The sequence below is a fragment of the Nicrophorus vespilloides genome, unplaced genomic scaffold (genome assembly GCF_001412225.1).
Source record: "Nicrophorus vespilloides isolate i.1.1-1 unplaced genomic scaffold, Nicve_v1.0, whole genome shotgun sequence".
In the NCBI taxonomy this organism is placed as follows: Eukaryota; Metazoa; Arthropoda; class Insecta; order Coleoptera; family Silphidae; genus Nicrophorus; species Nicrophorus vespilloides.
Window position 1 is genome coordinate 1 of NW_017097178.1, and position 144,179 is coordinate 144,179.

The following is a 144,179-nucleotide window of genomic DNA, read 5'->3' on the forward strand; positions in this document are numbered from 1 at the left end:
AAAATGTACAAACTTGACCCAATTCAGAAACTTCTTAGATCATAGACAATTATAATTACTTAAGTATATTTCTGTTAATCAATGAGCTTGAGATTAATTATTTTTATAAACAAAATGAGTAAATTACTAATTTTGATTCAATGTGCTTGAAACTACAAATATTTTGGAATAAATGAAGAAAAATGTTTCATTCATGCAAGAGATAGAATCAATTTACTTACACAGATATTTCTAATAATTAATTGTTTTTTTTAATTTCATGACTTTGAACTCAATATTTTTAATTAATGTTTTTTTTATTTCCAATAATTTACATTAATTTAAAATATAACATTATTAATTATGTAATATATACGAAAGATTCAGATTTTTTTTTTCAATAATTGTATTCTTTTATATACGTATTTACAACATTCTTTTTACATACGTATTTACAATGTAAAATTGTCGTCTTATTAAGAATAATGGGGCAAAATTATATGTTTTTGTCAATTTAACAGTTCTTTCCTTAAATCATCAGTCATTAATTAAAAAATCTGTTGTTATACCGATAATTTTTAACGCTATAATATATCAATCAGGAGACTGAAAGAATCATGGAAAATTACGTTTTTTTCCCAAGAAAATCAATTATATTTTGATACAATTTAAAACTACTTAAATTCACAAGAAATAAGTTAACTCAATATATAATTAATTGGTACATGTCACAAAAGTACATATTTTACAACAGTGAAAATAATATATTTTTGTGTTAATTTTCTTAAAGCAAATCATTTATATTTAAATACAATTTAAAACTACTTTAATTAACAATAAATAAATCAAACTGATAAATTTAAGTCTGTAGTAATACCAGTAATTATCATGTGCTTTTGCTCTCAACTTCGTATCGACCACAAAGACTTGCTGTGTTTTGTATGAATATGTGCGGTGCTAACACTAATTACTCTGATTGTCCCCATTCTACTAGAGTGTCATTATATTTGTCACGAGTTAACAAAAGGTAGTCTTCGCTACAAAACATAATTAATTATGCAATAAACATAATTTCATGTTGAGTTTTAGAATTATTGTTTGCGTTTATACAACATAAAATATTTATTTACAGTAGGGATTTATCAAATTATATAAAAAAGTCATTTATAACTATTATATAACATAATTATTGCAGTAGTTCAAATGAACTAAAAATATAAGAAATTACTATTTCATATGAAAATTAGGATATTTTAACTAGTTGTTTAAATACTAGACTTTATTTCGATTGAAACAGTTCAAATATTGCCTTATAATTATAATTTTGTAGCGAAAAGTTTCATTTCCAAATGTTCTAGATTTTCTAGCAAAGAAAGTTTCGTGCGCTTGGGTGCAGTCGGAACTAATTAAAAGTCAATTTTCTTACGTATGCAAATGCGGCATTCATTTCATTTCATTTCACTCCGATCCTGAAACGTACGCTGAAATAAAAAAAAAACAAATACAATTTGCACAAATCATTTGCGCAGTCAGATTCACGATAACGTTCAACCTTCTTACATTTTCTTTTTGTCACATTTCTCAAAAGGATTTAAGGTCGTGTCCCAGTTTGCTGAATATATCAGCGGCTCGAAAGAAAGCTCAGGCTTGGGAAATGTTTATTATTAAATTATGCAGGCATTTTCTGGCGGAGGGCCTAAAAAGCCCTTCCAGTTTTGCCCTTGTACTAAAGATTATCACTCGCTGTGGAAATACAAATGTATATTCAGATCAATTAGGTAATTTTATAATATAGTACATGACCTAATGCAGGGGTCGGCAGTGAAGAGCCATTTTCAAGATGTTTAAATACTACTGTAAGTAATAAGGAGCAACAGCGTGCGGCTTTGGAGCCGCGCGTTGCCGATACCTCGCTTAAGAAAACCGACAAAATGTAAAACATAGAATAAAATAGAATAATTTATACTTTTTATGCATATTTGATCATGTTTATTTTCGTATAAAATTCATGAATTTGATATAGAAATATTTGTTTATAATTATATAATCCTGTTTATACGACTGACAAATGGAAAATTACATAACCTTATCAAAAAAAATTATGACAACCAAACAACATAGTAAAGCTTCTTTTATGACAACTAAAATTTATTATTTGCATATTTCATCGTGTTTTATCTGAAAAGACAATTTTGGTATATACTTATACATGTTTATTTTTCTATAAAATTTATAAATTTTTCGCACAAAAATTGTATTGAAATATAATTGTGTAATTCATTATTTAGGACTGTCAAATGGAAAGTTACATAACCTTATCAGAAAGAATATGACAACCAAACAAAGTAGTAAAGCTTCTTCTATGACAACTTAAATTTATTGTGTGCAATTATTCAACATAGTTCACTGTGATTCACCTGAAAAGATAACTTTTGGTATAAACTTATGCATGTTTATTTTTGTATAAAATTTTGTGAATTTCTGGTACATAAATTGTAATGAAATATAATTGTATAAGTTATTTTTAGGACTAACAAATGGAAATTATGTAACCTTATCAGAAAAATTATGACAACCTAACAAAATACTAAAGCTTCTTTTATGACAAATTAAATTTAAAATTCATTAATTGCATATAATTATTTGAAATATAATCAAATTACAAAAATATTACATTAATTAGTAAAAGTATATTTTTACAAATTTTATTGATTAGATACAATTATTATGGTAATAGAATTTGAACTATTTTTTTTATAACTTTCTACATGTATAAATATGTTTGTTTCTATAACTATAACATTCTATTTCTTGTAAATATAGAACTAATAGTAAATGTACACATTTGCTAATTTAACTTATTTGTTTGTTACCAAATAGTATAAAAATGTTAGCTTTTATTTCCTACAGTTCACTTTACATTTTTCTTTTTACTAAAAAATTAAACATTTAAATAAATTGTGCAGGCATCGAACAAATAAAGAAATTAGTTAAAATTTGTTCAACTTTTAGATTGTATACATAAATTAACTAAATATGTAATTTAGTAAATGTATACATTTACTTATTAAACAAATTTATTTAAGTAAAAAGCAATGGAATTTTTATAAAATTATAGCAAACAAAATGTGAGGTATTCAGAATATAGAACGAAATTTGTTAAGGACTCTGTTCATCCTTTAGAATGTATACATAATGCATTGAAATATGTTTTTCATTCGACCCTCGGAGTTTGTTTTCATCGTGCCGCTGCGATGTTCGAAGGGCGACAATGAAAAGCCTTCTAGTTCAAGTGCCCCCAACTGAATAAAGTTGTTTGCATCGCAGGAGCGAATTTCTCGATACAATGTAGCCAAAACATCAACAAAACATCAGTAAAATATTTAGGGCAGAAAAAGAATTTTGGTAGATGGACCTTTTGATTCGGATCTCTTTGTATTTATTTTTTTTACAAACGATTTAATTATTTACACATTTTTATTGTCCAAAAGTATTTTTTTAATATACAATATTTAATCAAAATTAATGTAAAAAAATAATTATTTGTATATTAATGTAATTAGTTCAATACGGATTAAATAATGCTAAACTTTAGTATTAATTAATGACTTCAAATTGGCGATTAGTACAATGAAAATTTTACAACATTTGTATAAATCATCAAAATGTATAAAAAATATAGAATGAACTTTTTTATTTCACTTAAAAAATCGTTTATAAATTTTATTTTGGGAAACTTCATTTCTTTAAATTTATTCATGAAAAACATGAACAACAAAATTTGAGCTATAAATTAAGAAAAAATCATTTATTCAATTAAATATTTTCAAGTATTTGATTAACCAATTCAGAAAAATGTTCATGAATTTCTGCTTTTTTAAATTATGAAGTTACATTTTTGTAATTCCTGAACTTTTAAGTTAAATTTTCGTAATTTGTTAATCAAGTATTGAATTTAAGCTATTTTTACAATTATGAAGTTACATATTTCTTAATTTATCAACTTGTTCATGAATTTAAGCTATTTTTACAATTATGAAATTACATTTTTCTTAATTTATTAATCAAAAAAGTTAATAACAACTTCTATATTATTCCAACATTAATATTACATATTTTTTTTATAAATTTTCTTATTATATTAGATATTTAGCAAAAGTATATCAAAAAATGTATATGATAAAATTTTACCAATTAAAAATATTTGAAAATTTTCGAAAAATTACTTCAATTTTTTTATTTTAGCTAAATATTTTTTAATAATACATAAAAGGTTAATTCTAACTATAACATTACATAATGTCTCTATTTCATTTTTACACAAATTATTAATTGGTTCCAGAAAAACCTTTTTTAGAATTGGAATTCTACAGAAGTTTTTTATTTTTACATAATCATTTTTATTTTAAGATTTTTACTATCTTTTATATTAACAATATCAAATTTAATTATTATTTGATATATTTAACAAAAATATAACAAAAAAATAATAAAATTTTACCAATTAAAAATACTTGAAAATTTGTACATTATCTAATAATAAATCAAAGGATAATTCTAACTAGAACATTACATAATGTCTCTATTTAATTTTTATACAAATTATTAATTGATTTCAGAAAAACTTCTATAGAATTCCTAATTTAATATTACATAATTATTTTTATTTTAAGATTTTTACCATCTTTTATATATAATATTAAATTTAATTATTATTTGATATATTTAACAAAAATACATCAAAAAAATATCAAATTTAAATGATAAAATGTTACCAATTAAAAATACTTAAAAATTTGTTCTTTTTCGAAAAAATTACTATAGGTAATACTAACTAGAACATTATAAATTTAATTTTACAAATTCTGTAAAAAAATTGTTTTTAATAACTTAAGTATTCTGAAAATAGTTTCCAATTACACTATTATATACGTAATTAGCATAAGAATTTGCTGGACTATGAATAACGTAAGGAAATTGTTTTTGCGAACTTTAAATATTATGTAAGCAGGAAGCAATGCGTAATTGCAGCACGGAAAATGGTCGGTTTATTTTTGGTACATGTCACATGTGAAATATTCGACATATTCCATTCGTACGTATTTTGTGGAACTGCAGCACGGAAATAAAGGCTACATACATACCGCGCCCGGTAATCTGATTAGATATTACGGTGGGATAACAAAATTTGTTCGCTTCGTTTTTGGTTTGCGTGAACATTTTTCGTATTCTTTATATATTTCGGAAAAAAAAAGAAGAAAGCCAAGGCCGATTCTATTACGGCACGCCACTGTTATTACGCAAAAAGGATCATATAATAAATTGAAAATGAAAAAAAAAGAGTAATGTGGAAGGAATACAGGAAAAGCAAATGAAATGAAACGAAATCCTTCTGGTGTGTGTGTGTGTGGTAAAAATTTAAATCAATTGTTGCGTGATGTTTGCAATTGCTCAAATTCTGACACGATCGCGTTGATATCGAAGTAAATGTATTTATGTGTGTCTACTACGTATACATATTGTTTGTGATGGAGAGGGAAAGAGAGATGAGGTGGATTCGATTAATTCGGTTATAAGATGTCTCCGGTCCCCGGAGGGCTGCCCCAATTTTGTGCGTTGTTTATTTCAACATCGAATTATATACTATATAATATATATATTGGGGTGAAGACAGGCGGGGTTGAGGCCTTTCGAACAAGCCAATATATAAACATATATATATATATATATATGAAAAGCCACCCCCTTTGGTTGGACGTTGCTACCGCCACCACCATCGCCGCCCTCTCCACCCCGCTGAATATTTGATCGATCGCGCCCCCTTTTGCAAAACGGCACAAACAAATAGAACCACTCGCACCCCTCGTGCACAGCCGTCGACAGTTTTGTTTACTGCTCTGCGGGATTTAATTAATTAAGTAAAATTTTTGAAAAATTACGTAACCTCTCGTTTACGCGTTTATGAATATCGAACGGCGATAATTAATGCTCACATCCAACCAAATTCCGTACAACAGTCATCATTTAAATTATTAAATTTTGTTAGTGAATTAATTACATATTTAAACGTATTTATGTAAACTATGGTCAAATATTTATTTGCATTAGTTTGTGTATTTTTGACTGTACAAAATGTACATGTATGATAGTAAAAGTTTACTAATTTTTTTGGAATGAAAATGAGGACGAAAAAAGTAAATGAAGGAAACATTTTTATTAATTCAAACAAAACTAATTATGCTTACATCCCTTTTAATTATTTAATTAAACGAGTATTTTTCATTGATTGAATATTTTTTTGTCAATATATCATTTTCTATGAATATATTGGAAATTATGGAATTTTAATCTTGATTTCTCACTTGTCCAAAAATCAATACGAATTGAAAAAAAATCTTTCAACTGTTGCAGCACAACGTAAATTTAACAAGAATAACTAATTTTCATCATTCCATATGTTCATTTTTGAAATGGTTACATATTTCCACCCATCAATTTCAACATGTTGGTTTTCCCATTGTTCCAATTTATCAGAATTTATACATTTAGTCTTCCAATTGTCATCGATTTAAATATCATCGATAAAATATCGAAAAGGAGAACAGGTAGGAGGACACTTTTCAAGACAGTGAAGGACTGTCCTCCTTTAGTATACTGATAATGTGAAAATAAATCCAAAGTTCCAAAATTATGATTAGATTAATGAGATCAATCAGAACTATTGCGGCGTGTATTTTCTTATGAATTATTATTTGGCATTATTCTTAGTAGTGCCAAATTTCTTAAATATTTACATTTCAGTTAGAATTAGTTTCGGTATATTGAAAATATAAACATTTTCAAATTAAAATTTGGGAAAACTTCATAATGAAATTATTAATTAGTTACAAAATTTCGTATTTAATTAAATACAGACGTAATTTAAATTTACTTTTTTTTTTAAATAAGATTTATGAGTATTTTGAAGTTTTCATCGTGAATTGCTTTATTATGTGATATATTTTGTACTTAATTAATGCAACAGTTATAAAAGTAAATAACTTTAATTTCTTATTGCATTTATTACTTAATCATAAATCAAGGAAAAAATCTTATAATATTTGTAAAATCTCTGAAGTTTTGCTAATGTTTTGCTTTTGTTCTAATTTAATGTAATTAAGTAAATATATAAAATTAGTTTGCTCCTAATTAAATTACTTAAAAATTGTCATTATGTTGATTATTTCAATTAGATTTGTGTCCAAGCAAATTGTATGATTTACATACATTTAATACAAATATATTGCATAATCTGATTTTATTTTATTTTCGTAGTTTCTCTGTTATATAACTAGTTCAGAATGATGAAAAGTTAACTATGTTAAGTTGTTATATTACATATATAAAAGCTAGCAGCAATACACAATGTCAATTCGAAAAATTTTACATAATTACAAGTAAAAAATTTGCAAATTATAAAATTTTGTTAGTGTATTAATTCCAAAGTTTCAAAACTATGGTATGATTAATTAGATCTAAATATTTCTCAAGGCTATATAATTTTACATTCACTCCTCTGTTGTTTCTTATGTAGTAGGGCGCATTATTGTTACAAGCACACGAGCGCCCCTATGTATGTATTTTCTTATGAAGTGAGGCGCACCGACTCTAAATTTCTTAAATATTTAATTATCGGTGATAAATAGTTTCGGTATACTGAAAATATGAACATTTTCAAATTAATTAATTAATCACAACTTTTGGTATTCAATTAAAAAAAAGACGTAAATTAGTTTTTAATTATGACTATTTCAATTTTTATATCTTTGTTTTCATTTATTATTTAATCATAAAAAAAGTATGAAAAATTCATGTAATATTTGTATAATTGTTTAAATAATTGTTTTCATCGTTTGTTTCTTCATTTTTAACAATTTACAATAGTTTTTATTTATTTAAATATCATTACTTGCCCTAATTTAGATCAGAATTAAACCTTTGTTCATAATTGATTTACATAAAATTCCACATTCAAATATCTAATTGAGTCCAAGAATATTGTGTTGTATAATTTACATGAATTCAGTATATATTACAATCCGATTTTATCTACTTTCAGATTGAATTACCAAACTTCCGCAGTTTCTTTGTTCGATAACTTCTTCAGATTCACGAAAAGTTAACTTGTTAGCAAATTACGTTCAGCCAATTTCACGTACTTGCAAAGTGAAGGTTTAGACATTATAAAGAAAATTTGTAAAAAGCAATTTCGTTTTAATGTGAAAAAGATTTTTGTACCTATTATAATGATTATTTTATACATATAAATCTATTGATTAATATTTTTTTTTTCAAAATATTTACGAAAATTTCATTAAGACTTTTTCTATTAATTTTTGATAATTTCATACTTTTTATTTACAATTCATTATTTACAGTAATTTGTATCAAAAACACTCGTAATTCTATTAAATTAAGATAATTCTACAATTATAAATCACTAAAATACTTTTAAATATAATGCATATAATAATAGTTAAATAGTTAAACTGCTTAACATAACTGAATAATTTTTACTATTACATAAAACGTTTTGTATAAACGTTTTTAACACTTTAAATATTGAAACGCACGACATCTGAATCGATATTTCAGAATACAAACGTTAATAGTTTATAACTTTAGTTACAGTTGAGTCTATATCGCAAGCCCGACAACCGAAAGACCTTTTATTGAAATCCCGACTATATCAAAATCTCGACAACCATAATACCGACTGTATCAGAATCTCGAAAACCATAATCCCGACTATATCAAAATCCCGACTGTATCAAAAATTTTTACAATAATATTTTTAAATGATTTCGAAGCATAGTCACCTTGTGCTACACTTTTATTATTAATAACAATAAATTATTATTAATTTATTTGATTTTGTTGAATTATTCACAATAAACCTTAATATTACGAAATAATCTCAAATACAATTAGATTATTAATTGTTATTATTAATAACAATTTAAAAGTCACTACGCTCCGGAATAATTAAAAAATGTTATTGAAGACATTTTTGATATAGTCGGAAATCATAATTCCGACTATATCAAAAATGCCGGAATTTCGATATAGTTGCGGTTGTATAGTTGCAGTCGGGATTTTGATATAGTCGGGATTATGGATGTCGAGATTCTGATACAGTTGGGATTATGGTTGTCAAGATTTTGATATAGTCGGGATTTTGAATGTCGGGATTTCGATACAGTCGGAATTTCGAACGTCGCTTGTCGGGCTTGCGATTGCCACCGGTTACAGTAATGTTCAAAGTAATAGAACCCCGGCGCATCCACCATTTAATCTCGAATTAATATTATTTATTTTCATTATAACAATTTAGTGACTATATTTGATTTCAAACGTGAATTATCAATTAAATATTTGACTATACTCACATTTTAACAAAAATCCATTTTTTTTTCTTTTAATTGCTAATGCTTCTTTACTTCTAACAATTAAAATTATTATTTTAAATTAAACTAATATTTGCAGATTTTTTTTTCTAATAATTTATACATGAAAAGTTCATTAATTTAATTAATAATTAAGAAATTTCATATGAAGTTACCCGGCGCATCCACCAATAAAAATTACATTTGCAAAAAAGATAATTAATTACAAATTATCTATAAATTAGAGAAAAATATTTCATATTTATCATTATGCATTTTTTTTTATTTTTACTAACAATGATTAAAACTAAGTGAAATTCACGATCTGATATTGCTGTTAAAAATTAATACTTTTTATTTTAAATAGTAATATTTAAGTGTTTACATAATTGAAATTGAATGTAATCAACTAGAATTCGATTATATAGTATAATTGTATACAATGAAAATAATCACTGATAATTTTCACATGAAACAGTTTCTATGCAAACAATACGTGGAAATCTAATCGATGTATAAAACAATGATTCGCTGAAAAGTAAAATCACGATATAATTTGAATGCGGGCCGAAGCTATTCCAGTAATAACAATAATGGAGGCTGATGAATAGAAACTTCTGTTCCTGAACGATGGTTTCAGTTAATTGAATGAATGGGAATTCGGTAACGCAGCTCTAAGTGGTTTCAGTTATGTGTGTGTGTGTGAATATATACGAGGGTACAGCAGAATCTGCATGTACACACTATTATATAATGCGCGGTTTCCATTCCACATTGCAACATTACCGCACACACAATCGGCGGCTTTCAATTCAAAATTATTTCCACCCGAACTGTACCCGCTTTGCTCACTTAATCATTCAACATTACAATACAATACAAAAAAGAAAGAATTTAACCATATTATTATAAATGCTAATTTCTATAAGATATCTAAATGATTTCTTTAAGATTTTTAAGCGGTTTCTCAGGGATTTCTAAGATATTCCTATGGAATGTAAGATTTCTATTGAATTTCTATGAGATTTTCTATGGCCGTTGATTTAGGCATTTCTTTCATTAAGGTTTTATTCATTTATTAAAAAAATGTCTATAGAAAAATCTTATAATAATTTTATGGCATTTCCATTGAATATCTATGGGATAATATTATTATGGTATAGCTTTGATTACTTCATGATTGAGGCTAAGGTTAAGGTTTTGATTCATTTATTGATAAAATCATTTGAAGAAAGAAAAACGTACTTTTTGTCTAAGAGGGAAAATCCTGGAATGAAGTGTGGAACTCTTCGAATATTGAATAGAAAACGCGTTTCCTATTGTTTTGATTTTTGTAATTCCAACATATTTTTTAATTGTTTATGAATCTTTTAATTACTGGTATTAATTAAAAAGAAATTTTTCCAAATATTGCTGCAATATATTATCTAATTAATTTACAAAAACCATATAAAACTCTTATTTGTCATTTTTTATATTGGAGCTGAAATTATTGTATGAAGAAAATTTGTTCATTTTATAGTTCAATTAGTCGTATTAATTAATCTTAATTTTTATAACATTTCTTTATAAAATATTTTAACTTGTGAACAAAATCACAGAAAAATCGTTTTCTGATATTCAAGGGAAAATCCTTGATGTTAGTCTGATTATTCGGTTAATTATAAATTACTGATATTAATAAGTAATAAGTTTACAAATAATCTAATTAATATTATTTTTATATTTTTTTCCAAAACATAATTTCAAGTCGTTTACAAAAGTATAGAAAATCGTCATTTTTCTTTTCATTTATAAAACAGCAATTGTTAAAGAATGAAGTATTGTTTTTAATTAGTACGTATTTTCTGAGTTACTAATTAATTATATTAATAAGAAAATTTTAGTGAATAATCTAATTAATTAATATTGTTATAATCTGTTGCAACAAATAGTCTATTTGTGATGTAAACGCACAATAGACTATATACCATGAACCATCTAATAGCATATTAAGTGCCTCCTATTATGATCTATATATACAGTACAATTATCCAATTAATTGTGTATGTTACGGTTTGCAATCTAGAACCATCAATGTTAATTATAAAAAAAAATATAATTAAATTACAAATCAAATCTGTTGAATCATACTTTTTAACAAAACTATAATTGCAAGTAGAAATTATTACATATAAATTATGTAATTACATTTTTGTAACGAATCTTAAAAATAATTGGTTGTATAATAAAATTACATATATTAATAGAAATATGTAAATTGTTTACGTGTTTGTTTTTTAACATTAATTACAATTTATTTTTTTTTGGTATGAAACTTTTGAAATTTGAAATAAAATCGATGTAATTACATGGAAAATATTCAGGACAATTTCACATCTAAATATAATAAAATCAATTAATATATTCTGGTTTGTATATAAAAATAAAACATGAATAAGTTTGCTTATTAATAACTAAAAAAAATGAAATTAAAAACAAAATTAAAAACAAAATCTATAGCATTAATAAAAAAATATGACTTGATTTTGTTAAAAAGAATTAAATTTAATGATATAATTATGATTTCTTTGAGATTTCTAAGCCATTTCTGTAAGATTTTTAAGATTTCTAGGATATTTTTAAACGACTTGTATGGGAATTCTATATGAATTCTATGGGATTTCTACGAGGTTTCTGTGATATGTTTCCTTTGTGATTTCTATGGAATTTCTACGAGATTTTTATATTTACATAAATTGCAAGTAGAAGCGATGGCATGTAAATTGATTACATTTTTTTTATAATGAAGCTTTAGAAAGAAATAAACAAATAAGTTGGTTTTGTAATGATATTACATATATAAATAGAAATATGTAAATTACGTAGACGTGTTTGTTGTGTAACATTGATAACGTTATCAATTTTTGTTATGAAACTTTTGAAATTTTGAATAATATATTCTAGTTTGTTTAAAAAAAACGTGAAAAGAAAATATGAAAATATAACTTTACTTATAAATAATTAAAACAATACAGTTTAATTGCATTTTTTTGTTGTGAAATATTGATTTAGTTTATATTTTTGTTGTAAAAATTTTGAAATTAAAAAAAATTACTTGATTTTGTAAAATTCATCAATTTTTACAATTCTATTATAAAATATTAGTTTCTTTTTTGTAATATTGTAATATGATATGACTTAATAGTCTTCAATAATACAATTTTAATAAAAATCATATTTAAATGTTTTTTTCTCTATGAATCGAGGTAATCGAAATTGTTAAAGTAAATCGTGACTTGAAAAATAAAGAAATAAGACTGGAGATAAATATAAAGGAGATCTTAATTGTTTTGAAACCGCTAAATGTACTTTAATTGCTTTTAAAATTAGTGCGCTTCGTGCTCTGCGTGTAATCGCTTTAATTACGCTCCGGGAAAAGGGAAGAACAGCGGCAAAAACAAGAAAAAAAAGAGAAGGAGTCTTCTGGTGAATCGAATGTAATTTAACCAGATATTGACTGGAAATAACCCAGTTTAAGTAAGTGGAACGAACATGCTGAGTGTATGTACAAGGGCGAGAATAAATCGATACGAAAATGCTCGTTGGTTTTATTTCATTTTTCATACAGATATGCATGCATATTTTCCCACCTAGATTAATTTTACGAAACTAGTTTTATTGTTGTTGAAAAACAAGTTAGTTATCGACAAAACAAGAAGTTGTAGATGTTTTCGTTGAAATTTAAAGAATAAAAAAAATAAAATATGAAAAGGGCCAGGAATCTCGGTCACGAGTGCGCTCGCACTGAACCCGCGCAGAGGTAATGTCAAAGTGCAGTGGGTCAAAGGGCAACGTAGTTGCGCTCGAACGAAAACTCACTTTTGTTTTTTGACGCCGAAGTAACCTCGATCCTTTTTTAATCCTAAATCGATCCCTAATTCTTTATTTTAGTTCTCAATTTAGTGTTTATGTAGTTCGTGAATTTAATTATGCTTTTAGGGCTTTGTTTTACAGGATGATGCATCATAGCTCGAAGCGGATTCTGGCGGAGCAATCCGACCCTTACTACTACTGCTGCACCTGTCGAGTTTCTGTTTCGCGGAGGCCACAGACACAGATACCAGACATGTAACAAAACCACTTGGATGGTTCTTCTGGTGAAGAGGAAGAGGAAGAGGAAACGCTCCCGAAACATTTCATTCGCTTGGTTTATTTTCGTTTCTTTGAAGAGGAAAGATCAAGGCAGGAGAATAGAAAGAAAGAAAAAATATATATAATAATTAAACAGAACGTGCATTAAGATAGGAGAGAAAGATATTAAAAAAAAAACGCTTTACCCCAAATGAATCTTGGATATACTTGAATTAGATGTGTTCAAATACTACAAAAAAAAATAAACAACTCTAGCTATATATATATTATAAAATAAAATACAGAGCAAGAGAAATATATTTTTAAACATTTGATAAAAGATTATTAAGAAAAAGCAATATATTCTTTGTGTCTTAATTTTTTTGGATGGAATATTTTTGTTAACACTGAAAAAGAGGAACATTATGATTTCTAGGTGCTTCTGATGGTAGAAATTAACGTAACGTACTTAAATATATATATATATATATAAAAAAAATGAAATGACAATATTATGAATACAGTTTAGGAAATGTTGTGGATGTTGTGCATATGATTTTTTTGTTGTTGTTGATGTTGATTTTGAACTACTGAGAAAAGCGTTGAATCGAATTATAGTACAATCATTTAAGAGCAAACCTTAAAGCTGTTATCAATTGTTATTAAATCAAAAAATAAACTAGAGCAGAAATAACAAATCAAACGAAAATCTTTTTTTTTGTAATATTATTATATATTATACCAAGTACAAATATGCAATTATTATTTTAGTTGATGAAAGAAAAATTTAAAAAACCGGTGATAATTTTTATATTTTTTAAATGTTGGAAATGTTTACGCACAAACGGACTGATCTGATCCTGTAAATATTAGTAGTAATATTGATGATAAAGTAGAAGTGTTTAATTTTAATGGTTAGTGGGTCGGTTTCATGTCGGGGTAAAGCGTTTGTTGTTTCGTCTGTCTGTTGTTGTTGCATTTGTTTAACATTCTTGGGTAAATTGATCGGATGAAATGTACGCGGCGGCGGGCGGTGCGTCTCTGGCAAGCCGGCAGGCGCGCCAAAGACAACGCCAGAACAAGAAGGCGGCCGCCCAGAAGGCCTCCAAGGCCACCGACCTGATACCGAAACCGCCCCAGAAGGGCCAATTCTACAATTACACCGATGAGACCGTTCCGAAGTTGTCGCGCGTCGAACGCAACGTGCTGCGACCGCCGCATCCCCATCATCCACCACACGAGCGTCGTCACAGCACCTCCAATTACCATCTGAAGGAGCCGAAGGCTCGAATCCGTGAGAGTCCATCGATATGCATACCCGTACAGAATCACCATCAGCCGTCTCACCATCATCAGCAGAAGCAACCGCTTACGCCGAGCACACTTCCGAATCATCTGCCGTTGCCGCAGTCGCCGACTCTTGGTAGTCATCATCTGCCGCAGATCGTTCCTCCCGAGGAAGGTGACAAGACTTTGGAGAGGAGATGCAGTTTCGTGCGGCAGGTCGAGGAGATGGAGAAGTTTCCGGAAGGAGGCACCGGCGTTCTCGATCGCTGCAACCATATGTGCAACTTCGAAATCAAAGACAAGGGCTGGGAGAACAACCCCGCTTTCTACTCCGAATACGATCGCAGCCTCTTCGGAAGTCTGGACTATCCCTTCTCAGAGGTATCTTTTGTTTATTTGTAGAAAAACAACATTTCCCCAACGTTTTTGTTTACATCGATAATGCTGTCTACTATATGTATGTATATGTTTCTTCCACATCACAACCTTAAGATTCCTTCAAGAAATATATCTTTAACAATTACAATTAAACATTGAACCAATAACATCAAAAACAAGACTAATAATAATATTACCATTACAATCTCGTGCTTGATGATAATAGAAAATTTAAATTAAATCCTTAAAACTAATCCGAAGATTTGAACAAAAACGTAATCGTTGGGTTTTGTTCTAACTATAATTTTACTTCGAAAAACTTGCGAATTCTACCATTTTTAATATACGTTGAACCAACGTTTTTCAAATTATAAATTTCATCTTACAACATTACAAATTTCTACTAAATATGATCTTAAACGGCGGCAATCGCAAGCCCGACAACGAAAATCCCGACTATATCAAAATCCCGACTATATCTAAATCCCGACAGTGCCTTTATTATTATAAATCTCTACAATAACATTTTTATGGTAGTCGTGATTTCGATATAGTTGGGATTTCGAACGTCGGAATTTCGATACACTCGGGATTTCGATAGACGGTCTTTCGGTTGTCGGGCTTGCGATATAGACCCGATCTTAAACAATAAATAAGTTCTTTTTTTGTCACTATTTGCACAAGTACTTATATAAGTTACTTGACAAATATTTACTAAACAATTTTTATAATGCATTTTATAAAAACAATATGCGTATTTGCGATTCGCAGCAACACATGATTCATAGTGACGTGATTATGCGTTTTTGTGTCCATATAAGGATTGGTTTAACGTTTGCAATTGGTTATCATGATGAAGATTCGGCGATTTCATTCGGCAGATTTCGGTTATTATGCGAATACGCACAACGCACTCTTTTCGTATCCATATAAGGATTGGTTTAACGTTTTAGAACCGCTGTGATTCATCGCGACGCAGACGAGATGTAACCATATAAGGTGATTTTTTAATAATCTATCTATTTCTTACATAACTTTATTCCTTTAGTTGCATTAAAATTTATATAATATTTAAAAAAAACGGTAAAAAAACGTGGAAAATGTTAAAAAAAAGACTAAATTTATAAATTTTAATGCGTTAATATCAAAAAAATAGTTTATTCAAGTCATGGTCTTTATATAATTAGTTAAAATTAATAAACAAATAGCAAACACATACATTTTGGAACTGAATTTCATTGCAAACATTGAAATTAATTACATTATTTCCATTTTATTGATAACTTCATCTCACTGTGTTGTGAATTTCAACACTGAAATCATGATTTTTTACTTGTCAATAATAAAAATTGTAATTACATTTTTTTATGATTTTGCTTATAATATTAATATTTATTGTTAGAGTACAGTTATTTAACTATAAGATTATTCTAACACATAAAAATCTCTTGATTTATTCCATTCGTAACCATATAAGGTGATTTTTTAATAATCTACCTATTTTTATTACATTCTTACCTGATTTTAAGCTTTTAGTTACATTAAAATTTATATAATATTAAAAAAAAAACAGTAAAGAAACGTGGAAAATGTTAAAAAAAAACTAAATTTATAAATATTAATGCGTTAATATCAAAAAAATAGTTTAATCAAGTCATGGTCTTTATATAATTAGTTATAATTAATAAACAAATATCAAATACATACATTTTGGAAATTAATTACATTATTTCCATTTTATTGAAAACTTCTTCTCACTGTGTTATGAATTTCAACACTGAAATCTTGATTTTTTTGCTTGTCAATAATAAAAATTGTAATTACATTTTTTTATGATTTTGCTTATAATATTAATATTTACAGATATAGTAGAGTTATTTAACTATAAGATTATTCTAACATATACAAATCTCTTGATTTATTCCATATACAACTTTTCAATACTTAAAAAATAAGTATAATTTTGTATATTAATTATTGTAATAATAATTAATAATTTTAATAAACAAATCCAAAATACATTCATTTTGGATCTAAATTTTATAGCAAATATTTCATATTGTTTAATAAACTACATTATTTCCATTTTATTGAAATCTTAATAAAAAAAATCTTTTAATAAATTATAATAAATTACAAATTTAAATTTATCGCTGTGAATGTAAATATTAAAAAAAAAAACGTTTCATGTAAATTATATTCAGTAAAAATGTCTAAATTTTAACAAATCATTGAATTTTAAATGTATATTCGCATCAAATCGTATATTTTATCTATGATGAATGTAATTATTTGAAATTTACGAGAAAAATCGCAGAATAATTCCGAATAGAATCAGCATAAATATAATAAATTACACGCCACGTTGATTACACCGCGAAATGTAATGAAACTGATAGTTAACAAAAAAAAATAAACATTATAAAAAAAAAACAACAACAGCATGGAAACAATTCCGCTGTAAACACGTGCACGCGAAACTAGATCCTGTGGGCGGCGGCGGCGGCGATATTTGCGCTGAAACCGCTGAAAATTTATGAACGTTTCCGAATTAATTCGCGTATTTCAATGCGGTCGGACCGCATTTCGACCTCCATCTATTATGATATTTCATCATACAAAACGTAACTTACACAAGATGTGAATATATATAGAATATAAAAAAAAAGGTATGTGAAGGAAAGGAAACAGATGCAAATACGTTTCCTTTTCTTGCATGCTTTTTGCATTTCATGTATTACTGGTATTTCCATATTACCCACCTCGGCTGAGATATTGTACATGTAGGCTCTCTTCTGACCCAGTTCTGTGCCCTCAGACCTTATCTTATCATGCGAGCATCCCTAATAACCCGACTCCAACCCTGACTTCCTGCCATTGATCCTCACTCGTCGCTTCCTCCCACCAATCGCCTTATCGATAACAGCCCATGCATCATCGTGTTCATAAAAATATATATATACGCGCTGCCCTGAATTTGGGATTACGCAATTTGTGTGTTATGTATTGCCTCGTGTTGAGAACACCATTAGAAACGGAGTCAATTGATCATGGCTGCAATAAATGTTAGAAGGAAACGCGATTAGTTCATTTAGATGGAAAGGAGTTAATTGAGTGAATGGTTATTATTATCTTCTCATCCATATAGACTTAATTGGAACTACAGTTTTTCAGATCTAATTACAGTTAGACCCCGCTTAACGCTGCTTCAATAAACGTTGTTTCAGTACTCAAATCCCCAAAATCGCTGACAATGAGTACGAACGCATGTTTGCTGTGTAACAGTTGATTTAAGATCTATCATCAACATTATTACCTCGTTTAACGTTGTTTCGTTTAACGCTTGAACTTAAACGGAATCTTAATGTATTAGTAATATAGATGACAAAAGAATGATAATAGTAATAAAAGAAATCATAATTAAAAAAAAATAATTGCAAGCAACATAATTATTGCTAATGAACAAAAGTTTATTAAATTTGAACAATTTTTTGTTTCGTTTTCAATTTTGCAATTAATTAATTGAAGTTACAGACTATTTTTTGTTAATTATAATCTAATTAGTGTACATTTTAAATGATAATTAATTACAAAATAATAAATAATATCCTAATACTGTTTACATTAATTAAGAAAATATAAGTTATGCAACAAAAGTGCAGATAAATATGAATTCATTCATTCATTGAATAAATTATTTACAACAAAAAATGCTATTTTTGCCTCGCCTTAAGGAATGCAGCCAAAAAAAGCAACGCAGACGGTGCAATTCTCAGAAATAAGCACGAAATTATGAATGAAAACGATCAAAGTATGAATGAAACGTAGTAATAAAAACGTAAATGAAAAAGCAATATTTTATTGTAAATACCAAAGACGAGACAACAAGAAAAAAACTGTATGTATTACTTTTATGTCTGCAGTGTTTTTTCTTTAGTTTTGGCGTAAATTTTAAATATTTTAAAATCTCTCTGCAAATATTATATAATAATTAAGTAATGTTAATTAAGTAATTAAGATTTTGATTTGATTCATAACGTTTTTTGATGTTTATGTAAAAGTTTAATCACTTTTATTTGCGTCCAAATTTGTATAACACTAAAAATATGATAGATATCAAGTTATATATATAGTTTTAGTCTTTGCTTAATACTAAAATTGTAGATATTGTTTTTATACTGCTAATTATACTTATATTTAAAATTGAATTTGAAAAGTAGTTCTTTATAAATTAGAAAACTTCTGTGGGAAACTTGATTTTTTTTTCCACTTTTCAAATAAATCTTTTATTACTTTCCATGTTTGATAATAAAAAAAATCATGTAATAATATATTAAAAACAATTTATATTCATCATTTCATCAATTGAGTGAATTTTTTATAAATATTTATGTTTGAGAAACTTTAATTGAACAACTGACTTTATTAATTAATTAACTAAATTATCTGTAACATTTTTAGTTTTCTTGGCGATAAATCTTAATGATAAAACATGATTTTTTTTTTACTTTTCTAATAAATATTTTATTACTTTCCATATTTTATAATAAAAAAATCATGTAATAATATATTAAAAACAATTTATATTTATTATTTCATCAATTGAATGAATTTGCTATAAATATTTATGTTTGAGAAACTTTAATTGAATAACTAACTTTATTAATTAATTAACTAAATTATCTGTAACATATTAAATTTTCTTGGCGATAAATCTTAATGATTAAAAGATTATAAGATAACAACATAAATTGTATTGCTAATGTAAACGAAAAAGTTAATTAAATTAGTAATGCAGTTGGATAAGTAAAAATAGCTTTAGTGATGTCATACTTAAAGTGAATTAGAAACTTCTTGGTAAAATAATTAATTAACAAAATAAATACACATTAATCTTCAGTTTAAAAAGAAACTCAACTAGAATTGATCAATTTTTATGATATTTCATTTTCTGAAAATAATTGTGACGTAAAACAGAAAAAAATCGTTTCTAATTAATTCAAGATTTTTTTAGTACATAATGGCCATAAAAAATTGGATAAAAATAGCTTTAACGTGAAGAGGTTGGGTAAAATTGAATTAATTTTCGCTTCCCCATAAAATTTATTTTTAAAGTATGAAATAATTAATTACATAATCAATATCCACATGTAATTATAAAAAAAGTAAATGTTAATTCAACACAAATGATCAATTACATTTGAGTTTTATATAAAGAAAAGGAATGACTAATGTGTTCTTATTTATATTGTTGGTGAAAACTGTAGTAAAAAAAATAAAAACAATATTTACAAACTCATAAACAAATACATAAAAGCAACATGCGAGATGATAAAATTAAATTTATTTTTGCTTCACATCAGGAAGTGCGGGGCCCAGCGCAAAAAATAATTTTGAGGCCTCTTAAACATTTTTTTATAATTTAAAATCGCAACTCTAGTGAAACCTTTGTGTTGCCACGTGTCCTTTGACTCGAGCCTAAAAAAACATAAAAAAACACGTAGCACAGCCTAAATGTTTGGTGCAGACTCACGTTCGTGCCTGCCGGTTCGCATAAGGCTGCGGGGCCCTCAAAGCGCGGGGCCTGGGTCCCACTCGGCACGGTCTGAGGACGGTCCTGCTTCTCATAATAGATATTGAAAAATAAATATCAGAAAAGTTACTTGTAAAGTATGAAATAATTAATTAGAACATCGATTTTTCTGTGCAACTAATAAAATATGCATTTAGAAACGCAGTAGTTATCAACAGAATGGTAATAAAAAAATGAGGAGAATAACAATTTTAATTACTTTTAAAATTTGTATAAAAAATGAAAAATTTTTGTGTAATTTTTTTGTTTGTCGTTAATTAAATTGTTGGTGAAAAGTATAGGAAAAAAATAAACAATTTTAAATAAAATCGGATGAAAATAGCTTTTGAGATGGAAAATTGAATTAGAAACGACTTACGAACAAGATCCATTTGAAAGGGTTGTTCGTAAGTCGAATTTGTTCGTACGTCGGGAAAATTTAAAAAAATTCAAAATATACTTATTATACTCTTATATATGTTAAAGTCCGTATTACCGATATATTTGAAAAAGTATATTAACATAATCAAAATACTTATTTACAAATACTTTTCAATGTAGACATCACAATTATTTAATAAAAAAACGACAAAAGAAAGAAATGCAACAAAAAAAATTGTACATCTTCCAAAAATATTATATTTTATTAAAGAAATTACTTACTTACTTAAAGTCCGTATTAGTGACTGCATAAATTTGAAAAAATATATTAAAATAAAGAAAATATTTACTTACAAATATTTTTCAATGTAGACATCAAAATTATTTATTTAAAAAAACAACAAAAGAGACAAATGCAACAAAACAAATTTTACATCTTCCAAACAGTTATTTTTTTTATCACTATATAGCTCCTAGTTAAAGCTTTTAGAGTTTTATTCGTAAGTCGGGAGCCGTTATAACCGCTTTTGTTGTTGTTATAGAATGGTAATAAAAAGAAATGAGGAAAAAGAATTTTAACTACATTTGAATTTTATATAAAAAATGAAAGATTAATGTGTAATTTCTTGTTTGTTGTTAATTATACTGTTGGTGGAAAGTATAGTAAAGAAAAGAAAACCAATTTTCTTTAGAATACAATAAAAATACAATGAAACAATAACTTTTGAGATGGAAAATTGAATGTATTTTCGCTTCTCATCATAAATACTAAAATCATTTGAAATCTATAATAACTTTACTGGTGTTTATGTTTAATTAATTAAATACACATTACTTAATTGGAAACGATCTGTTTATCAATAAATATGATTATTTTTCTTATGAAATGCTATAGTAAAAAAAAATTGAGGAGGAAAACAATTTTCTATCCAATTACTGCACGTCTCTTCGCCGGTCATAAATCGAAATGACCAGCGAGAAGATCGGATGAAAACGGTCAGAACATGTGAAAGAAAACAAAAAAACGCGACAGAGGTGGTAAAATTGCAGACGAGATGTGGTCGAAGCTCATCCGGTAAAGAGCTTTTATAAATCACCGAGCAAGGACAAAATTGAAAAGTTTCAGTGGACAACTTTTCCATAACACGCACAAAAAAAACAGAACAATAGAATTGGGGTACGCCTCAAGGGATAATGGAAACCGTAGTAAGAATAATATACTAAAAAAAAATAAAGAAAAGTAACAGAGATGTTTTTATATCTGTAAATGGATGATTTTCCGTCCCGCAGGGCGAAAGTTTTACCGGAAATCATATCGCGTCACGGAAACGCGATTGATCGGCGGGCGGTGAGAGAGAGAATCCTGTGTATCTGGCGGTGGCGGAGGACTCGAACCGCACCCAGAAAACGTTGCTGTTTGAACGCACTCAAATTCAACGTTTTCTCTTTACTTCATTTTTTTTTCATTTCGTGTGAAGAACAAGATGCGAAACAGCTTCGATCCTGGATAGATTTAGAGTAGATTCGAAAAAGTGCTTCTGAACAATATACAACAACAACAATACGACACGTCCATTCATAATTGGATCAACTATTAAAATTTCGTTGGCCTTTGTTCCCAAATTATTGTTATATAATAATAAAGAGATAGAGAGAAGATGCGAACCTTCGTTTCTTGCGTCCAAGGTGCAACAACAACGTCGAGGAAGAGCCTAAGGAGGAGGCAACGCCGCGGAGGATGACGATTTCGATTCAAAGTGGGACCATTTTTTACATTTTGAAGCATCAACATATCACTTCTATATATATTTACTTTAACGAGAACAAGATTTAAAAAAAGAAAATACAAAATTATATATATATTTCTTATATCAAACGTTTACTGCTTTTGCTATTTCTGCGATGTATTGAATAAACACACACAAAAGTTATTGAATACCTTCTGCCTATGCCTATACATTATATACTACTAAACTACGCGAGTGAAAAGAAAAAGAAAATTATATAATATTTACTATGAGGAACTTTTCGAGAATCAAAAAATATTTTTCTCTTTACAAAACAAACGTATTTACACGTATTTTGATATAAGGAACACGTTTATTTGTCCTTCTTTGTTTTCGTTATGATTTGCTTTCAATAACGAGCGAATAAGTGAACAGCACCAATTATCATCGTCGTGATTTGGAATGGGAGAAGAGGTGGATGTTGTTGGTGTCTGTAACTGTTGCTTTTGTATCGATGATGAAAGGAGGCACGTGTTCGGCGTTTGCTGCCTACCATTTAGTTGTTGGTCATTAGTGCGCGGTGAAGAGTGTACAGGATGGTGACCACTGGATGAGTACGGCAGCCTCAGCAGGTATGCAGGCGGCGCTACTAATAAGAGAGAAGCAGCGTCTTCGCAAGAAGAACCTCCGCAGGGGCAGATCGGAGCTTCCCAGTCATGTGGCGACAAGGGAAATTGCCCCGTTCCCTCAATATCCGCCCGGCTTCATGGTATGTCTTAACAACAACAAAACACACACACACAACTTTATATCATCTCTCTAAACAACAATCATCACATCTTACATATTCTTCAACAAGAAAAAACATCTTACAGTTTATTAACCCTTAAATAATAAAGAGACATAAAACAGACCTGTATACTTGTTGATACTTTAATATAATCTTTATATAATATAAACCTACATTCAAGTAATACTTATCACTTCTGTATAGGTTTTTTTTGATGTTGTAACGAAAAGAAAAAATTGTATAGCAAATTATATTGTTACTAAATATATAAATGAAAATTGATCAGTTTTTGTGAACTTTAATTCACTTATTATACGATTTAAGCTTAAAATTGACTGTCTTTACCAGAAAGTACAACATACTTTTTTTTATTGAAAATATTGTTGAAATTATTTTTTTTAAGTAACAAAGGGTTCAAAATTCTATAATAAACTAACGATTTTTATTAGAACACAAAGGAAGTATTAATTTTATAAAATAATTAGTAATAATATTATTTAAAATCACTTAAAAATTGAAATTTTGCAACTTATCATTAAAGAAAAATATTATTGTCTCGAATATAAAATAATAACTTTTTGTCATGAAATCATAATTTTTCTAAGTAAAAAATAAATTATAATTAAAAAGATTTGTTAAATAATTGCTTAAAAATAAAAATTTATCAAAATTATACTTAAATATACAAAATTACAGAATTATTATGCAAATTCACATTGAGTTAGTTTCCAAATACTGATACGTTTCTTTGTAATTAATTGTGAAAGTTGATTTTACAAATACTGATTTTTTTAAATTTATGAAAATTCTCAATAATGTAGTGTATGCGTATTTTACTTATTTTCTCGGAAACAACAAATGATACATCTAAATATTTATATATTAATTAAAAACTAAAACTCTAGGCTTTCATAATAGCCAATTGTGAGATTTGTAGTTATTGTGGTTTTTCTATAATTAAAGATTGAAATTAAACAAATATTTTTTTTTTAATTAAAGGAAAAAAAATGCATATTTTATTGTTTCATTTTATATATAAAGACTTGTTAATATTATAGTTAAAGATAAAATTCTATGTTATCTCAGTTATTGTCAGCGATGTAATAAATTTCTAAAGTTCAATTAATTAATTATAAAAATGCAGTATCTACATATTTCATTGTATTTTTATGTAACCACTCATAAAACAAATAATGATTAATATTGCAATTGAAGATAAAACTCTAGACTTTTCAACAAGAATATTGTGAGTTTTGTAGCTGTTACGGTTATTCTGTAATTAATTATCAAAATTGAACAAAAAATAGCTATTTTCTAATCATTCGTTTTAATAAATAAATTGAAATTATAGTAATAAATTCAATTCGTAATTGAATTTATATGTAAATTGAAAATTAATAAATAATTTGAATTAATTAGATAATAAATTTCTTCATAAAACACTTCATTTTTTTTCTACAAAAATTATTCGTAAACATTTCATATTATTGACTTCAATTTAAACTAAATTATCTAAACTAAATTAATAATCTGCATTTAATTGATGTTATTAAGATACTTTTTGATTGGAATTTCACGTGATTTTTAACAACAAATCAAGAAAAGTATTTATTTCCATTTATAATTATTAATTTTTGTAAATTTAATGTAAATATAATGAAATGTTGTTTAAAAGATAAATTTAATTAATTATAAAATTCAAATATTCAATTCCAAAATTTATAAATTAAATAAATAAATTTTAAATAATTTTCAATACAAATTTTTGTATTGAAATAAATGAATATTAATTAATGATATTTGAAAAAATAAATGAATTGTAAAACAAAATTGTATAAATATTGAAACTATGGAATCACAAACAAACGCATTTAATGGGATCGAAAACAAACGCCGTTCTTTATTAAAACTATGGCCGAACGAAATGTAATTTAGTTCAAAGGACAATCCCACAGAATTACGGAACTAATCATATATCTGGTATACGGGATACGTGATAGCACATAAAAGCGGGTTAATTTCGCGTTGAACTATTTTCGCAGCGCGCATCGCCAAATTGGAAATGCAGAAATAATTATTTCTAGTAAATAATGAAAAAATAATCACACAATTTGCTTGTAATTCTTTTATCATCCAAAATCTATAATAAATATATAAAGAAATATTAAAATGTAAAAGAAATACTTCAAATTTCATTAATAAAAAAATGTATTTTTCAGTAATAAATTCTGATTTTAAGTCAATGAATTTCCAATTTCTAAATTGAGATTAATTATGTTTATAATTAGATTTAGATTTATTTGCGTATTTGAATGAGAGAAGATCACAATTGGTCGAGGAAAACTGTATAGAAGACCATTAATATCGCGGTTCATAAATTACCAGGCACGTCAAGCTATTGTCCGATGTCCGAACGAGGAGGACGTTTTGACAATTTCCTGCAACGTTTCCTATAATTTCCGTTCGGTCATAAAAATACGCCCAAAGTATTTCCTTCGTTTTGATCCATAACACACAAAAAACGACACTCAACATCATAAATCTACTTTTATTTTTTATAATTTCATAATTTTCCTATAAATTTTCCAAAAAAAGTAATTCGAATGTATTTGTTTATTCGAATCATTTATTTTGGAATTTGTAGTACATATGTCACGGTAAAAGTATATAATAGGTAAATGTACACATTTACCAGTAAAAGTAGATATATGACGCTTTTGTCATGTACTTTTATTTTTAATCTGAACGTATGAATCAAATAAATGCTATTTTATAAACCAGTATTCATCAGGATTCGATTTATAATCTACAAGAAAATATGAGGCTGTTAGCTCTGGTAATTTGAGGTGTTTTCCAGGTCAAGGAAACGCTTCCTCTCTTTTTTATTTCCCTCCACATATTTTCCATTCTCCATCAAACTGACACGACAACTATTGATCACTGCATTATAACTTCATGCAATTTCGGTTCGCAAAGTATGCAATCTACGTCGCCCCACTGATTCCATATTCTCTTTATGAATAAACTATATATATATATTTTTTTATACAATATTTACACATATTAGATTAATTTTCATATTAATTTGTCAAATCTAAATACTTATTTGTTTTTCTCGTAAACCACGAATGATACAAATAACTATAATTACTTTTACTGAAGCTTAAACTTTAGGTATCTCAATGAGCCTACTTCGAGTTTTGTAACTATAACGGTTATTTTTTTGTAATTAATTATCAAATTTGAAAAAGAAACTTTATCTTTAAAAATATCTTTAATTTTGATAGTCGCACATATTACAAATAAGTGTTAATAAGTGTTTTAATTAAATATAAAATAATCAGGTTTTTAATAAAAAAAAAATATGGTTTTTCTGTAATTAATTAACAAATTTTAAAAGATATTTTCTATAAATTGCAGTCTCTTTTTTTCTCAATAATGATACATTATACAAATAACTATTAATATTCAATGTAAACATAAAATTCTCACCATTTCAAAATTCTTTAATCTCAGAAATATGTTTTCAAATTTTATTGTTTTATTTAACAACTACCTTTAGTACATATAACTATTAATATTTCAATTAAACATAAAATTAGCAGCTTTTCAATGACCTTAATAAGAGTTCTGTATCTTTTATAGTTTTTCTGTAATTCATTATCAAATTTGAAAAAAATATTTTCTGCAGTCTTCTTGCACTTTTCTCTTTTTCTCGATAATGACACATAATACAAATAACTATTAATATTCAATTTAAACATAACATTCTCACCTTTTCAATGACTCTATTAAGATTTTTGTAACTTTTATAATTTTTCTGTAATTAGTTTTCTCAATCTCAAAAACAATTCTTTAACCTCAGAAATATGTCTTCAAATTTTATTGTTTTATTTAACAACTACCTTTAGTACATATAACTATTAATATTTCAATTAAACATAAAATTAGCAACTTTTCGATGACCCTAATAAGATTTATGTATCTTTTATAAGTTTTTCTGTAATTCATTATCAAATTTGAAAAAAATATTTTCTGCAGTCTTCTTGCACTTTTCTCTTCTTCTCGATAATGACACATAATACAAATAACTATTAATATTTAATTCAAACATAAAATTCTCACTTTTTCAACAAGCCTATTACAATTTTTGTATCTTTTATAATTTTTTCGTAATTAATTATCAAATTTTAACAAAAAAAAAATCTGATGTGTCTTCACATTTTATTATTTTCTTCAATAACCACACATAGTACATATAATTATTGATATTTTAATTAAATTTAAAAATCTGGTTCTTCTATTTAACTTTTAATTATTTTTGTAACTATTACGTTTATTTTATATTTTATTTTAAAAATTTAAAAATGTACAGGTTTCATATTTTAATATTTTTCATTGTAATATACAACTATTAATACAAAGATTATAAACAAAACTCTAGGCTTTCCAACAAGTTTTGTTGGATAATTAGAGATGTTATGATTTTTCTTTAAATTATTTCAAGAAATTTAACCTCAAAAATGTAGAGTCTACACATTTTATTAGTTTTCTCTGTAACCACGCGTCGCACATAAAACTAGTAATACTATAATTAAAGGTAAAACTCTAGGTTTTGCAATCACTTTAGGAGATTTATAGCTAATACGTTTTTGTTTAAATTAATTGTTAAAATTAAAATAATATTTTCAAAAATGTAGAGACTTTACATTTTATTTGTTTTCACTCTAACCACGAATCTCACATAAAAATATTAATACTATAATTAAAGGTAAAACTCTAGGTTTTCCAATCACTTTAGGAGATTTATAGCTAATACGTTTTTGTTTAAATTAATTATTAAAATTAAAATAATATTTTCAAAAATGTAGAGCCTTCACATTTTATTAATTATCTCCGAAACTATGCATGCCACATACAAATATTAATACTCTAATTAAAGAGAAAACTATAGGCTTTCTAACGTGAATATTGCTTACTTTGTAGCTATTGTCATATTTCTGTAATTAATTATCAAATTTATGCAAAATTAAACAAATATTTTAAAAATTGAATAAATAATATAAATTTGTTCAAAATTAATGATCAAAGCTTTTCGTTTGAATAATTCGGCGATGGTAACCGATGGAATGATATAATGGACTCATCAAAAGCTCCATGTATTGCATGTAGTGGACATGGTAGACAATGCAATAGCAATTTGCCTCTGCTTCCCATACATCAATTATTCAGTAAACTATAGTCGAACAGAGTAAAAGTGAACGAATCGATATGCTTCGGTTATAACGAGCGGTCCAAAACAGACAATAAAATTACAAGAAACAGAAAGTTGTTCCATAATAGTCGAATATTGCTAATTGAACAGACTATGAAGAGAGACACGTTCGAGGTTCGCGTGACCAGATAAAGAATCACCACATCCGTTGATCGTGGATTATTAATGTGGAAAGGCATACACGGAAGGAAATTGTTTACCCTCGATGACCGAGCCAATCAAAATATTTACCCTTTGCGCAAATCACGAATGGGAGCGTCCTCATTACTCCTTCGCGTTGTTGTATTTTTTTTTGTTGGTGGATGCGTCGGGCTACGTTTTCTATTAAGGTCCAGCAATTTCATTTAAATGAGGTCTCGCATGTCCTGTGACATTGATCGCGTTCTGCACGGAATGTCACGTGACAATGACTCTGCTATCTGCATGTGTGAGTTGCGAGTACGAGTGTGAGTATGAGCGGGAGCGGCGCATTAAAATACCCGTAAAGTCTGCACATCAAGCAATACAGACATCATCAGTATATATGACTTTTCACGTTGACTTTTCTCAGTATATATGACTTTTCTCAGTGATCATTTGTCGAACGGCAGTAACTTTCAACAGGTACCACTCGAAATTGGGTTACCAAGGATATAACGGTGTCCTGGCAACCCCGTTTTGTCCTAGGACACGCGACGCCCGGAAGTTCGCTGCAGCCTCGCAATTCGAACGAGACGGCGGTGGCAACAACAACTACAACTACAACTTCTTCGACGAAAGGAATACTTCGTATTATTCCTTTCGTAGAAGAAATATTCGATTGTGAGGAAAGTATGCGATGGCATTTGAATATGAACGGGATGTCGTCGTAGGGCATTTGCAATGCAAATCGGGCGCGAAAAACGCGAGGCACGCGAAACCCGAAACCCGAACGAATAATAATAAGGGGCTTGGGAAATATTAATAAAACGGGGCGCAATAATCATTTTTTTTTTGGAGAGAAATGCAAATTTAGAGCAAAGAATTTACATCCGATTTGCATGCACTTTTCGATCAAGGTCACCGAACAAATACAAAACCATTTTGTTATATTCACACACAATTGGAAGTAATCTCCATGACAACCTTAATCTACCTCTAATATCTAGTTAATTCCAAATATTTATTCAATTACTCTCTTAATGAATTAAAAAGTTGACCCATAATCCAATCTAATCCAACAACTTTTAGATATTACTACAATAGTTTAATAATTAACAGCTGAGTTTAGTGCATATTTCAGTACTAATTATAAAAAAATCTAATCAATAATTGCATCAATTTACTTGTCAAGTCATTGTCAATTATGACGTATTATCCATGACAACCTTAACTTTCTTTTTGGAATAGTTTCCAAGTATTTGTATCCGATTTACAAGATCTTTCTGATCAAAGTGACCAAATAAATACAAAAGCATTTTTCTATATTGAAACGTAATTTGACGTAATCGCCATGACTTTCTTAATGTTATTGTTTCCAAGTATTTATTCAATTACTTCAATGAATTAAAAAGTTGATCCATAATCCAATCCAATCCAATAACTTTTAGATATTACTGCAATAGTTTAACAATTAACAATTGAGTTTAATGCATATTTCATTTCAAATTATAAAGATGTCTAATCAATAAGGGAATTGTATCAATTTACTTGTCAAATCATTGTCAAATATGACGTATTATCCATGACAACCTTAACTTTCTTTTGGAATAGTTTCCAAGTATTTGTATCCGATTTACAAGTACTTTCTGATAAAGGTCACCAAACAAATACAAAACTATTTTTCTATATTGAAACGTAATTTCCATGATTACCTTAATCTTTTCTGTAGTTGTTTCCAAATATTTATTCAATTACTTCAATGAATTAAAAAGTTGACCCATAATCCAATCTAATCCAACAACTTCTAGATATTACTAAAATAGTTTAATAATTAACAACTGAGTTTAATGCATATTTCAGTTCAAATTATAAAGAAATCTAATCAATAAGGGAATTGTATCAATTTACTTGTCAAATCATTATCAAATATGACGTATTATCTATGACAACCTTAACTTTCTTTTGGAATAGTTTCCAAGTATTTGTATCCGATTTACAAGTACTTTCCGATCAAAATCATCAAACAAATACAAAACCATTTTGTTATATTCACACATAATTTGACGTAATCTCCATGACAACCTTAATCTATTCTCTAGTTGTTTCCAAATATTTCTTCAATTACTTCAACAATCTGTTAATGAATTAAAAAGTTGATCCAATAATCCAATCTAATGCAACAACTTTTAGATATTACTACAATAGTTTAATAATTAACAATTGAGTTTAGTGCATATTTCAGTTCAAATTTTAAAGAAATCTAATCAATCTAATCTAATCAGTTCTAATTATAAAGAAATCTCATCAATAAGTGAATTGTATCAATTTACTTGTCAAATCATTGTCAAATATGACGTATTATCCATGACAACCTTAACTTTCTTTGGGAATACTTTCCAAGTATTTTTATCCGATTTACAAGCTCTTTCTGATCAAGGTGACCAAACAAATACAAAACCATTTTTCTATATTCACACATAATTTGACGTAATCTCCATGACTACCTTAATGTATTCTCTAGTTGTTTCCAAATATTTATTCAATTACTTCAACAATCTCTTAATGAATTAAAAAGTTGACCCAGAATCTAATCCAACAACTTTTAGATATTACTACAATAGTTTAATAATTAACAGCTGTTTTTAGTGCATATTTCAGTTCTAATTATAAAAAAATCTAATCAATAAGGGAATTGCATCAATTTACTTGTCAAGTCATTGTCAAATATGACGTATTATCCATGACAACCTTAACTTTCTTTTGGAATAGTTTCCAAGTATTTGTATCCGATTTATAAGCACTTTCTGATCAATGTCACCAAACAAATACAAAACCATTTTTCTATATTGAAATGTAATTTTACATAATCTCCATGACAACCTTGATCCATTCACTTGTAGTTTATTCAATAAATTTATTTGCAAAATTTTCTTAATGAATTAAAAAGTTGATCCATAATCCAATTTAATCCAATAACTTTTAAAAGTTACTACAATAGCTTAATAATTCCTGTTAATTTACTTGTCAAGTAATTGTCAAATATGACAACCTTAAGTTTCTTATACAATAATTTCCAAGTATTTATACAATTACATCAATAAATTTATTAATCCAAAATCCAATAAACTTAACTAAATATTACTGCTATAAAATAATTAACAATTATGCATAAATCACATTTTTCTTAATACTATGAAAGTAAGCAACGAGCAAAGAAAAGCTTTCAGATTGATGCAATTTTCATGTCTGCGAATTTATTTCGTGGAACATTAATGAAAAAAAATTGGACAAGTTACACGTTTATTTTTTTTGTGTGCAAATTAATTAATGGAGAAAAAAAAAGGACGAACGTAACGAGGCGGTGGATTTACGTCATGTTTGACGGTGATGTACATCGGGGGTGAGTAACACACGACACAATAATAAATTCAGCAATATGAGTCATCCATATGTTTTAACCTCATTGGCGCAGAAAATTTTTCAGTAAATTATTTATTTGAAACACAAAGCAAATGTGTGTACTGATGAAATAGTAATTTTATTTGAAAAAAACAAAGAACGTAACAATGGTTGTCATTTCATGAAAGGCAGTTGTTTCCGACTGAAGTTCACTGAATGCTTTCAGCACACTATTTTTGTTTTTGTATAGTTGTATACAATTATGTATGCAATTCTATAATAAATATATGTGAATTATATAATAAAGTCTTTTAACATGGAAAATATAGTTGACATTTAACTCAAGTTTAAAACCTTTAGAACTTAAAAACTTAGATCTTAATACAATAAAAGCTGAATTACAAATGTAGATATATAAACGTGATTATTATTCACTTTTAAGGTTATAATCAAGTTACGTTGCTATGGTTACGTAATTTTTTGTTATTGGTTGTCATGGAAAATGTAGGTTGATTAACATGTTATTGAGAAATACGCGGATGGTAATGGGCATTCTATGGAAATAGGTTGGTGGGTTGAAAATTACAAAAAAAGGTAAACCGATATTATTTGCATCCCCCGGATGAAATGAAACGCCTGATTGTTTCCCAAGATTATAAGATATGCATGATTTACTGGATAAGCGTCGCCGTCGGCCACTCGGCACGCCATTATCGATTCCACGGAATTGGCGGAACGGCCGGGGGGTTGTTTTCCCGGGAAAGAAGGAGCAGCACCCAGGATTCATACAACTATTATCATCAATTATTCAGTTTTTCATCTGCCCGAAAGATATTCCAGTTATTTCTAATATGCACAAGTTTTCTTTCAATTTCTACTTTACTTTCTTTTTTTTTTGATGATTTTCTTTTCGTTACTTTTCTTCCCTTTTCTTTCCAGTGTTCGCAGGGTCGAGCAGCATGGCAGGAGAGGGAAAGAGGGAGACGCTGCTCTCTCTCGGAAGAAGCGCGGCAACACCGCCTCAAACAGAACGAAGCCCACCACAGATGGATGAAAAGGAACAGGGTGAGTTTTTTCGCAACAGATGGCGCTTTTCGCGACGTTGCCGGACACTCGGCTCGGTATTGTGGTGCTGTTTTCTCTTTTTTGATTAATTACATTAAAATCCGCCCCCATTCATTCCAGTAATTAAGGAAGCGCAAAAATTGTATGCCTGAGTACATTTATAATGGAGCTCGACGCTGCGGGAACGGCGAAAAAACAACAACGACGAAGAGATGATGGAACTTGTTGCGCACGGATAAATTCATTTTGTTGCCAACCTCCCCCTACTTGTTCTCCTTTTTCTTTTATAGTTACTGCCGCCATTTCCACTTGATGGTATTCCTGCCTATCGCGCAGACACTCATTTTTTATGTCTTGTTTTAAATTTACACAGAGATTACCATTTTTTACACAGCAAAATGCACGTATATATTACATTAAAACTTGCATAAACTTTCTCCTTCCTTCTCTTTCTCATCAGGATAATCTATATTTAAAAAAATAATCACAGTATTCGAAGCAACATCATTTTTCCAAAACCTGAAGGGGGAAAGTTTTCAATTAATTTTTGTTTGTTCCAATTTAAGAATTTTATTTTGACAAACTTCACATTAAATCTACTGCACACATTTTATTGCATTCAATTTTCGTATTACAGTGATTCGTTCAATTAGATTTCAGTTCTTAAATCAGCGGTCGGGGAACCGGGGTAAATTACCCAAAATGGGGTAAAAATTAAATTTTTTTGGGTAATAGGGAAATTTTTCTAATTTCATCTTACCAAACTCAGAGAGCGGTTCTCTGACTACTTTTCAGATCTTGATGTACAAACTGTGAATTGGGTTGTAGATCCTTTTAAATGTGAAATTACTAACATACCAGCAGAACCTCCAGGTTTGGCAGAGGCAATTCTTGAACTTCAATCCAATACTGAAGCACGTATTCAATTTGAGACCAGAGCAAATCTGTCGTCTTTTTAGTTGTCAAAGGTAAAAAAATTGCTGCCATTTGCAACAACCTACCTTTGTGAACAAGGCTTTTCCACTGTAATGAACATAAAAACGAAAAACAGAAATCGGGTAAACGCCGAAAACTGTATTCAAATTGCTCTTACGTCAAAAAATCCCAATTTGCAAGTAATTATATCAAACATGAAGCAACATCATTTTTCCAAAACCTGAAGGGGGAAAGTTTTCAATTAATTTTTGTTTGTTCCAATTTAAGAATTTTATTTTGTTTGTCTATTACTATTTGTTACTATTTTCATGTAACGTTTTTTTATAAATATGTAAATGCAAATTAATTCAATAAATAATGTTTATTTCAAATTTACATTGATTGTTTTCTATTCAGAATGGGGGGGGGGTAATATCGACTTACGCAATAATATTTTGGGGTAATGGTATACATATACATATTTACATATTGACTATGTTAAGAAATGGTAAATCATTGAATCTATATAAAAACTTGTCTTCATTCCAATGTACTATATATCAATGAAGATTAATAAACATTGATTCTGATTAATGCATGTGTGCACAATTGGTTTATAAAATTTTCATATGAATGAAAGAATAGATGAATGATTATTATCTTAGAGAATCTAAAGAAGTCTGAATTAAAAATGTTAATCAATATTTGCTCTTAATATGTTGAGGATTGATAGAATTGAATGATTATCAGGGCTGTCCTAAGAAATTTCTCTTCATAAGAAAATTGCCGTCACATAAGGCTGTGATCCTGATGATTATGTTGTCGTGTCCCAGTGTTGGTTTTCTGGACACTGTGGGATACCTTTTTCTGTTGTCTGTTGTGGAGCCTTAGGTTTGGTAAATAATAAATTGAACGAGTTTTACTTTTGGTTTATTATTAAAATATTCGATACGACTTGATTCTTTTGCGTTCTTCCTAAGACTAATTACAAATCCTTACTCTACGTATAAAGTTAACTAAGCAAGGGATGGAAGTTTGAGGAGTAAGCACAATTTTGATAAGACTGCTCCTATAAGGATTTTGCCAATTCTGCGTCTGGTTGAAAATATGAGCGATGTTCTTTCAGTAGCTGGTCTCGATGAAGGCTACCTTTATGCTGATGTATATATTTATTATGGCGACTAAAAGACACTGTATTAACAATAATAATTGTAATAATAACGGTTGGACACAACAATGTTGACTAATAAACATTGGTGATGATGGTTCTGATGGATGTATGTTATATGTTGTAGATTCATGACACAACGTATGGTGGAAGCAGCGACGACGACGACTTCTTCGATGCGTACCATCAGAGTGCAGCGGCGAACGCCCTCCTGTACGTGGGTCTCGGGACGACGGCCATCGGGAGTGTGATATTCTTCGTCGGGACCGGTGAGAAGGGCTTCAAGACGTTGGAGCTCCGGCTGATCGGACCGACGCTGATAGCCTGCGGCCTACTTTGCTGCCTAATTCGCGTCCTACTGTGCGCGTGTCCCTCGAACTGTTTCCGCAGACGGAAGAAGACGCGTCTCAAAAACGAGTGTCCCCACAATTCGAGCAGGTACCCCTTGACCCGCGACCGAAGCGTAACGAAACGAACAGGAAACGTCGCCCCGTCGACGTCCCTCCTCTCGCAATCCACTGCAATCGACAAACATAAAAAGAAAGTGTCCATAGTCACGAACAATCCTAGCAGCAGCGATCCGCACCCGAATCCCGTACCGAGCACGAGTTCCGGTAATTTCCAGGAGGAACGCGTCGGCCTCATCCAGAAGAGGAAGCAGGAGGAAATGCAGACGGGAGAAGCGTCCGGCATCTCGCAAACCCTGATCCCGATCATCACGATCCCCGATCAGGATTACTTCGAGATGAACGAACGGAGGAGACGGATGTCGCGCGAGGACTCTCTCATCGAGCTCGAGAACCTGGACATCATCGCCAGCTACGAACTGCAGAGCGTTTCGAGCGTCGAATCCGAGACGGTCATCGAGGTCGACTGCCATCCCAAGGAGACGAAGCACACCAGGACACGCGAACCAGCGCTTCTCAGTGCATTAGATGGACCGTCTCACCATCAGACGGAGACCTCGTTAAGTGTCGTTATCGAACGTGCGGATGACAATAGTGATAGGAACCCTAGAAAGGACGAAGCGAGCGCCGGTAGTGAACGAAGGGAAGCGCACAGCGGAATCGTACTAAGTCCCTTGCAGCTGGGACAATGAGTAGAAGAGTTGGTGGTGGAGGAGGAGGAAGAGAAACCGAGCGAAACTAAAAACTATAAACATATATATATATATATAAATATATACAACACACATGAACACACATAATGATATATACATGTCTACATATTTCTAAATGCCATTTATATATAAATATATATTGAAATCCACCGGTTACTAGACGCAACTGCAACGCGCCACGATCTGACAATCCCGATTTCCCATCCGAGACAATCCCCAGTAATCATCATCCAAAAAATCCTCAAAAAAAATCCAAAATTTGTTGTCTTTGCTTAATTAATCTTGATACTTAAGTTTCCTATGAATATAAAGACAAAAAAATCCGGCAACGAAAAATTTGTAGAATCCTCCTCCTCCACTCGCGGCACTCTTCATTTGCGTTCGACGAATACGTGTCGCGTGATTGATGGAAGCACGAGAGCCCCGGGAGGAGCCGTAAAAGGTTTCCTTTTTTTTATTTATTTATTTATTGTATAGTGGCCTATAAAAATCAGCGTAAAAGAGGGAAGAAAACAAGGTTAATAGTACATATAGGCTTGGTCTTGTAACTCAAAAAAAAAAAAATAGAAAGAAAAACAAACGGCGTTATGCAGTTGCGTTTTAACCGCTGGAAACGATGAAACTGTTAGTACCTACATGGAATTGATAAGGCGGAATGCTCCACTGGATTATTTCATCGTCTAAAATGAATTGAGGGTACATTTCACCCTCGAAATAAACTGAAAAAATAAACATATAATAATACTAAACTAAATGAATAATGATAAATAGCATTGAGGATGCAGCTGGGATTCAAGTTTATTTAAATCTTATCATTATTATTGTAAAGCTAGTAGAGTCGAAAGCTTCGATATACAAGAGAGAGAGAGATGATATGAGGATAATAAATAAATGTATAGTGGATATTATTATAGATGATGAAACAGAATAATCTACAGCTTGTGGTATATGAAAAATAATAATTTAAAAAAAAAATGAATGGATCTGAATGTGTCTCAAACACGACGACATATCAAATTGTTTAAGGGTTAAATTAATACATCTAATTTCTACATTAAATAAATAAATGTTGTATGTCTAGGTAGAAACTAATGACTAAAATTTAACCGAACAAAGAAAAAAAAAATGAAGACGGTTGGTGTATAAATACTACTAAATATTTAGGGAATTTAACAAAAAAAAAATGAAAATGCTATATATATATATTTAAACGAAAACTCTTAAAGACGAAGAATTTAAATGCGCATAAATCGGATTCTCGCCAAAAGTCTTCGCTTTTGTAGGTCGTGATCCGAAGTTGAGGTAATCCAGTGGAACGTTGATACTGACCCATCTCGAAAAATATAAATAAATTAATAAAAATAAATATGTATATTCATTAAAGAAAAGAAGAAAAACAACAAAATAAATATATTATATTATTATGTATACACACACAGAGAGCGTTAAAAGTTTTATTTTTTAATGATGTTAATTGTTATCTGAATTTGGTCCTGCCCAAAACACCAAAAAACACCCTTACAATACCCCCCCCTACAACCCCTTTCTCTCTCTCCCCCCAAAAAAAAAAGAAAAAAAAACCCTGCCCCCCTAACAAACAAAACAACAAAATCCACGAATTAAGCTAATTTGGAGCTGAGTTTTTCAAATCCAAGAAGGAAACAATTTTTGTAATTAAAAATTTGCTATAACCTAGTGTGCCTAGTTCTTTTTTATTCTATACAATTTTTACATATGCTTCACCCATCATCTCCCCCTACCCCTTTACAATTTATTTATTTTTTGGTTTATTACAAAAACTGTAAATGTTCGACATTTAGCAATATTATTGGCCTAATTTTAAATTATACGTACTCTCTATCTCTACTAATTTCGACATTGTGTCATAACTTTGTTTGTTTAATTTCTGTTTCGTTTCTGTTAACTTTATTAACTGTTTGCTTTGTAAGTGCGGATTCAAACCAAGCGTTAACTCGAGCTGAACTGTGTCTTCTGAATGTTAACGCCCGATTTGGAGCCGCGCAGCCACAAGGGTTGTAATAACTTCAATTATTATGGAAAGAGGAAAAACGTTTATAGAATTTTTTAGATGCCTTAGCCAGATTGTATAAATATATATATATATATATAAATATGTGCATACATATACGTGTATAACGTTCATACATGCATATATGTATATAATATTGGAGCAGACCGAGAGAAACGAGGAAAACAAACAAATAAGAAGAAAAAAAAGAAGGAGTTACATGGAAACAGTCTTCACGTTAATTATAAGGACATCGTTAGTTATTAAATGCGGAACAAAAAATAAATAAATCTATACTGAAAAATCATACAAAATCTATTATTTAAAAACGAAAATACAAAAAAAAAAGAGATATTGAACATATTCCAATAAATTGTATGTAAAAAAAATAAAAAACGATTATACTTGATTCTCGATTTATTCACTTCCTTCTTGTAGATAATTAATATCAACTTCAATAAATTCAAAACTAGAAAAGTTATTAAACTTTGTCTCTTTGGTAAAGTTAGTAAACTAAAAAGTTATTATTTTTGATGTTATGTGTAAAGATTTATTATGCAAACGTTAATATTTCATAATTCTATTAAAATTGAATATTTCTCTAAATTATGAAGTAAATAGAAATCCTGGATACGGTCCTGCTTATGCAACTTCTATCACTTATAAATTTAGCCTATACAATTGTGATACAATTCCTAACCTTAAATAAAAGATTTTTAATCCGTGCAAAGGTTTAAATAAACAAATACAATGGCAAGCAGTCGTTTGGAGAAGATTGGAACGATTTACACAAGGTTTCGTATAAATTCGAATTGCTTTTAATTCATGCAAAGTAATATGGAATTTTTATTTAGAACAAGGGGGCTGCTGCAATCAGGTGCAATGTCTTGGAACGATAGACCTCTCTGGTATGACATATACGAAGCTTTCCCCCCGAAAGAGGAGCCCCGTTACGATCGACCAGCCCCAAACATGCAAGTCAAAGAGATTTTGTATGAAGAAGACATAATCCGGGCGTAAATATATGAAATCTTATTGGATTTGTACTTGATACTAATAAGCAATGCTTTTAGGAAGGTTCACAGTCATTTCAAGAGTGTTGGCACAGTGAACCTGAGGAACAACCAGACCCAAACCTTAACCCAGAAATTCATAGATTGCTACAACAAATTGGGAGCTCAGTATGGAAATGAGGCTGATTCACAAATTCTGTTCGATGAGACTTTGGACATTCTGAAGAAGGAAAGGGAATTGAAAGCAATTGAAGCTTCGGAGGATTCAAGCGCTGGCGTTAATATTACTACCAATTTCACTGAAGCTAAGAAACAGCAGGCTGTTAATATTAATGTTAAAGATATATTTAAAGATTGATTTGTGGTGATCAGTGAATGTAGTTGTATGTAAATAATAAATGATTGATTCTAAATATACACAGCGCTTATTTTTTTGGAATGGTCGAGGTGGTTGCCTTCTTCATGGGCATACTCGGACTTTTCTTGGTAAAATTATTGAAAGCAGAGCGCGTTTCCGATCTACCGAATTCTTTATACTTGTAGCCTTTCTTCAGCAAGTTTATCAGCATGCACGGTTCGTCCTCGCCGACATCGAGCTTCATCTCGTCGTTGCGGCCGCTCTCGATTTGCTTCTCGAGTTCGGCCAACGGTTTTTGCAGAGACTTACGCAAATTCTGTATTATTATGAACCATTTCTTCAGTTGCCTGTAATTATCTAATGGAAAATAAGATGAGATTACTGAACATTTTAAAACGTACCACGAGACGGTGAATCGTTTTCCGTTCGGAACTTGATGACTTTCTTCTTCATCTTGTGGTTTTCCAGAGCCTTAATTAAACCTTGTCCCCTGGCCTCCAAATAGCAGATCATTGGGGCCAATTGGTCTTCGGTTATTAACGTGTGATGGAGCAGAAACTTGATTTGCCTCAGATTCATTTGCTAAATTTCAGTTTTAATGATAGAAATGTAAATAAAATTTGATGAGTGAATCATACTTCAAAGAAAAACGGCTTCACTTGCATAATCAGGTGGCTCAAAGCCACCAAATTGTAAATCTCTTGAGCCTTCTCTTCCTTTCCATCCTCGTACGACGTGCTCAGGATCCTCTCGATTCTCAAAAGGTAGAGCTTGTGCAAGATCAGACGATCGTTCATCGACTTGTTCTGGTGCTCATAAATGACCATGGGATTGTGGTCGGCGCAATAACTGAAGGCCTCCAAAAAGTTCTCGTCGTATCGATGTAAACTACGCAAAGCGGAAATACTCAAATGTTAGTGTTAATGTGTTTTTGTTCCTAAATCTAATACCATTCAACGTATTTGTTTGCGTAATACAAGATGTTATCATCCGCTCCCATTATTTCCATCACCGGTGTAATACTTCTTATGATATTCACGGTGAGGGAATGTCTCTGGATCCCTGTATCCCGAAGAAACCGTTCGTATATTTCGTTTTTGGTCTCCATGTCGAAAAGCATGCTCGGACTGGCCACTACATCGTCGGAGGTATCTGATTCGTTGGAATCTAAGGAAGGATTGGAAACCGAATGCGATGCTTGAGCTATGTTCAGCATCTTCTCGATGATGGTCTGCCTGTTCTTCATGTCGCGTTCCTTCTGCGACGAAACTCCACCACCCATTTTGTTTTCTCAACTCGACAAAGAAATCAGAGCACATAAATTTCACAAGATTTTGACAAGAGACTGATTCTGACGCGAACAATTTGTTTCATTAAAATGGGTGTTCCTTTTCCAAAAAGCTGCGTTCCTCCGTACAGCGGCCTCCAGAACGATGCCATAGTTCGGCACGTTAGGAAGCTGGCTGCAACCGCCTCTTTTTCCAATCCCTCGATAATGTCTACGACGCGTTTAGAAGAAATTAGCTACGTGGAAGTCAGTCCGAGCGTTTTATTCAACAACGATTCGATGAAGAGCACATACAAGAAGTTCTGTATCGAGAATAACTATGGCTTAAATGAAATTAACGCCACCATCTTAAGAGTAATTAGCAATTTAAACGAATCTCTGGCCACCGACGAGCACATACTTTACATTTCCAAGAAATTCGTCGAATGGTAACAAATTCAAGTTTCCATTAATTGCAAGTAATCTAAGCTTTAATCAACAGCATGAACGAATACAACACTACACACATCTCTGACTTCACTGCGGGATGTCCAAGAAATCCAATGTTCATGTACGAACATTCGAATATGACCATCAAGGAACGACTCATCATTCACAACATGTATTATCTGCGTATAGAAAAACTTCTGCTCACGTACTTCGAAGATGGCAAAGATGATTTGGTAGAGGAGATTTTCGTTTGGATAGCTCTCAGCCATTTGCTGATGAACGTCCCAGAAGAAGCGTTCGATGTACACTCAAGCATTTTCAGTTTACTTGCATCATTCACTCATTATTAAATTTGCAGATTTTGTGTCTGCTGCAAGTAAAATATTTACTGCACATCAACGTGCTTACCGATGAGAACAAGGCGACTTATATTTATTATATCCAAACTGTTAAGAACCGGATGATGAATGCAAGGAGATATGTATTAAATCTGCAGACGTTGCACATAGCAGGGCCTGACGGTATGAAGGATTGGATGTACAGGGAGAATTATAGGCAGCTGAAGAAGTGGAAGAATTTGGTTTTCAACATCCACAGAGGATTGATGAAACCCATTGAAACGTTTAAGAAGCAAATCGAGGAGTCCAAGCAGTTGCATTACGACGACATCACTAACGAAGATGTGGAGCACTCGAAGCTTATCAGAGTTTTAAAGAAAGGATACAGATTCAAAGATGTCAATGAGACGCAATTGTTTGATCATTCATAAATTTAGCTAAGAATTACTTTTAGATAAAAATTACAAAATTAACAATCGTAAATAATGAAGAAAGTAAAATTTAAGTTTTATTGGACCCAAAATAGTACCCTGTGGGACGACTGTTTAAAATGGAGTTTTTGCAACAAATTTATAAAAATTGATAAGAGTTTATGCTCTTATTATGTAATTCTACTTAGAATTTCTTTAATTTCTCAATTTTAATAGACACAATTTATAATGTCGCTAATAAAAGATTTGTTATGTAATTGTAATAAACAGGTTCGAAACATGAGAATCATTTTAAAAACAAATCGAAGATAATGGATGCATTCGTTAATTGATTGAACAGCGTCGAATCATTGTACCAAAGTCCCAGGCAATTACGTAATGGTAATGTTTTGAAAGTGTGCGCAACCTTGGAGTGTAATCTGTAAACGATAATATGTGAAATTGGTTGCCTGTTGTTCAGTCCAGTAACCCTAAATTGACTGTGGGACACGTCTCAGTTTGTTGTTTTTAATTTTAGTTTTTTATTTTCATTATAATAATGCTAGCGAAAACTGGCCTTCTGGTCGTCTCAAATCCGACGCACCTGAACAAGATCCTGTCGAGCGTGCGGAGCCAAGTGAAGAACACCCTCTACATTCAATTGCTCTCAGCACTTGGAGAACCCTTTGGTTCCTTCCATCAAAACATCTTCACAACTTGGCCAAAATTCAGCCAAACCATCTCAAAGATTTACAGCCAGGTAATGAAGAGAATCCAGACAAACAAACAAAAAAAAAATATGATGATAATGTAATATAGCTCAGTTTGAAATCTGTACTTTCAGGCTGCTTGCGAATGTGAGCATTTAGATGTTAGGGTTCTGTTGTCCGGATTGAAGTACAGCAATCTGAAAAGCATCCAGACACAGAGGCCCATTGATTTGGTTATATTCGATAAGAAGCACAATGAGAGTGATGTGGATGCTTTCTTGAAAGGGCGTATCAGCAATAAGACCAGTGGTTGTGGTGTTATTACTATACCTTCTGAGCATCTGGAGCAGTTAGACTTTACTGTTGGAGATGGCTCAGACAAGACTTACAAGCATACAGTGTTGGGGGGAACCTTCGACAGGTTGCACACAGCTCACAAGTTGTTGCTAACAGAAGCTGCACTGAGGGCAACTGACAAGATTACTGTGGGTGTGACTGAAGAGAATATGCTGACATGTAAATATTCTCATACGCTCTATTTACTGATTCTACATTATTCTTTTGTGATTTCAGCTAAAACCCTGTGGGAATTGGTTGAACCGATTGAGGAGAGGGTTGAGGCAGTGGAGAACTTCTTGAAGGACATCTGTCCAGAGTTAACTATTAATGTTACACCGATCGCGGATCCTTTTGGACCCACCCAAAGTGATCCGACAATGAACTTGTTGGTTGTCAGCGCAGAGACTTTGAAGGGTGGCAACAAGGTCAACGAGGTGAGGGCGGAAAAGGGTTTGGACACTTTGGAGGTGCTTTCGATCGACTTAATCGACGAACCGAATCCTTGCGCAAATGAAGAAACGAAGATTAGTTCTAGTACCGGTAGGATGAGGTTGCTGGGTTCTTTGCTGAGGCCGCTGGAACCGAAAGAAATTGAACAAAAACCTTACATAATCGGATTAACCGGTAGGATTGACATCAACATGGTATTATTGTTAGTACATGTTATATATTTTACAGGTGGAATTGGTAGCGGAAAGTCTGGAGTGGCGAAGAGATTGGGAGAGCTTGGAGCGTACGTTATAAACTGCGATGTTGTTGCTCACGACTTATACAAACCCGGCAGATCGTGCCACAAGGTGCTGGTCAACGAATTCGGATCGAGGATTTTGAGCAAGGACGGGGAAATCAACAGGCAGATTCTAGGTGGTATCGTCTTCAGCGATCCGGAGCAAATGAAGAAGTTGAATTCGTTGATCTGGCCCGCGATTGCCGATGAAGTGAAGAACATGATTTCCGTCTCCGACAAGCAGGTCGTCGTCATCGAAGCCGCGGTCCTGCTGAACGCCGGATGGCAGGACTTCTGCCACGAGGTTTGGACCACTCTAGTTCCTAAGGACGAGGCGATCGCGAGATTGAAGAGCAGAAACAAACTTACCGAGGATCAGGCGATAGCCAGGATCAACGCGCAGGCACACAACACGTATTACGTGGAGAACTCGAACGTCGTGCTGTGCAGCCTGTGGCCCGTCGAGTACACGAGGAAGCAAGTGGATAAGGCTTGGGACCTCCTGCAGACTAGACTCCTGTAAAGGATATATTCAGAAATCTTATTAACTTCTTTTTGTTATATCTCTTTATGTTGCATATTTTATTCGCTGTTGGTTGGAGTAAATAAAAATATTTTTAATACGTGTTTATTCTAAATATATATGCAAGCATCGAATCACCGCTCATTCATCATCACCCAATTTCTACAAGAATTTTTGTTAAATTTGTAAACAATATTATTGAAATAAAACTTTATTATGTTTAAAAAAAATATAAATATGCACAAATCTGATTTGATTCGTTAATTATTTGCATACATTTTTTTACTTATAACAAATAGGTTACTAAATACTGTTGTTTTCTCAAGATACCAGAAGCCTCCATACATTCAGATAAGCACCCTTATCTACTGAAAAAATGTAAATTTAGTTGCATATTAGTTACAACACACTTGGACTTTGCACAGTCTAAGAAAGATAGTCAAAAAACCGGTGTTATTCCATAGCAGTTGGAATCAATCTTTGATTGAGTAAGGTAATGGCAATGAAATTCTATTACGATTTGCTCTCGCAGCCCTGCAGGGCTTTGTACATCGTCCTGCAAGCATCGAAGATACCGTACGAAGCTTGTCCAATCCCATTGAAAACAGGTAATTAATTTGCAATGGCTGCCAAAACAAATCAATTAATATTAACTAAGAATGCTTTAATTGTAATATTTTCAATACTTTTAGGTATGCACTTGAGTGAATCATTCGCGAAAGACGTATCGAAATTTCAAAAACTTCCCGTCATACACGACAAAGATTTCAGATTAACGGAGAGGTAATAAAATACAAATGAATTATTTGCAAAAATCCACGATTATATATCTCATTGGAATTTAGTGTGGCGATTTTGAAATACTTGGCGAACGAAAAGAATTTGTCAGATAAATTCTATCCAAAGGATAGCAAGAGTCAAGCCAGAGTCGACGAATTTCTATCATGGCAACATCACAACATCCGTGGTTTCTGCACTGGTTATTTCAGAATGAAGGTAATTTATCGTTTCTTAAATAAATAAATAATTAATTATTTTTTTTTTTCAAATTTCAGTGGTTGATGCCTTTAATCACTGGACAACAAAGTTCTGAAAGACATTTGAAAGGATCCAAGCAAAATATGTCCGATAATTTGGATTTGTTTGAAAGCCTCTGGTTATCAGATGATAAATTCATCACAGGAGGAACACCGAATGCGGCCGATATTTGGGCTGCTTGTGAAATTGAACAAACTCGTCAGTTTGAGAAATAATTGTGGATAAATTTGAGTTTAATTTGTATATTTTTAGGCATTGCTGGTTACAATCCTTGCGAAGGACGTCCGTATTTGGAGGCTTGGCTGCAGAAAGTTAGAGAGGAACCGTTTTACAAGGAAGCACACACTATTGTCGAAGCAATTATTTCCAAACAATAAATCTTCATCAAATGCTTTTTGCATCTATTTTCTTCGTTGAAACAAACTGATTACAATTATTTTATAATATAATTAAAAGTATATAAAAATATATTTATAATTGCAATAAAACTCTGCTGTTATAGGCAACTATATTCACTTTATTAATTAGACTTATTTTCATCATTTATCGTAATTAATCTCTTGTTTTCTCCTAAGAAGGACCAATAAAAACAATAGTTGATTTCAATTGTTGCACAACGTTGATTTTAAATATTCATTTTAGTTACAATTAAATAAAATTTCCTAAATTCCTCCTAAATTTTCTCAATTTTCTTATTATTACACACACGTATATAATGTAAGCTTTTTGTTTCATATTAAATTACTATTGACTTTGAGATGACTTTAACTAAATGTGTTTGTTCGTTAATATTTAACAGATCAAAAATAATATATTTGTAGTGATTATCTTGTTGACTGTCTGTGTTTCGTATAGCTAAGATGATATGGGAAAATATGGTAAGAATTCTCTACAAAAAAAATTAATATTTACTTTTTAATATCGATACTTTGTGGAATTTCTATATTAAATCAAGTAAATATAAGCTAAATTATTGTTTTAATTAATTAAATTATTACTAAATTCTCATTTTTCTATTGGTTTTCAATGTATTAAATTATTATTTAATTAGTATTTTTTTTGACTAAAAATTATCTCTAGTCTAAAAGTCTGTTAAATATACAAAGATCATTGTATGAAATTGAGGTCTTGATGATATTAATTGGTAGTTATCATTATTATAAGAATATTTATTAATGATTTAAATATGCATATTTTTTTATTGTCTTTTTAGTAAATCCTATTTGCATACATATACACTAATTTAATTGTCTCCATCCAACGACAATTTCATCTTAAATCTTCTCTAAAGTCTACATAATGAATAGTTATAAAGTGTCTTTTAAAAATTTCAAAATATTCTTTCTTTAAGTTTTAAGACTTTAAATTGATATACCAAATATTTTGTCTACATTAGTAAGTAAAAATTTGTAAGTAATTTATTTTTAGAACACTTTGTGTCCTAATTTCCTTGTACTGTTTTTCATTGATTCCATAATGTATTATTCTTTCATCTTCTGAAACAGCTTCTAAATAAGTGCATAAAGTTAATTTTTCTGTTTGTCACTAAAATAAGCAGCCTTTAGGTTTATGTAAGATCATTTACATTACTTTCATACCCTAAACTACATAAAATTTACATTTTTTTCTTTCATTCTTAGAAATTTGCATTTCAGCTAAATATTTCCTACAACAATTGTAACTTTGTATATAATAAAACATATAACGGATCTAGAAAATGGAATTTCCTGAAACTTGAAAAAATAAGAATTTTCCTCATGAAATAACATAAATTTTGAAATGTGTACATTATTTTATATAGACAACCAAATTTGCACGACTAATCTGCTTGGTTGCATATTCTGATTAATTGTCTGAAGTGCTAATGATAATTGGATGGTGCTAATTCGCCAGAAGAAGAAGAAGATAGATTAGAAAAGAGTTTTAGCATTAATCCAAGTCTATTTATTTTTTGTTTAATAATCATAAAAAAAAACAAATAATAGTTCTTTAATTTATGTTACAAATATATTTTTATATTTAAAATCTTCTTGGAATTAATTCAATACTAAAGAATCTCGTAATTAATGAAAATTTGTTGTGGTAACTTCTTATTATGTCGTCGTTATTACTATTGATATAAAGGTAATTTGTTGTAATAGATGAACAGAACAATTTGATAATAATTTTAACATTAACAAATTATTTACAATTTAACTAATTAAGGCATTAATTAAAACATTTAATAATTTGTTGTAAGATTTTACATGTATCCATGGAAATTGATGAGCAGCGCCACCTCGTAAAAACGGAATGCGCTCGAACTAAGTTTCGCGTCAACAGCGCTAAAGTTATAAATCATTAAGTGTTCACAATTAATTTATTACATTAAAATCCTTACTTTTTACTTTACAATTATTAGACGATTTTAATTCTGACAAAGACGAATATCCTTGACTTAATTCAGTTGCTTTTTTCGGATGATTTGACAAAAAAAAATGGAAAATGTTTGCGCAAAACTTTGATAATAATGATCTAGTTTAGTAAACCTTGCAGCTTTATACTTAATACTTAACCTTGAGGCATTGGGTGATTTTTTTATTATTATTATAATAATAAAAAAAAGGGGATTTAGACAATGGATTTGTAATTCTGCTCGTGCCCAAATATTTAGTTTCCTAGATAAGCACGATACGACTTAAAAAAAGTGAAGGTTATTGAAAGAGAGAGAAAATAATTTGATATCATCTAAATTTAGGTCAATTTTTAAATTTTTGATGGAAATTTTGATATTTTGTTTCACTTAAATTTCATAGATTTTGCTTGAAAATGATTTAAAGTATTAAAGTGTATTGATGGATATGTAGAAGTGAATTGATTGTTTCCCCCTGTCGAGTGAGTTACCTGTTTGGTGCTATGAGTCATGACTTAAAAATGAGTTGCATAGGTAAACAAATGGCGTTGGGTCAGTCGGGTTGGTTCGATGCACCTAGAACCATTAAACCATCGGCAACCAGCAGCAATGCTTGCAACGCGAAAAACAAGTCGGACGGCATTGTGTTACCATCGAAGGGGTGATGTTTCGGCACCAAAAAAAAACATCGCCAAAAGAACCATCGCGAAATACACAAGAAATCAATCCGAGAGGGTGAAAAAAGTTTCAAATCTTTCCATCTCACAAGTAATTATTTATCGTTTTGATATAATTGTTGTCTTTGTGAAATATTCAAAAAAAATTGTTCAATTGTGTGTTAGTTTTTGATACTTTTTCTTATTCTTTGTTGTTTTATTTTAGAAATTGATAAGTAAATCTTTGGAAATCTTAGCTTATGTCCTATTCGAATATTTAAAGTTCTTAATTTTTGAAATTGGCCTAAATGTTGTTGTCTTTGTGAAATATTTAAGAAATTAGCAGGTATGATGTCAAATCTTCGGTTTCTTCCTTCTACTGTAATTATTTATTAGTATTTGATATTGCTGTTGTTTTATTGAAATAGTACTAAGAAATATTTTATAATTATTGTTGAACTTTGAATTTGTTTTATAATTTGTTGGTTTATGATGTAGTCTTTTCGTAATTCACAAAAAATAGATTCGTAGCTTCATTTACCTACAATTATTTTTTTACAAAAGAAATCAAATCATGTCAACAATGAAAACAACAAAGTATAAATAAATGATAGAGACACCAAACTGACAAAATTTCAATTTCTAATACCAATCTTTACGGTTTTGATATTTTTATTGTTCGAAATCCATAAGAAAATGTTGAAGCTTAGGTTCTTTCTTTTTAGAAGAATTATTTATTTATCGTTGAACTTTGAATAAGTTTTATCGTTCTTAATTTTTGATATTGTTATAATTGTTATTATCTTTGTGAAACATAAAAGAAATCTTAGTATTCTTCCTTCAGTAGTAATTAATTATTTATAGTTAGACACTAAATATCTTTTATCTTGTGTTACTTGTTGAAGATGAAGAATTTATTTATTGTTGAACTTTGAATGTACTTTATCGTCGTTAATTTTTGATGTTTTCGTTATTTTTGCTGTCTTTCTGAAATATACATGAGAGTAATTGTTGCTGCTTTGTGAAATATAGAAGGAATCGGTAGGATTTCTTCCTTCAGCAGTAATTGTTTATTTATCGTTACACGTTAAATATGTTCTATCGCGTGTTAGTATTTTATATTGTAACTAATACAAAAAATCTGTCAGAGCTTCAGTTCATCTTTTTGTTGTCTTTTATCGTAGTAAATTTTTGATATTGTCGTAATTGTTGTTGTTTTTATGAAATACACAAAGAATGGGTAAGATTTCTTCCTTCAGCATTATTTATTTATTGTTAGACTTTAAATATGTTCTATCGCGTGATAGAAAATCTATGGGAGAAGCGGAGCAATTATTTAATTATTATTGAACTTTGTATGTGTTTTATCATTTGTTAGTTTTTGATGTGGTCGAAACTGTTGTTTGTTATAAATAGATTCTAGAGGATGGAAAAGCTTTGAATCTTTCCATCTAGATCAATTGTTTATAAACGTTACACTATAAATACAATAAAAAAATATGATGAGACTGGTTCTTTCCTTCTGGATCTATTGTTCAATTATCTTGCAGTTAGTTTTTCGATATTGTTATTGTTTTATTGAAGTAACATTAAGAAATCTTTTTTATTTTTTATAATTATTGTTGAACTATGAATTTGTTGGATTATGATTTACCTACAATTAGATTTTCACAAAACAAATAAAATCATGTCAACAATGAAAACTACAAATTATAAAGTATAAAGTATAAATAAATGATAGAGACAACAACCAAACTGACAAAAATTCAATTTTCAATCCCAATCTTTACGGTTTTGATATTTTTATTGTTCGAAATCCATAAGAAATGTATCTATGAAAATGTTGATAGAAGCTTAGGTTCTTTCCTTTTGGAAGAATTATTTAATCATCGTTGAACTTTGAATAAATTTTATCGTTCTTAATTTTTGATATTGTTGTAATTGTTATTATCTCTGTGAAACATAAAAGAAATCTTAGTATTCTTCCTTCAGTAATAATTAATTATTTATAGTTAGACTCTAAATAACTTTTATCTTGTGTTAGTTGTTGATATTCCTCTATTGACTTTGTGAAATTAACAAGAAATCTATCAGAGAAGATGAACAGAAATCTTTTTGAAACATTTATTTATTGTTGAACTTTGAATGTACTTTATTTTCGTTTCGTTGCTGCTTTGTGAAATATAGAAAGAATCGGTAGGATTTCTTCCTTCAGCAGTAATTGTTTATTTATCGTTACACTTTAAACATGTTTTATATTAGTATTTCATATTGTTTTTAACTAACACAAGAAATCTGTCAGAGTTTTAGTTCATCTTTTATCGTTGTCAATTTTTGATATTGTCGTATTGTTGTTGTTTTTGTGAAATACACAAAAAATGGGTAAGATTTCTTCCTTCAGCATTATTTATTTATTGTTAGACTTTAAATATGTTCTATCGCGTGATAGAAAATCGATTAGAGAGAATGGCGAAGCGGAGCAATTATTTAATTATTATTGAACTTTGTATGTGTTTTATCATTTGTTAGTTTTTGATGTGGTCAAAACTGTTGTTTGTTACAAATAGATTCTAGAGGATGGAAAAGCTTTGAATCTTTCCTTCTAGATCAATTGTTTATAAACGTTACACTATGATTATGTTTTATCTTGTGTTGATATTGTTGTTGTCTTTGTGAAATACAATAAAAAAAATATGATGAGACTGGTTCTTTCCTTCTGGATCTATTGTTCAATTATCTTACAGTTAGTTTTTCGATATTGTTGTTGTTGTTGTTTGTTGTTGTCTTTCAGTGGTGGAGGCGGCGGTGGGGTTCGGACGCTGGACGCGCGCTTGCGTTACCATCGCGGAGCTCACGTGCGGTGCCGGACAGGTGCGTATCGCGCTCGTAACAAGTGCCTCAGTTATGCCTCAGTTCTAGTTGACGCGTTGTTGAGGCTCGTCGCTAACAACATACACATTCAAACACACAGCCGTACACATACATACACACACGCGCGCACACACACTCGAGCACGTATATACAGACGCGCGCGTACCGAGCATTCAAGACAGAGAGGCTGCTTCTGCTGCTGCTGCCGTTGCTGCTGCCGCTGCGCTCCTCACGATCGCGATCTACAGCAGATTCTCTTCTCCGCTTCATCCCAGCATCAATTCTTCCGAATATATCTCCTCACCGCAGACGCAAACCTAGAGCGTAGCGCATTGGGACGACGATCATCTCCAGAGGGTTGCTGCAAATGGTTCGGAAGTAAGGGAACAACGAATTTGGAAGAGGAGACGGTTATTATTTGAGAAGAGAGAAACGCACGAGTAGAAAGAAAAATAGAATTTACAAAATAAAAAATAAATAAATAAATAAGAGAGCCGAAGAATAGTAGTAGGCAGAATAGTGGTGTGAGTGTTTGTGGTGGTGCCATGCTCTAGCAGCCATGATCATATCCAAGGACCTGTTCCTACTCGGAGACCAAGACTATTTGCGCCTCCCTAATAAGGATTCCACTAGACCCAGCATGATACGGCCCAAGACTAATCAAAGGTAGGCGCACTTTTATCTCTCCACTAACTCTCGCACAAACACGCAGCGCACCGTTCCCTTGTTGATTTTCTGATAGCCAACAAAAACCTATTACAACAACGCTGCTCTCTCCATCTCTCATACACACACTCTGTTTCTCCGAGAAAATCAAAACCTTTCAGTTCGAACTGGAGCAACGGATCTCGCCCATCCCCCGGGCTCTCTCTCACAACTCCTAGCACATCCTAATTATATAATTTTTCACAAAACAAATCATTTCAACAACAAAAACTATTAAGTAGAAAGAAGTTTTAGTGTTTTAGTTAAATAATACAAGAAATTTCTTCAGTTCTTTCTTTTTCTGGAACAATTGTTTATTGGTGAGAAATTATTTGATTTGAATTGTGAAAAAGTTTGATTTAAACTGAAAACCGACAAACAAAACTATAAAATTTCAATGTTTAATACCAATCTTTACAATTTTCAGTTTAAATCCAAATTTTTTACAATTCAAATCAAGTAATTTCAATAACAAGAACTATAAAATATGATGACATTAAAATTTCCAACCAATTCTAAATCCTATTTATTTACAATAGGAGAGACAATAAACAAAAGTATACAATTTCAATTTTTAATCTGAATCATTACGGTTTTCAGTTTAAATCCATTTTTTTTCACAATTCAAATCAAATAATTTTAATAAAATATAGACATTTCAACTTCCAATTTACTCTTAACCTCTTGTACATCTTAGTTATTTACGTTAATTTTATCTACACTAGGAGAGACAATAAACAAAACTATACAATTTCAATTTTTGATCTGAATCATTACGGTTTTCAGTTTAAATCCAATTTTTTCACAATTCAAATCAAATAATTTCAATAAAATATAGACATTTAAATTTCCAATTTGCTCTTAATCTCTTGTACATCTTAGTTATTTACGTTAATTTTATCTACAAATAAAAGAGACAATAAACAAAACTATACAATTTCAATTTTTGATCTGAATCATTACGGTTTTCAGTTTAAATCCATTTTTTTCATAATTCAAATCAAATAATTTCAATAAAATATAGACATTTAAATTTCCAATTTACTCTTAACCTCTTGTACATCTTAGTTATTTACGTTAATTTTATCTACAAATAGGAGAGACAACAACCAAAACTATACAATTTCAATTTTTGATCTCAATTTTCAGTTTAAATCTAATTTTTCACAATTCAAATAAAATAATTTCAATAACCAGAACTATACAAAATATATTTACGTACATTTTTTTTTTTTAATTCTATATAAACTATATAAAATTTCGTATTTTATTTATGAAAAATAAAAATTACAATAAAAGTTTTAGTTTTTGAGTAAAAAGAACATTTACGATTTGCAGTTTACGTAAAAATGATTATAATACAAATACTTTAATTCATTCTTTCAACTCTTATTATGTGTATTTTTTTTTATTTTAGTTGACTTCATTAACAAAAATCTATACAAAGTTCCTATTTTTTTTTAATACAAATAAAATTTACGTTTTCTATTTATTATAATTGCAAATTTTTTCTATTGTAGAATCAATTCAGTAACAAAATTTAGTCTATTCAATTATTCACAACAGAATGTAAAATTATTTCAAATAAGTAAAACGTTTACAACATTTACTGTTTTATTTTTCTCTCAGTTTTTCGCACCCAAAATTAAATAACTGGGGCACCTACCTATTACCACTTTTATTTCGTTTCTGCTACACTTAAACCAGTTCCAAACTTATTATAATCACCTGGACAACTAATTCTATATACAAACCTGATCTTGTCCACAAAAAGAAAGAAGTTACTACTATTCATTGCGCCAACAGAATTCCTCCACTTCCATAGTAATTTTCAACTTAAATTTAATTAAATACATTACATATACATAATTTACTTACAAAATACTTGATTTTATAAATAATAAATTAATTTTTGGACAGAAAGAACTTTGGTCGTATAAAATTACGCTCTTATATAAAGAAACGTTGAAGTGTTGAAACATACAAAAAAAAATCATCAAAATTTATAGGTCTATAAAATGTAGTAAATAAATCACTCTTAATACAAAAAAAAATGTATTGTAATTTCTATTTCTATTCATGTCAAGGAAGAATCATTTAGATTTTCTCAACTTGAAATAATTTATGAATGAAAGAATTCAAAATATTACAAATTTTTACTTAATTAACTACAAAAAATGTTATAGTAGATAAATTACAAAAAAAAATGCATTTTATGTAGTGAATATTCGTAGTGAATCTATTAATATAATTTCGTGAGAAAGTTATATAAACATAAAGAACAGATAAATAATAGTAGTGTACGTGTTTATGAACTAACTAAATACGTTACACCCATATAAAGTGAACTTCATATATTTGTTTATTTAAAGAGATAGGCATTGTTATTAATATTAAACGGCGGCAGTGAGAAACACGTTCGATAGTAAGAGGCATTATGTAAACTGTTTATTAGATAAACTTACGTAAATCTGCTGCGACCGTCAATGAAAAATACGTGATTTTCATTGAATTTTGTTGACAACAAGAGAATCAGGTCAATAACCTGTCTCTAAACAACAATAGTCTCTGTGTATGAATTAATAAATCATTGATATCGCTTTTATAATAAGCAAAAACCATATACAAACATATTCAGAATTACGAACATAAAAATTGATTTGAAATAGTTTTGAATAAACGTTAATTCTTCTATAAAACTATGATTTCATTGCTTAAGAGAAAAATTAGAGACAACTATGTTTATTTAATTAGTTAGTAGTTGAAATAATTGTTATTTATGGAATTTGCAACGAATGTTATAGAAATAACGATAAAAATGCGATTAAATATGTTATTATTGTGTGTGTGTATGCTAAGGTCGATATCCTCCAGTAAATAATGCTCATTCTCTTCTAACGCACATATTTTAATTCCTTCGGAAGCTACACAACTATATATATATTTTTTTTTCCTGTTTACATTTCTCATAGGAACTGTTAGGCTTTTAATTAGAACCACCATAAATTCACATACGCTTATGCCACGTAACTGTAATTTTTTTTTCTTCTTCTGTCGAAAGGATTGCAATGGCGTTTAGCGACTCCGTAATTATTACTTCTTCTTTTTTTTTGGAGTTCTCTTCATGTAAATCACGACCGGATCTCTAACTTAAAGTTTAAATAGGCGTTTAAAAGCGTGTGCTGTGTACTTTTTGATGAAACCCGAAGCCAGTTTTCGATGATGATCTTTGATGGTTTCGGGACGTTCGAATTGTTGTCTGTAACAAAAACTTTGAAAGATCTTACGAATTTGCAAGTAACTTGCCAAGTATTGCGTAGTTTATGTAACCATGATCATTGTTGGTTGCCGCACGTTCGAATTGTTTTAAAAAAGTTGAAAGAACAGTACACCTGTTTATTGATACAATATTACGAGTTCGCAAGTAACTTGCCAAGTATTGCATAGTTTATATAACTATGATACTTGATGCTTTCAGGACGTTCGAATTGTTGTCCGTGTCAAAAAAGATGAAAGAACGATACACTTGTTAATTATTCCAATATTACGTATTCGCAAGTAGTTTGCCAAGTATTGTGTAGTTTATATAATTATGATCATTGTTGGTTTCGGGACGTTCGAATTGTTGTCCATGCGAAAAAGTTGAAAAAACGATATATCTGTTTATTTTTTGAATCTTATAAATTTGCAAGTAACTTGCCAAGTATTGCGTAGTTTATATAACTATGATCATTGATGGTTGTGGCACGTTCCAATTCTGGCAAAAAAGTTCAAAGAAATATTGGAATAATAAACATGTGTATTGTACACATGTTTATTATTCCAATATTTCAAATTCGCAAGTAATTTGTCAAGTATTGCGTAGATTACATAACTATGATCATTGATGCTTTCAAGACATTCAAATTATTGTCCGTGCCAAAATAGTTGAAAAAACGATACACCTGTTCATTATTTCTATCTTACGAATTCGCAACTAACTTGCCAAGTATTGCGTAGTTTGTATTACTATAATATTTGATGCTTTCAGAACATTCTAATTATTGTCCGTGCCAAAATAGTTGAAAGAACGATACACCTGTTTATTATTTCAATCTTACTAATTCGCAACTTGTTCGTTACTTGCCAAATATCGCGTAATGTTGCATAGTTTATATAACTATTATGTAAGTAACAACAATTCATGTATTAAGTACTAACTTTTTATTTATTAATACTATTTAGTATGTAGTCAAGAAGTTGGTGTAGTGCGTCAGGACTACTACTACATTGCTCCATCCATACAGCATATCAAAAATAAAGTCGCAGTGAATCACCGAATTGGTAATAACTTTATATTTAATTTGCATAAGAAAAAAAAAACGAGAAGAAATATCACCTTGGACGATGTTCAAATATTCGAGGAAAAAAAATTAGAGAAACAGAAAAAAAAACTTGAAGCTGGTTATAATAATAAACGGAGATTGTAATATCGAATCGTTGCTCTGGTAATCAATACTTCCAAATTAATTTGTATTTGAAATTGTATTGTACTTGGCAAGTATTTGTGAATGTTGTGTGCAAGAGACGAACAATTGTTCTTTACTGCAATAGCTTGCATAATACGGTTTTGATTAATCCGGATTCACTATCAAATTAATTTCATTGAATTCCTCGATTAGTCCGGTTTCAAACAATTATTGTTCCTGGCAAGTTCTTGTTATTTATAAGTAATATTAATTGGAAAATAATTCTACTACATGTTTGATAAATACACCAATACCTCGCATAGTCCGGCTTCGATTAATCCGGATTCACTAAATTAGTACATTAATGATGTAGTCGATTAGTCCGGTTTCAGACAGCCCAGAATAATTTACTTAATTGATACTTACTAAGTTAATTATACTTGGCAAGTATTTGTACCTTTAGATATTTGAAATTATTGATAGTTTCAAAGTAATTCTAGTAGTTTTAAGAAGTTGTACGATACTTGTGAATGTTATGTATTTAAAATTTGAAAATCTAATATTAGTTACTTCATAAATTTACAAAAAATATTCAGATGTTGTGCGATACTTGACAAGTATATTAATGCGTATCCATGCATACCTGAAATTATTGTTATGTTGAAAGTTACTATAGTGATTTAACAAAAGAAAAATTTATGTGATACTCGAGTACTTGTGAATTAAAATTAGGAAATAGTTGGGATCAAATTTTAGTTTCTTGAGTTTAATGAGTTGTTGGTGGAAGTAATTTAGATGCTTTAATAAAATTTTCGAAATACAAAGAGCGTCGCTGTATTCCATCTAATTGCATATTGAGATTGCGTCGATTGTAATTATGTTAGGTGCGGATTACGGACGGCAATTATCGCGGAGTTACGTTGCATAAGAAGTGGATGGATTCAATTAAAGGATGATGGCGCGTCGAAGTTATTAAAGAAATTAAGTAAAACATTTTCAGAAGCGATAAGAAGAAAGTAATTGCTTATTTGCTCGGTTTATCGAAAGAAGAAAAAAAAAATGTAACCCGGAATTGGATGAAGACAGACAATGCTTCCATTCTAAATAAATTTTGATAGACGAAGGAAACGAAGTGTTCAGGATTGACGATAAACGCTTATCATCGTCTGGATGATTAAAATTTAATAAATATTTTGTTTCTGGATGAGCAGCAGCAATATGTGAAGCGAAACCGCCGGAGTGCGAAGGAAGTGTTCTTCAATGATAGAAGAAGACATTTCTAGTTAACAGATAACAACGCTCTTCTCCTGTGACGCGACTATTGTGTTTATATATATACATATACATATGAGTGTCAGAATTGAATGGAACGCGATATTTACATAATGTAATGCATAACAAATATGAAATAATCTCGAGCGAGCAAAGTTTATTAAACTATCCACACAATTATTTTCTATTTTTTTTTGTTGTTGTTTTAACGTTTTCTCATTACATTACTTAACATTCCCAGTAACAAGGGGGGGGGATTTGTTATTTCGCGTGCGACCTTTAAGTTATATTTAATAACCGGCCCACGGAGAGAGAAGGAGAGATAAGATAATTCGGATTATTATCCAAGGTCCTTGATATTATTATATACTTTTGATTCACCCGGTTTGTTGTATACATCGAAATTAAAGCCACCACTATCAATCACAACACGTATTGTTTAGTGCGTCTTGATATCGAATCTTATTTACTTTATAGTCATATTTATTTACTTTTTAAATGGATTTTTTCTTCTTAAATGGAAGTTTTACGATTATTTATTTCGTCATTATTTAGATAGTTTTTTTTTTGTATTGACTAAGGAAAATCGAAAGTTTGGTTATTTCTTCACAAGTGATAAGATTCGTTTATTTTTTTAAATTTAATTTTGTACGTAACTTCGAAATTTTTGTACGAATCTTCGGATTTTTAATTTTTTTTTGGCAGTTTTATTCAATAAGCGAAATTTTTGTTAGAATTAGCATTATTAAACATTAATTTATCAAAAAATAGTTAAGAATAAAGTACGTATCTTTGGTTTTTTTTTTAATATTTTGTGAAGTGAATTGACTAATTGAATAAGTGAGTTGATTAACTAAAAGTAAAGTAACTTTTTAAAACAATTTTTTTTGTTCAAAATTTCAATGTTTTCATATTTACTTTTCTATTTTCATATTTATTATTATTAAAGCAATAAAACTTATCATTGATTAACTAAATGTACGTATCTTCGAAATTTTCATTATTTTTTAGGTAGCATATTTGTTTATTTCTTCATAAGCGATAAGATTTTTTTTCTTAGTTTAATTTTGTACTTAACTAACGAAATTTCTGTACGTATCAGCGGATTTAAAAAATAATGTTTGTTAGATTTAATTAGATTTAATTTAAGAATGAAGTATGTATCTTCGGATTTTTGTTAACATTATTATATAAGAAAATCATAAATTAAGTAAAAAATATACTTAAAAATCTTCGCAATTTTCATTTTTTTGTAGAATTATTTAATAAATGAATCTTTGATTAACTAAATGTACGTAAAAAGAAATGTACGTATCTTCGAATTTTTTATTTTTTTAAATTTGTTTTTGGTATCATTATTAAATAAGTGAATCATTGATTAACTAACTGTACGTATCTTTTTATTCTTCGAATTTTTCATTATTTTTTTTTAGGTAGCAATATTAAATAATTGAATTATTAAATAACTAAAAGTACATTAAAAAATTAAATGCGTACTTTTGGAATTTTCAAAAACAAATATTTCAAGTGTCAATATCGTTGATTTTGATCCATATCTGAGAGATCCTTGAAACATCACTTAAACAAATCGATTTATTGCGTATAAACAATAAACTAAATTGTTTTATCTCAAGGAAATCTTAACAAAAAAAAAATTGTAAATTATAAATGAAAAAGAAAACAGGATAATTATTCAAGAAATCAATTTATTTCTAATTATGTAGATCAACTTTCTTTTGTCGATAAAGTTATTTTTCATCAATTTAAAAAGATAGACTCAATAGCGTTAATTTATATCAAAATTTGGTTTGGTTAAGAAGAAAATTTGTCTTAATAATAAGATTATATTGAATAGATTTAGTAATATTCTGTACTGATAACGTAATTTGCAAAGAACGTTTGAAATGAAAATAGTTTTGGGAGTTTTTTGAGTCACTTAGGGACCTTCAAAATAAATTGGTCAAGTGAATGAATACTGAGAGAATACTGAAATACATTAAGTCATCTGCGGAGACCTTCTAATGTATTTCGGGCATTCCACAAAAACTCGAAACAAAAAAAAAACTATTTTTAATACACGTTTACTGTTATTAATAACATCCTTTTTCGGTTACGTTTTCAAATGGAAAACCCATAAAATTACATAACTTTGTATCAAGTCTAATTCGTACGTAAGTTATTAATAAATGAACTTTTGTTGATTAATTAATCTGTGATTGTGTTGTTTACATAAGTAATTATAAGAAATAATTAACGTAGCGTTAAATTTTTGAATATAAATACTATTAAATTGATTTTCTTGAGTTGTAATTATAGGAAATAATTAATCGGTTGCACATATTTCTTAACTATTTATATTTGGAACTTTCGAAAGTTTTTAGTGTAAATATTATGAATGGATTTTGATTGTAATTAATTGTTGTATTCATAAGTGATCAATTTGAAACGAATGTTGTTGTTGTTGCGTAACTTTAATGAAGTGCAGTGTTATAAATATTATGAATGTACTTTGATTAATTAATTGTTGTATTCGTAGGTGATTGTAGGAAATGAAACGGGATTGTTTTATGGTAATGGAAATGAGTGAGGAAGGCTGCGCGGTATTTGTGCGACACATTCATTGTACGTCTATTTTAATCTGAAATTTAAAAGTGAAAGTTCATAGGTTTGCGAACGGTTGCTGGATATATCAGGAGTAGAGTAGAGTAGTAAAGTTTTGTTTGGTTGGCATTTAGAACAGTTTGACTATAGCATTAGCACAATCTGCACAAACAAAACTAATAAGAAACAAAAAAGTAACGGAGACGCATTCACACTTTAGAAATACTTTAATAAATTTAGTTACGAATTTATCAATTGAAACAACAAAAACTTTCAGTAATTTGTTTATTTTTTTGTATTTGAAATTATCAAACAAAAAAAGTTTCCAAAGGTTTTATATTTAGGTTGAAGAACTTAAATTTTGTAAATTTTTTTATAGAAATTATGATTTTAAGAAATTTTCATGTTTATCTATTAATAATTAAATAATTAATTCTTTAATGGATGTCATTTTCAGCAATTCACCAAAATCTTGACTTAAAGTAACGTAACATTGCTGCAACTGTATGAAATTTCGAAATGTTTGTTCGAATATTCAATTTTTTCATGTTTACTTTTCGTAACGTAACGTAACGTAACGTAACTTGAAAGTAACATTATCTTTACGATTTTTTTTGTTCAAAATCTTAATTCAACTGAAACTTTCTGATTTTTCGAAATGTTTGTTCGAATTTTCAATTTTTCATGTTTACTTTTCGTAACGTAACTTGAAAGTAATATTAACTTTACGATTTTTTTTGTTCGAAATCTCAATTTTTTTATATTTACCTTTGTAAAATCAATACATTAGAATTCATCAAAAAAAAAACTTAACGTAACGTTAACATTATGATCTATTTTTCAAAAGCGGATTGTTTTTGTTCAATAATTAAAGCAATAAATTATAACCATCTACACAATTTATAAAAAAAAATATACTTTTGATAACATAACGTAATGTAACTTCAAAGTAACATTAACTTTATATTTAGTTTTTAAATTGATTTTTTTCTTGTTCTAATTCTCAAGTTTTTTATATTTACTTTTCTTAATACAATACATTAAAATCATCTATGTAATTCATCAAAAACTTAACGTAACATAAAGTAGCTTCAGATTAACATTATTATCTATTTATTTTTCAATTCGATTTATCTTTGTTCAAGTTTTCATATTTATTAAAAAATTACTTTACGTTACGTTACGTAAAGTAAACATTAAGTTTATGATTTATTTATTATTCAAAGTGTTTTTTCATTAAAGCATCATTAAAAAACTGTAATTAACGTAACGTAACGCAATATTTATTTTTCAAAGTGGTTTTATTATTTCATTTTTTTAAATTTTTACATTTTTTTTTACTTATCGTATCGTAACGTAACGTAAATTAACTTCAAAGAAACAATTTGTTTGTTTATCAAAACAGGTGCAATTATGTTTAGAATTTTCAGGAAATTATGTTATGATTACAATAATGTTTTCGAATTTACTTTAATTAATAATAATATTAGAATTGATGTGCAATTTGTAATTCAATAAACAATACAAAAACTTAACGTAACGTAATAGCGGCACCTTCGACACGACTAACTTAATTATAGAATTTCAAACAAGGTCCTATCATCAGACGACCTTCCGCACTTGCGTCGCTATCAAAAAAAAAAAATGATATGTGAAATTTCTGTTGGACGATTAATGCGCAACGTCCAAAGTCTGATAATAACTCAATTTTTTTTTTGAAAATTTTCAGATCTTTAGTTATTATTTTCTTGGAAAAACCAATTTGAAAAGTGATAATTGTATGCATTGCATTGAATCAATTTTTGAATATCGCGCGCTTTTTTTTAGGAAAGTTTCAGATGTTTAGTTACTGAAAATTTCCTTGGAAAAACAATTTGAAAAGTGATAATTGAATGCATTTAATTGAATCAGTTTTTGAATATCGCGCGCTTTTTTATAGAAACGTTTCAGATCTTTAGTTATTGAAAATTTCTTTGGAAAACCAATTTGAAAAGTGATAATTGTATGCATTGGATTGAATCGATTTTTGAATATCGCGCGCTTTTTTTAAAAAAGTTTTAGATGTTTAGGTATCGAAAATTTTCTTGGAAAAACCAATTTAAAAAGTGATAATTGAACGCATTGGATTGAATCAATTTTTGAATATCGCGCGCTTTTTTTAGAAAAGTTTCAGATATTTAGTTATCGAAAATTTTCTTGGAAAAACCAATTTGAAAAGTGATAATTGAACGCATTGGATTGAATAAATTTTTGAATATCGCGCGCTTTTTTTTGGAAAAGTTTCAGATGTTTAGGTATCGAAAATTTTCTTGGAAAACCAATTTAAAAAGTGATAATTGAATGCATTGGATTGAATCAATTTTTGAGTATCGCGCGTTTTTTTTTTAGAAAAGTTTCAGATCTTTAGTTATTGAAAATTTCTTTGTAAAACCAATTTGAAAAGTGATTATTGTATGCATTGGATTGAATCAATTTTTGAATATCGAGTGCTTTTTTTTATAAAAGTTTCAGATCTTTAGTTATTGAAAATTTTCTTGGAAAACCAATTTAAAAAGTGATAATTGAACGCATTGGATTGAATCGATTTTTGAATATCGCGCGCTTTTTTTAGGAAAGTTTCAGATGTTTAGTTATTGAAAATTTCTTTGAAAAACTAATTTGAAAAGTGATAAATTTATGCATTGGATTGAATTGTTTTTTGAATATCGCGCGCTTTTTTAGAAAAGTTTCAGATGTTTAGGTATCGAAAAGTTTCTTGGAAAACCAATTTAAAAAGTGATAATTGAACGTATTGGATTGAATCGATTTTTGAATATCGCGCGCTTTTTTTTGGAAAAGTTTCAGATCTTTAGTTATCGAAAATTTTCTTGAAAAAACAATTTGAAAAGTGATAATTGAATGCATTTGATTGAATCAGTTTTTGAATATCGCACGTTTTTTTTAGGAAAGTTTCAGATGTTTAGTTATTGAAAATTTCTTTGAAAAACTAATTTGAAAAGTGATAAATGAATGCATTGGATTGAATTGATTTTTGAATATCGCGCGCTTTTTTAGAAAAGTTTCAGATGTTTAGGTATCGAAAATTTCCTTGGAAAAACCAATATGAAAAGTGATAATTTAATGCATTGGATTGAATCAATTTTTGAATATCGCGCGATTTTTTAAAAAAATGTTTCTCATGTTTAGGTATCGAAATTTTCCTTGGAAAACCAATTTGATAACTGATAATTGAATGCATTGGATTGAATAGATTTTTGAATATCGCGCGCTTTTTTTTTGGAAAAGTTTCAGATCTTTAGTTATCGAAAATTTCCTTGGAAAACCAATTTGAAAAGTGCATTGCATTGAATCGATTTTTGAATATCGCGCGCTTTTTTTAGAAAAGTTTCAGATATTTAGTTATCGAAAATTTTCTTGGAAAAACCAATTTGAAAAGTGATAATTGTATGCATTGGATTGAATCGATTTTTGAATATCACGCGCTTTTTTTTTTAGAAAAGTTTCAGATCTTCAGTTATAGAAAATTTCTTTGAAAAACCAATTTGAAAAGTGATAATTGAACGCATTGGATTGACTCAATTTTTGTTGATACTCTTGAACTCGCTCGCTCTGGTGCGCTATGTTAACTAATGAACTTGATTATCTGAAATTGCGATCTCGCAAATGGGAATAGCCGAGAAGCGGTGGTCTCGCGAAATTTGCATTTCGAATTGAATGCGATGCGTGCGTTTGTGTGGTGCGCTGAGAGCGCGCGTTAGAAGACACAGGGTTCGTCGATAACGGTTTCTAAAGATCCGGCGAGTTCTTCAACCTCCTTCTTAATCCCCATCTTCCTAGAAGAAGATACGTGCATCCTTCTAATGAAAACCTCATTTGTCCAAGTCCAAGTCCAAGTCAACAAAACTAAAGAGATTAAAGTACAGAAAACTTTTTTTCGTTTCGTTTTGGTTGGTGGAGCAAGAAACTGGTAGGGTTTCTTTGAATATCTGTAATAAATTCACGTTTCGTAACGAATTATTTAAAATAGTAAAACGGCCATTTTACCTTGTACGCGATATGTGTGCGTTCGTGTGCCCGTGAGCAATGAATGCGTTTGTATGTGTTTATATACAAACGAGGAGGGAAATCTGTATGTGTGAGCGAGGAGTTGTGTGTGTATGTCGCAGTTCCACCAAGACTGTTGTCCGATTTAATTTAATTTCTTAAATATTCTAATGGATTCGTAACGAAGACACGGAACTGACAGCTGCGCGCGATATTATTTATGTCATCCAGGTTTGCCGTTCTCCAAACCGAACCGAACTAACGACCACATCACGTAACGAACGTACATTTCTTGCTGCTGCTGCTGCTCGTATCACCTTGGTTCGGCGCCCAATGATAAAACTCTTGGACCAAACTACGTGACACACACAAATAAATAATGTAATGTGTATGTAATTCATTTTAACTGGGTTATATATGGATTACTTTTTTTTTTTGCTGCTGCATTGGCTACACCAGTAAACAAGTTTATTACTTAATTACACAATGCATTATAGCAAATTATACACGTGCACCGTGGCACCACGAAGGAACGAAAGTTTCGGTTGGATCAGAAGAAGGAAAGAGAACCGAATTTCCAGAAAGAAAGCTCCGGTGATCCGCTGACCGCAGCAGCAAGCAGCGCTCCATCCGCACACCTTCCTGCTAACGTTTGAAGGTACACCACCTCAAGGTTACGCAATTATCCTGATTTATCGCTCGAGCACTCTTTTTTTTTTCTTCTTTCGTTCGATCCCTCGGAATGCAGAAAGATATTTTAATGCGTGTATAATTTATGATTTTTGCATTCTCCAAATGGCAAACTCAATTACTTCCTAATGGCTCACCTCTCTTTACGTTTGTTGTTGTTGTTTTTTTTTATAATTCTTTCTTCTTCATTTTCTGCTTTATTCCCATTCGACGTCGATTGACTTTATTTGGCTTAATAACTTCTTAATCACATAATCTGCGCTTGCTCAAGAGAAACTTTCTTACCACATTCATCACCAACGAACGATCATTTTTAGGTATCAAAAATGTTACTTTTTACGTATATTGCAAGCAGTACAAAATCGCTATTTTATTTTTAAAGGAATAACCATTTAATGCAGTCTTTTGAAATGACGATGAGATTGACGCAGTGTTACGTAAACGAAAATGTTGATTGTTATAAAATGATAATTGTTGATTCGAGGAACGCACTAATTACTGGGTCATTGATGAATCTGAAGGCTACCCACCCATTTTTAATGTTATCCAGTCTACATTGTTCAGCCGACAACCAACGACCCAAAAAACATTTAATATTATCGAAAAAAAAATTCAAATAATCACAAATTCATAAGTAAAACCAAATATGTTTGAAACCATTTTTCTCCTAAATCTCTAATAAACATATTTGAAATGTATTATTTAAAGAAAAATAAACATAAAATTGAGTATTTTCAATAATTACGTGTATTTTTTTGAAAACTTTTAAATATTAAAGTTGAAGTATACAAAATATGGAAATGAATATAATTTTAATAGGAAAATCAATCATTTTAGAAGTTCTATTTTAAAGTAAATGTTGTGAAATTGTAGATTAAATACGAAATAATTGTGTAAAGGGATTGGTGTAAATTACATCTGTAAGAAAACTGCATGTCTGTGAAGCTTGACGGAAAGGTCAAATCAAAAAGAGGATATTTTGAAAGGTTAACAAGGAATCGTGCTGTTATTAGTTTTTTTTGTTGTTGTTGTTGTTTGTAGAGAAACCAAAGATTTCATTTTGGGATCAAGATAGGAGAAACGTTTCGAAATTGTTTAGGGTAAATGAAATTGATTACCTTGGAGAAAGTTTTTTCTATTCCTAAATATTGATTGAGACTACCTTAGGATTTTTTCGGTAAAATGATGGTGTTAAGATGGGATGCTTTCTTTACTATCTGTAAGTAAAAGAATACAAAAGTTAACGGTTTCTCCTATGCGAGGTTGTAAATTGCTTAATTATTTAAATGAAGCGGCGGAGATGCGGAGAGAAATATTGATAACATTATGGGTTTTTTAAATTATTATCGATTATAAATATTGAAATGAGCATCTGTGTCCGATATACTGTACAGTGTGAATGCATGGCGCTTTCAAGTGCAATAATAACCTTAGAGATGCGGTTGAACCACCCGAAGGTCCCGAAATGATCGTGATTTATCGACGCGATCTTTTTGATCTCTCGACGCAACAGTTTCGAAAATGTGCGAATAATATCAAACGGTGGTGGCGACGGTGGTTGTTGCTCCGGTTAATTGCCCTGTTTGTCGCTGCTGGAAAACCGTTTGATCTCCACCGTTGGTCAACGATACCTCCGAACCGCGAAACCAAGGAAGTTATTTCCCGTGGGATCGGTCTTTTATTGGCGTCTGCAGAGGCATAAAAGGTGTGTGTGGAGCTTGTGATATGTTTAGTTGGCGCCGTGCGGTTTGGCTTAGTGGGTTGTGAAGTATAAAATTTCTCCTCCAAACCTCTCTCACTCTGGCTGAATAATCTCGTTAAGAGCTGTGCTCGCTCTCTCGCCGATCGTTGTTTCATGGTTCGCTGATGTATATATGGGCTCGATTTGACATTAAAATCGCGCCCAACGCCTTTGTTCCCTTTTACTTCTTACCAATAGCGAAGCAGAAGGAGTGAAAAGAGATTCGAGCGACGTTGCCGCCTCAAATGCCCCATTCCTCCAACGCAACAAAAGTCCATCCGTGTGTGCACCAAACCAAACCACCCCAACCAGACTTCTGTTACTGAAACTAAAAAAAAAAAAACACTCAGAAAACAGTTGTTATTAGCTTACTTGATAATTATCCAATTTCAACGGTTTCCTTTACCGAAATGAAAGTGTGGCTCATATCAATATTAGATGAACCATAACACTTCCCTTTCTTCAAATCCAATTAAAGCCGACTTATCTCATGCTGCAGCATGTAAGTAGTAAACCCAATACTCCAAAAATAATCAAAAACTGTGTGTTTTCTGCATGAAACGTTTTAATTAAAACCTCAATAGGTCAACAATCTTTTCACATTTTATTTTGAACAACAACAACAAAAAAAACAAATTGCAAAAAGAAAAACTAATGGTTTAATCGTTTCCAACTCTCGTGTACATCGTACACATGCACATTAATTAAACGAATATGACAAGTAAAATAGTTGTTAACAATGATTGCACCATAAAGTGCATTTTAATTAAGCTTCATTTGCATGTAAAGTGCTCGCTTTGGCAGTTGCAAAATTCGCTGAAATCTTGAACTTTATCTAGGCTGTACAACGAGCAAAACAAAATAAAAAGAAACTGTCTTCAGGAAGATTGCGGACTTTGCCTAAATGGCTCCATTGTTGACGCTTGAAAGCGACTTCCACTTCCGCTATCAACATCTAACCAGCTAACAAGGCGATTGCGAGCAGAAATAAACATGCGTTTTCCTGCTGAGATTGTTCCATTTCATGTCGAGCTTGCTAATGATTCCCGGTAATCTAATACACAACATTGTTTGCAAATTGCAATTGCAGTGTGCTGAATGGCGCAGAGTTAATGACAGGCAGTTTTGAGCATCATGCAACATCATTTTCTTATATTTTCAACATTTCCTTTACAATTGATGTCAGACAAGAAAACTTAATAATTTAAGTTTTTGATATTTTCTTACATCAATATTTACTATTTAAATCAAAGATTTATTTGTTAATAAACTTAATGCGACTAAGTTTTAAAATAAATTTGATGACATTTTTCAATCCATTTTGAATATTTCATTTCTTAGAATTTGCTAAAATATTATAAATTATTCAAATTTTTGTGTGAATTCTTTATTCTACATCTTAATGATATAATTGTTACTAAACTTAATAAGACTAAATTTACGTTTGAAATCTTTAATACGAATGCTGTCATAAACATTAAAAACTAAAAAATACTATGAATATTTCATTAATTAGCAGAATTTGTAATTCGTTAATTTGTTTGCGTAATTATGTAAATATTTTATTCTAATGATAATAATAATATTTATTGATTATTATTATAATTACATAAAATATTTACAAACAAAAAAAATAATCGTTTATTAATTGACATAACAAAGAAATTTGACTTTTAAAATGTCAAAAATAAATTGTCTTAAATATCTACAATTTTAGTTAATTTTTTGTTGTTATGGAAACTATTTATGGAAATGTTTATTGAATATTTATTTTATTTGCGCATTTTACTAAAACGTGTAGAAACGTAGAAGTCAAATATTTTCTGTTTAATTAATTGAAACAATTGCATTTTTTGTTTATAATTAGTAGAAAACAATATAAAAACAGATATAGATGTAAGACTAATTATAATTAATTTGTTGTTAATGTTTTGTTCAATATTCTGATGATTGAATCGTTTATAACTGACATACTTCTTGTTAATAAAAAAAAACTTACATATAAGTTATGTTAATGGTGAGTGGCCGTTATTTAAATTCACTATTAATATTATAATGAATTCATTTCCTTATGCGCAACAACAACAAAACAGGACGAAAAAAAAAATGTATACGCAAAAATCTTTGGAAGGATAAAACCGATCGAACGTCATTTTGACGTTTTACTGTTATACGAACGTGGTGCAATGTACTGATACGATATTCAATTGTTAAAATCAATTAATTAACAGCAAATATTTTCCAAGTAACTTGTTAAGTTTTTTTTTAATGGAACAGAAGTAATTTTTGAAAATATAAGTTTTATTTTTCTACGCAGTGACATTATTTTTTTATTTTTTCGTTTAAATAAAAAAAATATCTAAACATTGTGTTGTAAATAAATTAATTCCAATACTTGAATAATTACTTGGTATATATTGCGTAGTTTATAGTTATTGTAATACAATTACTCTGTGTGTTTAAACAAGTATTTGGAAAAGACTATTAATTTATCATTTTCTAAGCTTATTGATGCTTTGTGCTTATGTACAAGTACTTGGAAAGGGTTACTAATTTATCATCTACCAAAAACTACTTGCGTAATTTACTTGGAAAGTTCATTAATATTTTTGTTTTTAATACAAGTACATTCGTTTGAGCAATTTACTTGGAAAGTTTCTGAATCATTTTCTAAGCTTATTAATACTTTGTGATTTTGTACAAGTACTTGGAAAGGGCTACTAATTTATCATCTACCAAAAACTACTTGCGTAATTTACTTGGAAAGTTTATTAATATTCTTGTTTTTAACATTCGTACGTTTGTAAAATTACTTTGAAAGCGCTACTAATTTATCTTCTACCAATAAATACTTGTACAATTTACTTGGAAAGTTAATTTGAAAGATTTCTGATACATTTTCTGATCTTATTGAAGCTTTTAATGAAGATATTCTCATTTTTAATACAAGTACTTTATGCGTTTGTACAAGTACTTGAAAACGAGTAATAATGTATCTTCTACCAAAAAGTACTTACGCAATTTACTTGGAAAGTTAATTTTAATTATTTCTAATACCTTTTCTGAGCTTATTGAAGCTTTTAATGAAGATATTCTTGTTTTTAATACAAGCACTTTCTGCGTTTGTACAAGTACTTGGAAACGAGTAACAATGTATCTTCTACCAAAAACTACTTATGCAATTTACTTGGGAAGTTAATTTTAAAGATTTCTGACTCATTTTCTAAGCTTATTAAAGCTTTTACTGATAAAAGAGCGATGATAGTATTGATTCTAATACAAATACTTTGTGCGTTTATGAAATTACTTGGAAAGAGCAACTAATTTATCATGTATTAAAATGTACTTGTGTAATTCACTTGGAAAGTTGTTTTTGAAAATTTCTTATTGACGATGATATTATTGTTTTTAATACAAGTACTTTGTGTGTTTGTACAAGTAGTTTGTAAGTTACTAAATTATATTGTACTAAAGCCTACTTCTGTAATTTACCTAGAAAGCTAGTTTTGAAAATTTCTGACTCATTTCTTAAGCTTGTTGAAGTTTTTATTGATAAAAGGACGATAATATTCTTGTTTCTAATATAAGTACATTGTGCGTTTGTGAAATTACTTGGAAAGAGCAAATAATTTATCATGTATTAAAGTCCACTTGTGTAAATTACTTGAAAAGTTGTTTTTGAAAGTTTCTGACTAACGATGATATTCTTGTTTTTAATAAAAGTAGTTTGTGTGTTTGCACAAGTAGTTTGTAAGTTACTAAAGTTTTTAATGATAAAAGGATGATGATATTCTTGTTTCTAATACAAGTACTTTGTGTGTTTTACATATAATTGGGAAGTGACTAAATTATATTGTAGTAAACCTTCTGTACTTTATCTAGTTTTGAAGATTTCTGACTCATTTTCTGAATTCAAGCTATTGTTAACAGAAGGACAATGATATTCTTGTTTCGGTTGAATATGTGATGTTATGAAATAGTAAATGTTTTTTTTTGGTAGTAAAGCGTACGTGGTGGTTCGGATGTGGGGGAGAGATTGCATTATTTTCGGATGACTTTGATTGACTTTGACTTGGTTAATGTGTTTGTCCAGGAAGCGTCCAATAAGCGGCGGGGACGTTAATGACCGCCCACTTCTTCATTGAAAATTAAAAGATGAGGAGCGAAACCCGGGGGTCCAGCCTAAATAAAAACAAAGCAATAAATAACGAAATTGCGAACGAGCGAGCAAGCACACTAAACTAAACTGAGAAGAAAGAATGGTCCACAGCACATATTTTTTTAGCACTTTCGTCGTTTGTTTGCGACATTGTCTTGTGTGTGTGTATGTATGGATTATTGGAAGGATGGTTGTGTTTCGGAGAAATCACGAAATAATATACCCATTCGCAATAACATTGTAATAAGTCGCGTCTGATAAGTGTGTAAATAAGCGAAGAGATAAAGTGCATTGACCCGGTAGTGCAAGTGTGTCAGATATTAGCATCATCATCTGACATTCTACGTAGACTTGAATGCTGCTGCCGTCGCTGTTGCTGCTGCTCTAGAAGGCTCCTTAATAAGAACGTGTTGAATATTTATTACCCTTTCATATTTATATACAGATGCATACATACGAATCGAGATATGCAAAGAAAGAGCGCCGGCTCTTACATATATATATATTATTGTTTATCATTGAGTTTCTAATGCATGCTTCAGTAAATCTCTCCTAAACCTTCCCTTCTAAAGACTACATACATATATATATAAACATATAACAAACATTTTGATGGAGCGATCAAAGCAGGTTAAAAATGTACCTTTTGATTTACATTGCGGGCAGAGATTTTTTTTTCGAGCAGTCCGCGCGGCATGCAAATTGCATTCCGCATCGATTCGGAATTCCATTGAAACATCATGAATATTAAGCCACCACAACACGACTTCTATATACTCCACACATACAACATAAATAAACACACACACTCACACTTTGCGTCTTTGTTTTCCAAACTGATACCTGATCACCTTTTACTTTTAAAGAATTAATAAGGAATACAATAAGAAAACAACGCGCTTGTATGCGATGTACTACCATTTAATTCAAAACACAAAGCGAACGCACAAGAAAAAAAACAACAAATCTCTCGTTTAAATTTAACACTCGTATATTTCAGATCACGCACAAACGTACAATGAGACACAAACTTTAATAATAATAATAATAATCAAATTTTAATACTTTGTTGTTGTCTAGTTCAGAAATAGTTGTTATTAGATTATTTGTATCTGCTGAAAATTGAGCTGTTTGTTTTAATAATGAAATGTAAATGTAAATAAATACAAGTTTATCGCCTTCTGTAGATTTATTATTATTATTGTCGGAGAGTTGATATTAAATCGAAAACCAGTTATATCGATTCCCGTAATACTCTGTTGCTCTCGAAAAATTATTTATGGAAAATTGCAATGTTGAAAAATGAAAAAAATAACAAATTAATTACACGCGAAACAAGCGATCGTTTTCTTTAATGACTTATTAATGTAACTCAAATGAAAACGAGCAATGATTTCTACTATTTAATTTCATTTTTTTTTTTCATGAACTCGAATTTCTAAATTTACATTAAACTATTCACTCCGATAGATGGCGTCTCTCAATTATTTGATATTTGACAGTTCAAAATAGTTAATCATATTGTATACGTTTCTATGGTTATAGAAAGTAAATAAATTTATCAATTCCTTTGTTTTGAGACAGAATTACTTCAAAATGTTGTATACAAAATGGATACATTGTAACATATTATGATTTTGATGAATTTTAACTGGTTAATAAAGAGATTTATACCATTTTTTTATTGATATAAATCTCTTTGATCCTATTTCTAACGCTTTTCGAGTTTATCGGGCCCCACAAATTTTGTTGTTTTTTGGAAATCGAATCAACGACCTTTTGTAGCGGATTTTCGTGATACAGGCAACTATGTTTGTTAAGTATATTTAAAAAAATGTATGAATGCCATCTATTGGCTATTTGTTATTTGACAAAGTTAAACATGTTTAATGGGTGACCTTATCGAATAATAATAATAATAATAATAATGAATTTCATTTTTTTTTCTGAACTAGAATTTATACTCATTAAAAACATGATAAAGGCAAATTAATTTAGGACAAACGATTCACTAAATTCGGTATTTGTTAATCATTTATCTAAAACTATTAAACTATTCAATTTCTTCTAAATTGTATCAATTTTTTTTAAATTAAGATTATGAATTTCTTTACAGGTATCTCCCGACTTACGAACTAGTTCCGTTCCAAAGGGTTGTTCGTAAGTCGAATTTATTCGGAAGTCGGAGGAATTTAAAAAAATCAAAATATAGTTACCACACTTTATCATGGTTTTTACTTTTATATATACTTAAATTTGAAAAAATAGATTAAAACAAACAAAATACTTACAAATATTTTTCACAATTATTTAATAAAAAACGACAGAAAAAATTATCAATTTTTGTTTGGACAGTTAATTTTTTATCACTATAGATCTGTTTGTAACAAGTTAGAGCTTTGTTCGTAAGTCCAGGAGTTTGTAAGTCGGGAGATACATGTACATCATATTTTTTATTGTTTGAAGAAACAATTTTCTTTTTCTTAATATTTTTTTCAAAAAATAATTAAAGTTTTTTTTCACACCTCCAACAATATAAATATTTACTTTCTTGTTATAATTGATCTTTTTTTTTTATAAACCACTTTTTCAAGTAAAATTAGCTTCATTTGCTTATTTTAGAACATAAACACATTTTAATATGAGTGCACTATTTCGAGTGTATAATCAAGCTTTTTCTAAGCTTGATTTCACTTTCTCAAAACGAAACAAAAAAACTAATTAATTTCTTTTTAAATACAATTCGTGGAATTATGTAAGACTATTTTGTTTCCTCTTATTTCTTTCGTTTTGTTTTCTTGTGAATTTTTGAGATTGAACGGTTATGAGAAATGTTGTGAGTTTCTTGTCGGCTTGGGGTGATAATTGAAATATATACATATATATGAAGCAAACGTCTGGAAATCTTAATCTGTTATTTATACACGCACTTAAAAGAATGCATTAATCACGTTGCGCAGCTGAGGGTGGTCCCACCAACGTCGCGACGCTTTCTTCTTTTCTCTTCTCTCTCTCTTTCTCTCTCTCTTTCTCTCTCCCCGTTTCAATTTCTGCTCCAGCTTTCGGAACATAATACACACGCACACACACATTTCTTTTTTTTTTCTTGTTTCTCTTCTTTGTACGGGTTTTTCGTGTGTCGGTGCAATAAACTTTGAAGACTTTTCAACCAGACCGCTCCAACTTCCTGACACATATGTCATGTTGAGATTATCAAAAAAAATCGTTTGTTTTTCTTTAAAGAAATATAAAGATTTGTTTCTATGGTTATTGAAAATAAATAAATTTATCAACAGTTTTTGTAAGCAGATGTTTTGTGACAGAATTACTTAAAAATGGGATAAAAATTAACAAGATTTTTATGAATTTTCACTTTGTTAAATAGTAACTGAAGTAAAAATATTTTTATATAATTGATGTGGAGGCCGATAGACGGCATATCTCATTATTTGACATTTCAGATTAGGTAAACATCTTTATTTATTTCTACGTTTATATACAATTAATTAATTAGTTAACAATTATTTTTCAAAGTCTTATGACAGAATTACTTAAAAATGGGTTTAAAAACAACAAATTAAGGTTTTAATGTATTGTAACAAGTTTTTCTTTGTTAAATATTAATATTCTTATATAATTAGTGTGGACACCGATAGATGTCGTCTTTCAATTATTTGACATTTGACAGTTCAGATTAGTTAAACATATTTATTTATTTGTACGGTTATATACAATTAATTAATTAATTAACAATTCCTTTTCAGTCTTATGACAGAATTACTTAAAAATGGGTTTAAAAAACAACATATTAAGATTTTAATGTATTTTAACAAGTTTTTCTTTGTTAAATATAAATATTTTTATTTAATTGGTATGGACACCGATAGATGGCGTCTCAATTATATGACATTTGACAGTTTAGATTCGTTATACATTTTTATTTGTTTCTACGGTTATATACAATTAATTAATTAATTAACAATTCCTTTTCAGAGTCTTATGACAGAATTACTTAAAAATGTGTTAAAAAAACAAAATATTAAGATTTTAATGTATTGTAACAAGTTTTTCTTTGCTAAATATTAATATTTTTATATAATTAGTTTGGATACCGATAGATGGCGCCTCTCAATTATTTGACATTTGACAGTTTAGATTAGTTAAACATCTTTATTTGTTTGTCAATTAATTAATTAATTAACAATTCCTTTTCAGAGTCTTATGACAGAATTTCTTAAAAATAGGTTAAAAAAAAATAACATATTAAGATTTTTATGTATTGTAACAAGTTTTTCTTTGCTAAATATTAATATTTTTATTTAATTAATTTGGACACCGATAGATGGCGTCTCTCAATTATTTGATATTTGACAGTTCAGATTAGTTAAACGTGTTTATTTTTTCTACGATTATAGAACAATAATTAATTAATTAACAATTTCTTTACACAGTACATGTTTTGTGACCAAATTATTTAAAAGTAGGGTAAAAAATGGCAACAATGCAACGTACTAAGATTTCCATTAATTGTATCGGGTTTGTTAATAAAAATGTTTGTTATGTAATTATTGTGAATGCCGATAGATGGCGTCTTTCAATTATTGTTATTTGACAAAGTTAAACATGTTTAATGGGTGACCTTATTGAATAATAATTAATTAAAAAAAATGTGTGATTACTGATTGTAAACTTTGTTAAATCGTGACTAATACGCTACAAACTATGGATGGAAATGTTTTTCTCTAAAATTACCACTTTATATATAATCACATAATGCTAATCTAAAAATTGATACATACGGATACTGCTAATAAGTTTCAGTTATAACGAGATCCTTATAAATTGCCGGTTTGCTGGGACTTGATTATATAGTTCAATCTGCATTTGTGCAGTTTGCTGATTGATTGCGTTAGTTTGAAGGCTGAAAAGGAGGCACTTTTCTGCGTGTTATTTTCAAAGTTAAGGGATATATTTGCTCGGTACGTACGGCCTAGTTACTCGGTCGCGTAGAAAGGTGTCGAGTCGAGTTGCTCGGCCGATTAGTGGGCATGTGCAAATCCGTCTGGATTCGTTACATTTATCCATGTTTGATTATGTGTCACACACGAGAATTTCAAATAATAATTATACAAAAGTCGACGAGCACAAACAAAACAAAAATTAAACAACAACAACAACAAATAACTGAGGTGCAGATACGCCTGCTACATTGTCCTGTCGCATTAACATTCCTGCAAATATGTTCCGTTCATCGCTGCTGCAAGATGAAATATTCCATCCTTAATTTTATTGCTAATCAATGTAAAGCCAGTTATTAACTGTTAATTTTAGAATGCATACGTTTATAATTATTTATAAGTTATACAATAATTCAATGAGCCAAAGCGAATTCTCTGCAAACAGAAAGAAACACATATATTTTCGATTCGATACGTAACATCAAGCATTCTTTTATTTTTTTTACCAAAGTTCATCGACTTCTTTGTATTTCCAATTGTTAATTATATAAAAAGGAATTATGAAATATCTACAAATCTACGTATTTCTTAATAAGAAATAAATCATTCCAATTTTAAATTAGATTTTCATTTTTCAATTTATAACATTAAGTTTTTCAAATTCCAATTCGATTTTTTTGTTCAATCTCAATGAAAAATAAATCATTCCAATTTCAAATAAGATTTTCAAGTTTTTCAAATTCGATTTTTTTGTTCAATCTCAATGAAAAATAAATGATTCCAATTTCAAATAAGATTTTCAAGTTTTTCATTTTCGAATTCGATTTTTTGATTAATCTTAATGAAAAATAAATTATTCCAATTTCAAATAAGATTTTCAAGTTTTTCGAATTCGATTTTTTTGTTCAATCTCAATGAGAAATAAATGATTCCAATTTCAAATAAGATTTTCAAGTTTTTCAATTTTGAATTCGATTTTTTGATTAATCTTAATGAAAAATAAATTATTCCAATTTCAATAAAATTTTCAAGTTTTTCAAATTCGAATTCGTTTTTTTTTTGTTCAATCTCAATGAGGATTCCAATTTCAAATAAGATTTTCTAGTTTTTCAAATTCGAATTCGATTTTTTTGTTCAATCTCAATGAAAAATAAATGATTCAAATTTCAATAAGATTTTCAAATTCGAATTCGATTTTTTTGTTCAATCTCAATGAGAAATAAATCATTCCAATTTCAAATAAGATTTTCAAGTTTTTCGAATTCGATTTTTTTGTCCAATCTCAATGAAAAATAAATCATTCCAATTTCAAATAAGATTTGCAAGTATTTCAATTTCGAATTAAATTTTTCGTTTAATTTCAATGAAAAATAAATGATTCCAATTTCAATTACATTTCAATTTTTCAATTTATACCAACAAGTTTATCGAATTTTTTTTTAATTGGAAATTTCTTGTTATTCCTTTCATTTCCTATTATGTTTACTGAAAGAAGATAAAAAGTTAAATTCTAGATGTGCTGTATATTGAACTTGATCCATTTCACGAAATGTGTCAACTCAATTTTATCGTTACATCATCGAAATACACACACACATTTAGATAAACCACGTATAAGTAAACTCGTAACGTATTTTTTGTTGACAATGATCTGAACTTTTATTGTGTGTGTGTACATTTTTTTTCTCACTTCACGGGAAATCAATCATAGTAAACATAATATGCATACTTACATAACTTTATTTATCATTATTTACGCTCCGTTTTTGTTTTCTCTCATTCTTTGGACGCAAATAAGTGCATTTGCTTAAACTATTGTTGAAATAAACCTCATTTTCAGGTTGTCAATGAAATGATTGACTGACATGCGTTTATTTATACTTAATGTTTAATTAAACTTAAAATTGATTGACTTGAGTTGATTTACACTAATTGTTTAATTAAACTTAAACGTTTCTTTCTTCCTTCCATTTGTTGCGCCAATTTATTTATTTTTTTAATGATTAGAGTGAAAGAAAGTGTTAATCATTGATATTTCAGTTAATGAGTTCGAACCACTTTTTAAAACTCTTTTTTTTATGCAATAAATAATTCTAAAATTTAAATTATTAAATGAAACTTTATCGAAATGTCCGAATTTGTTTGTTCAACAACTGGAATGAATCTTAACTTAACCCACTTACAGAAAGGTGTCAATTCAATGTTATCATAACATCAACGGATACATAGGTTTTCTTATACTAGTTTCAACCCGTATTTTTAAACTAATATTGACTCATTGTAATCTGTAGATTTATTTTCATATAGCAACAACAGAATTTTTTTCTCGAAATTTTCCACTTTTTTGAGAATGAGTATCAATCAATGTTACAGTCAACATGATTACGTAACTTACTTAAAGTTACTGAAAAAATCAATGAAAGAAAGTTTAGTAATTCAAATCTGATTTGTATTTTGTTGTATTTAGAAAAGTAACTAAAAATAATTTTTAAGTTGAAGTTAGTTAAATATCTAATTAGGAACTTTTTTGCTACATTAACATTATTATTTGCTACAATGTCTGTAAATTTCGAAATAAATCCTTGTTTGAGTATAAGTAACTCAAATCTGATTTATAACTTGTATTTAGATAAAAAAAAACTAATGAATTTTTATATTAAAGTTAGTCAAAGAAATTTATGCAAATCAATGGAAATTTGGGGTGGCTGTGCTCGAAGTTGCTTTTATTTTACTGGCGTCGCGACGTCTTTTGTTTTGCACGTTCAGGCCGTTTCGGCAGATATTACGTGTTTCTCTTCCCCTCGTTTTTCCCACCGCACGTCTGCAAACCATCGTTCTGCCGGTTTTGTACCACAGTGGAAATCTTCCAGAGTGCAATAAAGTGGTGAAGAGGAGATTCGCGCATGCCCACGATTGCACGCAACACACACACACTTACATATACTATGTGTTATGTATGTATATGTACTTATATATATATATATGTATATATAAAAGCTGCCGTTATATTTGGCTGGCGGTGTCTGCGGAGGATGTGGGGAATTGCGGGGATGTTGGGGGGACGCGGCGGCGGCCCCGTTTGGGTCAGTGACCGCTGAAAGTGAAAAGAGAGGATATATAGTGAGAGTGTCGGTGGGTCTGCACCGTCTCTCCATTCAACTTATACTTCGTAACCCGGCAATGGTTAACCCACTGCTTCGCGCACTCACACACACACAAAAACAGACGTACACATGCATATACAGACTCATGCAATCGCGAGTGAAACTTTGAAACTCTTCAGTAGATGTTTAAAATCTTGTAGATGCTGTAGCGCTTCCATCGAAAGCTCGCGGTTCGGAGCTTCGGTGAAGTACCGAAACTTCGGTAATTCCAGTTGCTGAAGTCTATTAAGCGCACGGCTCATGATAATTTAAAGACAAAGAGTCTATATGCATGTATTACGCGAGAGGAAGAAGGAAGGAGAGATTATGTGTGAGAGAGATATGAGACGAGACCCGCAACGGCGCTGCCTATTTATAGGACCCCTCCGTGATGTAATCACGCAACTCGCGAATCCTCTCGTCCGTTGGCGTTTTTCGCCTAAAACACTCTCGTATTCCACTAAAACCGAAAAGGCCTACACCATCACCACCACCACCAGCGCGACTATAAATAACAACGGCACCATAACTCATTTCGTATTCCCTCCGAGGGCACTGCCACCAAATTATATTTCAATTTCTTCCTCTTAACATTTCCAACAACCTCTCACATCCAATTATTGACTTTGATCTACTTATTGACATCCCTTCTTTATACCCTCTTCTTCGCCTTCAGTAACTACAAAAAATACTGTCAGTTTTTTTTACTCACCGTAGCTCAGTGTTGTTTTTCAAATTTCCATCAGTTATTCCTTTCTTTAGTTAAAGTTTATTAAAGAAAGAAGTTTTTCTTATAAAATTTCAAGAATCTAGAAAACAATCCCATTCCAGTTAAACAAACACACAAATAGAGAAATTTCTTCCTCCAACTTCTTAACATTTCCAACAACCTCTCACCTTCTTTATACCCTCTTCCACGCTTTCAGTCACTACAAAAATTACTGTCAGTTTATTTACTCACCGTAGCACAACGTTTCTTTATTTAAAGTTTATTAAAGAAAGAAGTTTTTCTTATAAAATTTCAAGAACCTAGAAAACTATCTCAGTTTAGTTCTTTAGTACTTCTTATATTTTCAACTCTTAACAACCTAGAAATTGAAAAATCTAGAAAACAGTCCCATTCCAGTTAAACAAACACACAAATACAGACATTTTTTCTTCCAACTTCTTAACATTGCCAACAACCTCTCACATCCAATTATTGACTTGTTGACATCCCTTCTTTATACCCTCTTCTTCGCCTTCAGTTACTACAAAAAATACTGTCAGTTTATTTACTCACCGTAGCTCAGTGTTGTTTTCCAAATTTCCATCAGTTATTCCTTTCTTTAGTTAAAGTTTACTAAAGAAAGAAGTTTTTCTTATAAAATTACATAAATCTAGAAAACTATCTCAGTTTAGTTCCTCGAACTTCTTAAATTTCTAACTCTTAACAACCTATAAATTCAAAAATCTAAAAAATAATCCCAATTAAACAAACACACTAAGAGAGAAATTTCTTCTTCAAACTTCTTAACATTTCCAACCTCTCACATCCAATTATTGACTTTGGTTCACTTTTTCGGTAACCTCTTTCAACGCACTTCATCACCTTTAGTTACTACAAACTTACTGTCAGTTTATTTACTTATCATAGGTCAGCGTTTTTTTCCCAATTTCATTTAGTTATTTCTTTCTTTCTTTAGATAAAGTTTATTAAAGAAAGAAGTTTTTCTTATAAAATTTCAAGAATCTAGAAAACTATCTCAGTTTTCTTATATTTTCAACTCTTAACAACCTAGACATTCAAAAATCTAGTAAACAGTCCCATTCCAGTTAAACAAACACACAAATAGAGAAATTTCTTCTTCCAACTTCTTAATATTTCCAACAACCTCTCATATCCAATTATTGACTTTGATCTACTTATTGACATCCCTTCTTTATACTCTCTTCCTCGCCTTCAGTCACTACAAAAAATACTGTCAGTTTAGTTACTCACCGTAGCTCAGTGTTGTTTTCCAAATTTCAATCAGTTATTCCTTTCTTTAGTTAAAGTTTATTAAAGACAGAAGTTTTTCTTATAAAATTTTAAGAATCTAGAAAACTATATCAGTTTAGTTCTTTAGTACTTCTTATATATTCAACTCTTAACAACCTATAAATTCAAAAATCTAAAAAATAATCCCAATTAAACAAACACACTAAGAGAGAAATTTCTTCCTCAAACTTCTTAACATTTCCAACAACCTCTCACATCCAATTATTGACTTTGGTTCACTTTTTCGGTAACCTCTTTCAACGCACTTCATCACCTTTAGTTACTACAAACTTACTGTCAGTTTATTTACTTATCATTGGTCAGCGTTTTTTTTCCCAATTTCATTTAGTTATTTCTTTCTTTCTTTAGATAAAGTTTATTAAAGAAAGGAGTTTTTCTTATAAAATTTCAAGAATCTAGAGAATCATCCTATTCTAGTTAAACAAACACACAATTACATTCCAATTTCTTTCACGAACTTCTTAATCCATCACTAAACAACGTTTCACATCCAACTTTGAACTTAAATTCTCAACCTACATCAGCGTTTTCTAAAAACACAGATATCTTTTCCCAAAAGTCAAGAATATGTAAAACCATTCCAGTTAGTTATTTCTTTCATTAATTATACAATTCATTAGAGAAACACGCACGTTTCCTCCAAAGTCAACAAATTACATTCCAATTTCTACTTTAGTCCAAATCTTTATACGCTCTTCATCAATCCACAAACAAAAACAAAATAAAACTCAAGTATCCTCTTTTAAAAAATTGGACAATCTATAAAACGATTTCAGTCTAGTTAGACAAACACGCAAATAGGGCAATATGCATGCTGCGATCTTAGCAACGTCAACATCGCAAACTAAATAAAGATTGATGGGCATATATGCTGGAACTTAAAAGCCGAGCATAAACTGGAGCAAGGAAAATCAAATAAACAAATAAACCATGATATTATCATATGCCTTGCAACGAAATTCGCGGAACGTAACAAAAAAAAATTGATATCCGTCATCTACTTTCCACAACAAAATACATTCATGCACCCAATTATCTAGGTAATACCTAAAGCGTTAATTTGTGATTCAGCCTTTCGCCGGTTTGCAGAAGGTCGAGGAAGAAGATGGAGAGGAGGTCGTAACAGTTTCCGCTGTGGTAATTTCTTTGAATATTTAGAGGAATTACTGCATTTCCTTTTTCGGAAAATAGGCGACCATGTGTCGTGTTATCTTTTGCAGAGGCAGTGGAAAAATGCCACTTTCTCGCACTCACGGCACTTTTGAAATTCTCACTAATTCGAAAGGCGTGCACATTGTTTTCATAATCAATCTCATGGAATTTTCTTTATAAACAACTTGAAGATGAACTATCTGCTTCTTCAATAACAATCTACTAAACTAATTGGGGAGGGGAATAAAAACGCTTTAAGCGATAATTATTTTTCTGTGTAGAAAGTTTATTGCTTTGTCAGTGATTGATTCATGTTACAGTCAATTGCACGAAATATATAAATCAATCAATATTTATTTTTTTCCAATTACGACATAATTTACGATTAAGACTTATTCGGAAACTATTTAAGTTTAAGAGACAGTTTCAATCTGTGATTCTCATGTCTTTATTGCTGAAGTGTTTTCTATTTCACAGTCAACGTTTGGTGGAAAGATTTAACTAATTATGAAAGTGAATATTATCAGAAATTATGAATATTTCAATCAGTGTTATTAACCTAAATAATATTTTTTTTTTGTGTGTTATTATCACAGTCTGCGTGATTAATCACTTGCATATAAGTTTTAATAATTATTTTACGAGGATTATTGTAATGGTGTCGATTGGTATAGGGGCGATACGCGGCCCGCGGGCCGCAAAGTCACGCCTGCTTTACATAAACAGCAAGGAGAAATCGATCCGCTCAAAAGTAGTCTACAACATTTCTATTTGTGTTTATAAATAGTATAGAACTGCGTGTATTCCCTGCATGAGTCCTGCTGATACTATTTGCATTTGCTTCATCACGAGAAGATATATCGAAACTGGAATGTTGCTGCTTCTTCAACAAATTTGTTCATTTCTGTTCCATCTTTATTATGATTTTTTTTTGTCAACACGCTGTGAGATGCAAAATATTTTCGGTACGTCGCGCGTCTGTTTGTTTTTACCAATTTTTATTTTTTTTTTATTTGCCGCGAAGAAAAATAGCTTCGGTTCATTGTTAATCTTGAGTAAATTATGACCGGGGCTCCGCAAACGATGGCGATAAATCACGAAATATTTAGCAGTTCTTTGTCCTGCTCCAAGGCATATTATTGTGTGTTGTTTCAATGATGAATCAAGTGGAGGAGGAAATAGACGTGAACGGTCGTTGTTAGTTGTTTCTTTATTTTTTTTGCTTTTGCAGAGATTCGTCACATACACATCAGATTTAGCTTTGAAACAATGTTTGAAATTCCATTAAGATTAATCATAGTTATATTTTGTATCAGCAATTAATTAAATTATTAATTTTGATCACGTAACTGTAATTTTGCTTAAGAGAAATACGTGAGATTTTCAAATCATATGAACAGATTATTGGAATCATGATAAACTTAAGTGAAAAATTTAAATAAAATTACTGAATTTACATTTTTCAAATTTATTCAGGTAAAGTTTTTAATGTATAAGTATGGTAATTATTTATACATCTGTAGCTTAAATATTTGAAAATTTCTTCAATTCTATTTTGATATTTTGAATTAAAGCTGTAGGTCATTTCTTTATGTGAAATTGTTAAAGATCTGAAGATAATCGTAATGTTTTAAAATGTAGTTTTTAAGCTGGGTTAGAAGTTCTTGTGCGTTACGAAATTGCAGCTTCGGATTGAAATATGTTTTTAATAAGGTACAGCGTGTTGAATATAAATGGATCGATTTGTTGAGGGAGTCGAAGGAAGATGGAGAGAAAGAGAAAAGGAAGGAGTGTGGTAAAGGGAAAGGAGTGAGTGAGTGAGAGAGTTTAAGAAGGGGGAAATCGGTACAAAAAAAAACAGGACATCTGTTCGGGTTTGGGGGGCAAGAAAAGAAAGAGAGAGAAAGGGAGGAGAGTAGAAGCAAGCAAGCACCGAACTACCAGAGGCTTGAAGCACCAACAAGAGCCGAGCAGCTTGCTCTGCGCGAACGTAAACATTCCATTCCGCAATAAGTAAACCGAAAAACGAGGCCAAAGCGCGCGCACACACATGCATCCATACATCGAATACCAGGACAACACACACACACATGAGGATCCTCTCTCTGGTTGACGATGGAAAAAAGAATTCCCGAAATCGGAAAAGGATCAAAAAAATCTTTTTCCTTGATTGGATGCCGATGGAAAAGAAATGAGCGCGCGCGACGAAGAGGCGCAACCCCGTGAATAATGGAGATGCGGTTTGCGGATTATATAAATATCCTGTTTCTCGGTATCTATTTAGTAATAGTCTGCGATTTCCTGTTGGACAGACATCACGTCCTGTCCTGTTGTCGGCACTCGGCGTGCACTCACATACACACGCTTGCGCGCACACACACATTATATATAAACACACACACATAAACGCTCGACCATCGTGTTGTACCTAGTGGAGAGAATCCTTTTGCTGCTGCAAAAAAAAAAAGAAAGAAACAGCAGAGAAGAGAAGAAGAAAGAAACGATTTTACTTTCGTTCGTGTGAGTGCGCGAGTTGCTGCTTTTAGCGGTACTCTGCTGCTGAATGCATCTCAAGGTCGCCGCAGCTCAGGTATATACCTCCAGCACACATACAAAGTACACTCAAAACAATAACCAACTTCTTCTCCTTCTGGCATCTTCTGACCGGAGAACCTCCCCAGACGCATTAAGATTTCTCTCTCTCTTGCTCCGCTATTATTAACCGTTTTGGCTGCCTGCGAATTGCATTCCGAAATTGCAACAACAACAGCAAAACTAAATTGCAGACAACGGAAAGAGCAGCAGCATTAGCCGAAAGGAAGAAAGGTTCTTAGGGGTGGAGGAGGAAATTGACTTAGCAGAAACTCTGTTCCTGAAGCGAATATATATATATATACATGCTATACACCTCTAAAACCGACGGAGCAACACATGCGCCTGCCTCGTCTCGTTCGTTCAAACATTTTTCCTGCCTGCTGCGCCTTGTGAAATAACCAGCTTTCTCTGGTATAATATATTATTTGCGGATATTATGCGCACTTTATGTGTCTATCTGTATGCGCACGTACTCGAGGGACTTCTCCTCTTTCGCTTTGCTATAGAAGAAAAAAAAAACCGGTGAAATAGAGAGAGAGAGAAAATAGTCGTTACGGCCGATTAATTACCCCTTGGGACGATCGAAAAGTCCAACCCCTCAACCGTTCGTTCGTTCCGTGGAAATTGGAGGATGGCGATGGAATGTTATCGCTGTAACATACGCCTTGCAGGCCGCAAGAATAATAAAGGCAGCAGCATCAACAACAACAACAAAAAAAAAAGAGGAGAAGAGTAATGAATATAATATGATGGAAGAAACAAACAACAGGAGAAGAACGCGAACAGCCAGCTTTCCGAGTAAACTGATAAAACGAGGCAGCGATCCGGTGTCAAGAAGCCGTCGCGCGTCTCTCCCGGTGCCTCTTGCTCCTGCTTTTCTCCTCCTGCATCATCTCTTCGCCCCTTCTTCGTTTGTGCCATTTCTTCTCTTCTCTTCGCCTTCTTCCAATTCAGCCCCCCCGGTGTTTTGTTACGTTGCTGCGAAGAGATGATGATGAGATTTCACGAGCGAAAAACGCGCAATACGCACGAATACACTCACTCACTCTCCTTCAATCCCACACACAAACACAAGCACGTGCAATTACCTTTCCTTCTGGAAATCCTTCTCTTCCCAGAGATCGTTCCATCCCGATTACTGCTGACCAGCTGCAATTCTCTGAGATTACTGACCCAATAACTTAACAATCAACACTATAAACACTATCGAAATAGCAGCTTTTTCTTATACTCAAAAATATACAATATCAATATATTCCAACACATGTTTTCATAGAAAATATTACTACGATAAAAGCAGTATTTATTAGAAAGTTTTCCACTTAAGCATTAAGTTTAATTATTCTAGTAAATCATCGCTAATCTATTGGTATACTATTCAGTTTAACTTTGATCCGTTTATTTTTTTTTAGTTCAAATGAAAATTGTAATACATTAACTATTATTACTTGATAAAGCTGAGTACACACTTTGTGTGGAATGAAATAAAATATTTGTCAACAACTTTATTTTTTTTTAGTGATTATACTTCAATCAACTTTAATATAATAGTTAGTACACCAATTAATGTTTCATTTCTTTTAACAATATTTATTGGTCCATTTAGGACCATAGGGTAATGTTTCATATTACGAATAGTATGGAAGCAATATTACAAAATTTTGGATATAAACTAATTTAATCAGAACTTACCATTTAGGAATGATTTAGTGATCATTTTACTAAGGTCTACAGGTTCATTACTTAAAGTTTGTAAATGATACTCATAAACACTCCAAGACTATTACTTACTCAATGATGGACTAACCAAGACTAACAAAGTCTTACTTGGTCTGAACGTTTCATTTAAACTGAAATGAAGGGAAACGAGTGGGAGTTAACAAAAAAAAAATTACAGTTTCGTAAAAATGCGTAATCCTAATGTACATCCTAATATGGGTATGTATGAGCGGTCGTCACTTGTTATTTTTTACATGTCCTTCGCATAACGAATGCAAAGGTTCTATCTATACCTTCGTAATTTTTTTCTTCAGTTTTTTTTTGTGTCGGTTACGTGACATGTGCATATTACAGTTACAAAACAAATAGGTCAAAGCGCATAATTGTACAACAACAGAAAAAAAAAATGTGTACACGTAAACAGAAAATAGAGGTTACAACTATAAACGTGATTGCATCAGGAAAGAAAAATAAAAAGCTCATCACGTAGCACAACAAACAATTTAGAGAAAATTCGTAGGAACCGTTTAGGACGTGTTGACGCTTCTTCTACTTTTTCGTTGTATATATTCTCAAATTACGTGATGACAGTAAGTGGGTCATAATTGCAGTGTCGATTGTTTTTACAAAATTTCAAATTTAGGGAATACATACAGATGGCACCACATGAGTTTACATTATGGTTGTCTTGATTACTACTATATACCAGCTTTTCTCAATGGGTCCCAAAAATAACTGTTATCACCTTGTGTCAAAGCGAGCAATTGGTGAAATACTCTTAGTAATTGGATTGCAAAATGACAGCTGTCACATTGTGTCAAAGCGTGAAACAAAGAAATATGTTGGGTTGAGAAACGCTATGTCTACATGAAAATATAGAATGCAGTGTCGATTATTCTTACAAAATTTCTAATTTGAGAAACACATGCAGATGGCACCACATGAGTTTACATTATTGTTGTCTTGATTACTACTATATACCAGCTTTTCTTAATGGGTCCCAAAAATGACTGTTACCACCTTGTGTCAAAGCGAGGAATTGGTGAAATACTCTTAGCAATTGGATCGCAAAATGACAGCTGTCACATTGTGTCAAAGGGAGGAACAAAGAAATACGTTGGGTTGATATAGGTTGAGAACCGCTGTGTCTACATGAAAATATAGAATGCAGTGTCGATTGTTCTTACAAAATTTCTAATTTGAGGAATACATGCAGATGACACCACATGAGTTTATATTATTGTTGTCTTGACTACTACTATATACCAGCTTTTCTCAATGGGTCCCAAAAATAACTGTTATAACCTTGTGTCAAAGCGAGGAATTGGTGAAATACTCTTAGCAATTGGATCACAAAATGACAGCTGTCACGTTGTGTCAAAGCGAGGAACAAACAAATATGTTGGGTTTAGAGATGTTGAGAAACGCTGTGTCTACATGAAAATATAGAATACAGTGTCGATTGTTTTTACAAAATTTCTAATTTGAGGAATACATATAGATGGCACCACATGAGTTTACATTCTTGTTGCCTTTACTAATACTATATGACAGCTTTTCTCAATGGGTCACAAAAATGACTGTCATCACCTTGTGTCAAAGCGAGGAATTGGTGAAATACTCTTAGCAATTGGATAACAAAATGACAGCTGTCACATTGTGTCAAAGCGAGGAACAATGAAATACGTTGGGTTGATAGAGGTTGAGAAACGCTGTGTCTACATGAAAATATAGAATGCAGTGTCGATTGTTTTTTACAAAATTTTAAATTTGAGGAATACATGCAGATGGCACCACATGAGTTTACGTTATTGTTGTCTTGATTACTACTATATACAAGCTTTTCTCAATGGGTCCCAAAAATGACTGTTATCACCTTGTGTCAAAGCGAGGAATTGGTGAAATACTCATAGTAATTGGATCACAAAATGACAGCTGTCACGTTGTGTCAAAGCGAGGAACAAACAAATATGTTTGGTTGAGAGAGGTTGAGAAACGCTGTGTCTACATGAAAATATAGAATGCAGTGTCGATTGTTTTTACAAAATTTCTAATTTGAGGAACACATGCAGATGGCACCACATGAGTTTACGTTATTGTTGTCTTAATTACTACTATATTCTCAGCTTTTCTCAATGGGTCCCAAAAATGACTGTTACCACCTTGAGCCAAAGCGAGGAATTTGTGAAATTCTCTTAGTAATTGGATCGCAAAATGACAGCTGTCACATTGTGTCAAAGCGAGGAACAAACAAATATGTTTGGTTGAGAGAGGCTGAGAAACGCTGTATCTACATGAAAATATAGAATGCAGTGTCGATTGTTTTTACAAAATTTCTAATTTGAGGAACACTTGCAGATGGCGCCACATGAGTTTACATTATTGTTGTCTTGATTACTACTATATACCAGCTTTTCTCAATGGGTCCCAAAAATGACTGTTATCACCTTGGGTTAAAGCGAGGAATTTGTGAAATACTCTTAGTAATTGGATCACAAAATGACAGCTGTCACATTGTGTCAAAGCGAGGAACAAACATATATGTTGGGTTGAGAGAGGTTGAGAAACGCTGAGTTTACATTATTGTTGTCTTGACTATACTATATACAAACTTTTATTAGTGGGTCCCAAAAAATGACAGCTGTCACCTTGTCTCAAAGCGAGGAATTGGTAAAATACTCTTAGCAATTTTATCGCAAAATGACAGCTGTCACATTGTGTTAAAGCGATGGCACCACATGAGTTTACATTATTGTTGTCTTGATTACTACTATATACAAGCTTTTCTCAATGGGTCCCAAAAATGACTGTTATCACCTTGGGTTAAAGCGAGGAATTTGTGAAATACTCTTAGTAATTGGATCACAAAATGACAGCTGTCACATGGTGTTAAAGCGAGGAACAAGCAAATATGTTGGAAAGGTTGAGAAACGATGTGTCTACATGAAAACATAGAAGTTATCACTAAATATAGATTAATCTTAATATTTATGCATTAGCCGCGGACTTTAAAATATCTAGGCAATTTACGAAGAATTTACATTGAGTATACAATTCCTATCATTCCTTAGAGTACCTGTTAAGATGTTTGCCGATCTCTGATGTAAACTTGTAACTAATTTCTGTATAACTAGTTCGCACTAATCTTAATGCGCTTTGAAGTCTCGCGATTTGTTTGGCCAATTTACAGCGTTTATTGTTTTGGCACGGAATCGATGTGCAGATCTAAATGGTTGCGAATGTCGCAGAGCGCCATCTACGAACCCGAGCGTAGGCTTCGAACGGTCATTTTACCCGTTCGATTTCCGTTCGTAATCCGAAAGGATTCGTTTAAGTATGATGTTCGAGATGTAGTTTTTTTTTATTTGTTGGTTTGCAGTTGTTGGTTGCTCTTGTATTTTTACGATTATGAGCGTGCGAGTAAAGTAAACAGAGCTAGGTAATATTTTACTTCTTTGCATTATCCGTTTGCATGCGGCGTTCGCATCGTTAATGCTCTTTCCAGAAACGTTATTTAAATAAATTTGTGGAAGCACCGAGCCAAACGGTCGTACCTACTACATATAAAATATATATATATACACATAGATGAAAGTAAAATAATGTCGTTATTTGATGCCGGTTTTCTGTTTTTTTTTCTCTTCGATCCGGATGGAAATATCAATTAGTAATTTTGAAGTGGTGGCGAGTTCATTAAAGGGTGGTTGTTAAATTATGGACACGAATATGCGGTAGGCTGTACGTAATGAGCCGACTCTGGCGGCGCAATTAAATCGGACGTTTCGTGACTAATTTCAGTCGGTTAAACACAGGGAAGGGTTGTAAAATGGATCGACGAAGAAACACAAACGTATAACTATATCTTACGAGGTATAAAAGCCAGTTCAATTAAATGGGAACATTTTTACGATCATTTCGTGAACGAACGCCGGGAAAAAGTAGTAAGACACATAATAATAATGATAATGGCAACTTTCTCTCGTCGCGAGACTCAAACAGCTACAACTTAAAAAAAAATCAACAACAACAACAAAACAACGAGCGAACCGTAATGATTATATCAGTATATTTGTTACTTGATCTTCCACGTAAAACGCCGGTGTTTATGCTTCACTTAACTATTTCTTTTTTTTTCTCAACTAAACTATTGTCATTAAGGATAATGAAGATCTTTTCATCATTACTGACATCTATCTTATTAAAGAAACAACATGTTTCATCTCTATTTTTAGTTAATTATTTAATATTATTATTTTTTAATTTAGATGTATTTGTAATTAAATAATTTATGTTTTCTTTTTCTGCACGTTTCAGGTACTTATCAAAACCAATCCTCGGTAGGGAAACAGAATCGGAAACCGAACCATGCCGGCTTCAAAATATGTTGTACTCGCTCAGGTAAATTATTCATTCAATTCTCACAAATATTCTTCAACAATCTATACTTTAGGTAAATTAAATCGTACTTTTTTTCTATCTATTTCAATTATAATAACATGTGAAAGAAAAATTTACACAAGTACTTTAAATAAATAAAAAAATTAATATTGATTAATATAATTTCATCAAAAATTACATTTTATTTTTTTTTTCAAATGTTGTAATTTTTTAGATGTTTTTGATTATAATCACTTTATTGAACTAAATTATAATGAAATCTTAGAAAATGGTGTGATTTTCAAGTGGTTAGATTTAATCATGTCGATTATAATCATGAGATAATTTTTCTACTTGAAAATATTTTCACGATCTTGTATAAGTATACAATTTTAATAAATCAAATTATCCAAAATTTGTAAAATTAACATTATTTTCATTACTTAACCATAAACTCAAGTAATTTTCCAAGATATACGTAAATCTATAATAGTTCACGAAGTACTAGTGTAATAATTTCCAATTATTTTATTTTATGTAGAATAAAATTTAATAATATTTTTTTTTCAAATTATGCAAATAGTATTGAAGAAGTGTGTAGGAATCTTTATTTTCTTCATTTTTTTTTATTATAATCAAATTTAATGAGCATATTTTATTGGAAAAGTAAAAATATTTATTAACGTTTTGATTATATAAACCATTTTGAACAAGTACTTAAGACTTTTGATTTAACTTAAAGATCTTTAAAAACTGTTTAATGAATGATAAACAATTAAAGAAATATGAAGTAATTCAATATAGTGATTGTTATTGAAGAAGTATGTACGTTCCTTTACTTACATTTTTCTTTGTTATTAATTATTTCATTGAGTTTAATTTGATTGAAAATGAATTTAAAAGTTTTTATTAATGTACATTAGAAGAGAATTGTGTATAATAGTTTGTAAGGCAATGGATTGAAAAAAGCGAGCGCAGTGTGGACGTGGGGTGTCTGTATACAAATAATATTGAAGAAGTGTGTACGAACCTTTATATTATTCTTTGTTCTTATTATAATTACATTTATTGAGCATAATTTATTTAAGTAAACTTAAATAACATTTAAGTGAAGATAAACAATTAAAGTAATTAAATATAGTGATTGATTGAAAATGAATTTACAAGTTTTTATTAATGTGCGTTAGAAGAGAATTTCGTATAATAGGATTTAAAAAAGGCGAGCGCAGAGTGCACGTCGGGTGTCTATACAAATAACATTGAAGAAGAGTGTACGAACCTTTATATTATTCTTAGTAGTAGAAAAGTAAAGATATTTAAAAACCTTTTTTGTATTAATCCAATTTGTACAAGTATTTAAAGACGTTGGTACAACTTAAAAATCTTAAGAAACTATTTTATGACTTAAATAACATTTAAGTGAAGATAAACAATTAAAGTAATTCAATATAGTGATTGTGTAATTTTCTTTAATTACATTTTCCTTTGTTATTAATTGTTTCATTGAGATAATTTGATTGGAAATGAATGTAAAAGTATTTTGTGTAATAGTTTGTAAGGCAATGGATTTGAAGAAGGCGAGCACAGATCGTACGTCGGTTGCCGGTAAACAATGTTGATTAACTCTTTTAAATGCAATTTGTGTATGTGTGTGGATCGAGTTGGAGGTCGCGAGTTTGGGGGCTTCCTGCGTAATGCGTTGGCCTTGAGGAGAGCGAATATCATTCCGTAAAGGTTAGAGTAACCTTTTTTCTCGCAAACTTTCCTTCGTCTCTCTCTCTCTCTTGCATACTAATCTTTTTCTTTCATTGTTACAATTCGTCCTTTTGTTGCTCGATCAGCGGAGCTTCTGTGTGCAGCTTTGATTATTTCATCTTTTATATTTTTTTTATTTCATTTTTCCGGTTTGTCTGTTGCACACGAAAAGGAGGTCGCTTCCGCCGGGTTGGACGGCAATTAGCGCGCGCACGCTCGATCCAGTTTTGGTCGTCGAAGAGTGAAAATGCACTCTCGCGTGCGGATTTCTCGATAGAAAGGAGATTTTCTCGGGGAGATGAAAACAAATCATCGGATGCGAGTAGGAAAATGCATTCAATGATGTTGTTGATGATGGCTGTGCGTGCGAATGGTGTCAGTGGAACGAGAGAGTTCCAACGGCTGAAAGTTTTTCGGTCCGGGTTCCCCGACGATCTTATTTACTTCCTCCTCCTCCTCCTCTTGGTGTGGACCGACGACGACGGCACGAATCTTCGGAGGCGGTGACCGTTGCTGTGACAACGCATGCAGCGGCGGCCGTTCGCTTCTCTTTCGCGAGAGTGCAATTTCCTGTTATTTCAAATATGCAGGGTGAGCGATCCTTTAATGACGGAGACACGTAGTTTTCTCCTGCCCTCTTCTCCGCTTCTTTTTCTCCTCCTCCTCTTCTTCTTCTCCTCTTCATCGTCTTCTTTACTTCTTATTTTTGTATTTTTTTTTTTATTATTTATTCGTTCGCATGACCTATCCCAACGCATTTGCAATTCACCGTACGCAACTCTCAGAGCCGGGGGTTCAAGAACCGATCGTTTCCCATTGTCATTTCAACCACTCTCTCTCGTCTTATTCTCCTTCTCCTTCATTCTCTCTCTGTCTTTCTTCGCGCGCCACATATTCGCACCAGGCACAGGCAAATATATGGAAGAGATATAGGCATAGATAGGCATAGCGCGAACGCTCGTCACACAGAGGAGGAGGCATATTTCCACCTAGCCCCGGCACACTCGCAGAATCGTAATCAGGATGAGGCGCAGACTTTATCTCTTCTTCCCCCTTTGTGTCTCTTCCCTAGCCATTCCGCCACGCCAGCTCAGAAGGATTTCCCGAAAGGATAGGAAATTCTCTTGTCATCTCTCTCCTAGTCATGTTCAGAGCTGTTGGTTGGGAGTCAGCGACGGTCTACGTACGAGAAGAGGGTGCAACAACCTCCGTCCGCACCGCTCGCAAATCACTCCCGACAGTCGCTGCTGCTGCTGCCGCCACCGCCGCTTCCACAGCCTCCTCGCGGCCGCTCCAGCATTAGATTCAATTTGAATGCAAATTTGCGCGAGCCATCAAAACCTACCCACACACGCACACGATCCTCTCTCGCACAATGCCAATCTCTTCAGCAGCAGCAAGCAACAACGGCCGCTGTTGCTGCGACTTCCTAAAATCAACATTCTTTCTACCTCCGCTCTAATCTCAAAAATAAATCATTTCTCGATCCATAAATCAACTTTACCCATTTGCAACTGCGACTCTCTTTCCACTCTCATCATCATCCGCGACTCCTCTTTCTTCCTCGCTCCATCCGCTTCACGACATTCCTTGAATTCGTAGCCATGATTCTAAACCACATACTAATAAAATTTTACTACCAAAAAAAAAGTCGATTTTATTAGAAACCATTTCAATATTATTATCATACAAAGACTACACCTAACAAAAACGAAATTTTTTTTAACTTTTATAAATTATTAACCAAATGTTTTCAATATTAGATTTATTAAATCCAATTCTTTTTAAGTACGATAATTTTGCACATGTACGAATTTTTTGATTATTTAATCATTTGGAATTAGTAAATTCACAACACAATTTTTGATGAAGACAAATAACTAAATAACAAAACCGAAAACGACGAAGCGACAATTTCGGCTGACCTTAATCCACATCTTTAAAACGGTGCGTCTCAATTTCGGTGGATGAAATTACGCTTTTGGCTTTGATCATTAATTTCAATGTAACCCTAGGCACGCACAACAAATAAAATTATTATATTATTTTTTTTTAACAACACAAATTACGAGCAATCTACTTCAACGCAGGACCATTTGTATCTGTCGCTCACGACAAGTTACGTAATTGTTTGAGAAGCCTTCCTGGATCCGCTCGTTCAAAGCCATCATCATAATCATCAACAACAATAATAACAACAACAACAACAAAAAAATGAGATTTTCTTTTTCTTTCTCTTCTTCAAAATGCGTTAGGTAATTAAATAATGAATGAATAACTTCGTTAGGAAAGTATTCAACATGAGTATTTGAATTAGTAATTAAATAGTAATAAAGCACAGACAAACGTTTTCGTTGGAAATACGTGCTCTATTTAATTTGTTCTTCTTCAAAGGCGAACAAAAGTGGAGCGCTTGGAAAGTTATTTAGGTAAGAGATGAATGGGTTAGCAGAAGAAAGGGTGAATGAGGTAAAAGGATGGGTGAGGTGAAAGCAATTAGAAGGGAACGTTGAGCGTGTAATCAGGACGAGGTTTCTTCAAGACGCATTTATTTTCTACTTAAAACAATTTTCTCCAATCTCTCACACACACAGTTTTTTTTTTAATTTTGTTCATCTTTAATTAATACTGAATTGCTGTTTTATTAAAATATCAATATTTATGAAACTAAACAATGATTCTATTATTAAAATGAAAAAAAAAAGGACTTCATTCAAAGTTGCGTTTATTGCATATACTATAAAATCTTAAATTGATAAAAATAAAATAAAGTATAGATTGTAGCGAGAATTCGTTTGTTATTGTACAATCAGCAGAAGGTTATCATCCGGCTCGGTGTAATAATAAGATCCGTTTCGTAACAATGAAGACGATTATGATTTTTTTTTTCTTACCCATCACAATGCACATTATTATTCGTTATTTTTATTCTTGCATACGTATATTTAGTATACGATTTTATTAATGAAACATTGTAGAAAAAAAAAATCAAAATTATTATTTTCCTTATTTTTTTTCTTTCTTAGTAAACGACTAATTATAGTGACTTATAATTGACACTGACAGATTATAGAAGTGACATTGACACATGTGTCAAAACCACCTGTTTTCAATTAATTTTGTATGATTATAAGGGTTGTTATGCAGCTATGAAAGTAAATAAAAACATGTGCATTCAACAGATTTTTTTTCACTTCTTTTTATTTATTTTTTTTAAGTAAGAACTGCAGTCCTTATAGACTAGTCGACACTGTTTATTTACATGAAGAATATGAAAGTTTTTCATAAATTGTATAGAGGTCAAATTGAAAATGGTGAAGGTTGGAAAATTGTTCTGAAATATTGTGAGGTTTTCAGGAGGTGTAGGATAAAAATGATGTGTTGTTTGTTAATAATTGTAGGGAATTGAATTAATGAATTGGATTGGATCTGATTAGAATCAGATCGCTTAGATAATAATGTTGGTTGCGACACGAAAGGCGCGCGACCGACGATGGAATTTGTGCTCGGTGTCGAAACCCGAACTTTTGCATACGGCCTCGAAGAGAATAAGCATACAAAATTACCGACAAAATGGAAAAACACAGCTTAAGAAGTGGATGGATGATGATGATGGAAATGTGACTGTTTTCATCTTTATCTTGCACGGGTGATAAAGGAATCGGTGCGTCCTTATCGTTCAACCGACATATAAATTAGATTGACAAGGTCGAGTCCGTTAAGAAATGTCAGCTGGACGGACGGACGTCGCTCGACACTTCCTTCGATGACATTGAAAACATTTATATTATAATACATTGCTCGACGCATGCATACGTACACGATCTACGTACTTCACTTGCTTGGTTTGGCTATAGTTCGGACTTGAGCTCTATCATCATTCAGCATTCGCGACTCGCACACACCAGTGCTAATTGTTATATCAATTTGCTATTACGAGCACGTGCCGCAATCGGAGCTCTTATCTGAACCAGAAAAGCCTCCTCCTCCTCTTGATGGCCGATTTCGTTGTGATAACATTTGGCGAAAAATCTGCAGTCCTTAACCCAGATTATCCTTTCTCTCGCTCACTCTCATATAACACACACACTCTTCCTTCAATCTCGATGACCTTAACTTTCCTATTGTCATCTCGCTACTGGCGACAACGGAATCAATGTTTCGTTTTATTGGAATTCTTGGATGCAATTTTTGTTAGAATATTGAAATGTAGTCGGTGTGGATTTGTAAGACACCCCCTGCGGCTAATCCGGTTCTTGCTGAGAATAAGAGAGAGAGATCCACCCACTTGTAATCAATAGCGCGTGCCACACTTTGGGCGCCAAGAAAAATTTCGCTAAATGGATTAATGCGCCAAATGGGAGCGGCTCTGCCCAGATTAATGTATACAGTATGGACACGATGTTAGTAATAGCTCTCCTTCACTCCACCGCATTCCACCAATTGTCACAAAGAGAAATTTAATAGAAAACTACAAAAATAACTCGATGTCAAGAACCTCAGAATCAACATAAAAACTTTCAATCAAATCACAATTAAATAAAATTTATAAGTAAACTTATATACTACATTCACGATTTACACGGGAAATAGGTTCCTGAGAAAAACGTGTAAATCGAAATTGTAACTTTTTGAACCGTGTTAATCGAAAAGTATGCAAAAACGTATAGGATATTTTCAACATTTATTTTTTTATTTTTTTTTAAACCGTGTAAAGCGAAAATGAGCAAATAAAGTACCCTGTAAAAACGGAAACGTGTAAAAAAAACTACCGTGTAAAACGAGATGACAATTCACAATTAAATAAAATTTATAAGTAAACTTATACTACATCCTCGATTTACACGGGAGATAGGTTCCTGAGAAAAACGTGTAAATCGAAATTGTAACTTTTTGAACCGTGTTAATCGAAAAGTATGCAAAAAACGTATAGGATATTTTCAACATTTACATTTTATTTTTTTTTAAACCGTGTAAAGCGAAAATGAGCAAATAAAGTACCCTGTAAAAGCGGAAACGTGTAAAGAAACTACCGTGTAAAACGAGATCACAATTAAATAAAATTTATAAGTAAACTTATACTACATTCCCGATTTACACGGGAGATAGGTGCCTGAGAAAAACGTGTAAATCGAAATTGTAACTTTTTGAACCGTGTAAATCGAAAAGTATGCAAAAAACGTATAGGATATTTTCAACATTTACATTTTATTTTTTTTAAAACCGTGTAAAGCGAAAATGAGCAAATAAAGTACCCTATAAAAGCGGAAAAGTGTAAAGAAACTACCGTGTAAAACGAGATCACAATTCACAATTAAATAAAATTTATAAGTAAACTTATACTACATCCCCGATTTACACGGGAGATAGGTTCCTGATAAAAACGTGTAAATCTAAATTGTAAATTTTTGAACCATGTAAATCGAAAAGTATGCAAAAAACGTATAGGATATTTTCAACATATACATTTTTATTTTTTTGTAAACCGTGCAAAAGCGAAAATGAGTAAATAAAGTACCGTGTAAAGAAAGTACCGTGTAAAACGAGAGATAGACTTACTTTCCCAAAATATGAAGTTTTAAGTTGCGTACTTCACCATAATTTAATAGAATTAACAACTTCCATAATGTTTACTTAAATTTATAGAATAGAATATAAATCGTAACTGCTAATTTGGAATAAACTTTTTACTATTTCTAACAAAATCAAAATTTTCAATTTTAACTGATAGATAATAACTTGTATTAAGTTTGGGATTACGTTCCAAATTAATGACGTTTTGAAGCCGAAACAAGGTTAGTTATAAGTGAAAGTTATTAATATTAAGTTTTCTGTTACGATCCAAGATTTTTTAATTGTTGAAGTTTTCCTTAATACCTAATTTCAGAGTTATAGGTCAATTTCAAAGAACAGTTTTAAGAAAAACGTTTAATTTGCTAAAGTTTTTGCATGAAACAACAGAAATTGAATTATAGGTTTGTTTTTAATTAAGTTTACAGTTGCGTTTTTCCAAAAGTTAAAAATCTTGATGAATTTTGCTGAAGTTTTTGCTTAATAAGTAATTTCAGAGTTATAGGTTAATTTCAAAGAATAGTTTTAAGAAAAACGTCAGATTTGCTAAAGTTTTTGCATGAAACAAAATAAATTGAATTATAGGTTTGATTTTAATTAAGTTTTCAGTTGCGTTTTATGAAAATTTCAAAATATTGATGAATTTTGCTGAAGTTTTTGCTTAATACCTAATTTTAGAGTTATATGTTAACTTCAAAGAACAGTTCTAAGAAAAACGTCTAATTTGCTAAAGTTTTTGCATGAAACAACAGAAAATGAATTATAGATTTGTTTTTAATTAAGTTTGCAGTTGCGTTTTTCCAAAAGTTCAAAATTTTGATCTTGATGCTTAATACCTAATTTCAGCATTATAGTTTAATTACAACTAACAATTAATTTTTCTATTACGTTCTGTAAAAAAGATCAAAATTGATAAAATTTTTACATAAATCAAAAAATGCAAATTATAAGTTTGTTTTTAATTAAGTTTTCAGTTGCGTTCTTCGAAAAGTTCCAAGTCTCGATGAATTATGATGAAGGGGGGACAAACAACGTGGATGTCAGCTAAAATTTATCGCACATACAATATGATCAATATACTACAATTTGAATGTACTCCATCTGTCTGTGACATGACGGACGATAATAAAACTTGTCGGATGTTTTTTTTTTTTTTTTGTAATGCGGATCGAGTTATATAGTTCATAAACCTTCTGGCATTATTGCCATTTAATTATGGCAGATAAAATGAGTCCTGGAGCGGATCGAAGTGGCCGTTCTCTCCCATTTCAAATATTTACGAAACGCATGAAGCGACCGACCGGCTGCGTACTTACGCATTGATTTGTGACATTCCTTCAGAATAAATCATGTTTAATTCTTCGCCTATAAAACTTAACTATAGCACCTGACTATTAAACACGATGAATAAATAAAGTTACAACAAAAAAATAGAAGAATAAAAATAATTACAACAAAATTATCTTATTTCTTAAATTGATGATTTCATTTTTTTGCAACGCCATCTGCTCTTATTTAATATGAATTTATTAAAGCGACTAATCCTCCCTAAACAGCAATGACGCATAAAGTTCAAGAACCCCTGAACGAAAGGATGCGTAATACAGGGTCGTAACTAGCATACAGTGTACACACTACAAACTTGAATTTCTATTTTTTTTATTACTTTTAAGGAATTCCCGCATTCTTTTTACCGGTAACAACAAAAAATGTGCGCTTTATAAATGAATAAAACATCCTTTCTAAGATATATCTGGCACGTAAATATATATAAACCGCAACGTGCGATTTCTTAGTAAATTATAAACATTTGCATTGCGTTTATAATGCAAATATCTGGTTAGGTTTATTGACATCTTAGTTTGTTGTTAAACAAACTTTATTAGGGTTTAAAATTTTAGTTATTAAGAATATAAAATTACTTTGAAAACGTTTCCTGCAACGTAAATCCTGAAATTCTAAACTTCATTCCAAGTTTTCAAGGAACACGTAGTAACTTGGGAAATCCTGGATTTAAGGATAATATAGTTTATAAACTGTATAATGTAAATTCATTTGTATCCTAGTTGTTAATCAATGATTTAAGTAAATAAAACGTTTTGAGTTTTCCATAAAGTAACTTGATTTTGTTTCTAACAGTGTTTCCTTTGTTAAGAGGATGGTTTTATGTGTAAAGTGTATTTTCTTATGATGATGTAAACTGAAGTGTACCCTGTATAGTGGCGGAGTGTGAGTTGGAAACAAAATAGCTGGCGTGTTTACGAGTGTCCGTTTTCGAAGTCATAACATATGTTTCGGGTTGCGCCTGGCGTCCGAAATCTAACCTAGTTTCAAAAACGCGGGTTCAACGACCCGCGAAATATACAACACATACGGGATTATAGTTTTGCTGCAGGAGCAACGTTCGAAATTAAAAATAATTTCTCCTCGCGCGCACACTTGCTCGAGTAATTATGGAATTTTGGGGATATTTCCATACAAAGTTGGCAGCGGATCTTGATTGACATGTGTCAAAAGATCTTTTCATCGCTCGTTGTTTTCTATGGTGACAGTGTACAAATGCCAACCTTGACCCGGATTTCGATGCGCCGAAGAAAGAGGCAAGCCGTTGTGTGCATTCTTCACCATTTCCCTCCCGCATTTCTTTTCCATTATCATCGTTATTATTTTACTTTTACGCGCGCTCTTGGTATGATGACGTGCGCGCATCCGGAGAGCGATTTTTACGCGAAGAGAGAAAGTCATCATCATCTTGTTGGATCTCTCTCAATGGATGGAAAATTTAACCGTCTTCTCCATCTTAGTCATCTGTTTCTCTATAGTTATTTTTTGTTTCTATTAAATTAGTGTTTGTTATTATTTATTTTTGTTGATGGTCAATGAGGAAGCTCTTCGGAGGCGATAATTGTTGGGTTAAATAAGCGCGAGGCGAAGAGTTTGCGTCTGTCTTTGCTGCTGCTGCAGCTGAGTTTGTATGTGTTTGTGTGGATGGGAGAGTTGTTGTATATGTGTGTGTGTACGTGAATGACGGTGCGGATTGTTGTCCCAGCCTGTATGTACTCACTTACAACAGATACAGCTAGTGCTAGTGGTCTAGCCTAGTCTAGTAGATCCGCTAGACACACCTATAATGTAACGGTATGGAAGCGCGTCTATGATCTATGATATGCCCACTACTAACCCGGCTAGCAAAGGCACGCACACGATCCATGCGCTTCCATTCCACTCTCTTCTCTTCTATCTATATAAAGTTACGCCGTGATCGACCCATTAAAATTATTTCGCACGATCTCGCAAATACACTCGACGGAGGAAACAAAATTATCCTCGACTCCGACGACGTTTAGCTTTAATTTAACACAATAACGGAAACTCGACTCACCACTAAATAATAATAATGATCATGATGATGAGAAGAGCAAGAAGAAATAAAGTAGCAGAAGAATAAGAAAGAGAAGAAGCAGTAGAACGTAGAATTTTTGGCCATGCCATAAATTCAATTCAAACGCTGTTACCTCATCCAATTAAAAGCTGTTTTAGATTCCAGCAACCTTGGCCAACCTTAAACTCTTGATCTTAAACGCCATCTAAATTTACATCATTTGCATCGAAATCCTCATTTTAATAACAAATTCATTGAAGCAGGCGAACGAGAAAAGCGAAACAAGAGAAGAACAAAAAAAACTCAGAAAGGAATGTCGTCGTCTAACCACGTAAACTATTATAAATAAATAAATAGTTAATTAACCCTTAGATTCATCAAGATTTTGCAAATGTTACAAAAACGGCAGTAAATTTTCAGTATTCGGATTTTAACACTGTCGGGATTTTGGTTGTATGGAATTCGATATAGACCCATTTTTTTTGATTACTCAACTCTTGCATTAATTCATAAAATATTTAGTTACAGCTTTTAAATCGAACAAAGACTCGATTATGCCATTGTGTGTGTGTATAAGCATAATCGACAATCAAAAAAAAAACATTGTTATTACTTTGTGTTCGATCATACGTACATACTCCTCTCTCTGGATGTAGGTCGAAGCGTTGCCGACGGGGCGCATTTTTTGGCGCGTTATTATTATTATCATTAGTTTAGATTTAGGAGCGAGTGGGAAACTGCATGCAGCAGCACGAACGGAAATCGTTCTGCATACGTTAGAGAGTTTGCGGTCAATGTCCCATCATCATCATCATTTTTTTTTCTGAAATGTTTTTTTTGTTGTTGTTGGTTGTGTTCAAGAAGTGGTGGCAGTAGAAGAAGGAGGCTAATTTCGAAGAACTGCAGGAGGAGGCTGGAAATCACTTCCTAATCGTTCTTAATTGACGCAGTCCAGTTTCGCTCTCGTAGCCTAATTCGCATCCCGCAATTACAAGCTCTGCATGTTAATTTTTCGTCGAGTAAATTGAATCATGAATCATCATCCTTTTAAACAATTCCACTCTTCGTGCAGCGCAAAAACTCATTTACATTTATAGAATCTTACAGCAACAAAAAAAATCAATATAAAATTCTTAATACGTATTTTTTCTAACACATGAATCATTGCAACGGTGAAAAGAAAGAAAATGTTATTTTTTTTTAATAATAATAATAAATTAATAATTATATACAAAAATTTAAACTTTTATTTATAAAAAATAAATACTGTTATAATATTTAAGAAAAATTGTTAAATTTTAGCTGAAATTTATAAATAAAATTCAAAACTTTAATATTTTTATTTTATATATTATATAAAAATTTAACAATAAATGCAACCAGATTCAAAATAATTACATAATTATTATGATTAATATTTTTTGTCAATAAATATTGGATTTTAAGATAAAATTAAATTAGAATAAAAACTTATTAGAATAACATTTTCGTTGTATTAACGTGGCTTAAAGTCAATTACATTCTAATTATAGAATCTGTTTTCTATTGAATGTGTACAATTGAATATGCATACGCTAAGAGTTTGGGTATTTCCCGGATGGAAATAATCCGGGTTATATATGAGAAAAGAAAATCAATATGAAAAAGAAAATCAATATAAAATTCTTAATACGTATTTTTTTTAACACATGAATCATTGCAACGGTGAAAAGAAAGAAAATGTTATTTTTTTTTTTTTCATAAAAATTTCGTAATTAATTTTTCACAATTATTTAAAAAAAATATCTTTTTTCATAAATTTTACCAATATGCAAATTAATAATTATATACAAAAAATTAAACCTTTATTTATAAAAAAAATAAATACTATTATAATATTTAAGAAAAATTGTTAAATTTTAGCTGAAATTTATAAATAAAATTCAAAACTTTAATATTTTTATTTTATATAGAAATTTACCAATAAATGCAACTAGATTCAAAATAATTATTATGATTAATATTTTTTGTGAATAAATATTGGATTTTAAGATAAAATTAGATTAGAATAAAAACTTATTAGAATAACTTTTTCGTTGTGGCTTAAAGTCTATTAAATTCTAATTATAGAATCTGTTTTCTATTGAATATGCAGACGCTAAGAGTTTGGCTATTTCCCGGATGGAAATAATCCAGGTTATATATGAGAAAAGAAAATTTTTGATGTGAGTTTTACGACGATTTTCTTTGGATGTTTGTAGATGAGAGCGAAGCGATCTCGGTTTTCCTTCTGGTCAACCAGAAGCGAATGGAAACCGCTCGAAAGTGTTCCAATTAGGATTAGCGAGAAGAAGTGAATCGGTTCTCGTTAATTAGACACGAGATGAGTCTCGCTTTAAGCTGATGCTGCTCGCTTACAGCTTCAGTTCAGTTTACGTTCTTTAACTGATAATTTGGGCAAGGGCATCATCATTGATCGTCGAGTTATCAAGAGAGCGAGAAATAAACACACACACACACAAAAAAAAACGGACTTCTCTTCTCCGAGATTGGAAGAAGAGATCGCGGTGCATCGTCGTGCGTTTTGTGTATGACTCTTGTGTGTGTCGTCTCCTTTCCTCTCCTTTCCTCTCCACACGCATACACACACAACCACACACACTCTAGCACGTGAAATAAAAACTGACCTTCCGAAGTATTTGTCTTACATCACTTATAGCACAGCGACCGCAGAGAAGCCCAGTCGGATTTACTAGGCCCACTTAAACGGGTCGCGTGTTTGTGCGTGTCTGTGTGTCTGTGTATATACACGTTTATACTCGATGGGCAATAATAATGTGTGCGTGAAGAATTATGTTTCTAATCGATTGCTGCAACTCCCTCATTGCAAAGACACCAACTGCAACATAGAGAGTGGTGCGAATCCGAAGAGTTGTTCGAAGTGCGAGAAGAAAGGAGATCGAGTTTTCTTCGGTTTTCCTGGTGCGACTGCTGCACCCAATCGGTGCCCCCAAAAGAAAAAGTACCATGAACCACTGAGCGAATCCAGTGAGGACTTCCCTATCATCCCACGCGAGAAACCAGTTCCGATGAGACATTTAAAAAGGTAAAAATACAGCGCGAAACGGAAACACTTCCGCATCAACAACAACAACAAACAGCACAACAAAAACGCTCATTCATCATCGTCTCGCACGAATGTCATTCATCTTCGGAATTTCTGTCCTGGTGTAAAATATTTATTATTTCATTTCGATCTCCGAGAATAACACTTGTGCTATAAACGAGGCATTTTGTTGGCATGCAACGATGCGAATTCAAATTACGTTTCTTCAAAATTTATATCATCCATGCATTATTAATCTCAGCTGAAATATACGTTCTGTACCGAAACATATAAATAAGCAAACAAATGTCGTGTACATATTTAACAATAAAAAAGAAACAATCAAACATAACATTTCAGAGTTACATAATTTATTTAATTTTTTTTTAATTATTAATTAAAAACAATTTTTTACATAAATATTTGTAAACGATCATCAAAATCAATTAGATTTGTTAAAAAAAAATAGTTTAAACTTATATTAAGTAAATTCCTTATAAAATCAAATGGTCGAAGAATCTCACACTAAAAAAAAATATGAAGAATTTTATAAATAGTTTTTTTTTTCTTCTTCGAGAATTTCCATACTTGACTTTTTTTTTCTTTAATGTAAAAGCAACGGGAGTTTTATATTCTCAAATACGTTATGTAACACGAAGAGTTCCAATATAGAAATAGAGTTCACAAGTGGCTAGTGAAAATTAATACAGAAATTTATTAAATTAATAATTAATAACTTCGTTTTTCATTTAAATTTCTTAATGAAATTATTATTGTTGTGTTTGTCTTTATTGATTATTGAAATGGTTAATTAATTTCTTAATGAAGAACAATTTAGATAATGGTCAATGAATGAATGGTGATGGAATGCCGGATCTTTCTTTCATTCTTTCTTAAAGAGAATAGACAACAACAAAAAATCGTTAAAATTGTGAGAAGAAAATAAGGTCGACGAACTTGCTCGGTATCGAATTGGATTTCGAGTGTTTGATGCATGCACATTCGGTTTAGTAATATCGAATGGGACTGTTTTCGTAACATCCATTCGCATTCTTTGTGCGTGTTCAATATTTCTCTTTTTTTCTTCTTTGAAGCACTTTCATAAATAATTATTATAAATTATAATTACTTAAAAAAAAAACTGTTCCTCTTATATAAATAAACTTGTTACATGTTACAAGTGATTTTTAGTTAGTTTATCCAGTGTTTGTCAACGTTAAATTGTTGATGGGACACGAAATGACAGCTGTCACCTTGTGTCAAAGCTGAAATATTTATGTATAAGATTTTCAAATTTATATAAGTAAACGTGTTTTTTAACACATTTACTTATATACTAAATAAATGTAAGATTTTGTATTGGTTTTATATAAGTAAGTGTAATTATATTACTTTGTGCGTGTTCAATATTTCTCTTTTTTTTCTTTGAAACACTTTCATAAATAATTATTATAAATTATAATTACTTAAAAAAAACTGTTCCTCTTATATAAATAAACTTGTTACATGTTACAAGTGATTTTTAGTTAGTTTATCCAGTGTTTGTCAACGTTAAATTGTTGATGGGACACGAAATGACAGCTGTCACCTTGTGTCAAAGCTGAAATATTTATGTATAAGATTTACAAATTTATATAAGTAAACGTGTTTTTTAACAGATTTACGTAATGTAATATATTTTGTATTGGTTTTATTACATATTTTTTGAATGTATAGCTTTACTATATAATTGGTATGAATTTGAAAGAATGCTTTCTAAACAGTTTCCATAGTTAAAAAGAAATGTGTGCTAAGTTGTGAATGGGAAATACCGAAATTTAGTCAAACCGACAAAATTGCCAATTGCATAATGAGATGCGTAATGCTATTGTTAAAGCTGGGGTAGAAGTTTTTGGGAAGTTGAAATTGAAGAAAAAAGAGAAGAGAGGAGAAGGAAAAGAAGTCGTCGTTAATTGCCTAATAACGCGTACGCATTAAATTTAACGATTCGGAAACGGTAGGAGATGTTTAGAGATTCGTGTGGTAATTGATCGTATTAAATCGAAATTACACTCTCCCATCAATTTCTTTCGGTACAGAAAATGATGTCGAGGAAATCGTTTTGAAAATATGAAAGTAATGAATGCGTGCTGCCGCTGCGTGCAAGTGGGACATGAAAGCGCGCCGGGTGTCCCATTTAGAGGATGATCATTGTTGATGATGATGATGGTTGGGATGCGGATGGATGGATGGATGGAGGTGGCGGCGTTAGGACTGAGTCCGTCTCTGCCGTTGAAAAGGGTCAATGCACCAAAGAGTCTCGCACTCACACACGGACTTTCTCCATGCCTCCCACCCTCTAAAACCGACTCTAGTTACAAGAGAGATACAACAAACAAACAAATAAACAAAAAATAAAAACATATAACACTTCTTGTATATTCTTTTACACATGCAGAGAAACTCCCGGAGCGCTAAACCTTATTAGTGTGAGGCTTCGGAAATTTCGTGGAGTTTCCGAACGGTTTCGCTGGACAATGCACAACTTTCTTTTCCCCGAAACCGAACACACGTTGGTCGAGAAGAAGGAGGAGGAGGAGGAGGAAGGAGAAGACGAAAAGTACCGTTTTTATACCTCTTCTACACCTCAACACACGTTATATTGATTTCGGGGTGAGTGTGCCGTGAGAAAAAGGCCGAAACTCGAGACGACGACGACTCTTCTCCTCTCTTCCATCTACAACAACTTAACATCATCATGAACGTTTCATCTTTCGTAGCCGATAGTGGAGGAATTTCTCGTTGTCTGGAGAGAACCTGTTATTCTGTTATACATTCCATTTGGTTTTCGTAGATCACCGTAGATATTCAAATATATCTCGGTGGATAGGAAAATATAACGGGGATGAGGTTCTCGTATAGTTCGCGCCGCGCGTTCGCTATAGTAGTAGTACGGTTTTAGGGGGGTGCTGTTTCACGGTTGGCAACGCACGTGCCACCTGCGATCGAAATTCGGGATGAGAGGTCGTTGACCCCGGCGACGGAATCGTGTAGGCCTGCCGAAGCGAATTTGAGGATTGATATAATGATAATAATAACCCAAACGAAAGAGAAGAAGTAGAAGAAGCAACGAATAAAAAAAAAGGAGCCTTAGAGCGATCGGCTTTCGATACGTGATGGCGATCATGTCTCCTCTCTCTTCTTCTTCTTCTCTCACTCTGTATCTTTTTAGAGAAATCATTAAAACTGTATTTGGATTGGGCAGGAATTAACGGTGATTTTTTTTCTGGTTGGTAGTGTTAAAACTCTTGACCATCGAGCGCTTTTCTTCTTCTTCTTCTTATTATTATTCTTCTGCAGGTTACGCAGCGACCTAACCTACAAAGAGAGGAGTCTCCTCAAGGCTGTCAAGTGTCAAAAATTTCTTGGACGCGACCTAACCTAACCGGGGTTGCTGTGTGTGTCGTTTGGTAGAGGAGTCCTTCGTGGTACCGTTGCCCCGCAAAGAGACGACTGACTGAGTAGTGTGCCTCAAAGTGGGCCGGAGGTTATTGAACTGACGCGAAAGTTACCGCGCGATCCGTGACATTTACACACTCACACACTCGTACACATGCATAGAGAGAAATAATACACGTATCTCTCTCGCCGCACAAAGATCCCATCGACAAAAGACATTCCGGACTTTATATTTTTAATCTAACCACGAATTCCAGACTGCAACCGGCACACAAAGAGAGAAAACTTGCGAAGTGCGAAACCTATTTGACCTTCAAATATTAAATGTCACGTGCGGAACGGGAACTGCATTCAGATGACGAAGATCTGCATCATCGAATCCATCGCTTTTCGCTTCCATTTCCACAATCAAAAAAAAAATAACCAAAAATCGAAATTTGACATTTAGCTAGTACCAGTCGCATCCACCATTTTTTTTGTCACTTTAAATAAAATTGCAATTTTACAATAATAATTACCTCAATTTTTAAATTTACTTGATGAACTAATCTGAAATGTCTTTATATTTGACGTTTCAATTTCACTTGTCACGTATTAATTATATGTTTATGGTCAGTATTATAAATACATAATTAATACATGACACATGTCATAATATGACAATCAAATGAAAAACACATGTTTAGATAAAGTTGTCCTCGATTAAAATGCTTATTAGTCTGTAATAAAAAACAATGTTTTTTTTTATAAGAAAATAGTGTAAATTATGAGAATACGGCAATGAATCAATCTGTGGTAATGGGATTTAATTTGCAAACAAAACGCAACGTTTCTTGATCAACTTATCTGATTGTGTTTTTCTTTTTGTCCGCAGGTAATTTTCCAGTCGGTTCGCTCATTGAGAAAGAGAGAAGTTAATTGTTGTTTTCATTATTATTATTATCATTATCATTGGTAAGTGGAGACAAAGAGATTAGGAGCGCGAGCGGTTTGCAAGGATTTTTCGCTCATTACCCGCGTTTCCTGCATTCGGTGTTGCAACAAGCACACACATACAAAAAAAAAAACGAACCAGCAACGAACACAAGAGAGATAAATAAAGAAATAAATGTCGGAAAGGAAACCGTTGCGCAAAATCGAAATTAATCTGAAGAAATTCAATAGATTATGATGCTTCATATATACAATTTTTTGTGTGTGTGTGTGAATGCGCGCGTGTCGCATTCTGCCATCTTCGACATCGCTTCTTATTTAATGAGTTGCACAAGTTTTCGTTACGAATTTAGATTGTTTTGGAGTCAACGAACTCCGGGCCGGCCAATGTTGAAATTGAAACGGCTTGTTTTATAAATAAACTATTTCGGTTCGGGTGTTCGAGAAATGGAGAGCGAGAACTGAAAAAAAATATTAAAAAAATAAAATAAATATGTTGGATGAGGAGTAGGAGTAGGTGGAAGGGAGAGAGAGAGAGAATGAAGAAGAAGAAGAAAAGAAAAAAGGAGTCGAGAGAAACAACAATGGGTTTTCTTCGGAGGGGTGATGGTTGGTGGTGACGGTTTGTTTGGTCTGCGGCCGGATCCGATTTTCGTTTTGTTTTCGCTGCGTTTTTGTTGTTCCGGCGATTTCTTTTTTTTGGGGCAACAACCGGTTGCGCAACGTCGGACGTCGTCGTAGCCCGGGCGTAGTGCATGCAGCAGGCGGATAGGAGGAAGAGGTGAAGTAGGAGGAAGAAGGAGGAGGAGAGCACTCGGAAATTCGCCTCGGAAACTTTCCAAATGCGGCCTCCGGAAGGGTCACGACGCGCCGCGCGCCAGGTCGATGCGTGTGTAAACAAAAGAGCGGCCATCTTGGTTTTTGGAAGCGCGTTTGCGTTGTTCGCAAAATGGTGGACGCACGATGCGCACATCGCTGCGCATTCGACAGTTTTCCTACAAAATATTGTTATAATTGAGATTTTTTGCGTTTCTCGAAATCTTCTCTCTCAAATCTTCATCCACAAACAAGCAGGAAATGTTAAAATTTAACTGAATTGATCAGGCGTATGCAAAAAAAAACTTCTCGGATCAGAATTTTCGGGACACAATGCATCGTTTGCTTTACGAATTAGTATACTTCATTGTATCCGAGCATTGTTTCCTCTTGTTCTTCAGGAAGCTCTGGAAGCGCTCCAGATTCTCGGGAAACGGAATAGATGTTGCGGTGGTCCCGAGTGGGCAGATTTCTAACGGTTTGTTCCTCTCTAGGATGTACGTTTGTGTGTGTGTGTGGGTGCGCTCTTCTGTTTTGTGTGTATGTATGCATATGTATGTTTGTGTGTATGTGATCGATGCACTCAGTATTGAATATATAGGCATGCGGTGAGTAATAGACGCGTGACCTAGATGCGAGTGTGACCTAGTGATGGCGGGTTGAACGACCCGGCTCGCGCGAGGCAGCCGCAATTATCTACATATTTCGGTTACAATGTTTGTTTATTTCATCCTGGCGAAAGTAACTGAAGCCGTCCGTGCGCAACGATCGCGCACTACTAATTCCCACCGCAAACACACACACCGCACACACAATCCAACAACAACGACACCGATGCATCCATCCATTCTATACTGCAACCTTCATCATCATCAACAACAACAACAACAATAGCGGCAACAGCAAGAGTTGTACCATCTCCTCTGTACGAAAATTTAAAGGCCTGGCCAGAGCCCATCGAATCCGAAAGATGATTCCGGTATTTTTAATCGCGGCGCTAAGAGCTTCGAAATAGACCTCTCTCTCCTCTTCCCGGGTCAAAAATCTCGCACTAGATTCCCGTTGTTTTTCACAGCTCTGCCAAAATTTCACGGCTACAAACTACCCACGAGAAGAAACCACAATCAATATCTCGCACGTACTCATACCCAAAAGTCTTAAAAACACATAAAACTCATAAATTTCACCAGTTTATGAAAATCTATTTGAAAAATTTCACATTTTAATAATTTGCTTACGTAGAACATCCAAATATTTTCTCTTATTTAATTAAATAATGAAATTTCAGAATTAATATACAAAAAAAAACACTGAGTTTTGTTGTAATCTTTTGCAAACGTTTCGAATTGTATGTCAACAACCTCTAGATGAGAACGTCCGTGATCCGAAATCGTTGGACCTCATAGTAAAACCATACTCAATAAAAAGATCTTCGTCGATTAAATAAACCGAATATTGGTTTATTTAATCGATGAATGAATTCATTTTCGCTCTCGCCTCAGATCTGGGGTTCATTTACCCAGACGCAATTGGACTAACTCAATAAAAAAATTACGAAACGAAAATATAAAAAAGAAATACAACAAATATATCACTTTGCTACATTTAAACTCTTGGCCTCGAAGTTTTATTAGCATTTAAATTGCTTTAAAAAAAAAAGAACCCACTAAATTATAACAATTTTTTTTAAAATTTAATGTCTATTTACAATTCTTAGAGATTATAATTAAATGTTATAGTAACATATGAAAAAAACCCTTTGGAAATTTGTGTTAGGATTTCTTGAAAACAATAGTAAATATGTGAATATTACATTAATTTTTATGGAAAGAGAATCTAGGAATTGGGTTTTTCGTATCCGTTGAAAACACGATAATAAAAATAATTATGAAGCACACATTCGAATGGGAGGAAATTCCGGATAAACTTTCGTAGATTAAGAACGAAACACCGATTGTGGAACAAACATGTTTTCTTTCCTTCATTGGTCACCCCAATAATAAATTTAAGTAATTTAATTGTAATTGTTGATTAACATATCTTTTGGGTGCACTGATTATTTGTATCAATATGGGGGTAGATAATACTATTATATTTTTGGTATGATTGATGAAGATGAAAACTGTTGGGGTGTTTAGAAAAAGATGTCTGTAAATTGAGGAGCGCTCGAAGTGTTCTGTTGGAAAGGCTTTGGAGATAGTTTTTTTTATTATCTTAAACATGTTCGGTTCTACCAAAAGATCAAATCTCCGAGTATTTATTGCATGGTATTTAAATGTTATGGGAGACGACGGTGTCCGTCCAGTTGGACGAGCGTCTGTACTGGTTTGCGTGCTAGTTCTTTGGGCCGTCGAAGATCCACGGCGAGCAGCAAAAGGAATGCACCGAACGTAGCGAGGATTATCTAATAGGCCGGAAAGGTGCGAGAATTAGTTGTTGCGTAACGCGGCGCGAGTATACTGTGTGTGTAGTGTGTTGTTCCCTCTTCAATTCTTTCTTTCTTTTTATTACTTCTTCTTTTTGGGGGAAGACAGAGAGCGAAAAGAAAGAGAGAGGGACAATGAGTGATGGCCGAATGCGTGAGTGTGCTGAGCACGGCTGATGGTGCTGCTGCTGCTTCTGCCGGTTCGTCGACCCCGGGTTGGGTCACTGGGTTACCAAGAATACTGGGACACACAAAAAATAGTTCCGTTGTTCAAAAACCTACGCTGCCGAGGACGAAGAAGCGAGGACAAGCTCTTCCTCTCTTCTTCTACTCTTCACCTTTTCTTCTTCATTCCTCCTCTTCGCGCGACGGTTCATTCTTCGCGACGCGCGAAGAAGACGTTTTTCGCTTTACTTTTCTTTCTTTCTTTCTCTTCGTACATTTATTGTTTTTCTTTTTATTATTCGCGCTCTAAAGGAAAAGTGACCGGCGATGGCAGCAGCAGCTTCAGCCACTCTCCTACCTGAGAATAACTCGCGCTTATAAATAGTGCCTTTATAAATATAGAGAGTTCCACCCGAGTATTAAGTGCGCCACATGCTGGTAATACTCGATTAATTTTAATCGCGCAAAGCAGCCGTGAACTTGCACGCGCAAATTCCAAACGCTTTTCTAATAATCTCCAACAGTTTTTGCTGTATCAGAGAGGATGAGTTAGATCCAGACGAGGCTCTGCTGTGGTGGCAGTAGTGGAGGCGTCGATTGATCGCCAACCCCATCCACCACCACCACCACCGGACGGTCGAGCCAATCGATTTGTTATTGGTTCGGTCAACGAACTTATCCTATCATCACCAATTGAGCGAATTTCGTTTTTCGAATACCCGGGTCAACGGCTTCAAACTTTTATTATTATTATTAGTTTTTTCTTTTCTGGAAGCCAATTGATATCGCACATACACGCACTTCCTTCTTTCGTCATTATCCATATCCGTTTACTTTCAAACATTAATATCAACAGTACGTTTTTTTTTGTTCGATGCTACATTTCGTCGAAACCTTACGAAATAAGTATTACGTACTCTATAATCTTTGAAAGTAATTCTCAATTACTTTAAAAGAAATCTTATAGTATAGAATTTCAAGCAAAACGCGAAAATATTGTTATTATTTATAATTTGGATTCTTGATTCAATTAAATTTATGTAAAGTATTGGATTTCTTTGTTCGAACCCTCTAATAATAAATTCATAATTGTTTTATTTTTATTTTTAATGAAATCACTAGTAATTATTATATTGGGATTCCCAACTAATAAGTGGTCATAATCTTCTTTGTCTATTTCGTTGCTGAGATTAGTAAGTTTGTAATGATGGATTCCAAAAAAATGTATTCAATTTATAATGAATTTAAAACTGTGTTTTTTTTTCATGAAATAGGTCAAACATATATATTTTCTTTAGTTGATTATTACTACAGTTATATGAACTGATAATAGTTGTCAGACAGATGCTCAAACAAACTAAACTAATCTTGATGTGGGTTTCTCTATCAATTCCATCAATGGTTTGATTTTCGATTCAATGAAATATATTCATTCGAATCTATTAGAGATATGCGTAAACTATGAAATAATGCTAGTATTATCATTATTTAATGAAATCGATCGATTTATTATTAGTTCGGTCAACGAACTATTACATGTTGTCATCATCATCATCATCATCATCATCAATTACGCGAATTTCGTTTTTCGCCTTCTGCTTTCGGGACCATAAATATATATTATCGGGTCAACGGCTCTGGCGTTTGGGGAAGCCAATTGAAGATGGGTCAGATGTCGGTTCTCCAACCCGTAGGAATTCTCTCACTCTGAACGCAAAAAGAAATTAAAAAAAAAATATATATATATATATACGCTCTCCATTGATTCGCCAAAACGCGAGAATTGGCTGTAATTGCATTTTCGTTAATTGCTCTTAAATGTTCGAGTGCGGTAATAGCTGCCAAATGAAATCTCATTGGCGAAGAAACGGACGATTGATTCGATTGATGATGATGATGATGTGTGAGTGCGCGACTTCAGCGCCGATGAATTATTCAATTTCTGTTTCTGTGGCGATTATGTATAATTAAAATCATTGTCTGTGCGTGTACATGTGTGTGTGTGTATGCGAGTGTGCGTATGTGTGGTAAATACATTCAACTGTACCTCTGCAGTACGTTGACCCCAAATACACACGCACACACGCACGCATTGGAGGTTTATTTTTAAATGATATTTTCTTATCTTCTTGGTTAATGGTTAATATATGTGTCATTCGATACAGCGTTTTTGGATGAAGATTAACCGAGTGCGCTGTGCGGCCGGCCGGTATGCCGACTGGTTGGTTGGTTGGTTTTGTTTGTAGATGAGATGGAGGATGTGTAGAATAATGATCTTTTGGTTGCGGTGGAAAGTGGTCTTTAGGATTTAGGTGTGTTTGGAGGTGATGTTTGAGGTGCGTTAAACTCCGGGGTCAAATGGGGTCGCGAATGGGGGGGTCAGAAGTCGTCCACTCGACATCGATCTGTGGGCGCTGCTGCTGGCTGCTGCTGCTGCACATAGAGAGTGCATAGATGCGCGAGGATAGTAGGCCGACGCGCGCCGTCGACTCCTTTTCCTCCTTCACTTTTATTGCATTGTTTACAATTGCAGCTCGTTGTTCTCCAACCAACCAACCATCCATCTATCATTCTGTAACGCAAACAATAAAAGCTGTACCATCGTTCTAATCTTCATCGTATTCTTGATTTAGGTTGGATTCAACAGCGGCGCATTTCCCATGTCTTATTCCGGAGAGCAGGCAGATGCCCGTCAGTTTGGCTTTCAGGGGGCTGACGGTGACCGTCGGCGGACGGCAGATTCTGCGAGACATCGATGGTTTGGTGAGGCCGGGGCAGGTTATGGCCGTCATGGGTCCATCCGGATGCGGGAAGACGACGCTCCTGAATTGTCTGAGCGGACGTCTGCAGCTCGATTCCGGGGAGATCTCTTTGAATCGGGAAGCCCTCTGCAAACGTTGGAAGCGGAAAATCTGCTACGTCCTACAGCAGGACATCTTCTTCCCGGATCTCACCCTGCGCCAGACACTCGAGTACACGGCCCGTCTTCGACTTCCCGACACCATGGCCCACACCCAGAAGATGCAGTACGTGGACCACATCATCGACGTACTCGAGCTACGCTCTTGCCAAGACACCATCATCGGCGACTACCTCAAACGGGGCCTCAGCGGAGGCGAGAAGAAAAGAGCTAACATCGCCTGCGAACTGCTCACCAACCCCTCATTAATGCTCCTCGACGTAAGCAACATTTTTTTAAAAAATTCTAACATCCATTTTTTTAATTCTAATAATCACCTACTTCAACCTAAATCTAATTCATTACTAATGATACCCATTCAAATATTGATGCCTCATACTGACAACAGCAATAAGTATTCAATTTGGTAATTCCATCAATTCAATTAAATCAATTCTTCGGATTAATTATGCAAATAAATTACTAATTATTGTTCTAATTCAGTTAATATTTGTGTATTTTTATCATACACAGTGATCATATTTGGGAAAAAAGAAATGACATATTAGAAATTGTTTCATCATTTCTACAAACAGGATACGTTTATTTGTTCCACTAAAATTTTAATAAAATATAATTATCACTATAATTTGGAGATGTTTAAAATGATTTTTTTAGAGCTTGGATGAATGAAATGGAAGTTTTACAGGAGTCGTCATTTTGTTGCCGTTCTTCGATTGTTTTTTTCGTAAAAATAAATTTATTGTTTCAGTTCACAAAGTTACCATTTTAAGGAACAAATCTGATGGATTTAGTGGTGTAGTAGAGGAGTTTCGTAATAGATAAAGGACGTATGATCACGTAATTTCAATTTAAAATCGAATCCTTGTTTTATCCAAAAATATATATTTTCATGATTGTAAGTAAAATGTGCAGTTTGTAGATATGATACATTTGATGATCTAATTTGAAATCCAAATAGAATACTGCTGTTGAATTCTTAAATCTTTGAATATATTTTCCTTTCCTTAATCTTTTTTTTTTCTCTAATATTCAGAAGTAAAATGTGAATTTCGTTTTAAAGGAACCGACGTCCGGTTTAGATTCGCATGCAGCTTACAATCTGATGACGACATTGAAAAGGTACGCGATGACGGAAGGAAAAGCCGTGGTGGTAACCCTACACCAACCTTCGAGTCAAATCTTCCATTTGTGCGATAAGCTTCTGCTTCTGTGCGGTGGACAGACTGCGTACCAAGGTGAGACGTGTCGAGTGGTGGATTTCTTCTCGAACATAGGTCTTCACATCATGCCGCACTACAACCCTGCCGATTTCATACGTAGGTTTATAATAATATTTGGAAGAGAGGAAATTACGGTGTGTTTCTTTGAATAGTGGAACAAGTGAAGAGATCGGAAGAGGTGCAGCAGAAGATAATCGCGGCGGCGGCGGCTGCGCGCGTCTCCAAAGAATATCCTGCGGAGCTGCAGGAGTTCATGTACATCCCGGAGAAGCTGGACGTCACGTATTCGCCGCACATAGAAAGTAAGTGTTAGCAAGTAGTTCGACGATGGAAATGAAGTTTAATGTTGTTTAGTTACGATAGAAGTGACGAATCCCGAGGATCTGAGCTCGCTGGATCCGGATGTGAGAAGACTGTGGATCGACACGAACTCCCATGCGTCCTCTTCGAGCAGCGAGACGAGCGACACGGAATGCTACTTCGCGTGGCCTACCAGTTTCTGGACGCAGTTCAAGGTGCTCTCGCAGCGGAACTTCCAGGAGGCGCGTCCGAGGATGCTGTCCAAACTGAATTGGGTGCAGACGATCGGACTGGGTATGCTCGCCGGACTCCTCTGGTTCCAGCTGGAGAGACGCGAAGAGGCTCTGCACGATATACAGGGTTGGATGTTCTTCTCGACGACGTACTGGATGCTGTTCGCGCATTTCGGAGCGCTCAGCTCGTTTCCGCCGGAGAGGGACGTGATCAACAAGGAGCGCCGATCCGGTGCATACAGACTGAGTGCTTACTATCTTGCTAAGATGGCCGGGGAGTTACCGTTGACGGTCACCCTCCCGGCCATCTACCATCTAATTTCCTATCCCATGTTGGGATTCCATTCTCCCGTCGTGTTCTTCACGCTGCTGGCCTTCCTCCTCCTCAACACCATCGTCGCGCAGAGCGTCGGCTTCTTCATAGGCGCCGCCTGCATGGACATGCAGCTGAGCATCACCATCAGCGCTCTCTACACGTTATCCACGCAACTGTTTGGAGGGTACCTAGCGACGAACATACCGGCGTGGCTCACCTGGATGAGGTATCTCTCGATGGTGCATTACGCCTACCAGAACATGCAGATCATCGAGTTCAGCAAAGGTCTTCCCATAATGTAAGTAACAACTACAACAACATCTTCATCAACCTTCTACAAGCAACTAAAATTTCAAAATCCTCAAACCAGGTGTTCGCATCAGAGCAAATTCGACGAGTGCTCAGAGTCCGCAGTCATCCCACCAACGGCGATCCTCGAGGCGCAAGGTCCGCACATGCCCCTGTGGATCAACACTTGCGTTCTGATGGCCTTCTTCCTGGTCTTCAGACTGCTAGGCTACTTCGTACTGAGGTACTTCCGCACTCCCAAGTGACCCCACATGTGATATACACCTGATGTACCCCCTAGATATTATTAGTAGAGAAGAAGAAAAAGAAAAACACGAAGGAAAAAGCACACAAGAAAAATAATAAAAGAAAACACATATAATAATTAATTAATCATTAATCAAACATTAAAACAAAAAATTGATGTACGAACCACACCAATCTGTACATATTAGGAATGTTATAGTCTTTGTTAAATCGGGACAATAATAAGTGAAGATGCATTTAGATACAAAAAGAAGAATTAAACAAATTAAAAAAAAAGAGTCGCAGAAGAAGAATTGAAAGCAAGAAAAGACGAAGGAAATAATCATTAAATAAATAGACTGATATATAAAAAAAATAAATAATTAATTAATTAATTAAATAAATAGTAATAATATAATTAAATTAATTGTGATAGGGACTATAACATTATATTATAACTTGTTGCCTCTATATAATCAAATCCTTTTTTTTTTTTAATATTATTAATTATTATTATTATAATATTTACGTTATTCTACTCTAATAATAATAATTAAAAACGAAAAATCACGTCATCACTTTCGAAAATCATTTGTTTTTTTTTAAACTAAACAAATAAATTAATTAAGAGAATAATGAAAAAAAAACACACACGACTGCTGAAAAAAAAGAAATTTGTAAATATTTTTTTAAATTTTTATTATAATTTTTTGTTCTATATTTCGTTTAGAAAAAGAAAAAACAAAACAAAAATCAATGGTAACAATACAAAGTAATAATAATATTCAAATTGTCCGGACAGTTCTCTCAGTGACTGCGATTTTACCTATTTTTTTTTTGTTTCTTATTATATATACATATACATATATATGTAACGCATCAATACATAAAAAAAAACAATTGAAGGTGTATGTATAAATGTATGTATAATTGATTATTATATAAACTACGGCTGTGCTATAAGTTATAAGTGTGTATGTGTTATTTAAAAAAAAGAAAGAGAGAGAGAGAAAACAATTGATGAGAATTCGTGAGAAAGAGAGAAATAAATAAAAAAAAACAATTGTGATCCATTCCTGGGCCGAAGACGACTGCTGACGCCCGACGCAGGGTATATTCCCCCCGAAGGTCTGATGATTCTTTGATAATATTTAATATTCTGCACAGTGCCTTGGTTTTACGAGTGCCAAGAATCATATACTTCATACAACTTTTTTTTTTAATTTTTAATTTTTATTAATAATTAATTAATAATATATCAAACTACTACTACTACTACTATTGTATTCAACTATATACATATTTATATATAAATATTATGATATAATATTTTTTATTTCGTCGTCGTTTTTTTTTTGTTTGTTTGTTTGTAATTACGATCAACCAGCTAAAATTGGAGCTGCCATAATTATTATTATTATAATCGTCGAGTGCGAGGACTGTGATTAATAACTAAAAAATAAATAATCGAGAAAGCCGCGGAGAGGAAATCATGATGCAAAGGATGAGAAAGAGAGACACGATAACATTATTTTTTTTTCCAATTTTGTTTTGTTTTTTTTTTGTTTTTTCCCATCCCACGATGATATTTGTTTTTTCTTTGTATTATAATTTGTTTATAATCAAAACAAAAAAAATATACGCATATTATAATAGATATAAATATTATTTTTTATGCTAAATAACTAAGGGTGTTTATTTTTTATTTTATTTTTATTTTTTTCTATGTAATTATTATTATTTTTTTTTATATTATTATTATTTTGTTGTTTATTGATTCTCTTGAATTACCTGAAAACGTGATTACCATCCCATCGAGTTTTAGTCAAAGCCAAGAAGAAGTCCGCTTCTTGATTCTGTATTATAACCATTATAAATAATAACAAAACAGACGCGAAATTCGAATTGTAAATAATATGACCTTTTTTGTTGTTGTTTTTTTTTGTATGGACCAAAACGGAAAGGAAAGAAAAAAGTTAATGAATGAATAAGTAAATTAATAGAGAGAGAGAGAGACGCAAATAAAAAGAATCGCTGCTAGTAATGAAGTAATTAAGTAAACAATTTGTTATTCATTATGTTTTTTTTTTAAATATAATCTAATTACTATTTTTTTTCGTCTTAGATTTAAGTTTTACTATATACATATTATATATATTTTTTTTTTCGTTCGTTCGTTATGTATATCAACCATTTACGATGATGATGACGATAATATATGTACACTGCATCATCATTAAATAATATATATATTATTATTATATTTTCTCTTGTATTTTGTATAGCGATTAAAAGTAGTGAAAGAATTGTAATCCTATTTGTAACGAGGAGAAAAAAACAATGAATAAAAAAAAAGTGAATAATAATCAATGTATTACCGATATTAGTTTGTAAGGAGACCAAAACTATTTCTACTGCCAGATTATTATTATTATCAACAAATAATAATAATTATTATATATATGTATACATATTATATTTAGCAAATCCGATTGTAACGAGGAAGTGTAATTAATTAATAATCATTGCCTTTCGTTTTTTTTTTTGTTAAGGCTTTGTTGTTGTTTGTTTTTTTATATACGCATTCTCGTATAAATACACAGATGAAATCGAAGACCGTGTCATATCGTTTGAAATGAATTGAAATATGTAATCATCACGGGTGGTGGAATTGTAGTGACCCGACGAAATACTCTTCCCAGCCCTTCCCGAAGGTTTAAATATGTATATTTGATATACATATATATATATGAATATAAATATAAATAAATATCATATTTTTTACGCATTAAGTTACTTCCAGTTTGTAATAAAGTGTACAAATGGTCTGTCTGTCTATATGTATGTATGTTATAGCTACAATCCTGGGGACTCTAGGATAATATTTATATAAATAAAGAGTTTAATAAAAAATTACAATTTGTGTTTTAATTAATAAATTAATTGAAAATCTAACGTAAATTTCAAATGTTCAAAGTCAACCGTTAATTTCAAATTTTGAAGAAATGTAGTAAATTTCAAATATTCAAAATTTACCGTTAATTTCAAATTATGAAGAAATGTAGTAAATATCAAATTTTCAGAAAATATACTAAATTTCAAATATTCAAAATCAACGGTAAATATGAAATATTCAAAATCTACAGCAAATTTCAAATATTAAAAATTTACCGTTAATTTCAAATTTTGATGGAATGCAGTAAATTTCAAATTTTCAAAATCTACGGCAAATATGAAATATGCAAAATCTACGGTTAATTTCAAATATTCAAAATCAACAGTTAATTTAGAATTTTGATGAGATGTAGTAAATTATTCAAAATATACAGTAAATTTAAAATGTTCATGAAATACAGTATATTACAAATATTCAAAATCTACGACAAATAAGAAATATTCAAAATCTACCGTAAATTTCAAATTTTCAAAATCTACGGCAAATATGAAATATGCAAAATCTACGGTTAATTTCAAATATTCAAAATCTACTGTTAATTTCAAATTTTGATGAAATGCAGTAAATTTCAAATTTTCAAAATCTACGGTTAATAACAAATGTTCAAAATCTACCGTTAATTTCAAATTTTGATGAAATACAGTAAATTTCAAATATTCAAAATCTACGGTTAATTTTAAATATTCAAAATCTACCGTTATTTTCAAATTTTGATAAAATGCAGAAAATTTAAAATATTCAAAATCTACGGCACATATGAAATATGCAAAATCTACGGCAAATTTCAAATATTCAAAATCTCCGGTAAATTTAAAATTTTCAAGAAATGTAGTAAATTTCAATTTTTCAAAATCTACAGTAAATTTCAAATATTCAAAATCAACCGTTAATTTCAAATTTTGAAGAAATATAGTAAATTTCAAATATTCAAAATCAACCGTTAATTCAAAATTTTGAAGAAATGCAGTAAATTTCAATTATTCAAAATCTACAGTATATTTAAAATTTTTGGAAAATATAGTAATTACAAATATTTAAAATCAACCGTTTATTTAAATTTTTAAAGAAATGCAATAAATTTCAATTATTCAAAATCTACAGTTAATTTCAAATATTCAAAATCAACCGTTAATTTCAAATATTCAAAATCAACCGTTAATTTCAAATTTTGAATAAATGTATTAAATTTCAAATATTCAAATTCTACGGCAAATATGAAATATTCAAAATCTACCGTAAATTTCAAATATTCAAAATCTCCGGTAAATTTCAATTATTTAAAATCAACCGTTAATTTAAAATTTTCAAGAAATACAACAAATTACAAATATTCAAAATCTACCGTAAATTTCAAATATTCAAGAAATACAGTTAATTTCAAATATTCAAAATCTAATATGAAATCAAATATGAAATATTCAAAATATACTGTAAATTTCAAATATTCAAGAAATACAGTAAATTTTGATGAAATGCAGTAAATTTCAAATATTTAAAATCTACCGTTAATTTCAAATTTTGAAGAAATGCATTAAATTTCAATTATTCAAAATCTACAGTAAATTTCAAATTTTCAAGAAATACAGCAAATTTCAAATATTCCAAATCTACCGTTAATTTCAAAATTTGAAGAAATGCAGTAAATTTCAATTATTCAAAATCTACCATAAATTTAAAATTTTCAAAATCAACAGATAATTTAAAATTTTTAATAAATGCAGTATATTTTCAAAATTTACTTATAATTCAAATATTGAAAAGAAAACAGTAAATTTCAAATACAAAAAAAAACTAATTTTTGATAAATATACTTAAAAAATTTAAGAGGGCACATACAAATTTAAAGAAAGTGATGAAAATACATGAAGAAAACCTATTGTTAATTCTCTATAGTCATTCTCAAAATAACTTTTTGGAACTATTGTATACAATTATTGTTCAAATGTATAAGTAATTAAAAATTACTAGAATTATTTATCCTTAAATCATCTACGATTAATGAACCTTAATTAATATTTGTTAAACAATAATAATTAAGTTAATACTTTATTACATTTCAATCAAAGTAATTTTCATCATGAAATTAAAATCAGTGATTCATTTTTTAAACACAATAATTGTGTCTTACAGTTTACATTACAAAGTTGTATTTAAGGCGAATGACCGAACCACTTTATGTTTGTATACGCGAAATAAAAATATTATTAGTAGACTGATCTTGCATAATCTTTCCGTTTGATCGTTCGCATCTCCTCCGGATTTGTTTATTATTCCACGTGTTTCAGTTTAAGAGCATTGCATATTTTTTCCCCTCGATCAGAGTAAACATCTTTTACGCAAAGCAAACCAATCATTTTTGGGAACAGGAACAATAATTGATAATATTCGCATCCTATGATGATATTACGATTCAGTTTGTTTGTTAGTTTTAACTAAATTTATTAATTTTTCACAATATCACGTATATATTTTGATTGTAGATATTGTTCATTTTCTGTTGATTTTACTTAAGTTTAATTACAAGAAAAATAGTCCTTACAAACAACGATTACGTCCATATTACATTCTTTATCCGTAACAACTAAAGCAGTTGTTATAGCAACAAAAGGATAGCTGTGTTCTTAATAACCAAAAGCCATTTTCAACAACTGTCACCGGTTTCATAGCAACCGTAAAGCGTTATTAGTAACGGGAATCGCGTGAGCTGGCTTTGAAAACTTATTAGAAATAATTCAATTTCTATGACTAAAATTCTAATAATGATCTGGAATGATTCTGAAATAATTATCAAATGTGAAATAGAAATATTATTATTGTATATTTTTTTGCTGAAGAGGTTATCGCAATCTTATCTAGGGAATTCAAGGATCAGTGTATAAAAATGAGCGCGCGAGTATTATTAGTTATTTCACTAAACCAATGTTGAAGTTCTTCGCAATTCTAATTTCGCGTTAACTAGTTGTTGAATGGAATTTGCAGATGTGTTATGTGATCAATGGAATTGGAATTTGTTGTGCTTTAAGAAGTATGATTTAACGTAGGCATCCACGAGTGCACCATCTCCATCGAGACTTCGATGGCACCAAGAATCCGTGGTTTCCGTTCACTTTTAAGTTCACGGTCGACCATCGGCTACCACCACTTGTTGCATATCGTTCTTCCAGACACGCGCGTGTCCGTCGAAGCAGCAGCAGCAGCAGCAACAACAGTGATGTGTCATTGTAGAGATCAGCAATTCAACAAAAAAGCAAAGATCAAGAAGCAGTGAGTAAAGCATATTTGCGCGACCAATTAGCACCCCACGAGCAAACAAAACGAGAGGAAGTGCCGCCCTTAATCCTCCTCCCATCATCAAACGCGATCATTTGCATCTCCACCGGTTTCTCTTTCGCCGCACTCTCTCTTTCTCTGCGCGCATCTCGTGATTTGACTACCGCTTCAGAGATGGCCGCGTGAAGAAGAAGAGCGCAATTTGAAAATGTGGATTAATCGCTTATCGCATCGGAAGGTCGTCGGGTTATTGTTATTGCTTTAATTCATCGCAAGAGAAGTCTTCTTCGGGCCATGTTAGGCGGTCCCATAAGAAAATGCAGAAAACTATGGCCATTGCTCATACTGCCCTTAGCCCTTCTGCTCATCGTGTTTACGACGAAGACATACTTAGATCAGAATGTTTCACCGCAGAAGATCGGCTTTAGGTATGTCGATATTGCAATCAAATCAATTGGTTTCAGTGTTAAACTTTTTTTTTTATTGAAGAAGTCGAACGCATCAGCAGGAGGAATATGTGGATAGAAACGGGATAAAGGTTGTAGTTGGACATTACATCGGTCCATCTGTGAAGAAGCTTCCGAACGCCTCGAGAGATATGATCAACGCCAACGATTTTGCTCCGGTCCGGGGCGCTGGGAAGGACGGAAGACCCGTGGTCATCCAACCCAAAGATCTGCTGAAGATGCAGCAGCTGTTTCAGATCAACCGATTCAATCTGCTGGCGAGCGACAGGATTCCCCTGAACAGGAGTCTGCCAGATGTCAGGAGGAAAAAGTATTTGATTTCACACAAAAACAATCCGAAATTAATTATTTCTTTTTAGGTGCCGATACTTGTACGAAGATTACGATACTTATCCGAGCAGTTCTGTGATCATCGTCTTTCACAACGAAGCTTGGTCGACGCTCTTCAGAACGGTTTGGAGCGTGATCAATCGATCGCCGCGCGAGTTGCTCAAGGAAATCATTTTGGTGGACGATGCGAGCGAAAGAGGTTTGTCCAATTTATTTTTAATTGATGAAAATGTGTTTGCTAAATCAGAGTTTTAGAATTTTTGAAAACGCCGTTGGATGAATACGTTAAATCGTTACCGGTTACAACTAAGGTGATTCGAAATTCCAAAAGAGTTGGTTTGGTGAAGGCTAGGCTTCAAGGAGCTGCGCGATCGTTTGGTGAAGTCTTGGTGTTTCTGGACGCTCACTGCGAGTGCACCAGAGGTTGGTTAGAAAGTTTGTTGGCGCGGATTAAGCAGGATAGGAAAACTGTAGTTTGTCCGGTCATAGATATAATTAACGATGATTCGTTTGCTTATGTTAAGAGTTTCGAGTTGCATTGGGGCGCTCTGAACTGGAATCTTCAGTTTAGATGGTACACGCTCGGTGGTAGAGAGCTGAAGAAGCGTAAAATGGATACGACTGAACCTTTTTTCACTCCTACCATGGCCGGAGGTTTGTTCGCTGTGGATAGGGAATATTTCCAAGAGATCGGCAGTTATGACGAGGAGATGCGTATTTGGGGAGGTGAGAATCTCGAGCTTTCGTTCAGAATTTGGCAGTGCGGAGGGAAAATCGAAATCGTCCCTTGTTCCCACGTTGGTCATCTGTTCAGGAAATCTTCACCGTACACCTTCCCCGGTGGCATCACGAAGACCCTCTACTCGAACCTGGCGAGAGTCGCCCTCGTCTGGATGGACGAATGGGCCGAGTTTTACTTCAAGTTTAACGAGAACGCGAGAAACGTTCGCGCCGATCAGAACGTGTCCAGTCGTTTGGAGCTGCGCAAAAGGTTGAAATGCAAGAACTTCGAATGGTATTTGGATAACGTGTGGACGCAGCACTTCTTCCCGAAGAAGGACAGGTTCTTCGGACGCATAAAGAACTTGGAGGAGGATCTGTGTCTCATTAAGCCACTGGGGAAGCTGAACAGTAACCAGCCAACGGGAATAGCGAAGCTGAACGAATGCCTGAAGCACGATATGATAATCGAAATGTTTGTGATGACCAAAGAAGGGTTCGTCGTTACGGACGATTCAATTTGCTTGGATGCGCCGGAAAAGGAGACGGATGGAGTCAAAACCGTGAGGATAATGGCTTGCAATTGGGCTAACAGGCAGAAATGGAAGTACAACGAGAAGGTAGGACCGTATACGATGTTTTGCATGCGACGCATCCAACTAACCTCCATCTCTACCTTCTTTGCTTTTGTTTTTTTGCAGACGAAGGAGTTCATTCACGTGAGCAACAACCTGTGCTTGGACGTCGCACCGTCCAAGAAGTACGAGGATGGTTTGGTCATCACCAAATGCATGAACACAGATACTCAAAAATGGATATTGGAAGCCGTTCCTTGGACATAATTTATTTCACACACACATCCTTTTTATATTAATTTACACATCTTTTTACAAATATTTATTGACTAAACTGCATTTTTATTTCCTTAATATTATTAATTTATTAAATTAATAATATCTAAAAATCACAACAAATATTTCTTAAAAACTCTCATACTTTAATAACAAACTTAATTGAAAATTTACACAAATATACTTATTTTTTTATTAAATTTACAAAGATTAATCATTTTTTCAAAATAATTAAAATTTTATACAAAAATACATACATTTAAACCACTTTCGGTTAACATTTTTTAATTAACTTAAATTTACAAAATTAACTTAAATTATTTAAAATTCAAATAAATTATTTAAAATTCAAATAAATTATTTAAAATTCAAATAAATTATTGAAATATTTTAGTTTTTTATACAAAAAATACATAAATTTAAACACAATATAGATTCATATATTTTTTTTACAAACATTTACAAATATTTTCAAATATTTATTAATTATTTATTTAAATTTTTTGATACAACAAAAAAATACATAAATCTAAACCTAATACAGATTCATATTCATTTTAAATTTGCATATGTGAAAAGACTATTATTGATCAAAACTGTATTGCAAATGCAAGTTCTTAGAATGTAAAGAGAATTATACAAATGTTAAATTGAGACATACATTCACAGTATATTCCAAAGAAAATGTCAGATTAGACACAGTTGTGTGTTTTGCTTATATTGTAACAAATTCCGCATTTCACACCAATGTAAACACAACAAATAAATTGGAAAATAATATTATGCGCGAATAAGCGACAAAAGATTAAAGAAATACTTTATGACTTCATTGAATCGCGTGTCTTATCCTATCTCTCTTTACATCGATAAAATTTTGAAATTAATCGAAAATAATTTCAATTGGAATCATGATAAAAATATTCAAAGTTTTAAATGTCAGATTTTTATATTTATTTAGAAATCATAGACATAAATAAATACTTTGATTTGATTACGATTAATTCAATTTTGAGTTGATCTGAAATTTGTTGATATTGATAAGTTTGTATATTAATTTTTGTATTTTTGTTCAATTTTAAAGTCAACTTTAGTGTTAATTCTAAATTTTTTGAATTCTGAATGATAGTAAAATTAATACTAACAAAGAAAAACATTATTATTGTTATAAATTGTTGATTTTTTAGAACTTTGGTCTAAATTTTTGATTGATGAATTAAAATAAGTTTGTTGTGGATGAAAGATGTTGTGAATAGAAGGAAATGAAGTTTTTATTAAATCGATAATTGCTTTGCGAAGTCAGCGCTGTATTTTATGAATTGGTTAAGTAATAGGTAGTGATGGAGGTAGTTTCCTTGTGAGGTTGGGCTCGAGGGGAAACGAAAATTTCCTTAAACGAAAAGCCCAATTAGTCAGGTCGAGAGGCTCAGGGTAATAACAAAGTGAGTCTAATAGGTTAGCATCAATCACTGTGGTATCGAAGCGATGCCGCAATCGGAATCGCACTCTCAAAAAAGAAACACTTAAGCGTTTTGGACATTGTTTTCCCCTCTCGTAATCTCGTGTTCTGCTCGTTTCTTTTGCACTCCTTTTTTTTGTTGTTGTTGTTGTTTGTTATTTTGTTTAGTTAGGTTCGCGCGTGCGGGCTAAAAACGTGATGCTCGTGAACGAGACCAGAATGGGTATATGGTATGTACGAGGAGATGGGTGATCAGATGGGAGCGAGTGGAAGAGGAAGATCGACCATGTGGATGGATGGATGGTTGGTTGGATGGATCGATCACTTATTATGCAAAGCAAGTGTGCACAAGATCGCAAGGACTGACCACCAGGTCTGCATGCACCTCCACGCCTGCCAATTAAACGTCGAGACCAATTCTTAAATCGGCTCGGTTTCGAGATTCCGATCGCGCGCGCGGTTAGATCAGAATCTCTTAGTGATACTCTTACATCGGGTACTTTCTCTTTTGGGGCCCCGAGAATCGTCGTCTTGCGCAAAAATCGCTTTGGCAAATTGTTATCATTAGCCAATTGGGCCGCGGCGCAGCGGCACGAGCCCCGGGATTGCCCAAGAAGAGAGGTCCGTCGTCGTTCGTCCGTCCAACACAGGAATGTTGCTTAATGCTCGCTCGGCTAAGACAACAAACTTCTCTTCTCTGCTCTGCTCTACTCTAATCTGGGATCATCTCTGGGTCTTTAAAGAACAAGATAGTCCACTTTACCATAAGCTACTGTTCCAGATAACGCGAATCTTGCGGCCGCATGCGGAGATTCCTTCCAACCCATTTACATTTTTTTTCCATCCATCCGCAAAACCAAACTCAAATATTATTACTACCTTCGACTCCATACACACACACACACGCACAGATCTACCGATCTTCAGCGACAGGTTTTTAAGGACATCCATTAAATTCGTGCTTAATGAACGATCAGCATTTCTGCACACAGAGCCGACGTTCCGCGAAACAAAAGCCATTACGAAAGAGCGACGAAAAACGAACAATGTATTCAACCCCGATGTTTTACATCAATCCTTTTCGAAGATGCTGCTTCAGCGCAGCAGGATTCATTCCGAAACGGCTTTTATCTAAACGGCTAATTTATACTTTGTTAAATCATCTTATCGTCGTGAGATTTCCAACTACCTTCGAGCAGATTCTGGTGCAGCAGATTCAAATATAAAGAACTGGATTACGCGCGATTGATGTGCCGCATGGTTTTAATAAATTTCGTCAATTTGCAAGAACATTAGCCCGTTTAGAATAACGGAAACGAGGTGAAGAACCAGTATTAAATCATTCCGGTTGTGCAGAGGAGGTCACATTTGTTGTTGTTGCTTTTTTTTTAAACTTAAAGCCTAACGAGTCTTACAGTTCACAAGCTGAAACTGCCCGACTTACAATCGTTTCGCTAAAACCGTTGCCTCTTTGTAAATCATTAAAACAGTACTTCGTTTGTTTATTTACCAAGTGTAAGGTGTTTTTACCTCAATAACTCGAAAGTTATGTAACTTTTTTTAAAATTTTATTATTACCTAAGAAGGGCTCTACTGTAATGCAATTTATTATGTAACCAAAGAATGAGAAATGGCGTTTTTTTATGTCTTCACATTTTATTAAATTACTCAACATCCACGTAAGTTAATTAGATGAGTGACTAGAGATGATTAGACTTAGTGTAAAGTGTTTTTACCTCAATAACTCGAAAGTTATGTAACTTTTTTTATAAAAATTTATTATTAGCTGAGAAGGGCTCTTAGCAATTTATTATGTAACCAAAGACCGAGAAATGGCGTATTTTATGTATTCACGTTTTATTAAATTATTCAACATCCACGTAAGTTAATTAGATGAGTGACTAGAGATGATTAGACTTAGTGTAAAGTGTTTTTACCTCAATAACTCGAAAGTTATGTAACTTTTTTTTATAAAAATTTATTATTAGCTGAGAAGGGCTCCACTGTTAGCAATTTATTATGTAACCAAAGACCGAGAAATGGCGTTTTTTATGTCTTCACGTTTTATTAAATTATTCAACATCCACGTAAGCTAATTAGATGAGTGACTAGAGATGATTAGACTTAGTGTAAAGTGTTTATACCTCAATAACTCGAAAGTTATGTAATTTTTTTTTAAATTTTATTATTACCTAAGAAGGGCTCCACTCATAGCAATTTATTATGTAACCAAAGACCGAAAAATGGCGTTTTTTATGTCTTCACATTTTATTAAATTACTCAACATCCACGTAAGTTAATTAGGTGAGTTAATACTCAAATTAAACTCGAAAGTCTCATCTTTCTAACGAGTTCACTTGCTAGTTTGTGCTGACATCGAGTATAAAAATATCAATGCTAAAAATGGTGCATTTTTCACGTTTTTTTATAAACAAAAAATTTAAAATTTTCATAACATAAATATTACATTACCAAGAATATTGTTAAATTTTGTAAAAAGAAACTGTTGTTGTTCGAAGACAAGAAATTTTTTTTTTTTTCAATTTTATTTTTTTTTATTTAGATATATGTACTGCAATAACATAGGGTGTGATATAAAAATGTAGACTGTTATGGACTTTAGCCTCTTTCAGCCTTCTGTGATTAGGGTTTACAAACAAGAAAATTAAAGACATATGTATTTGTTTACTTATGCATGCATCATTTTAGTATATAGAATTTCTTTCAAATAACTTCTTCATCCTTCCAGAATATCTCAGGTTTTTTTTGGTGTTTTTCTTTCTTAGTCGATAGAGTTAAAATTCTTGGCGTCAAGTGAATAGATTTTTTTTTCTGTAAATACGATATTGATGGCAGATGATTGAACTCAATATGCGAATAATAATTTCTCGTCGGGGCTTCGAATTATCGTCGGCTGATTAAGTCGTGTGGGATCGAAACCCTCTAAGACAGTTTAGTGCGTGGGTGGCGCGACGGTCATCATCATCATCATCTTCTTCATCATCTGTTTAAGCCACACATATTTTGCTGTTGTCATTGAAGACGGGGATATTTTCTTCGTATTACACCGAAGACGCGCATTACACGCATCGCCTCATCGCCACATTTTTCACTCGGTTCTCTCTTCCTCTGCGGCCGGGAGAAAGCAGCAATAAAATAAGTTTCACAACGCGCGAATGCCCTTTTAATTTAATTAACGCACAATTAGCACCGCCATAAAGTCCCGTCCTTTTTCCACATCCAACCCAGAAACGAAATAAAATGTATATAAAATAAGTGAGAAAACAAACCGAAATAAGAAATGTTAATTCTCGCTTCGTTTCAATTACAGACAAGTACAACAGACAACGCCGCTCGTTCGCTCGGGCTCATTGTTATGTAAAGGATTCCTGTAAATAATTCATCCGGCTTAATGAATAATGAGGCACCCGCCGATCGCTTGATTTATCCGCGATCCTTTGTTTTAATTAGTGTGGGCGGCGAAGACAAATCGACCGGAGGTCTTCATCTTCTTCGCGGTGCCCACGAGCCGCATTAAATAAACCACGCAATTAGTCAAAACATTTAATGCGGAGGACGGGCTCTCAGCTCAGCTCTTCGCTCCGCACACAAATTATCAATCAATTCACACAAACATTTTTTTCAACCAAATACGGACGTTATTTATTAACGGTCACAAAGGCTATATTCTCTACACTCCATTCAAACGGATCGCCTTTCATTCAACTTCTTTCACGCACTTCATTTCCCAACAATGCGCTCTATTAGCGATTAAATGATTCAACCGCTACGAACTTAATTATCTGCATTTAAACTTTATTGCATCGAACGCATTGCTTCTCAGTTCATTTGTTCGCGAGTTAACACCTGCAATAGGCTATGCTCAATAGATTTCTGAAAGTTTCCAGGTTACTACAATAGATGGCGTATTGTCAACTGTCAAACGTTTTATATTTGACGTTTGACAGGTCATAATTTGATAGCTGACGTTAATTTTAATCTTTATACAATTCTACTAAAATGTTCATTTGTTTTTCTTCTTCCTCCTTCACTGTTTTCTTAAGTAAACATACATCAAGTAGATTCTAGTATTCTTCTATGAATGGTATATTGTCAACTGTCAAACGTTTTATATTTGACAGGTCATAATTTGACAGCTGACGTTAATTTTAATCTTTATACAATTCTACTAAAAAGTTCATTTGTTTTTCTTCTTCTTCCTTTATTGATTTCTTTCTACATCAAGTAGATTCTAGTATTCTTCAATGAATAGTATATTGTCAACTGTCAAAGTTTTATATTTGACGTTTGACAGGTTATAATTTGACATCTGACGTTAATTTTAATCTTTATACAATGCTACTAAAAAGTACATTTGTTTTTCTTCTTCCTCCTTAATTGTTTTCTTAAGTAAACATACATCAAGTAGATTCTAGTATTCTTCAATGAATGGTATATTGTCAACTGTCAAACGTTTTATATTTGACGTTTGACAGGTCATAATTTGACAGCTGATGTTAATTTTAATCTTTATACAATGCTACTAAAAAGTTCATTTGTTTTTCTTCTTCCTCCTTCATTGTTTTCTTAAGTAAACATACATCAAGTAGTTTCTAATATTCTTTAATGAATGGTATATTGTCAACTGTCGAACGTTTTATATTTGACGTTTGACAGATAATAATTTGATAGTTGACGTTAATTTTAATCTTTATACAATGCTACTAAAAAGTTTATTTGTTTTTATTCTTCCTCCTTTATTGATTTCTTAAGTAAACATACATCAAGTAGTTTCTAGTATTCTTCAATGAATGATATATTGTCAACTGTCAAACGTTTTATATTTGACGTTTGACAGGTCATAATTTGACAGCTGATGTTAATACAATGATACTAAAATTATTTATTTTTCTTCTTCCTCCTTCATTGTTTTCTTAAGTAAATATACATCAAGTAGATTCTACTATTCTTCAATGAATGTATATTGTATATTGTCAACTGTTAAACGTTTTATATTTGACGTTTGAGAGGTCATAATTTGACAGCTGACGTTAATTTTAATCTTTATACAATTCTACTAAAACGTTCATTTGTTTTTCTTCTTCCTCCTTCATTGTTTTCTTAAGTAAACATACATCAAGTAGATTCTAGTATTCTTCAATGAATGGTATATTGTCAACTGTCGAACGTTTTATATTTGACGTTTGACAGATAATAATTTGATAGTTGACGTTAATTTTAATCTTTATACAATGCTACTAAAAAGTTCATTTGTTTTTCTTCTTCCTCCTTCATTGTTTTCTTAAGTAAACATAAATCAAGTAGTTTCTAATATTCTTTAATGAATGGTATATTGTCAACTGTCAAACGTCTTATATTTGACGTTTGACAGATAATAATTTGATAGTTGACGTTAATTTTAATATTTACACAATTCTACTAAAGAGTGCATTTGTTTTTCTTCTCATCCTTCATTGTTTTCTTAAGTAAACATACATGAAGTAGTTTCTAGTATTCTTCAATGAATGGTATATTGTCAACTGTCAAACGTTTTATATTTGACGTATGACAGGTCATAATTTGACAGCTGACGTTAATTTTAATCTTTATACAATTCTACTAAAAAGTTCATTTGTTTTTCTTCTTCCTCTTTCATTGTTTTCTTAAGTAAACATACATCAAATAGATTCTAGTATTCCTTAATGAATGGTATATTGTCATCTGTCAAAGTTTTTATTTGACGTTTGACAGATCATAATTTTGTAGTTGACGTTAATTTTAATCTTTATAAAATGCTACTAAAAAGTTCATTTGTTTTTCTTCTTACTCCTTCATTGTTTTCTTAAGTAAATATAAATCAAGTAGTTTCTAATATTCTTCAATGAATGACATATTGTCAACTGTCAAAATTTTATATTTTAAGTTTGACAGATGATAGTTTTACAGTTGACAATAAATTCAAAAAAATCGTGTAAATTTTAATTTTGATACAATGCTACTAAAAGAAGTATAGCAAACAGTTTTCAGTATCAACTGTCAAACGTTTTAAATTTGACGTTGATAGTTTTTACAGATGAAAATAATTTCAAAAAATTTTAATTTTTATATAATAACACAAAAAAAAGTTCATTTGTTCTTCTTAATCTTCTTATTCCACTGATTTGGTTAATTTTTACGTAAATAAACATAGATCAGAATGTTTTCAGAATAATCTAAATGTCAAATTTTCAAAAAGTTTTGTTTTCAATGAAACAGTACAAATCTCTTGTAAACTGTAGATCTAAAAGTATCAATTTAAATTTTTTTTTGTCTATTTTCTGTTTCATTCTGAAAACTTTCCGATTCATCCTTATAAGATAACGTTCGGTTGTACCATAATTTTACAGCAGTAAAGATCTTAACAAAAGATATTATATAAATGGTAAATATTACTACGCAAGCTTCCTAAAGATCAGCGGCAACAAGGATCCGCTAGAAACCAGAGCAAAGATGATCTTTGCGCAATGGGTTTATGTAATGATAAAGCGCGGTAAAAGTTTCGGGTACATACGTAAGTACACATCGCGTTGAATGTCGTCTATGCGACAGAGATTAAGTGTAATTTAGCGCAACAAATACGTTGTCATCCGTATTTCTGTAAAGAGAGGTAATCTTCTTCGGCCCACGGGTTGCGCAATGTGCGTCATCCGAGTCCGAACATATTTACATTGTATAAACCGAATCTCGAAAAGATCAAGTTTATTTTACGATTTTCCCGCCCATATCTGTACCTGAATTATATGTACAATCTCCTCTCGATATCGTCGTTTCTTTTATTATAGTTTCAATTTGATTCGCAATTTGAAATCATGAACACGCGAGAGTTTTTAGTACGTAATAATTTTGTTTAGAAATCCTGAACGATTCTTATCGATATTGAAAAGTATTCAAACATATTCAATTTGGGTTTGATAGCAAATAAAATAATGATTTTAATACATATAAATTGTTTTCTTAAAAGAAATAATCATTGATTTTTAATTTCTATTATTTATTTATCTAACAAAGTATGAATTTCTATTAACTTGATTTTAGTTAAATATTTTAATTTAAATTAATGAAGAAATTAGTGGATTTATCTTTAGAATGATCAAAAAATGTATCAAGAAATTCTTTTGCTTAACTTCAAGTGAATTTTGATATACTTCTTTGGTATATGAAAAGTTTGTTGTAAATTTTAAAACTGAATATCAAATTGAATTTAAATTTTGGAAATTATGAAAATTTTTGAGAACTAAAAAGTTTTTTTTTGTAGTCATAAGTAATTTTTTTTATTTGTGTATTATTATTAATTGGAATGATTTGTTTTAGTCTATTGGTAAATTGAGGTTTTAAAGAGTTGGGAAGCAGTTGCAAAATGTTTGGTTTCTCATTAACGCAGAATGTCTTCGCGGAGATGTTAGGTAGTGTTTTAGTTTAGTTTGCAGCCGTTTAAGGCTAATGGATTGTCAACCCTTGATGTATGGTGCGGAATTACTTGTGTTTCGCATCTGGTCTTCGTCGTTCTCATTTAACAGTGGAGGAGGTGGAGGAGCGATAGATAGGCATCTCGGGAAGATGGAGGAGAATTTCACCGTTACATTTAGTAAGTATTTAGTACGGATCTGTTTTGGTAATATTAGGCTCGTGCACATCCACGTCCGTCCGCGATACACTTTTCTTTTATTAGGGGGGGTCCCCTTATCCGGAAGGCCCATCAAATGTAATCCGGCATAAATGCGACGTTAACTGCGGCTCGGATTTATGTGATGAGATGCGCATTTGAGTCACAAAGGAAGGAGCACACGCAGTCATGTGTTGCTGTTGTTTGTTGTTCTTGTTGCTGCTGTTTCAGTTGTTGTTGTGCAGTCTTAGGCAGAAGGGAAAGTAAGCTTGAAGAGGTGAAATGGGAATGGAAACCATCGGATCGCGCGGTTAATTGGAGCGACGGAAATGATAAGAGATGGTCGAACGGGATGGAGGAATACATTACGTGTGCGCAGTTCTGTCGCTGCGTATTTTATTTCTGCTCGCCAAATCGAAAATGTAATTAAAGAAATTGTCTAATGCTTGTATATGGTGAAATTTCTTATTTAGTCTTATGGCCGAGGCACGTGTGTGTGTGTGGTCTTTGTGCTTCTCATTAAACGTCGGAAGAAGTGGCGGGGGGATAGAGGACAAAGAGCGGATGAGAAGAAAAGGACGAAAAGGAGTAAATAAGTAGCAGAAGCGGCGGCGGCGGTGGCAACAACGAACTTTACCCTTTCTGATTTTCTCAGAAGCATTTGGCCTTTTTTGAAGCGTCCGCGTAAAAATCATCTTTATCTTTGGAAATAATAATTGATTGAGTAGCTGCAAGAACGTGCGCCTCGGCGTTACAGCTACTGATGCAACTTTGGTCGTCACGAGTTAATAACAGTTTTTGTTCGCCTATTTTCGCTTCTTCCATCTCTTGTGTCTTGTGCATGTGGTACAAACACCGAGAGAGGGCCACACCCAGCAGACGCAGAAGGCCAAACGCCGCTCCGTCTTTGATTGTCTTCGATTCGGAAATTCATCAATTTCGCCTAGCGGATAAATCGACGCTTAATTGGGACAAAAACAAAGCAACAATAAAAACAGAGTGGATGATGATGATGATGAATGGGTTTATCGTCGCGCAGACTTGACGCAATCCGAAATATTCCGATCGCAAGAAATGGGGGAAGATCCTTGCTGATGCAGCATCTGGAGGTATCAAAAGCAACAAAACATTATATATGTAAAAAAAAAAAAACTGATCGTCCTTGTTTCTACCTAAAGGAGATCGTCTGTTCGGTCCGATGATTGGGGCTCTCATTACTATGACGAATGTCATCGTGTGCTGCTGCTGCTGCTGCAGCTGCACATTCCGCTCGATAAATCACCTTCGGATTCGCTCGAAACAAAACAAAAAAAAAATGCTCAAAATTTTCTGGTAAGGGTTTCCACACTTTCGCGGTGCGAGCTCGCGCTCTCCGCGGTGCGATATGAATCATTCAGGCGGCACGAGTCGCCTTCAGAAATACTAAATTACTAAACATTCTTAGTCACTCGGCACGATTCTGATATATGGCCAGAGCCACAATCGCGTTTTGATAAAACCCCCTCGGGTCATCTCTTAGCTCAAGCCTCAACTTCTCCACTCCACTCTACTCTACTCCACTCCACCAAACGCCACTTCTTTCTTTCTTTCTTCTTTCCCTTTTTGTGCAACGGTCAGCGCCGAATCTCTCTTCCATCGAGAGGCAGCCCAGGTCTCTGCGCCACGTAACACCAAATAATAAAAACTGGACTCACCATTCGCCGCAGACCTATCTCCTATCAAATATCACTAACGCCGATCTTCCGAATACCTACATTTCCTACTCTTACATACGTTTCGTAATACAATGCACCCGATTACATTCCTTCATCAAATGCATTGCTACCTACCGCCAACCACAACACATTTTACTACAGATAACCGAAATTAGTCGTCCGTAATAGACGATTACTTATGCAACACCAAACGTTTTACTTCCTACAATCATTATTAATTCATGAAAATGTTAATCATTCATGAAAACTTTATTTTGTAGATTACATAAAGTTTTAGAGAATACTACAAAAAAAAGTAAAAAAAATGCTGTTTTTATAACTATAATAATACAAAAATCTATAGCTAATTTGTTACAAAGCATTTTGAAAAAAAAAAATAAAAGGGTTCGTAACTTGTTTTAGCGTTGAAATCTCCTGGAAATTTGAAATTCCTTTACTTGTAAGTAATGTATTTGCAAGTATAAATATGATTGCTGACATTATTTGCAAATAAAGTGGATCCTTGCATAACGAGCGTTTTGCATAACGAGCAAACTAAATTGTAAGAAAAATTACTTGCAAAATGGAACGCATTATCGTATTAGTTTATATATGGACATTTTTTTTTCACAATTCGAGTAAAAATCCGGAAATTTTGGAACAGATTATGCTCATATGTGCGAGGTTCTACTATATATTTTTTATTATCTATTTTGATTCAACCTAATTTTACCAAACTTAATCCGGCATCATTAAATTTAACTTATTCTACTTTTACACTTTCCAACTTATAATGTACAAATGATGAATATAATAATAAAATAAACCAAATATAAATGAAAAGTGCATAAAACAGTCTAAATTTGAATATTAACTGGTAAAAAAAACATGTAAACTTGAAATATGTTTCACATTCCACGATTGTATTATCTCCTATCAAATATCACCGAATACCTACATTTCCTACTCTTATATACGTTTCGTAATACAATGCACCCGATTACATTCCTACATCAAATGCATTGCTACCTACCGCCAACCATAACACATTTTACTACAGATAACCGAAATTAGTCGTCCGTAATAGACGATTACTTATGCAACACCAAACGTTTTACTTCCTACAATCATTATTAATTCACGAAAATGTTAATCATTCATGAAAACTATGTTTTGTAGATTACATAACGTTTTCTAGAATACGTTCAAAAAGAGAATACTACAAAAAAATGCAAAGAACAACATAACTCAACCTTTTTATTTGTAGTTATCCTGCAATCCAGTATAGTTATAACTATAATAATACAAAAATTCTATAGCTAATTTGTTATAAAGCTTTTTAAAAATAAAAGGGTTCGTAGCTTGTTTTAGCGTTGAAATCTCTTGGAAATTTGAAATTCCTTGACTTGTAAGTGATCTTTACATGTATAAATATTATTGCTGAGATTATTTGCAAATACAGTGGATCCTCGCATAACGAGCAAACTAAATTGTAAGAAAAATTACTCGCAAAATGGGACAATTTTTTCACAATACAAGTAAAAATCCGGAAATTTTGGAACACATTATGCTCATATGTGCGAGGTTCCACTATATATATTTTTTTATTATTTATTTTGATTCAACTTAATTTTACCAAACTTAATCCGGCATCATTAAATTTAACTTATTCTACTTTTACACTTTCCAACTTATAATGTACAAATGATGAATACAAAAATTAAATAAACCAAATATAAATGAAAAGTGCATATAACAGTCTAAATTTGAATATTAACTGGTAAAAAAAACATGTGTAAACTTGAAATATGTTTCACATTCCACGTTTGTAGAAACTGTACTCAAGCCAGGAGCAAAATAATTGCGTGTGATCTGTGCAGCAGTGACAGATGAATAGTTTGAAACTAATACGTCACCGTTCTAACGTTACTCAGTTGAAACCGTCTCAGTCTGCTCGAATTACATACAAGAAATGTTCGTGGATGCGTTCATTATTAAACCTGTGAAATTTTCGACCGGGAATTTCCGCTCCAAAATAAATCACAATAATATTGTTGGAAAGAAAAAAAAAATCAATCCGGATTTCGTCGCGAAAATTAATTAAAAAAACATTGCATAAATTGAAACGAAATCAATCAATCAGCAAATTGTCGTCATGCTACATTAAAAAAAAATAATGAGATATAATTTTAATTAGGTTTTCTTAGAAAATTTTGTAGAAAATTAATTTATAATTTGTTTTATGTAACAATAAGCAACAATAATTAAATATATTTCTTTTCTTATTTTTTTTTATTATTGCATCTATCTACAAAAAAAAACAGACATATAAAAGAAAAACTCACGAACACATACACGCAAATAAGTCTTATTGTCAATTTAGACCAGTGATTCCCAAAGTGGTCTATATCGACCCCCAGAGGTCTATGAAAACCTGCAAGGGGTCTACATCAGCGAAAAAAAAATTGGGGGTCCATGAAATGAAAATGGGGGTCCACGATAGTGGATCTCAACATACATTGATAGTACCTATTTACTTACATTATTACTTACAAAAAAAATATTATATATGTTTATAAAATTGTGTAAGTTGTAGGATATAGGCATTCTCTTTGTGGTCGCAATACATTTTGAACTTGTAAAAACTTGGAATATAGGAAAGAAAATTTTTAATTTCCTTTCCATCGTCATACCTAATGGAATCTCCTAACAAAAATAAGAAACAGATTGGACAAAATTGACGCCAAATGTTGATAATTTATTATTAAAGCATCAGGTTCATCCTTCTCACTAAAAACATTTACTTATTGCTTAGTTTATTTTATGTTACGTATATTTTATATAACAGATACAAAATTTTATTTTGAGTAGTTTTAATTTAAATTCAATTAATAAATATATAAAACTTAACATGTGTTTTTACTTTAAGTTTTTAACACAAAACTTCACTACAGTTAGAAATTTACAAAAAATCAATATCAGGTAAGTAGGGGGTCTACCCAAAACAAAAAAACATGGCAAGCGGTCTACGATACAAAAAAGTTTGGGAACCTCTGATTTAGATACTAACACTAACTTTAAAAACGATTAGGGAGGTCATGTGGTTTAAATCGTTTCAATCTTCGTCGATGAGATTCAGTGTGTGTAAGTTCAGAGGTAAGTTGGTTCTCCAGCCGATGTTGGTATTTGCTGCTGAGTTCCGTTACCTCATCCTTCACAAATCTGACTCCAGTGTATTGATGTATGTACTCGTTAGTAGAGAACCAGGGAACATTGGCAATTGCTCTGAGCGTTTTTGACTGGAACCGCTGTATTATATCAATACTTGTATTACAAGCAGATCCTCATAGTTGTAATCCATAAGTCCATATCTGTTTTATTATCGTTTTATAGATGAAAACTTTGTTTTCCGCTGAGATGGATGAGTATCTACCCGTCAGCCAATGCAATCTTTTTACTGTCAGTCCCAGCTGTTTTCTTTTTGTCGTAATATGCTTTTTCCAGGTGAGTCGACGATCCAAATGAATGCCAATATACTTAGCATCATCAGCCTGTGGTACGTTACATGCACCGACTTAGTTTCATTAGCCCTAATTCTCCACTTTCTGAACCAATTTTCAATGCTATTCAGAGTTCTTTGGAGTATCTGTGAGGCCGTAGTTCGGTTTTGGTGGGATGCTAAAACAACGGTGTCATCAGCAAATGTGGCTATAGTGGCGTGCTGGAAAGTTGGTAGATCAGCCGTGAAGATCAAATAGAGTAAGGGTCCAGAAACACTTCCCTGCAGGACACCAGAGAGGATTGGGCGCAGCGAGGTCACTTCGTCCTTAAAAAATAATGACATAATTAATAATTAAAGAAATTTGTGGAAATTCTAAACATTTTTTCATAACGAGCAAAATTAATTGTAACAAAAAGCGACGTTTCGCATAACGAATGACGATGAGAAGAGAAGTCCCGGACTGCTACATCATATTGTATGCATCTAAATGATGTCTGAATTTATTCATAGCTGCGTTTTTTTGCTTAAAGTAACAAAATTTTAATGCCAATAATTTAATGTCGCAATAATTTTCATTTCCTATTAAATATTTTATTCGTCGACAAAACGCGTCTGTTAAACACGTCTAATGTTTTGCTCCGGTGAGTTTACTTGTAAAAACAATTTTATTATGCACACACACAAAAAAAAGCAGACAGAAAAAAAATGAAAATTATTACGTGATTCTATAAATATTTCGTTGAATTAAATTAAACTAAATCTAAGTCATTTTACAAAGTACGCACACCATTTACAAATCGAGCCATAACGAAGGTCAAAAGAGACTTGAACGCTCAGATAAGCAACGAACGCATTTTTTTCTAAATTGCAGTACGATCACGTAAAAACTAAAACAATTTCAAAATTCGTCATTTCTTTGCCGCGCGAGTCTTTACGTTTTCTAATTAATTCTTCAGACTTTTGTATTAACACACTTTAAACAAAATAATCTTTGAACTTATCGGATGATCTATAACATATGCAGTTCCAAAATAAAAATAAAAATAGAATGAATAAAATAAATCGCATTGCTTAAATAAAAAATATATAATAGACGTAGTGATTATGTAACAATGCGAATGTAATGCGAAAAAAATATGTTTTTGTTTTTAAATGTCATAATGTGGGATGACAATGACTACATTTGCGGACTATATAATTACACATCCATCTCGTAGTCATGTTGACGTTTCGAAGATATTTCTTTGCATCTATTATTATTATTTATTTCCTATCCTGTCGCATAAACAGAAACACTCATATTTATTACCAACGCAATATAAATTCGTTCCAACTTCGATTGTAATACAATTTCAATCAATTTATTTATAATGTTATAAAATCACTAATTTGATTAGTGTAGATTGCATAGAGGTACAAAAAAACCACTTACAAGTTAAGAAAATTCAAATTTCTTGGAGATTTTAACGCTGAATTAAACGACGAACCCATCTATTTTTATGTTTCAAAATTATAGATATTCAAAGAAATTTTTATTGGAAAAAATATAAATGTTTTGTGACAGATTATCTATAAAGTTTTCTATTAAAATTCCTAAATAATGCATTACTAATTCAAATGTTTAATCAACATTTAATACCAACATAGAGGTACAAATGTACCATTAACAAGTCAAATAATTTGAAATTTTCTGGATTTTTAAAAATTTTGAGTTTTCAAAGATTTTTATATAATTATTAATTAAAAAATAAAGTATATAGTAATATCATAAATATCATTTAGATGTACAAAAACACCATTTACAAGTGAAACAATTTTATATTTCCAAGAGATTTCAACACTGAAACAAGCGACGAACCCATTTTTTTTTTCAAAAAATTTAGGATTTTAAAGACTTTTTTATTGAAGAAAATGAATGTTTAGTAACAAATAAATATTTTATACTTATATGTTAAAGAAATTAAAATTTACAGTAGGCTTTAATGCAAAGACCAGCGACGAACCCATTTTTTTTTTAAATTTTTGGATTTTAAAGACTTTTTATTGAAAAAAATTAATGTTTAGTAACAAATAAATTATAATTAACAATAATTTTATACTTATATGTCAAAGAATTTGAAATTTACAGTAGGTTTTAATGCAAACACAAACGACGAACCCATTTTTTTCAAAAATTTGGGATTTTAAAGGACTTTTTTTATAGGAAAAAATGAATGTTTAGTAACAAATAAATTATAATTAACAATAATTTTATACTTATATGTCAAAGAATTTTAAATTTACAGTAGGTTTTAATGCAAACACAAACGACGAACCCATTTTTTTCAAAAATTTGGGATTTTAAAGACTTTTTTTTATTGGAAAAAATGAATGTTTAGTAACAAATAAATTATAATTAACAATAATTTTATACTTATATGTCAAAGAATTTGAAATTTACAGTAGGTTTTAATACAAACACAAACGACGAACCCATTTTTTTTTAAAAAAATTGGGATTTTAAAGACTTTTCTATTGGAGAAAATGAATGTTTAGTAACAAATAAATTATAATTAACAATAATTTTATACTTATATGTCAAAGAATTTGAAATTTACAGTAGGTTTTAATGCAAACGCAAACGACGAACCCATTTTTTTTTTTAAAAATTTGGGATTTTAAAGACTTTTTTTATTGGAAAAAATGAATGTTTAGTAACAAATAAATTATAATTAA

General features: G+C 31.7%; 6 protein-coding genes across 8 annotated transcripts; all 6 read left to right on the plus strand.

Moving 5' to 3' along the window:
- Positions 1-14,303: 14,303 nt before the first annotated feature.
- Positions 14,304-38,111, plus strand: LOC108559311. The gene is made up of 3 exons (XM_017916551.1): positions 14,304-15,185; positions 33,386-33,511; positions 35,722-38,111. The coding sequence occupies exons 1-3, from the start codon at positions 14,532-14,534 to the stop codon at positions 36,691-36,693; spliced, it is 1,752 nt and encodes a 583-aa protein (XP_017772040.1). The 5' UTR covers positions 14,304-14,531; the 3' UTR covers positions 36,694-38,111.
- A 1,293-nt stretch (positions 38,112-39,404) lies between these two features.
- Positions 39,405-40,148, plus strand: LOC108559310 (probable 28S ribosomal protein S23, mitochondrial). The gene is made up of 3 exons (XM_017916550.1): positions 39,405-39,537; positions 39,598-39,759; positions 39,817-40,148. The coding sequence occupies exons 1-3, from the start codon at positions 39,494-39,496 to the stop codon at positions 40,112-40,114; spliced, it is 504 nt and encodes a 167-aa protein (XP_017772039.1). The 5' UTR covers positions 39,405-39,493; the 3' UTR covers positions 40,115-40,148.
- A 2,868-nt stretch (positions 40,149-43,016) lies between these two features.
- LOC108559308 (bifunctional coenzyme A synthase-like) lies at positions 43,017-44,982 on the plus strand. Its single transcript, XM_017916548.1, has 4 exons — positions 43,017-43,339; positions 43,424-43,805; positions 43,863-44,252; positions 44,307-44,982. The coding sequence occupies exons 1-4, from the start codon at positions 43,139-43,141 to the stop codon at positions 44,876-44,878; spliced, it is 1,545 nt and encodes a 514-aa protein (XP_017772037.1). The 5' UTR covers positions 43,017-43,138; the 3' UTR covers positions 44,879-44,982.
- A 306-nt stretch (positions 44,983-45,288) lies between these two features.
- Positions 45,289-46,308, plus strand: LOC108559309 (glutathione S-transferase theta-1-like). The gene is made up of 5 exons (XM_017916549.1): positions 45,289-45,486; positions 45,571-45,661; positions 45,724-45,874; positions 45,934-46,114; positions 46,169-46,308. The coding sequence occupies exons 1-5, from the start codon at positions 45,375-45,377 to the stop codon at positions 46,291-46,293; spliced, it is 660 nt and encodes a 219-aa protein (XP_017772038.1). The 5' UTR covers positions 45,289-45,374; the 3' UTR covers positions 46,294-46,308.
- A 5,568-nt stretch (positions 46,309-51,876) lies between these two features.
- Positions 51,877-118,933, plus strand: LOC108559312 (ABC transporter G family member 22). 3 transcript variants are annotated; one of them, XM_017916552.1, is made up of 7 exons: positions 51,877-52,501; positions 91,418-91,501; positions 115,684-116,230; positions 117,034-117,289; positions 117,346-117,495; positions 117,548-118,340; positions 118,413-118,933. In XM_017916552.1, the coding sequence occupies exons 1-7, from the start codon at positions 52,395-52,397 to the stop codon at positions 118,594-118,596; spliced, it is 2,121 nt and encodes a 706-aa protein (XP_017772041.1). In that variant the 5' UTR covers positions 51,877-52,394; the 3' UTR covers positions 118,597-118,933. The 3 variants fall into 3 exon arrangements, with proteins under 3 accessions (XP_017772041.1, XP_017772042.1, XP_017772043.1); XM_017916553.1 differs by having other exon boundaries at positions 117,557-118,340; XM_017916554.1 differs by lacking the exons at positions 51,877-52,501; positions 91,418-91,501 and adding an exon at positions 115,501-115,624.
- A 5,526-nt stretch (positions 118,934-124,459) lies between these two features.
- On the plus strand, positions 124,460-127,224 carry LOC108559314 (polypeptide N-acetylgalactosaminyltransferase 3). The gene is made up of 5 exons (XM_017916555.1): positions 124,460-125,230; positions 125,292-125,579; positions 125,629-125,798; positions 125,855-126,939; positions 127,021-127,224. The coding sequence occupies exons 1-5, from the start codon at positions 125,097-125,099 to the stop codon at positions 127,159-127,161; spliced, it is 1,818 nt and encodes a 605-aa protein (XP_017772044.1). The 5' UTR covers positions 124,460-125,096; the 3' UTR covers positions 127,162-127,224.
- The last annotated feature ends 16,955 nt before the right edge of the window (positions 127,225-144,179 follow it).

Bases quoted from the DNA above. Each gene is read 5' to 3' on its own strand.
- LOC108559311 (XM_017916551.1), top strand. From the start codon at position 14,532: ATGTACGCGGCGGCGGGCGGTGCGTCTCTGGCAAGCCGGCAGGCGCGC. The intron at 15,186-33,385 runs GTATCTTTTGTT...TTTTCTTTCCAG, and splicing joins TGGACTATCCCTTCTCAGAG to TGTTCGCAGGGTCGAGCAGC. The intron at 33,512-35,721 runs GTGAGTTTTTTC...TATATGTTGTAG, and splicing joins GATGGATGAAAAGGAACAGG to ATTCATGACACAACGTATGG.
- LOC108559310 (XM_017916550.1), top strand. From the start codon at position 39,494: ATGGCAAGCAGTCGTTTGGAGAAGATTGGAACGATTTACACAAG. The intron at 39,538-39,597 runs GTTTCGTATAAA...ATTTTTATTTAG, and splicing joins ATTGGAACGATTTACACAAG to AACAAGGGGGCTGCTGCAAT. The intron at 39,760-39,816 runs GTAAATATATGA...CAATGCTTTTAG, and splicing joins GAAGAAGACATAATCCGGGC to GAAGGTTCACAGTCATTTCA.
- LOC108559308 (XM_017916548.1), top strand. From the start codon at position 43,139: ATGCTAGCGAAAACTGGCCTTCTGGTCGTCTCAAATCCGACGCACCTG. The intron at 43,340-43,423 runs GTAATGAAGAGA...CTGTACTTTCAG, and splicing joins TCTCAAAGATTTACAGCCAG to GCTGCTTGCGAATGTGAGCA. The intron at 43,806-43,862 runs GTAAATATTCTC...TTGTGATTTCAG, and splicing joins TGAAGAGAATATGCTGACAT to CTAAAACCCTGTGGGAATTG.
- LOC108559309 (XM_017916549.1), top strand. From the start codon at position 45,375: ATGGCAATGAAATTCTATTACGATTTGCTCTCGCAGCCCTGCAGGGCT. The intron at 45,487-45,570 runs GTAATTAATTTG...CAATACTTTTAG, and splicing joins TCCAATCCCATTGAAAACAG to GTATGCACTTGAGTGAATCA. The intron at 45,662-45,723 runs GTAATAAAATAC...ATTGGAATTTAG, and splicing joins GATTTCAGATTAACGGAGAG to TGTGGCGATTTTGAAATACT.
- LOC108559312 (XM_017916552.1), top strand. From the start codon at position 52,395: ATGATCATATCCAAGGACCTGTTCCTACTCGGAGACCAAGACTATTTG. The intron at 91,502-115,683 runs GTAAATTATTCA...TTCTTGATTTAG, and splicing joins AATATGTTGTACTCGCTCAG to GTTGGATTCAACAGCGGCGC. The intron at 117,290-117,345 runs GTAGGTTTATAA...TTCTTTGAATAG, and splicing joins CAACCCTGCCGATTTCATAC to TGGAACAAGTGAAGAGATCG.
- LOC108559314 (XM_017916555.1), top strand. From the start codon at position 125,097: ATGTTAGGCGGTCCCATAAGAAAATGCAGAAAACTATGGCCATTGCTC. The intron at 125,799-125,854 runs GTTTGTCCAATT...TCAGAGTTTTAG, and splicing joins GGACGATGCGAGCGAAAGAG to AATTTTTGAAAACGCCGTTG. The intron at 126,940-127,020 runs GTAGGACCGTAT...GTTTTTTTGCAG, and splicing joins AATGGAAGTACAACGAGAAG to ACGAAGGAGTTCATTCACGT.